The sequence below is a fragment of the Podarcis raffonei genome, chromosome 1, assembly GCF_027172205.1.
Source record: "Podarcis raffonei isolate rPodRaf1 chromosome 1, rPodRaf1.pri, whole genome shotgun sequence".
Lineage (NCBI taxonomy): Eukaryota > Metazoa > Chordata > Lepidosauria > Squamata > Lacertidae > Podarcis > Podarcis raffonei.
This window is the reverse complement of record NC_070602.1, coordinates 116,194,436-116,327,509: the sequence shown is the minus strand read 5'-3', so window position 1 is coordinate 116,327,509 and position 133,074 is coordinate 116,194,436. Positions and strand designations below refer to the sequence as shown.

The 133,074-nt window shown below is 40.9% G+C and overlaps 1 protein-coding gene across 4 annotated transcripts; it reads right to left on the bottom strand.

Annotated features, from left to right (window-relative positions):
• Nucleotides 1-30,256: 30,256 nt before the first annotated feature.
• Nucleotides 30,257-118,472, bottom strand: OLA1 (Obg like ATPase 1). Of its 4 annotated transcripts, none has more exons than XM_053359267.1 (11): nucleotides 118,331-118,472; nucleotides 117,118-117,218; nucleotides 115,035-115,178; nucleotides 110,780-110,907; nucleotides 80,653-80,828; nucleotides 71,161-71,241; nucleotides 70,771-70,868; nucleotides 38,795-38,935; nucleotides 38,017-38,113; nucleotides 35,985-36,107; nucleotides 30,257-30,784 (listed from the first exon to the last, which is right to left on the bottom strand). In XM_053359267.1, the coding sequence occupies exons 2-11, from the start codon at nucleotides 117,216-117,218 to the stop codon at nucleotides 30,683-30,685; spliced, it is 1,191 nt and encodes a 396-aa protein (XP_053215242.1). In that variant the 5' UTR covers nucleotides 118,331-118,472; the 3' UTR covers nucleotides 30,257-30,682. The 4 variants fall into 4 exon arrangements, with proteins under 4 accessions (XP_053215242.1, XP_053215253.1, XP_053215235.1 ...); XM_053359278.1 differs by lacking the exon at nucleotides 118,331-118,472 and adding an exon at nucleotides 118,095-118,302; XM_053359260.1 differs by lacking the exon at nucleotides 118,331-118,472 and adding an exon at nucleotides 117,347-117,507.
• Between the last annotated feature and the right edge of the window lie 14,602 nt (nucleotides 118,473-133,074).

Genomic DNA, 133,074 nt, shown 5'->3' with positions numbered 1-133,074 from the left:
TTGTTTTCCTCTAAAAACTATGGGCGTGTTATGGTCTGGTGCGTGTTATAGAGCGAAAAATACGGTAGATGGGAGAATTTTAAAAAGCAAGTGGTCCTCACTGATCTACTGCGAAAATATTTTGTCATCCGGAGGAGCCCTGGCTGCCTAGATATAGCCCCACACACCCTTACTTGGGAGTAAGGCCCACCGAAAGTGGCTTCTGAGTAGACAGCTATTTACCAGATGCACGTCAGCAGCACCAGACTTGGCTAGGCGCTGGGCTGAATTTCACCCCACGCCTTGCAGAGCCAGGCTGACACTGCTGATGGGCCCTTTGCCCCTCTGCAACATCCAAAGGCCCTGATCCACTAAGCGCAGGGGTGGATGGCGTCCTGCGCCTTGCAGTCAGGCCATGCTGCCACCGGGCCCAGCACTGGTGGGAGCAACAAGCAGCTCTGGCTTGCCCAGCCCTACCCATACCCCAGCACCAAACTTACCTGACCTGGGGGCTCTGGATTGTGGAATGTACTGGTCATAACGGGAGCCTCAGTGATGGCCCTCTCTCCGGAAACAAACCAGGACTGCTCCAAGAAAATGCACGTGTCAAAAAGGAGCACCAGGCCCTGGTGCCTCCCCTCCCTTACCCACTTATGATTGACCAAGCAGAGAGCCAGCCAATCAGGACTTTAAAAAAAACAATTTTTTTCTTTGTGGCCCCTCCCCATTTGCGTATTTTTCACCTGTGGCCCTGACTTCCTCTTCTAGAAGGAGGCAGGGCGGTTCCAAGATGGCGACGGCTTAACAAGCGGGCTTTGGAGCTCCGCTGATAACAGGACTGTAATTAGTACTATTTGCGACCCAGGGAAGTAATTTTTATATATGTATATACTTCTCTGCTTTTAAACTTGCGGGATGCAGGTGGCACTGTGGGTTAAACCACAGAGCCTAGGACTTGCCGATCAGAAGGTCGGTGGTTTGAATCCCTGCAACGGGGTGAGCTCCCGTTGCTCTGTCCCTGCTCCTGCCAACCTAGCAGTTCGAAAGCACGTCAAAGTGCAAGTAGATAAATAGGTACCGCTCCGGCGGGAAGGTAAACGGCGTTTCCGTGCGCTGCTCTGGTTCACCAGAAGTGGCTTAGTCATGCTGGCCACGTGACCTGGAAGCTGTACGCCGGCTCCCTCGGCCAGTAAAATGAGCGCCGCAACCCCAGAGTCGGTCATGACTGGACCTAATGATCAGGGATCCCTTTACCTTTACCTTTGCTTTTAAACTTACCAACCTACTGAGATTTTATCAGCACCTTATCTATGCTATGAGAAACACCTTGGGCAAGTTCTGCGAAGCATCCTGGGCAGGCTGCCAGCTATTAACCGCCAGCTCCCTTTTATACTTTGTTCCTGGAACTCCTGGCAGTCACCTGTGGCCCTCTTGGAATATCCTGGGGACCGCAAGGAGGCCACATGGCCTCCGGTTGGGAAAGGAGTGCTCTAGATCCTTTGTCATGGAATATTCCTTGGATGGCCATTTCGTCACTTGAAATAGCCTTCTGGCAAACCAAACTGCCACTCCCCTTCATCTGGAATGAGAAGGTGGGACGCAGCAATTAAGGAGAAATACGAGTATTGCAGCCCAGTCTTCCTTCTGGCGTGACTTCCCTGAAAGAAGGTGACAGGGAGAATAATTGGAGCGCACCAGTTAAAACGAGAAGTCCTCCTCTTGCTCACAGACTCAGATCTATGTCTTCCTCCTTTTGAGCTGTTTCACGGCTCAGATAGGAAGGAGAAAAGAGATAGGGGCTGGACAATGCTGCTTTGAAGACTCGGTCCAATCTCAGGGCTACCAGTTGCCAATTTCTTCTTTACATTCATGTTTTTTCATCAGGGAGGGCGACGATATGCTATGGGAGACGAAAGGCAATGAAAAACCTAGAGTTGAAATAGGCGTCAACGTGAGCTAAGAAGCTATAATTGGTGTAGGGTTGTAAGAATGCTGCAATGGGTAAGGAGGAAATCGGTTATTTGAACTTCATTTCTTAGTTTCAAAAACAACCAACTTCAACTTTAAAAAAAGATCCCCTATGAACATCATAAGCAGAATAGGACTGTTGCTGTTTCCTCTGGCCTGACCGATTTAGAAATCAGGGCGATACAAAGAGATGTCTAATTTCCAATGAATGCAGTGGACCAATTTCAAGTTCGGTTCTCGTTATACTCTTACCTTGGGAAAGAAATATAGAAAAAGAAATCTGTTTTTAAAACATCTCGTGTGCTTATCTTCTGCTTCAACAGCACCAAAAAACAAAGCATAATATGGAGGGTGCCACATAAAACTTATGCCAAATTTACTGTCTTTAAAAAGAAAAAGTTTTGTTTTAATCTTTCACTGGTTGGATTATAATAATGATCAGCTCTGTAAAAGGAATCACCAAACCTCAAAGCAGTGAAATGAAGCTACAAACTTCCCAAGGAGTTACATTTTGCAATTTTATGAGCAAATAAATACCCTCTTTCGGCACATTATGATTGTCATTCCTTGTTTGTCTTTCCTTCTTTTTAAACTGAAATAAATCGGAAAAGTATATATTCTACTCCCCAATCCTATAGTTGCAGCTTCAGTAAATGATTGCATTTGATCTCATCATCAGTGATTTAATTAAACAAGTACATTTCTATCTTTCCCCCAGTTTAAAGGAGCAAGTACAGTAGCTTAAAGTACTGATAATTTTCTTTTTAAGAGAACAATGATATTTTAAAGTAAAAAAAAAAAAGTATTATAACTTTTCAGGGCATCTCTGCCCTGAATTATGTTGTTAACACCACACCATAAAGTATCGATTTATAGGGCAATTAATCAATAAAGAACGTTCTATCCAGAAGGGAACACGTATTTTGCGAAGTACTGTACTTCGGCCTTGCAAATGGCTATGGGCAAATGGTATTTCTGTTTTAAGTACTTCCTTTTAAGTTCTGAGTTAAAGAGTTTTCTTTAATCATGATCAGGCAGCTCGGTGTTATGGATGGCCCACTACAGCAGCTTGAACAGGATCTAATAATAATAATAATAATAATTTTATTATTTACACCCCACCCATCCGCCTGGGTTGTCCCAGCCACTCTGGGTGGCTTCCAGCAAATACAAAAGCAGAATAAAACATCAAGCATTTTAAGAAAATTCCCTATACAGGGCTGCCTTCAGAAGTCTAAAAGTTCTATAGTCACCAAGTGCATGCAACAGACTCGTTATATTTGCTTTGTGTAGCAGCTCATATTGGTCCATGATATGGGAAACCTTTTGGCTCACTAAGAAAAAAAATGTATATTCTAAATAATGATGTAACAGCACTCTATGCAGTGTTCACTGGTTGCTGAAAAGAAGGTGTAAGGAAAGGAAGACAAGGGATAACATACCCTCCAACATTTCTCCGATGAAGATTGGAGGAAGGCAGAGAGCCTTCTCGGTAGTGGCACCCACCCTGTGGAACACCCTCCCATCAGATGTCAAGGAAATAAACAACTATCTGACTTTTAGAAGACATCTGAAGGCAGCCCTGTTTAGGGAAGTTTTTAATGTTTGATGTTTTGTCGCTTTTTAATTATTATTATTCATATTCTGTTGGGAGCCGCCCAGTGTGGCTGGAGAAACCAAGCCAGATGGGCGGGGTATAATTAGTTGTTGTTGTTGTTGTTGTTGTTGTTATACGTCCTAAGAAAAAGCGGGGCATTTCAGGATCACATCAGAAACCGAGACGGCTTCTGTAAATCTGGGACTGTCCTTGTAAAATAGGGGCACTTGGTGGTCCTGGTATAAGGTAGGGTAATTGTTTCTCAAGAAACTTTACTATTCACATTTAGTAGGCACAAGTTATCAGGCTTCTCAAGACTGTCCAGCAGTTTATCCTTTTGAGCCTTGCAGCTCTTTAAGTAACAATCAGGAATTTCAAGGTCCCCTTCACAGAATTGGTAACTCTTTCTTTCTGGGGTAGCGCTTTGCTCTCAAATCGCCTTCCTGCAGTTTCAATGCTAGCCGCCCATCTAAGTTATTTCTCTCACCTTTTCCTTCCTTCCTCTTCAAGAGACAGAAGAGGGCATGTGGAAGGGTTTGCATTGTGTAGAAGCTCAAGCAGTCCTCAAATTGATCCATCACAGCAAAAGGGCAGCACATCTCAGGGGCAGAACACAACTGTGTGTGTTAAGGTGCCTTGTAAGCCAGGGGCATGCTGTTGCAAACACTTCCCTTGCACGCGCACGCACACACACACAACCAGACATATTCTTGACTCATAATTACTAAATATAGAACTGGCACTTTCAAAAGCATTTAATGTCCCCCATCTGAAACTGTCAGGAAGAATGGTGACGAAACAGTCTTCTTCCTTGGCGATCACTCGTAGCCGAGTAAGATTGTCTTTCTTGAACATGGTTTTAACAGTGAGTCCTTAAGTGACTGTGGAGGCCAATTCTGGATCCACATGTCCTTCCACAGTGGGGACATAGGTTTCTGGGTGGGAGTTGATCAAGGTGAGGGTTTGCCAAGCGTGCCTTCCTCTTAGCTCATTTCTCCCTTTCGTCCTGAGTTCAAGCGTCTTCAAAGCCCATGACACCTTTGGTAAAGGCTGTTCTCCAATTGGAGCTCTCGCAGGCCAGCATTTCCCAGTTGTTGGTGTTTATACTACAACAGTACATCAGCCTTCGCCAACCCAGTGTCCTCCAGGTGTTTTGGACTACAGTGGTACCTCGGGTTAAGTACTTAATTCGTTCCAGAGGTCCGTTCTTAACCTGAAACTGTTCTTAACCTGAAGCACCACTTTAGCTAATGGGGCCTCCTGCTGCTGCCACACTGCTGGAGCACAATTTCTGTACTCATCCTGAAGCAAAGTTCTTAACCCGAGGTACTATTTCTGGGTTAGCGGAGTCTGTAACCTGAAGTGTATGTAACCCGAGGTACCACTGTACAGTTCCCATCAGCCCCAGCCACTATGGCTGGGGCTGATGGGAGTTGTAGTTAAAAACAGCTGGAGGGTGCCAACTTCCTGTTCTTATTTATTAAACTTCTGTCCTACATTTCCTCCCAATGAACTTCGGGTAGCAAACAACTAAGTAATTTTTTTTTTTTAAAGAAAGCATATTTAAAGCATGATCTAGATACACTGCCCCAGGGGGGACAGCTGCCTCCCTAAATCAAGTAAATAAAAAAAAAACTTAACTAAAAGTAGAAATAATCAGAATATTGGAAATTGAAATGCTTGCGGAGTTCACATGGATGCTGCTGCGGTGGATTCTAGCGACACAAGTGGCAACGAGATTGAGCGATAGGCGTGGCTTCCGCAAACTGACCAATTGAGACGCAGGTAGCTCAGTTCTGGAACAGGACAGGTGGATGCCCTACCCCCCCATAAATCCTGGCTGCACCTGTGCAAGAATCATATCACTAGGCCACCTTTAAATTATTCTAAGATAAAATAGAACTAGAAACAAAACCATTCTCTCCCCTGTCTCCCCACAAGCACAGCTTGTGAGAGATTATGGAGGAAAGTTTATTCCTTTTGCTTCCTCCCACACAAAAAAGCCCATGGATCTATTTGTCTGCAATGTGGCAGGCAGAATCCACTCAAGGTAAAGGGACCCCTGACCGTTAGGTCCAGTCGTGGACGACTCTGGGGTTGCAGCGCTCATCTCGCTTTATTGGCCGAGGGAGCCAGTGTACAGCTTCCAGGTCATGTGGCCAGCATGACTAAGCCACTTCTGGCGAACCAGAGCGGCGCACGGGAACGCCGTTTACCTTCCCGCTGGAACGGTACCTATTTACCTACTTGCACTTTGACGTGCTTTCGAACTGCTAGGTTGGCAGGAGCAGGGACTGAGCAACGGGAGCTCACCCCGTCGCGGGGATTCGAACCGCCGACCTTGCGATCGGCAAGCCCTAGGCTCTGTGGTTTAACCCCCAGCGCCACCCGCGTCCCTAGAATCCACTCTAGAGCCTTGTAAATTTCATCCATTTTGGTCCAAAGGGGGTAATATTATTGTTATATTCTTCATAATGGTGAATGGGGATGACAGTGCTTCATATTGTGCCAAGTGGCTCAGAACCCAAAACACACACACTCTCAAAGCAGAGAAAGCCACTCAGAAACAGATCAGAATTTTTAAAATTGCACAAGTCCAGATTCTAGGCAAATCTTGGCACTAGTGAACACTTCTATTATACAGTGGGAAATAGCTATTAACCAAAAACTGCCAAGTAAAGGTTGAGAAACTGGTTGAGAGGGCTTCATTTCTCCTTCCCATGTTGCATTGCATTGAAGAACATGTTTGGAATGGCTTGTGACACAATGAATGTGTTTATCCTTAGCAGATTTGCAGCAGCAACAACAAAATGCCAAGCAAAAAAGAAACACAATGTACAAAAAGAAAATTTGAAGTGAAAAGCCGCAGAACTAGAATTCAGTGGATGATTCTGCCATTGGAAAAAGAAGCTGAACAGAACACATATTAGTGGAAATAACATACAAAGAATGAATTGAATTAGGGGTAATTGCTTTGCACAAATATGTACATTAAACAAAATTGCATCTCAGAATGTGTCTATTAGGAGAAATTTGCCTTGAAATGCTGTTGAAGTTTCATGAGAACTTGGGTGGGGGAGAGAGAGAAAATAATTGCAAACTGACGCAGAAATGTGGAGAAGTGAACTTTGATTAGAAAAACGAGAAACTGGGAAAACTCCCAAATTTCCCATTCCCCAATCTAAGACCGTCTCCCAACAATAAACATGGAAAGAGCAACTGTCTTTTTCTGATTACCACATCTGCATTTCCTGTGGGGGGGGGGGACAGCCATTTAAACATTTTATTTGTGTATTTATTTCATATATTTGTATCCTGCTCTATCAGTCCAAAGGGTTTCAAACATAGGTGTGCCATGCTCAATTGACAGAAGTGCACCTATATAAGTTTGGTGAATTTTCAACCCTAAATTTTCAATTTCAACCCCAAAGAGCCAGTGTGGTGTAGTGGTTAAGAGCGGTAGTCTTGTAATCTGGTGAACCGGGTTCGCTTCCCTGCTCCTCCACATGCAGCAGCTGAATGACCTTGGGCTAGTCACACTTCTCTGAAGTCTCTCAGCCCCACTCACCTCACAGAGTGTTTCTTGTGGGGGAGGAAGGGAAAGGGGAATGTTAGCCGCTTTGAGACTCCTTCGGGTAGTGATAAAACGGGATATCAAATCCAAACTCCTCTTCTTCTTCTTCTTCTTCTTCTTCTTCTTCTTCAGGAAGGGAAAACCTGCATGTCAGCTGGGGTCATCCAGCAGTGGAGGAAGCCTCTCAGGCGCCTGGGGCGACGCACCCAGGGGCGGGGCGAGCCACCCGTAGGGGTGGGGTGCACCACAGGGCCTCCAGAGTCTGCCTGTCTCCTCCCACTCAGCCACCCTACAGCTGAGGGAGAGGCAGCGGGCAGACCATTTGGGCAGCACGAAGCCTGCGCACACGCAAGCCATCGGGTCTCTCCCAGGAGAGACGCATGGCTCGGGCACGCTGCAGGCCCCACGGTGAGTGCAACCCGGCATTTTGTCACCCCCCTCAGTGCTGACACCCAGGGCAGAGCACCCCCACAGCACCCGCTTCCTCCGACCCTGGGGTCATCCCCCCCAATATATCACTTAATGGTAAAGGGACCATTAGGTCCAGTCGTGACCGACTCTGGGGTTGCGGCGCTCATCTCGCTTTACTGACCGAGGGAGCCAGCGTACAGCTTGCGGGTCATGTGGCCAGCATGACTAATCCACTTCTAGTGAACCAGAGCAGCGCACGGAAACGCCGTTTACCTTCCCGCCGGAGCAGTACCTATTTATCTACTTGCACTTTGACGTGCTTTTGAACTGCTAGGTTGGCAAGAGCAGGGACCGAGCAACGGGAGCTCACCCCATCATGGGGATTTGAACTGCCGACCTTCTGATCGGCAAGTCCTAGGCTCTGTGGTTTAACCCACAGCGCCACCCGCGTCCCTTAATATATCGCTTAACCCATGACAAATCATAAAGACGGTTGCCACATTAAGAAATTCATCTGTGGTTGAAACTGATAGAACTCTCACCTTTCTTGGTCCACTTGTTACAATCTGATAGGATTTATGCTACAATAAACTGTTTACACCTATGGTGCTTGAAACGTCTTTCTCCTTTTTTCCTCCTGACTCACAGTTTAGCAAAGCAGCCCATGCAGAGCATCAAACAACATTCTGTTGTTCTCTTCTCCTAGTCCAGGCATAGGCAAACTCAGCCCTCCAGATGTTTTGGGACTACAACTCCCATCATCCCTAGCTAACAGGACCAGTGGTCAGGGATGATGGGAACTGTAGTCCCAAAATAACTGGAGGGCCGAGTTTGCCTATGCCTGTCCTAGTCTATGGGTGTCACTGAGGTTCTGAAATACTGGGTGCAGTTTCAGTTGGCTGCCATTCCAATGGGAAGGGCCATAGCTTCAGGCTCAATCTCATAGGCTCATAGTCTTCAGGCTCAATCTACAGCATCTCTGGGTAGGACTAGGAGAGACCCCTGCCTGAAACCCAGGACAGCCTCTGCCGGTCAGTGTAGACTATATTGAGCTAGATAGACCAATGCTCTGACTCAGTATGTCAGTTTTCCATGTTCCTAACTTTAACAGCAACACGCACCCTGCACAGAGGAGATTCGGAGATTCGTGGTCCGCTGTTTTTATCAAAAAGAAACATTCATCATCCAAATCTCAGAATGGAGAGCTAAAATCACAGCTAAAGCATTCCTTCTGTGCAGCAAAGCCCTGCTAGTTAGAAATTTCATGGAAGCATGTTTTTTCCCCAGCTCTCCCCCAGGAACCGTTCATTCAACACTCACAATAACGATTGTTCCCTTTACTAAGGCGGAAAACAATAACCAGATCTTTATAGAGGATAATTAACAGCCAGCAGTAAGTCTTAGCATTGAGTATGAATGACTTATGAAAATTCTCTTTGCTGTCGAAATAATAGGCTATCATACCATTCACATATGTTTGGCTCTTGTGCAATATTGTATTTAATGGATTTCATAATTCAATATGAGGAATTAAATGGGCAATGATATGATTTTATGTACATTCGTATTTATAGAACTATTGATGAATATGTTTCTCCTGCTGTCTGTTCTTAATTAAATCTATCATTCATTTGTACTTGTCAGATAACTCTTTCCTGTCTTGCAATCTTTTAGCAAGGTTTTTGCACAAGGAGATTTGAGTTACAGTGAACCAGGAGATGCTCAGGGAATATTCCGGATATTGTGGAGGTGGTGGAGCTAGGCAGGTATAGACCTGGGGGCATGGTCTGGAGGAAAGACTTCCTTGGTCCCCTCCCTTGTACGGCCAGATCATCATCGAGTATTTTGTTGTCCTCATTTTTAAGCAAACAGACTTAAATATTTGCACCTCTGGGCTACAACACAAACGAGAAAGTAATCATCAGATATTGCACTTCTCTGCATTTTGCAATTTTTATTATGTTTTTGTATGTTTTGGAAGCCACCCAGATGGGTGGGGTAATAATAATAATAATAATAATAATAATAATAATAATAATAATGTTATTGTCTCTTTAAAAACCCCATATTTTAGGATAACATAGGCTCAGACATACATACACTTAGATAAAACATACGCGGTAAATTTTGTGATAAACTTAAGTGCATGTTTAAATACACATTGTTGGAGTTTTACTTTCTTTAAAAACATGCACACACATGCTTATTCTTAATCTTATTTATTGAATTTATATACCACCCTATACCCGGAGGTCTCAGGGCAGTTCACAGAAAGGTCACACTATATGAAATAAAAATGAAAACAGTAATCCAATAACACGCCCCCCCCCAAAAAAAGAGCCACATTTTAAAGGGTACAGGATGTTGATTGGGTCAGCCAAAGGCCTGGTTAAAGAGGAACGTTTTTGCCTGGCGCTTAAAGGTTTATAATGAAGGCGCCAGGCGAACTTCCCTGGGAAGAGCATTCCACAGACGGGGAGCCACTGCAGAGAAGGCCTGTTCTTGTATTGCCACCCTCCGGACCTCTCAAGGAGGAGCCTCTCAAAAGCTTATGAATGAGCATGTGTGAAATTGCAATGGACCAGAAATAGACAGATCTGTCTACTCCTCCTGTCCTGTGTTTGACATGGCCCGCATGCATAGTTTCTACACAGGCTCATCCCAAGCCTTATCCTGCCTGCTGCCTCTCACTGCTACTTCTTTGTTGCAGCAGATGTACGGGAAGTGGAGGTATCTTGCTGAAAAGGAACAAAGCGCAAGTCAGTGCTGCATGCTATTGTGCCCCCTTCCTTCACCAGGCAGTTGGCAAACCTCACAATCCGACAGACTGCAGCTGTGACCTGACCACGCTGTGAAGCATATTTGCTGCGAGAACGGACACCATTGGGGGAGCTAGGTAGCATCTGCCTGCGAAAGCACTGCTACTTGAAGGTAAAGGTAAAGGGACCCCTGACCATTAGGTCCAGTCATGGCCGACTCTGGGGTTGCGGCGCTCATCTTGCTTTACTGGCCGAGGGAGCCGGCGTACAGCTTCCGGGTCATGTGGCCAGCATGACTAAGCCGCTTCTGGCGAACCAGATCAGCGCACAGAAACGCCGTTTACCTTCCCGCCGGAGCGGTACCTATTTATCTACTTGCACTTTGACATGCTTTCGAACTGCTAGGTTGGCAGGAGTAGGGACCGAGCAACGGGAGCTCACCCCATCGCAGGGATTTGAACCGCCAACCTTCTGATCGGCAAGTCCTAGGCTCTGTGGTTTAACCCACAGCGCCACCCGCATTTAAAAGTAGTCACTAAAAACTGGCCTGTTTTTAACATTAAAAAAAACTTCCCTATACAGTGGTACCTCTGGTTACAGATGCTTCAGGTTACAGACTCTGCTAACCCAGAAATAGTACCTCGGGTTAAGAATTTGCTTCAGGATGAGAACAGAAATCGTGCGGGGGCCCACCAGGTGGCGCGTTGGAAGATTGCCGACAATAACATCTCTCTGACCCATCGAGGTAATTAAGGGGCTGCTATGGGAAGTATGCAGCCTTCCCCCGCCCCCAGGATATGGGGGCACCCTGTCTTGCCAACGGTGTTCACAATGCACCCCCTGATCCGAGAGATGGGGGTGCCAAACACTTGGCACAAGCCCTCGGTGAAGTCAGCTCTTCCTGACGCCGATTCCAATTAGCGCGTGCTGGTTGCTTCAGCTCGGATTTATATTTGGAGATTTACGATTGGAAAGAAGGCTGAAGCACATACATCAAGTAAAGCTCGACGATAAGGCTGCTGATTAATGGATCTCTGTGACCGGGAGTGACGGATGGATAAGTAAATCTTCTGATGAATTAACACTAGGAGACTGTATGTTTGGAACGAAGGGGGTGGGTGGGGGAAAAGACCCTTTTTTCCTCTTTGCATAATGTGATAAAATAACCCCTCACCCCAGAAAGAAATAAGATCGTCGCATTTTTATTAATCATAAGCAGGACTTTAAGAACTGTGTGGGAGCGGATTACAACAGGAGAGAAGACTACGGTGAGAAAGAGGAAAATTTTTATGACGCAGTTAAAAAATGGCGTCTCACCAAGACAGGCTTGCTGGAGAAAGAAGGACAAGGGGAGGTGAATCAGGACTGTTTGAAAGAGAAGGAGTACTGGAATGCAAGTTTGACCTGACAGAGCCCCCTGATCTATCTGATTTATTTGGCTAGCCGGAGAAAAAACAAAGGGCAGACCGAAATTTAATTTTGTTTATGGAAGAACTGAACAGAGGCTGTCCCTGGTTTTTGAAGAGTACAAAACCCACACAGAGACGTCAGTTTTCAGTCTGCTTGTGAGAATCATCAGAGATCGCAAAGAAAGGAATATATGATAACAACAAGATGAAAAAGAAAGTAATAAAGGACTATTCGGATCGAACTGGATAGAACTGTCTAATTAAAGCAGTAAAATAAGTGATGCCTGGAGTTATCCGGAACTTTGGACTCGTGCCGAGCTTGATGTATGGGTACCCTCAAAAAAATTTTTTTTTAATTTGGCTGTATAATTTGGAACTAATGTGATTTGAACAATGTGATGTGATTGGCCTGTTAATAAAAATTATTTTCACCAAAAAAAAGAGAGAACAGAAATCGTGCAGCGGCAGCAGGAGGCCCCATTAGCTAAAGTGGTACCTCAGGTTAAGAACAGTTTCAGGTTAAGAACGGACCTCCAGAATGAATTAAGTTCTTAACCCGAGGTACCACTGTACAGGGATGCCTTCAGATGTCTTCTAGAGGCTTGCATAAGTTACTTATCTCCTTGACTCAATAACTCCATACCCTTCAATGAAAACAGGGACATCCTACCATACTTTACAACATATCTCCGAAGAAAATAAGGACGTCCTAAGGAAAAGTGGGACATTCTGGGATCAAATCGGAAATTGGGACAGCATCTGTAAAACCAGGACCAACCCTGGAAAATTGGGACACTTGGAGGGTCTGTTTAAATTGGGGGGGGGGAGAGAAAGGTTCCTCTGAATTCTCGGGGGGGGGCACAGGTGCTACCAGAAAAAATCAGGGAGGGTACAAAAGAAGAAAAGTACATTTCTAGGTGGGTGAACTGTATCGTACATATTAAGATCTCTGATATATGTTAATGATAGGAGTCCAACACTGACTTTTTCTGTGCCCCCTGCCCCACTCCCCCCCCCACTCAGATCAGATCCAGGAACAGATCCTGTGACATTTTCCAGGCCATGAAGACAAGGCAGCTCCAGTCATATAGTTCTTCCCTCAGACAGCTGACTATAGTTATAATTATAGTTAATAATGATAATAGTTAACATTATATAATTATAATAGCAGCTATTACAACTATTTCCCCATAGCAATTAAAATGTTTGTGAACATGCTGTGACATCACAGCAGTTGAGCGAATGCTTCTCCTAGTATTTGATAGGCCGCCCAAAGCATTTTCGGGTGTATAAACAATGCATTCTGTTCCTAAAGGATTTGCAATCTAAGCGCTTATTACATTGACTGCTGTCCCAGTTTGAAACATATTCTCTGTACTTACAACCATGTGCCACTGAATAAAATTGATTTACAGTCTATCTTAACAGTTCATGCAATATACTCTATCTCCTAACCATTTAGAAAAACACAAGGAAGGGGAGACATAAAACAGATAAAGGCAAATGGAATAGCTCTCACAAAGTTAATAAACAGGAAGCAGTGCTTTTTTATAACTATTCAAAGTAGTCACTTCACAAAGCAGAGCACAGCTCCACCAAACTCAATACATTAGTGCTTTAGGCTGCATTCTTGTGCACATTACCTGAGAGCAAGTCCCTATGAACTCAACAGAGGTTCATTCTGAGAAGAACTGTGTAAGGTTGCCTGTTGATGGTTCATCATAACAATCACACATTTAAAAATAACTCTTAGACCTTAAATGGATGTTTCTATTCTATAATAAGAAAATAAATCGTGATCCAAACATGCCACCATAAACAGCAAACACCATGCACCATAATATTAAGGAAGTAGCATCAGGACTTTATTTCAGCTGCCCATTTAAGACCAGTCTCTTTACACAGGCCTTTTATGTTGTTTTATGGGTGTGTGATGTCCACCGCCTAAACACTTTGTTTATTGTGCGGTGCATAAGCCTATAAAATGAATGAGTGAAAAAAAGAAGCAGCTATTTTTTGTTACTGCCCTCCTTTCAGCTGATGGATTTGATGTGTTTTATTTCTGGGCTGGCTAGGTACTTATTATGGGTGGTTTTATTAATGTTGTGGTTATATTGGAATGTTTGTACTGTATTTCATCTCATCACTGTGGAAATTTGTGTTTTGTGTACAAGCCGGCTTGGGAGACTTCTGTTTGTAAAGATGCCCTATAAATGTGAAATATGCCCAAATCAATAAAAATACAATGTGTTGTCATATCCTGGTTTTTAAAAACAGGTCAGGACTACTGAAAAATCTGCATCTCTTGACTACATGCAGATTGCCACAGAACAGAAAGACCTATAGCACAATCTTATGCATGTTTTCCCACACCCTGAAGTTCAATTGACTTCAACAGGGCTGACTTCCAAATACAGTGGTACCTCGGGTTAAGTACTTAATTCATTCTGGAGGTCCATACTTAACCTAAAACTGTTCTTAACCTGAAGCACCACTTTAGCTAATGGGGCCTCCGGCGGCTGCCGCCGCACCGCCGGGGCCCAATTTCTGTTCTCATCCTGAAGCAAATTTCTTAACCTGAAGCACTATTTCTGGGTTAGCAGAGTCTGTAACCTGAAGCGTATGTAACCTGAAGCGTATGTAACCTGAGGTACCACTGTACAGTGGTACCTCGCTTTTCAAACGTAATCCATTCCAGAAGACCATTCGAGTTCTGAAACGTTTGAAAACCCAAAATTCAATACAGTGGTACCTCGGGTTAAGAACTTAATTCGTTCTGGAGGTCCGTTCTTAACCTGAAACTGTTCTTAACCTGAGGTACCACTTTAGCTAATGGGGCCTCCTGCTGCCACCACGCCGCCAGCACACATTTTCTGTTCTCATCCTGAAGCAAAGTTCTTAACCCAAGGTAATATTTCTGGGTTAGCGGAGTCTGTAACCTGAAGCGTCTGTAACCCGAGGTACCACTGTACCCGACAGTGAGGCCTCAGGATCTTGCACTCAGTGGAAGCCACGTTTCATGTTCAACTTCCGAGGCATGTTTGAAAACTGAAGCATTTACTTCCGGGTTTACAGCGTTCGAAAACTGACATATTTGTCAAAGGAGACATTCGGAAACCGAGGTACCACTGTATGTGTGTTTAGTTGTAGGTTCCATTTATAAAAGACTCCTTTGGACCTAGAAACTCCACACATTATCTAGAAACAAAGCCAGGTGGTTAGGTTGTGTGGATTTATTTTATTTTTTCCAGAAGGAAGGAAACATTGTTTTGCTCAGTGCATTAGAAGGATCACCTCAACTGTGCGAATAATTGCTACACAGAAAGCGATACTCACAGATGGTGCTTACAGAAGCTGAAAGAATCCACTTTCTGAGGGGGGAAACTGTGGGAGCCTACTGAGCACCAGTCCTCCTGACAAGAGATGACGGTAGCATGAGAAACTCTTGCTGTGACAGTGACCAATATCACCTAGAACCAAGCACCTATAGCATATAGCAATCTGCGAAGTACTTATAAGACCAGGTAAGATTACCTGGAGCATTACAGGAACCTGCTATCATCAAAAGATGTGTTAAATTACAGGACCCCCCCTCCCAAAAAAGCAGTGTGATTGTCTGGTAAGCACAGAAATGCTGAAAATATGCTACCATTGTTGTGAGGGAGGAAGTCGCCAAATCAAAGTAATCACAGCCTGGTTCATGAGAACATTTGGATGGATTTGTATTCCAGTCAGATTTGAGAGTCAGATTTCTGAAGTGTTCGGTAATGTTCTTTATAGCATTCAAGTGTTGCCGCTGAATTTTTATACTGTTAAGTCACAGACCAAAAGGAATGGAGAAAACATCTTTAATATAAGTGTTTTGATTTTCCTCAGCTCAGACTGCAGTAAAACTATTGATTTATCTACACTTTGAGAACGCTATTGGCTGCTGTTTGTAAATTCTGTTTGCCGTGCAAGAGATGGCACAGGCCAATTCACTTGGAAACACCGCAAATAGGTGCATGTCAGTCTGAACTTTTGACAATAAAGGACAATAAAGATTATCGTATCGTATCGTATCGTATCGTGTCAAGACATTGCTGCAATAGATTGCATTTTGCCATTTCCCTTCTTTTACTTTACAGCAAGCTGGGACATTTGATACCTTGATGACTTTGAGAAACTGTCAGCAATTTTACACGGCCACCTAATTGGAGCTGCAAAGTAAGTAGTCATTTACTCCTCTTATTATTATTATTATATTAAAAAAACAGCCAGCCAAGGTATATTCTTCTGATTTTTTAATAGACACATCATACAACATCATTCAAGAAGTCCCGCCGTCCCCCCCGATCACCAGGCCATTACAAAACTGAGTTTGCTTTGGAGCCTAATATTTAATTGAGTTTTTGCTATTAACATTTGCCGACACTCGAACATAGGAAATGTCAACACGAAGCGGTAATGCCATATAACGTAATGGATGCCTTTTGTCTATATTCTGCTGTAATGGATAGAAGACAGATGACAGCCTTACTTTTCAAATCCCTGCCATGTAATAGTATGATTTCCCCCCCTTCCTCCCCGGTCTTGCTTCTTGACAGCCTCTCTTTTAGTTGCTGTAAAGCAGACTCCGTATTTGAGAGACTGTGTGCATCTTTGTAAGTTAAAAATGGTTTCTCTTAAATGGCCTTCAATGGAGCGGAAAGCCAGTAGTCTCCAGCCTCATGTCAAGAATTACTGTCAAGAAAGTGGACCCTGGCGCCAATTACCTTGTCCTACAAATGTTCCATATTCAAATACGAAGGCAGCTTCCCCCGGCAATTCTGCTTTATGATAAATCGAAAGTTCAATAAACTGGTTGAAACAAACTGGTCTCGTCAGAACAAATGGCACTGCTAGTCCTGCAGCTGTACAGCCGTACCTTGGATCCAGAACGCCTTGGTACTCAGACGTTTTGGCTGCTGAACACAGCAAACCTGGAAGTGACTGTTCCGGTTTGCAAACATTCTTTGGAACCCAAACATCCAATGGGGCTTCCGATTGGCTGCAGGAGGTTCCTGCAGCCAATCAGAAGCCGTGCTTTGTTTTCTGAATGTTTTGGAAGTCGAATGGACTTCTGGAACGGATTCCATTTGACTTCCAAGGTACAACTGTACTTGTTAAGGGGCACTGATGAAGCTGCATTAGGGACTCCTGGTGTGGTTAGTGTTTATGAACGTATGAAGCCACCTTATAGTATGCCAGATCATTGGCCCATCTCAGTGGCCGAGAGTGGATCTCCAGAGTCTCTGGCAGAGGTCTTCTCTATCACTTGCTATCAGTGGCGTGCGGTCAGTTGACTATGGGGACTAGGCTAGTCCCCTAAATGTTCCCATGGCGCCTCCCTCACAAGGAAGCTTCTACCCAGCTCAGGGAGGGAGGCACGATGCTCCAAAGGCCTGTCTGACTTTGGGAAGGAGGCAGCAGGTGTCCAGCATCCTTTCAGAGGCCTGGTGCCTCCTTCCCAAAGCCCAGGAAGCTTCTGCCCAGCTTAGGGAGGGAGGTGCGATGCTGACACGCATGAGGTCAAACCCCCCATCACCCTTGCAAGCTGGCACCTCTGGCCCTAACTGCTCCCTATGAAAAATTTCACCACACATCACTGCTTGCTTCCTGATCTTGTTACGATACGATACGATAATCTTTATTGTCATTATCCCATACAGAGCAACGAAATTGAAAAAGTCTACATCAGACATTCAAAAACCAACAAGCCTGCTATCCCAGCTATCCCAGCCTGGTTAACCCCCTAAAAACTCTGATACCCCATAATTAAATACAGTATACTCCCATAGAGACTACCTTAAAGCTAAAGGGACCCCTGACCATTAGGTCCAGTCGTGGCCGACTCTGGGATTGCGGCGCTCATCTCGCTTTATTGGCCGAGGGAGCCGGCGTACAGCTTCCGGGTCATGTGGCCAGCATGACTAAGCCGCTTCTGGCGAACCAGAGCAGCACACAGAAACGCTTAACTTCTCGTCGGAGCGGTACCTATTTATCTACTTGCATTTTGACGTGCTTTCGAACTGCTAGGTTGGCAGGAGCAGGGACCAAGCAACGGTCAAACTGCCGACCTTCTGATTGGCAAGTCCTATGCTCTGTGGTTTAACCCACAGCGCCACCCGCGTCCCATAGAGACTACCTTACACTGAGTTTAAAACCCAAATCACATTTGGATAGAAACTGTTTCTCAGGCAGCTACTCCTAGTCTTTATAACCCTGTACCTTCTTCCAGAAGGCAGAAGCTGAAAGAGATCATTTCCGGGGTGCGCACTATCCTGCACTATCTCTGCAGCTTTCTTATGGCACCTGGAAGCGTAGATTTGATCCAAGGTGGGAAGAGTGCACCCAATTATTCTCTCCGCAGTCTTTACAACCCTGGACAGCATTGTTTTTTCCCTGACCGTGCAGCTCCTAAACCACACATACAGACTTTAAGTTAATACACTCTCAACAGTACAATGGTAAAATGCCATCAACAGGTCCTTTGAGAGATTATTTTTTTCCGGAGGATTCTCAGAAAATATAACCTCTGCTGTGCTCTCTTCATCAGGTCTTTGCTGTTTTCTCCCCAGGTTAGGTCATCTCTCATCTCCATTCCCAGAAATCAAAACACCGAGACCTGTTCCACACACTTCCCCTCAATAATGAGTGGCTGAATATTCAATTTACCGTATTTTTTGCTTTATAAGACTCACTTTTTCCCTCCTAAAAAGTAAGGGGAAATGTGTGAGCGTCTTATGGAGCGAATGCAGGCTGCGCAGCTATCCCAGAAGCCAGAACAGCAAGAGGGATTGCTGCTTTCACTGCACAGCTGTTCTGGCTTCTGAGTTTCAGAATATTTTTCTTCTTGTTTTCCTCCTCCAAAAACTAGGTGCGTCTTGTGGTCTGGTGCGTCTTATAGAGTGAAAAATACGGTACATTTCCTAAACTCCCACCCCTTCCACGCCAGAGGTTTGGTGAGGATAGGGTGCCAATTTGCAAGCACTGCGGCCTCAAAGAAGCAACTGCAGAACCCAGAAAAGACAGCAATGGCATGCAGGCTGTGCGCCGGACGCCGCAGCAGAGAGTGCGATAGGAACTGATGTTTGATGTGTGTTGCATGTGAATGCCTTTTTGTGTATTAGGCATTCCCTCCCAGCAGCTGGGTGCCACCTAATTCAGCAATTCTGTCAGCACATCATGCTCTTTACAAGGGCGTTCTGACCAAAGTGCAATGAACAGACACCTTTAAAAAGTGAGAGTTGTGATTTATGCAGAAGAGATATAAACTTCTGCATAAGCTGCTTAGGCAGCTGCTTCTAATAAGCAATGCCTAGTAACCATTCCTGTGACAGCAGCGCTGATGACTATGCAAACTGTAGGGCTGGGCAATATACTGATATCTCATCCAAAACCAGTTTGAAGTTGGTTTCATAATTTTTGACCTGGCAGTATATTGTGAATCATGATATGTGCACGCATGCTATGCAAAAAATCACAATGTAGGAAAAACCGTGAAGCTAGCCAATGCTTCTCTCGATTCCTGTAGGCCCTGCTAACTCTGCCAGATCTGCTCTCCTCTGCCTCCTGTAAAGGGTAAAGGGACCCCTGACCATTAGGTCCAGTCGTGGCCGACTCTGTGGTTGCGGCGCTCATCTCGCTTTATTGGCCGAGGGAGCCGGCGTACAGCTTCTGGGTCATGTGGCCAGCATGACTAAGCCACTTCTGGTGAACCAGAGCAGCACACGGAAACGCCGTTTACCTTCCCGCCGGAGTGGTACCTATTTATCTACTTGCACTTTGATGTGCTTTCAAACTGCTAGGTGGGCAGGAGCAGGGACCGAGCAACGGGAGCTCACCCCGTTGCGGGGATTCGAACCGCCAACCTTCTGATCGGCAAGTCCTAGGCTCTGTGGTTTAAGCCACAGCGCCACCCGTGTCCCTCTGCCTCCTGTAGGAAGCAGCAAATCACAAGAGCAGGCACTGGTTTTTCTGTTGCTGGAAAACCTGTGAAGCCAGCCAAAGCCTCTACATATCTCCACCTTGATTTCAGACACTGTGATATATTGGTATATCACGATGTTTAGCTGGTGATATATCATGATGTTGAAAACTGGATATCGCCCAGCCCTAGCCCCAACCTCTGTAGAAGTAAATAAAGTAGTAAGGAAGAAAACCTAACAGGCCAATCCACACACCTACAACAGCCTAACAAAGACTGAGCATGCTCAGTGGATACAGAATACTGACCATCTTGTGGCAGGAAAACTGGCAGGGGGGGTACAATGGAGGGCTTAGCTGGCTGGCAGGAAACTTGAGCAATAAGACATCACCTGCCAACGTTTTGTTGCAAGCCCTACTTCGTAAATATTCAGGTCTGGTCCAACTTTTATCGCTTACGAACCAAAGACCTTTGCAGAAATCCATAGAGGCACAAAGGTATGCAATAAATCACATTTGCAAATACAAATGCTATTTATATACTGTACTATGTGTATAAAAACATAGTGGATAGGTGCCAGAAGGGTTTTAAAAAAGAGTAAGCAATTAAAAAAAGCACAACGGGATGAGAAAAACAAGCAACGCAAAGCAATAAAAATAATGATAAAGTTATAATCAAATCAGGGCATCACCATGACAATTCTGTATAATCCATCTCTGAAAGCACTTTTGCACAGATTCTTGCAACATCCAATACAAATAGACACCTTATAAATCACCAAAGAGTCAGTTATCTATCGGAGGGTAATTATCTTTTCAGGGATCATTTTTGAGTATAATCCCATTAGAATAGTACCTGGGAACTTAAAACAGGGGCCTGAGCAAGCATTCCAGTACAGACAGCAGAGCCTGCCTTAGATTATGTCAAAAGTACAGTAGATGCTGGGGAAGTAAAACCTCCATGCGCTAGAAATCCGAGGGAGGGAGGAAGAACTAACTTGACGATCTCCCTCTTTGAAAAAAAGAGAGAAAGGACCAAGGTAAGGGGGTGGAAGGTCTGATCTGGAACTGATGGAATAAGTGTATTTATACACTCCCCCTTTCAGAAATCACCCAGATGCAAGCAAAGCCTGTAACCAGTTTAAAATCCAGATTCTCTGGGAAAACTTGCTTTCCAAAAAGATCAGAAGATACGAAGAGCATTACAGTCAAGGGTTCTTGAAAATTATCTCCTAATACCCAGTTGAAGACAGAACTAGTCCGTGGTCTCCCTCTAGCTTGAACCTCTTAGTGGGATTTAATGCTGACAAATCAAAAAGGGGCATATCTAGAATTTGTTCGCTTCTGATAAAGGGGGGGAAAACAAACCGGGAAATCTTTATCATCTTAATCAAAGGATCTGCCACCCCGAGCTGGGTCTGTCTTGTCCCTTGGCCCCGGGCGACTCCTGTGTGCGAGAGGTTAAGGGTTTGTTAAAGCATATCGGTTTTGATTAAGTGTCACACATGGTGTAAAACAGCCTCTTTATCGTCGTAAGGGGAGGTTGGGAGGCCAGGCAGTGCCTTTTTGTGAGCTTCTAATATAAATTAGATGTCTTAGGTAATGGGTGGTTTTCAAACAGGATTGATCTTCTTGTGGTCCAGGGAATGTAGGTGTGTTTGGTGGAATGTCACAAAAGCAAGATTCTTGGCACCTGTACTAATAGGCTGGTTACCCCCTCCTTTTGGAGAAAAGACTTGAAATGTATCACATCGGAATCTCTCTTTCTCCCCTCCCCTTTCTAACTTTTTCATTTTCTTGATGTAATGGGCAAAGGTCTATGTCTCCTTCACTCCTTTATTATTTCACTTCTTGTATCACTCAGTGAATCGCAGAGCCACTCCATCGACACTTACAACTCCCCCAAACTTGCATGAACTTAAAGATGAAGCTATTATGAAGTAGGTTGTGTTATCTGCTTTTTAAAAATATCAATCTACCGTATATATTTCTATGTATTAAACAACAACAACAACAACAACAAGACAGACCACAGCCCCCCACTGTTCACCAAAACCAAATGATTTCCATCCAGTGAGAATCAGAAGAACAGAAAGCCTAGAGATGGTAAGCGGTTAGAGATGGCTTGGAAATAATAACTCAATGACATCTCTAACGGCATGAAATGCAAGCGTAATCTTTATGGAGGAGGTATTCCACCTTGCTTTGTGCAGACAGTGGCCGTGGCTATAAGCATAAACTCAGCGGGAATCCACAGTTCAGAAACTTGACCCTAGGACCTGAGAAAAGGAGGTATGTGTTGAATAAATGCCTCTTTTATAACTTACCAATATGATACAGAGCATTTGGGGGGGCAGGAATGCTTTTCTATTTATGAGGGAGGAGGGGGAAGAACAAACAAAGAACATCTGCTCAAGAGTTGCAAACATGCCCATGAATGAGAAATGTAAACATGCTCATTTGGAGCATGTGAATAGCTAACTTAACGGTGCGATCCTATGCATGTCTACTCAGAAGCAAGTCCCATTTAGTTCATGGGCCTTGCTTCACCTCCCTGGGTGTTTTGGCCTTGAATTCCGATAGGTCTCTTGCTTGCCTGGATAGTGTCTATCTAGAAACAACATAAAGGTAAAGGTAAAGGGACCCCTAATTTTAGGTCCAGTCGTGGCCGACTCTGGGGTTGCGGCGCTCATCTCGCTTTATTGGCCAAGGGAGCCGGCAGGTTGGCAGGAGCAGGGACTAAGCAATGGGAGCTCACCCTGTCGCGGGGATTTGAACCACCAACCTTCTGATCGGCAAGTCCTAGGCTCTGTTGTTTAACCCACAGCGCCACCCACGTCCCTAGAAACAACATAAATGTAATCTAATGTAAAATATACATTAGGGGCTCCACCACTTTTGCCTTTGGAACCACCCACCACTAAATATTGCTCAGAAGACAATGTAGCCCTTGGGCGGTGAAAAACGCTTCCCATTCCTGGTGCATAGGATTAAAGTCTGCTATAATTTGTCATTTTGGATTTTCACTTGGTGCCCCTCTGCTTATTTTTTATTATTACGCCAGGGAGGGATGTCAGTTATTTCTGTTTGCCTTCTCTGCGTTAAAAGCCTAGCCCCCAAGTCCCCCTTCTTCAAACACGGTTGTGCTTTGAGAAAAACACATGTCAGTAATAGCTGAAAATATAAGATGGTTTTGGGTGTACATGCAGGTTCCACCATCTGCTCACTCGTGCAAAAAATCCAGTTATCCGAACATAAAGAATTATGTCCAAACCTCACTTTACACACTGCAGATTCAGATATCCAAACAGCCAGAGTTTGCCCACTTCCTTGTTTGTGCTTTTGATGGTCCGCGGCAGCCATTTTCAGGCAGTAAACCATGGACAGAGGGAGGGGAGAGAGACTGGACAAATCGGGGAACAGGAGAGATCAGACAAATCAATTGTTCCTTTGTTTCTCTTTTGCCGATTGGCTGAAGGTATTTCAGGAAGAAACCATGGAGGGAGTGGGGGGGGGAGATCACAAGATTAGGAATGCTGTCATAGGACATAATGGAAATTGCTAGCTTGTTATAATGCTCAGCTAGTAAGATAACCTGAGGATTTATTATTTTTAAGGATGGGGGAAGGTGTTTGTTGTTGTTTTTAAATGAATTGCAGCACATCAGAAATGAATAGATCTGTATATTTTAAAAACAAATTGCATATCCTCCAACATTTCTCCGATGAAAATAGGGAATCCCATTCCATAATGATACTTTTACTATTTATATCCCACACATATTACTGGGTTGCCCCAGCCACTCTGGGCAGCTTCCAACATATATAAAAACATAATAAAACATTAAACTCTTTTTAAAAAAAAACCCTTCTCTATTCAGGATTGCCTTCAGACAGCTCAGGGCGGGGGTTAGAGAACTCCACCCCCTCCAACATTTCTCCAATGAAAATAGGGACATCCAAAGGAAAAGTGGGACATTCTGGGATCAAATCAGAAATTGGGACAGCTTCTTTAATTCAGGGACGTCCCTGGAAAATAGGGACACTTGGAATATCTGAAATTGAACTGCTCATTTTTCCACCGTCGCATTGCAAAACAAAAGGATTTGGAATCGTCTCCCATTTTCCTTGCACGGGGTTCACCACTATATGGCAAAAAAGGTATTATTTTACAAAATATGTTTCTCTTACTATATCACAAGAGGGTAAAAGTTGGGTAGAGCTGTGGGGATCAGGCTGTAATCCAGATCCTGCAAGTAATCTAAACATAACAAAGGCATGATGTTGCACCTGCAAAAGAGGTGATCTAAGTAAAAATATTTTTTCCTGTAGTTGTAAAATGCAATGCCTTGAGTGGCGGGCGCTAAAGAATTAACAGGGAAATGGCAGGCGTGACTGTCCACATTGGAAGGGTAGCACCTCTTTTTACAGTTACAATTTGGCCTTTGGGTTTATGGTGGCACTGTTTTTAGAAGTAACATGGGATTTATAACTCCGGCTTCACATTTCCTTTAATAACTAAATTTCTTTTTAAAGCTGAACACTGTCGCAGGAACTACTTCCGCACACACAGGAAAACCAGAGGTGGCAAATACCTTGGCAGAGATTTTCCAGCTGTAACAGAAAGGAGCACTGTGGAATTCTCCAAAGTAGACGCTAGCTGCATTTACAGCTGTTTCACTTCTGTCGCTGTATGAATTCTAAGAGTTTGAAAAGGCTAGGAATCGCTCTCAGCCATGGTTGCTATGTGATTTGAAAACTACACCTGTGATTGTGCGATCTCCAGCCAGTCGGTGCTGTGGATTCCTTAGGAAGACACCTCTGGGGCATAATTATTTCATATTCTCCAATCCTATACATCTAGTTTTTCCACTCATGGCAGCTGAAGTGCCATTGCCCACATGTTCAATTCAGCTTTGAGAGAGCTGATGTCTTTATAATTTATTGATCAGCCAACCATGTATTACTTACAATTTTCAGGCACTGCCTTTGTTCTTGAGAGAGATTATAGTAGCAGTCACGTGGTCATCCTTAGCTTGACCCGAAAAGATTCTTTACCTCAGTGTGCTTTCTGATTTATCTCCTGCTGTGATAATATTACGATTCACTCATTTGGAGTCACTTTCGTACCTTAAACGGTCCTGTAAAACTCAACAGTACTGGAGATTAAAAACAAAACACAAACTAAACTAAACCATGGGAGTTTTTCTACGCTTTCCTGCTGGTTTGAGAAAGGGGGCAGGGGAGAAGAGACAAGAATGTATAATGTGTGCTCATACTTGGATCCGCTGAGCAAAAAGGAAGATCGCTTCCAATTCAGCTTACCCTTCTTCATTCACACCTTCCAGATCCTTTGTTCAAAAGAGCATGAGACAGCTTTGTTAAGAATAGCCCCGACTTATAATAGCTGTTATTTTGCTCTGAGCACCTATAGCTGATGAAGAAAATGGGCCTTAAAACTCTTAAATCAATATTTTGTTTCAAGAAAATATATTATTCCACTGCATGTTTTTCATGCAACTTTTCAAGTGTGCAATGCTTGGGGATTTTGTGTTCTTCAGCGAACGGTGCGGTGATCTCTACTGCTAGAAAGTGATGGGGGGCAAAGGAATGGGAGAGTCAGGATGGGAGTATTTCCAGGGGACCAATGAAGCACTAGAATACTCCCAAATCCTGCTTCCCAAGCTTGTTGAAGGATGTCAAACTCAGCATATACAGTGGTACCTCGGTTTACGAACTTAATCCGTTCCGGAAGTCCGTTCTTCAACCAAAACTGTTCTTAAGCCAAGGTGCGCTTTCCCTAATGAGGCCTCCCACCGCCAGTGCCCTTCCACCATTGAGATTCCGTTCTTAGACCGAGGTAAAGTTCTCAAACCAAGAAACTATTTCCGGTTTTGCAGAGTTTGTAAACCAAATCGTTCTTAAACCAGACTGTTCTTAAACCGAGGTGTCACTGTAACGCAAATTTATGAAAGCTCTCGTCACATCCTCTCAGACGCTATATAAAAATAAAAGCTCTCTTCTGTAGGTCTTACAATTGTGATAAATCACAGCTAGAGTAACTAGATCTTCTCTGGTCCAGTTAAGCATGGGGGCTTAAGTTGTTATCTTAGATGACTGGTGCTGGACTGGACATGCAAGTACTCCATTAAAGCAGGGGTACAGAACCCTTTTCAGCCTTCAAGTGCAATCTTCTGGGGCCCACGTGCCAGGGCTGGAACAAGAGGCGCTGTGACAGATGCAACTCTCAGCTCTGTAGTCTACAGAGTCACAGATTTCTGCAGACACTTGCACACATCTTTCTAGCCAGGCAAGCTGAAGACACGACCAGAGTTCAAGGATGCATTTCAGCAGGGCAAAAGCACACACAGGTGTGAACACGGCTGGTCAGGGGGCATAGCCGAGAAGAATACTGAGGATCAAGCAGAGGTCTGGAGGGTCCTATTTTCCCACATTTAAAAATATAAGACGAGAACGGGGCCTTCTCTGCAGTGGCTCCCTGTCTGTGGAATGCTCTCCCCAGGGAAGTTCACCTGGCACCTTCATTATACACCTTTAGATGCCTGGCAAAAAGGTTCCTTTTTAACCAGGCCTGTGTTTGATCTTATTGACATCCAACACCCTTTTAGAATGTGGTTCGTTTTTGGGGAGGGAGCGTTATTGGGTTATTGTTTTTGTTTTGAATTTATATGATGTGGTCTTGTTTGTGAACCGCCCTGAGACCTCCAGGTATAGGGCGGTGTATAAATTGAATTAATAATAATAATAATAATAATAATAATAATAATAATAATACATAGTCTATATCAATATGCTAAAATTTAGGAAAGAAGAAAACCACATGTGGTTTCTGAGGAATCTTGTCATCTTTCATCTCAGTACGTTTCCAAGCAGAATTCAAAGTGTTGGTGCTGACCTTGAAAGCCCTAAACGGCCTCGGTCCTGTATGCCTGAAGGAGCGTCTCCACCCCCACTGTTCAGCCAGGACACTGAGGTCCAGCGCCGAGGGCCTTCTGGCGGTTCCCTCATTGCGAGAAGTGAGGTCACAGGGAACCAGACAGAGGGCCTTCTCGGTAGTGGCGCCCGCCCTGTGGAACACCCTCCCTTCAGATGCGAAGGATATAAGCAGCTATCTTCCTTTTAAAAGACATCTGAAGGCAGCCCTGTTTAGGGAATTTTTAAATATTTAATGCTGTATTGTTTTTAACACTTGATTGGGAGCCGCCCAGAGTGGCTGAGGAAACTTAGCCAGATGGGCGGGGTATAAATAATAAATAATAATAATAATAATAATAGTCCTCATATTAGAAAGGGTACAAAGGCCTGCAGGTTTTCAGCTTAGAATCATAGCCTTGTAAAGTTGGAAGGGACCCCAAGGATCGTCTAGTCACACCCCCTGCAATGCAGGAATCTCAATTAAAGCATCCATCATGACAGAATAGAATATAGGTGGGATCCGTGATTTCAGCTTTAGCCGCTGCTTAACTAAACCACAGCTGGTACAAGTCATTCAGCGCCATCAGACTCAAAGTGTATGGAATAGTTCTCTTTAAATCACTAATGTTGACCATTTCCCACTGACTTTTGGCCGCTCACCCTCCCAGCCTCTGAACAAATCTGTGCCCGGTAACCTGCTTTTGTAAGCTGAATATTCAGCACGAACGCAAACGGCAGTTTGGCTGGAGACAAGTTAATTCCGTACAGTCAAAAGACTTCGGTGTGAGTTGCGTTGAAACTGTGGCAATACGAGAGCCTTGTTTTGCATCCTTGCAAAATGTTTCTTTTCATATGATGCTGGATTCTTGTATCAATGAGGATGCTCAAGCTGTGATGCCTTAAATGAGCTCCCTTCAAAGCTATAATAATACGGTCATGATTGCCCGGCAATTTCTGCTATGGGCAAAAGCCTTACCTGCTGAGAGCTGAGTGCCTTCTGCACTTTGCCTTAGCCCTGGCAGCTGAGGCAGAAAGAGCCATGAGACGGGAACCTGCTGGATAGCTTTTGCCACATGACTCTAGGCCACAGACGGGACGTTAAAAGCTATCTCAGCTACTATATTTCTTCTTTTCTTCTGGAAGTTTTATTACAGGAAACCACAGCACAACTTATATAAAACTTGTATCACAAAGCCTTCTGTATTTGTCAGCAGTATTAACAACTACCAGGTCATTGGGGCTGTTAAAATTACTTTCATGGGAGAAATACTCTTTTTCTTTAGATTTACTACTTACCCACAGCTGTTATTGCTATTAGTCACTGCTTAGAACATACCTTTGTGCATTTTAAACTTTGGAAATACTGGTTCTATGATCCTATGCTTTTGTTCGTAAGCCTGCTTGGTATTTGGAAGAATAAATTTAACTAGGAGGGCACCCATCTCTGTACTGAATGAGGATGAAATGGAAGTGCTACTTTGGGTTTTAAAACTAGGGTTTATCTCAAACCGCCCAGAGTGGCTGGGGAAACCCAGCCAGATGGGCGGGGTATAAATAATAAATAATAATTATTTCTTAAGAAGATTGACTGTTTGGCTCCTGCAGCAGGTAGGTCTCATTTCCAGTTCTCGAGTTACAAAAGATCAGGGGCAGGGAGAAAGAAATGTTTAGAGGTGAAAGCATCCCATCCCAAACAGCAGATCTTGGGAATGGATAACACATCTTGCCTGTGATGGCAGAAAGCTACATTCTTGGGAAATGGACCTGGGGGCTGTTTACATTCCTCCAAGGCAACAAAGAACAGAGTATCTGGTCTGGGTAATAATAATAATAATAATAATAATAATAATAATAATAATTCTTTGTCCATCTGACTGGGTTGCCCCAGCTACTCTGGGCGGCTCTCAACAAAAACACAATACAGCATCAAACACTAAAAACTTTCCTAAAGAGTGCTGCCTTCAGATGTCTTTTAAAAATCACATACAGTGGTACCTTGGGTTACAGACGCTTCAGGTTACAGGCGCTTCAGGTTACAGACTCCACTAACCCAGAAATAGTACCTCGGGTTAAGAACTTTGCTTCAGGAAGAGAACAGAAATCGCACGGTGGTGGCACGGTGGCAGCGGGAGGCCCCATTAGCTAAAGTGGTGCTTCAGGTTAAGAACAGTTTCAGGTTAAGAACGGACCTCCGGAACGAATTAAGTTCTTAACCCGAGGTACCACTGTAGTTGTTTATCTGTCTGACAAATGTTGGGAGGGCATTCCACAGTGTGGGCACAGCTACTGGAAAGGCCCTCTGCCTGGTTCCTTGTAACCTCACTTCTCACCATGAGGGAACCACCGGAAGGCCCTCGGAGCTGGATCTGAGTGTCTGGGCTGGAGATGCACCTTCGGGTATACAGGGCCAAAGCCATTTAGGACTTTAAAGCTCAGTACCAACACTCTGAATTGTGCTCGGAAACGTATTGCTGTTCTTACCTGAACCAAGAGAGTAGACAACGTGACAATAGCACCATAGAGTCCATTTCAGCTCATATTGTTCACTGCAGTATATATACTTTCATATTTATTTTTTAAGGAGAGGAAAAAAATCAGACCTGTAACATGCTTTGTAAGCATGGTTAAAAATAAATAAATCTGAAAATACTGTTCTTTGGAAATCTGTTAGGATTTCTAACTCTTAAGTGTGGTCTTTCCCCTTTTTCATATAAATTGCTATTTCTTCACCACAGTGACAAAAAAGACACCATCTGTATGACACACGCAGATTTCCTGTATCAAATGCCACTCAGGCACAGTTGCCAATATTTTACAATAGGTAGCTTTATGGCATCATGGACTTTGATCTAGAGTCTGGTCTGCTGCAAAGAGAAGCCTAAATGAACAGTGCTAGAATAACAAGAGCAGGCTGGGTGCTTGTGACATCACTAGTGTTTCCTACACACAAATATGTGGGTCTTTATGGAAACATTTCTTCCAGGCTAAATACCTGCAGACGTATGACTTGAGAAATTTCTGTATGTCTTGAGAATTTTTTCTTTATATCCCCTTGGGGCCTGATTAAAATTTTCACTCCAATGTTTTCCCCCAAGTTATCTAAATGAACTGCAGTACTTCCAGAGGCTGAAAGGAACACATAGTTAAAACTTTTGCAGCCCATTCATCAATTCATTCTTCTACAACTCATAGATGACGACTTGACTAGTTTCAGCATGGCACCAGAAATACAAAACCAGGAAAGCAATGTAGCCTCTTCCTTTTCAGTCCTGCTTCTCAAAGGGGACCGCATTAAAGCGCTACAATCTGACTATTTTCAAAGAAAGCCATGCTCAAAATATTGTTGCTCAAGTGCTGAAAGTATATGATTTCAGCACACAATCTTTGCCCTCTCTCAAAATCACTTAAACTGTGTATCTTTTTATCGTATTAGCCACCCACTTGAAGGTAGTCTCAATCTACAAATGCATTAACTTTTCTGAGACAAATCATTGGCATCCTAATCATCTGATTCCAATGAAAGGCTCCCTCTTAAGACACAATTGCAGCTGCCCCACACTGACAGTTACTGTTTCATACACATCCCTTAAAATTCTGTAATCAGCATTCGCCAGGCGCCATATCACATTCAGCACACCACATTCAGTCAATACAGACATCCCCAAACACACAGAGGCTGGTTTTGTCAAATGTTTTATTGAGTGTAGACATCTGGAGTACTGTAAAACATGCATTATCTGTAGATTCAAAAAGGAGCAAGCCATATTGTCCTCACTGTCAAACATGTCAGGCTTGGCATATATGATGGAGATTAATGAAGTATCATGAGAGTAATATGGTTCCTGAAAAGCTCCTGCAATTTGGAGTAGTCTTAATCATTTGAAATGCAGAGCTGTTCACATTTAAGTGAACTTGTACATTCACTGGAGGTGTCATAATTCAACTCAAAACAAACACAAGGGGTTTCATTTGTGGGGGTTATTTGTCCTTATGTATACAGATTTTATTTTTGTCTTCAAGATATCCCTATCTAAATTAAAAAAAAACCCATATGCTTTTTAAAGTAACAGAGTTTAATTTTGAGTAATGAACAGATCTGATATTCATTTCTTCTTAGGCTGTTGAGGTGTGTTAAATTTAAAGAAGATAACATCTCCATCTTCAACTATGTAATTTCTGCCTTGCTGTCTGTATTTCCCAGCAGCCTAGAAGAGATAGAAGAATAGATTACGGCATTAAAATGATGCAAGTATTTAAAAAACCACTATTTTGAAATGCAGTGCGTATTTTGAATAAAATACTATCTGCTCAGAAAAACATTTGGTAGCTGCAAACTTCTTGACTTGGGCAGAATTTGATTGACAAATATATAATCACAATTTATTCCTTACTGCTGATAGTGAAAACAACATTGCTTTGAGATTTTCTCATGTAATGTCAATTGTGTATTTGATTTGGGTCCCTCAAAACAACAGCAAGGTGTTATTTTATTTTATATTAAAATAAACAAAGCTATCAGAAGGTATTTTTAAATCCTCCCTACCTCCTCCTTAAAAAAAAAAAAAGAATTCTACAGTTTTCTTGATAAACAGAAGAGCCAGCACTTTAAGAGTTATTTTCAATCAACAAGAGTAAATATGTCTTGACTAAATTGGTTAGGGAAATATATTTCTCTTCCCCTCTGTCAATGAAGCAGCGTGCAATTTGAAAACAGCCAATCCACTTCTTTTCCCAAGGAGGGATGAGGAAACATCATTGGATCCAAAGAACTATGAGTGGAAGGAGAACTCATCTGTGTTCTCTTGCGCTAAAATGAATGGGAGACATATTGCAAATACTATTTCCCAAATATTGGGGATGCATTATTAAATAAGAAACAGTGTATAATGGAAAAAAAACAAGGTTCTTGTGAAGACATTCAAACCATAAATAGATTTTGAGAATGAACATACACTGTTTTACATAGTCGAAAGGTACCTTGAGAGCCAATACAATATCACTTTCAGTTCTCATACTCTACGACAGGGAAGGAAGAACTTATTGACTTATTGGGCCCTGTGATTCCTACAGCATGCTGAGAGGGGAGCATCAAATGAGGAACAGGCAAGGTGAGGACTCAACAAAGGAAGAAGCTTGGTTGGTGCAGATAATAAATTGGTATTTATTATATCTCCTGGAAACAAACCAAATTAAAAAATGGAAGAACAGAATAAGCATCTTAATGTGATGTTGTTAAATACGTGTTGGGGGAAGTGTACCTGAGATCCAGTCTGCGCGCCAGTAATGGATTTTAAGGAAGCAAGTGGGCCAAGATCTACCTCATGAGTTAGCATGGATAGGTTGTAATGCAACCAGAAGCAGATGAAAAGATTTGCATTGATAAATCCACACGGAGCCTGTCCACAAAACTAAATCACACCCCTGCAATCAGTATTTCAGCGAATGAATTTATTATCCAGGACTGATTATTTTTTCTCTATGACCTAAATCATTTTTGCAAACAGTTCTAAGTACTGAAGGGAAAGCATGGACCATTGCAAATAAGGTAAAGAGGCAAAGGAAGTGAATATAATTTTTTAAAAAAACTTTACAATTTAAAGGCAAAACTAGAAACAAGGCTTTCTTATCCAGCAGTTTCCAGAGGCAACTTTTATAACAATCTATTGGCAGGAATGTAAGTAATACAAGTTACAGGCAGACAATAATAACTTTAAGTGTTCTGTGAAGCTAATGGCTTTTCAAAACAAGCTACTTCTTGTACTTCAGCGACAGGAATTATAGAGATCTATAAACTTGCTACTATTGTTCTCAATCTGACATTATGCCATATTGTACGTCCAACATGATACATACAGGTTCTTGATTCGATACCCACTTACACGGGAGAAAGTCCCAGTGAACTCAGTGGAGCTTACTTTTTGAGAAGACTTGTACAGGACTGCACTGAGAAGCATCTCAGAAACAACACACAACACCAGGCTTTCCCAACCTGGTGCCCTCTGGATACTGTTGGGACTACAAATCCCAAGATTCCTCACCACTGGCCATGCTGACTGGGACTGATGTGAGCTGCAGTCCAACAACATTTGGAGAGCACCATATTGAGGAAGGACGCACTATTCTTTGAGCACTGGGTGCTGCAGTAGCTGCCTTTAACCCATGATAGCACATTTATAACTACAGAATTAGTCCAAGTTCTAACTGTTCTAAGTTAATAGTCTTCTACACATTTTATAGATAACGCAGGCATCGCAGTATTCTGACTGCGAAGACTACACCCATGCCAAAAGTCAGGAGAAATTACCGTATTTTTTGCTCTATAAGACTCACTTTTTCCCTCCTAAAAAGTAAGGGGAAACGTGTGTGCGTCTTATGGAGTGAATGCAGGCTGCACGGCTATCCCAGAAGCCAGAACAGCAAGAGGGATTGCTGCTTTCACTGCGCAGCGATCCCTTTTGCTGTTCTGGCTTCTGAGATTCAGAATTTTTTTTTTCTTGTTTTCCTCCTCCAAAAACTATGTGCGTCTTGTGGTCTGGTGCGTCTTATAGAGCGAAAAATATGGTAGTTGAATTAGTGACATGTAGAAAATGCTCTCTACAAATATAAGCTGTGGTCATGGATAAAATTTAAGATTATACAATTCAACGCTTGCATCTGGTGGCCTGAGAGTTCCAATACGTGGGCTTGCATGTGTGTGTTACAGCGTCATTTCACAAGCCACCTTTTCCTATCCCTGAAACCATGTCAGGCAATGCAGAAGGGAAGCCCCAATCTCTCGTAGGGGTTGGCGACTGAGAGGCATATAAAAGTGGATCACTTGGCTTTCTTTATCTCATGTGTGTAACATCCTCATTCAGGTATAGATCCGAAGGTTCCTCACTGTCTTGCTTCTGGGTTTGGCAACCCAGGAGAGCAGGAAGCATCCAGTTGGATGAGGCAACAAGATTTTGTGTACTTCTGTAAGGTTTGGACTATCTGGCCAGGATGAGACATATCAGGCCATCAATAGGCAAGGCTGTTTTGTTAATCCTTCCTCTCTTTCCTACGGGGTGAGAAGGAGGAGGATCTGAGAGAATTGGGGGTGGGGATGTTGAAACAGTAAACCACAACAGGACCTGCCAGCAGCCAACTTTAGATCCCACCAGTAAAACTAGCCGATGGCCAGGAAATTATTAGCTTTTTCTGTTGTAGAGTGGTTAATGTACAAGCATTCTTGGAATAAGCCTGTTTCGTTCAAAGTGTCTGTGTTCATTGCTTTCGCAAAGTGGGCATAGTCACTTTTAATGAAATACATTCTGACATACTAATACAAGTATTATGTATTTTAGCTACCAGTTCACAATTAATTAAAAGTGGCTGTGTTCCTTTAAATTCCCCAGAGGCCATTTAATCCATTTTCATTGCTATCAGAAACACTGACTGGAAAAAAAAATCAATACCCATTTGTGAGTCTTGAGTATGTATTAAACAAGACACGTCTAACCAGTTCATTTGCACTTGAAAGCAGCCATCTGTAGAAGCCAGCTTTGCCTAAGCAGATATGATTGCTAATAATGTGATATCCCTGTAGACTACAAAGCCCACACAGAGCTATTCAGTGTATAGTTCACAGCACTGGCATTAAATTAGTTATGCTGTACTGGTGTTAGACACACACAAAATAAACTTGAAAATCGATCAGCTTCATAACATACAAAGCAACCAACAGCCATGACCACTGTTGTTTCAGCCAAATCTGGGAACTCCCAAAATCAGCTTTGATATATAAACAGAAATAAATAGTGGCCTGTATTGTCTACAATCACAATCTGTTCCAATGTAAAGCCTATGAAAAGTGTAGCTTTCCCAAGCATACATTCCTAGAGCTCTGCATTTTTGAAGTGTACCTTGTTAAAAATTACAGAGGTACCTTGCACGGTTATTTATTTAACTATTCGGATTTCCAGCTTACAAATATTTCGAGATTTGCAGTTTTACAAGATTTCTTTAAGCAAGGCAAATTTATTTAATATTCAGATCAAAACACAGAAAAGTCTTCAGCGAATTTTAGATGATCACAAGACACCTTTTATGAAATATTTTTCATATCTGTAACTAACAGTAATGTGTGTGCTTTGTATAATTTATTATTTGATATATGAATAAGCTTCCTGGCTTCAAAATAATGTGAGATTTATTTATGGCTGCATTTTACTTGTTTGGCTAGGGCTCGATTTCACTTTTATAAGGTGGTTCGCATGCCACAACAAACCAATTATAATGGGATTCCCCTCCCCCGCATCACATACACTTCCCGGGGTTCAAACAGACCTATTAAAGCCCTGCTGCTCAGCACAATCTTCTTTAGTGACACTACTGAGAATAACCTACATTTCAAATTATGTTCCTGCATACCTTAAAAGCTATCAAACAGAAGACAAAGAGATACAATCTTCTAAACCTTTTAATGCATTCTGAAAGAATGCTTTGAATATTGCCAAATTTGAACTCTTTTCTTCTTTTTTACCGTGCTAGCGAACATGATAGGAAAGCCCAAACGAGACCACCTTAAAAGACTGAAAATCTGAACAGTATTGCAACAACCAAAATGTGGTTATTTAACTCCAGATTTAGTAAGCTCTAAATCTGATTGTATCTGTTATTATCTGATAACAACACAGTTATGGGCTGTTAGCAGGGCACAACTTTGGGCACCTAATCAGTTTCTGCCCTCTAGTGTTGGGAAAGAAGATGAAACTCCCCATCTTCATAAAGGTAAGGCAACATACAAACCATCTGTTAGAATAAGTGTTCCCTTCTCATTAATTTATGTGGCTACGATAAAGGAAATAATAATAAAGGAAACAATCAGGAAGTAACGTTCGCAGATGCTACAGTTAGAAGAAAATCTTGCAGCTTACTATACTTCAGAAATTACCTGCTTAATTATGTGTTCAGGTGTTTTATTCAATCCACAAATAGGTTAACCATTTTAACAGAATAGATCATATCCCATTCATGCTGTATATAAAACACATCCCTAAATGTTTGCCAAAGAACTATAGTTTTGTTACACCAAACAGATGTAACAGAACAAACAGATACATATTATCTTTCTTTAACTGTCTGAAAATGATCTAACAACTGCTATATATGCTAGCATTAACAAGTGGTGCAGTTTGCAATAATAAAGTTAAAATGGTTATTATTATTGCCCAGTCTGAAACATCAAGTGTTATTGCTTGCTCTTTAATGTTTACATTTGTCCTAGTAACTGTCATACCATATTATGCCATATCTTTAACTGTATCTTAATTTTTGGCCAAAATGTAAACAGTATGTCTGTGCTCTATTTTTAGCATTGACTTCTCTCCAATAAAGTCTTAAAATAAGAAAATTATGTTAAGGGAAGGATAGGAAGCTCACCTTGACAGCTGATTCTGAACCCCCTTCTTTAAAATCTTCAAATTTCATTACTTCAGCCATAATGAATCCCTTTTCAAAATCAGTGTGAATCTTTCCTGCAGCCTGAGGAGCCTTCGTCCCTTTCTGTCAAAGAGAAAAACCAGGAGAAAATTAATTGTATTTAGGAAGATTGATTGTGCAAGAGAGATTTCTCTATTGTAATGTGCTTTCAAGATCTGCTGAAACTTAGTTACGTATCAGTTAAAACGTCAGGAATCCAAATAGATAATTTTCAGCACTGGGCCACAGACAGACACTTTTAGCAGAGATAAACAAACTGGTATTAAAAAAGGCAGGCTTTGTTTCTTCCTAATGCATATCAACTGCTATATTGATTTTGGATACTGTGTAGGTTTTGCAGGAATTCGATCTTTACAGTGAAAGAGAAATAAACACGTTAAATAACTTTAAAAACTATACGGTCCCAGGTGTTAGTTCAAAATAAATGATTCTGATTATCTTAAAATTCTATAAAAACAATTTATTTACAGCATTGATCCAAAACATGGACATTGTCTAAGCATGAGAACACTGAAATAAAGTATATTAAAAATTAACATTTTAAAGTCATTAAATGGTATATTTAAAATGCGATGTAACAACTGAAACAATCCATAACCACCTATTTACATGCAAATAGCCCTGATATATTTAAATTACGAAGAATGCATTATAATTGCTTCATGTGTTAAACTACAAGGGCATCTATTCTATGCACACACAAGCATGGAAAGAAATTTGAGAAATAATGGTGACCTAAAGGCTGCTTAATAAACCATGTTAAAGTGCTAAGGAGTCTGACACTGTAAAGCATAGTTTTTACAATAAAAGATGTATTGGGTTAATATGGCTACTCACTGATGCTTACCTGACTAAATCTCTCAGCACATTAAATCAAAGATACTTACAATCAGTCTTAAGATAAACCAGCTTTCAGATTTCTAGCAAAGGAAAGGCATTTCTGCTACTCTGTGAGCAAGTGTCTTTGAACACATTATCCTGAGCTATGTCAAAGTGCACCATCAAACTAAATGCGCTTTTATATTTTTCAAAATGATTTAGTGTGCTTGTTGCGAAGTATCTAAATATCTGCAGCATTATTTTAATTTAAAATTTACTGAAGTTGGTCAGGCCAAACCAAATTATTATAAAAAGATATAAAAACAGTACTAATAATATCCATCACATAGCAAACTCAAACTGAAGCAGAAGCATGTTAATGGACAAAAGATTGCATTGACTGTCTTGAAGAACTTATGTTTTCATTAGATCAAAAAGAGAGTTTGTAGTAACATGCATCTGAAAAGAGAGCTACCCTCTATATTAAAATATATTTACATTAAAAAAGCAAACCATTATACAGCTCAGCTTTTACTGTCCTCAGGGAATAAATTAGCCACCCTGACAGTAATCAGTTTACATCAACATACATTTTTAAGGCATATGTAAAGACTTGATATGAACACATAAAACCATCAAAATAAACTACTCCTAAATATTCAAATCTGTATTCCCCCCCCCCAGCAGAACTGTGTACCCGCACAGAGTATAATCATGTTATATTGCTTTTATTGCTGAAAATGTAATCTGAGCAAAGCAAAAGGAGGAAAGAACCACCCGCAACCCAAACAAACTTAGCGAATACAAAATGAAAAGCAACATCAATTTCACTGCAGACAAACCCAGTCACACAGATTAAGCAAGCACAATACTGGTATGTCTTATCTCTGACCACAGGAGGAGGGTAGACAGATTCTACAGGATGAAGAAATTCAGACTATGTAATAGGCAGAATCAATTGTTACCTGCCTCAATCAATGCAGCTCCACTTTCACTGTTCAGCAGCTCACAAATAATTAAAGTTATCCTGGACAAAAACCTCATCTGTAATGACTAGCTAACCGCCACCATGACAAACTTCAAAGTCAGTGATATCAATCTGAATTCAATAGTGTGGAACTGGATATAGCTGATGAATAAGTATGAATCTTACCCTGATGGTCCATGCACGCACTTCATCGGGGCCTGCAGTGAAAAAGTATTCTAGTTGGAGTGCTGCATACCCAGCCTTAATGATCTTTGGTAAAGCACTAAAATAAAATGGAAACAAGGCCATTCAACTTATACACAAGAAAAAAACCTAAATGCCTCAACCATTCCATTTTGGGAGGGGGGAAAGAGACTATCCATTCGAAAGATTCTGAATCTTTCTTCTCATCTCTACTTTTAAGCATACTGATAATTGTAATAAGTGCATAATAAAAGCTCTCAGATGCTATTCTGAAATGGCAGCCATAGAAATCATGCTTGATTTCTTCATAAATTTGGCAAAATGCAGAAAGGCAGCGTTTGGGTCTCCTGTTATTGGAGGACCCCAAGTCGCAAGAGCATTGTTATTTGACTAAAATTAAAACACTGAAATAATTTATTGCTGTTATTCAGAGAAACTAACAGCGACATATTCTCTCTCTCCCCCCAACCCAGCCTCCTCCCTGTGGATGACCAGAGAGTTTTGGTGATCATTCCTTTTAAAAAATATACATAACTAATACCTATGGTATAATTAAAACACTGTACAGAGATGACAGATGACAGTTAAAAACTTAATTTAAAATAAATCTTTTCACTCTGTCTCATGGTAAAGAAAGGAGAAGATTCCCTCTTTATAATGGTAATTACTCTGTCATTTATTATTCTATCAGCGCAAGCAATTAAATTACTGCAAGGAAATAGTTGATAATAAAGTGTAGGGAAAATGAATGCTAATTAACCTTTGTGTCATGTTCTCTTCCAGATACTTCTGTTTCTCCTCAGCACTCATTTCTTGCAACTTGAGTTCCAAGGCCCCACTAAAAGGAATGACCAAGGCGCCTGGGTCATGCTTGTCCACCCACTCTTTAATTTTTATCAACCTGTAGACAAAAAAGGGCACAACATTATCTTGTAGTGCATGCATGACTGTACCACATTCATTATTATCAAGTAGCACATACATATTCATAAGAATTGCACGGTTTTATGATGCCATCTTTTTGTGTATTGCTTTCCAAGGTCAAGGCATTAACAGGCAGCAATTGCTTCAGGTGTACTCCATTAATATTTTACTGTTATCTGCTTTTATTCTCGCACATTATAATCTACATGGAACACGAACGGATTTTTAAACGGGCTCAAAATCTGGCTAGGCTTTGAAAGGGATCTCAAATTAAAGCTGCACATTCGAAATACACTTTAGGTGTGCTCCAAGCGTTGTGTCTTGCTCTCAAAGAAGTAGGACTATCCTAAGTAATCTCATTTGGTTACAATAAAAAAATAAAAAAAATCACACCAAAAAGAGGCTTACTTCCTTGCAGGCCTTCTTTTTATTACTGTTTCCAACTGCCTAGAGCAGCTACAATTTGGAACTGTAAAAATATCGGTGGACAACAGACCAAGCAATATCTGCATTCTGCCACGTGTACTGTATGGCTACAAATGCATTCAGGATCTTTCTCCCAGTACTACCTACATCTCCATTAACTCTACAAGGCACATCCTCTTCACTGTACTACCCCTAAACCTCTCCCACCCCACCCCCAAATATGCTTACAAATGTCATTTAGTAATAGATGAAACCAAGGCCTGTCTAGTCCAGCATCCTGTTCTCACAGTGGCCAACCAGATACTTAAAGAAAACCCCACAAGGACTTGGAGGGCGACAGCGCTCTCCCCACTTGTGCTTCCCAGCAACTCCTATACAAAGGCATAGTGCTGGCTTTGACCTACAAAACCTTAAAACGGCTCAGGACCGAAAGACCTCAAGAATCACCTCTCTCCATATGACCTACCAGGACCTTGAGCAAATTCTCTTAAGGTCCTTCTTCATGTGCCTCCTCTGCAAGAAGTCCAGAGGTCTGGCAACACGAGAACGGGCCTTCTCTGCAGTGGCTCCCCATTTGTGGAACGCTCTCCCCAGGGAGATTCAGCTGGTGCCTTCATTATACACCTTTAGGCACCAGGCCTATGGCCAATTGACATCCGGTGCCTTTTTTAAAATGTGTTGGAGAGGAGGGATTATTGGTTTTTGTTCTTGTTTCCATTGTGTATTTTGTGTCTTTATATTGCGATTTTATGTTGTGAACCACCCTGAGACCTGCAAGTATAGGACAGTATACAAATTTATTAAATAATAGTAATACTGAGAGAGTACACGCTAATAATGCAAGCAGTCTTCGATAATGTCATCCTCCATAAATCACCTGTTAAAATCATCCAAGTTGGTGGTCATCGCTATTATCTTGTGGCAGGTTTTGTATGAAGAAATACATCCTTTCGCCTGTCCTGAATCCTCAGCTTCATTGCATGACCTCAGGTTCTAGCATTTCGAGGGAGAAAAAATTGTCCACTTTCTCCACCTATGAACCATTTTATACATTTCTATCATGTCCGCCCTTCTCCTCCTCCTCTTCTTCTAAACTAAAAAGCCCCCAAAGAATTTCCTCACCAGCCCCTCGACCATTTCAGCTGCCCTTTCCTGCATCTTTTCCAACTCTGCAATATAATTTCTGAGTTGCAAAAAGTAGAACTGTACACAATATTTGAAGTGTGGTTGCACCATGAGATCTGCGTAACAGCATTAGGATACTGGCAGTTTAATTTTCATTTTATTTTCCCTACTGAACTCCCAACACAGAATTCGTCTTTTTCAAAGCTGCCATACACCTGGTCAACATTTTGAATAAACCATCCACCATCTTTTTTCTACTTAGTCACTGTGGTACCAGCAGCTCATGTGCCAGTTTTTGTAACAACCAACAACGTCAATGTTAGACTGCTTGAGCTCCCCACTACAGCTATTACCAACAAAACTGCACCAAAACACTGCATTTTACACTGCTCCTGTTCAGAGTTCTTACCAGTTATAGCCATGCCTTCAACCATAATCCCCTCCCCAACCATTACTATTATTATTATTATTAGTAGTAGTAGTAGTAGTAGTAGTAATTATTGAATTTATATACCGCCCTATACCTGGGCATCTTAGGGCAGTTCAGAGAATAATTAGTATTCTGTGCCAAGTGAACATTCTGTTCTCAATGGGCTGCTTTTGGGAGTGTTCCCCTCTTAGGCTTTATATGCTAAACTAGCCCATTATTACTATTATTATTATTATTATTATTATTATTATTATTATTATCCACCCTATAGCTGCAGGTCTCAGGGCGGTTCACAGGATAAAATCAGAATATAAAACCACAAAATACATAATCAAAATAAAAACAACCCAATAACCCCCCCTTGCACTTCAATATGCAAAATACTTCATTATCTATGGCTATTGTCTTGCATGCCAGATTAAACAGCAATAACCAGTATTAGTACAATAATGCATATATGGCAAAACAAATATATGAGTGTAACATTGATGCTAAGTTGGTTCCGTGGACTAGATTAAAACTTTTTAACTTCTGGTGATGGGGATAAGAAACACAACATTCCTCCACAAGCAAAAATGTCAGTGTGAAAATGGCGCTTGGTTATAAACAAAGACAATATATTAGGATATCAAACAGCTTGCACTCCAGTCCAACAGGAGGAAGCTGTGAGCAAACACATTTCCACTTGAAAACTTCCCTGCCACTTACGTATAAGGCTGCTAATGGAGCACGTTATGATCACCAGCAGTACAACCAGGTGAAGAACACTATACATGCCCGTCCTCAACAGCAAACTAGGTTCAGGCACAGCCTATCCCCTGACCTACTTGCCTATACAGTGATGAACACAATTCTGCATGCCATCTTCTAGGCTACCACTGGCCAATCTGGTCTTTCCATAGGTTTAACTCCATGTTAACTCCATTTACCTCCCATGTGTCCAAAAAAACCCACAACCCTGTAGGGCTCTAGGCTGGGAAGGCTGATCTAGGCTGTGGAGAGAGTAATGGGCAAAATGGCCTCTTGCACCACTTGTGGTTTGCCTTGGACAATGTCCAAATCCTGCCAGAAAACAAGCGATCATCAGCGGCCAGCTTAGTAAAAAATAATAGCCAGTTGACTACAGAGGAAAACAGAAGGCTTGTTGGCCTTCGGAGACAACAGCAGGTACAAATGAGTCAGCACCCTGTAAATTAATAGCTGCTAGTGGCCAAGCAGGACCCAGCGCAGGTACAGGGACATCAGAGGCCTGGAACGATGCTTCCAGTTGGTAAAAAGATTCACACTAGGATGAAGCTCAGACACATTATACACCGCTTCATTTTCCTGGTTGCCAGTTAGCTGTGGGAAACAAGACTTTGTTCGTCTCATGTTGCTGCTGAACTCCACAGAATTCACATTAGTGGAGACAGGATGCTTGTAGCATAGTACAGAATCAATTCAGATGTAATTTAAATGTAGTTGTCTGAGGATTAAGACTAGATATGTGAGGGTTGTAATATTGTGGATGTTACACACGCTTTGAAATATAAGGAAGCAAGCCACATACAGGCCTGAAGCGAGTTTTATTTAGATTTTTAGACCTATTAATTTTCTGGACTATGGGTTTTATGCTATTTTGGTAACCTGGTTTGAAACTGTGGGCATGCAAACCTTTAAATAATTCATGCAAATGTCAAAATAAATGAAACCACAAGTTCATCAGTTCTCATTTGTCAAAGAAAATAGCGGGAGATCAGAGCTATTATAAGATTAAGTGTACGGTGGACAAAGAATACAGAAGTTCCTTCAACAGTTTGCACACGTGTGTTACATAACGCTGTCCTTTCGTTACTTGTGCAAATGCCCAGTCCATAGTTTTCAATGCTCTTTGTATTGCATTGCTGCTTCCTCTCCAGTATATTGGAAGGACACAGTTTAGCACCAAAGACAGTTACTGAGACATTGTTGGCATTTTAAGAATTTAACAGCAGCTTTATTTTATAGGTATGACAGCTTTGGTCTATAAAATAATTGGATAGCAAAAGTCCCCACACCTGCAATTTCATAACACCCCCTCACACGGCAATAGCCAGCCCATGCATTCCAAGTCGAGGGCCTCACGGTTCCTTTCCAGAAAGTTTGTTGTTCACCCAGGACACTGTTTGCAGCTCTGCACAGTCTTCTTGGAGCAGCCGCCTGCACACTGTGGCGCTGCGGTGGGGAGAACTCACTGCTGAACGTGCACACGGGGAATGTGAAGAAAGCTTTGCATGGGCTAATGACGATGCTGCAGGCCCCAACAAGGGGGTCAGGGGTGCAGGACAGCATGGCAAGAGGTCTAAACTAACTTCGATGGAGCAGCTTTCATTTTAGTTCAACATGTGTGGGGCAGCAGAATTTCATCCCAAGCTACCAGATTGCCATTCTACTAAAAAAAAAATCCCTAATAATGTGCAGAGGTATGCAAGCATTTATTTTGGGTTTTTATCAATGTGCTATGTTTTTATACTAATTGAGATAATGTACCATGTGGCCACATCTAAAAGAAAGCACAAAACATAAAAGCAAAAAGCAGTTTAAATATATTTCTAAAATTCAATACAGGTTTTTGTTTTCTAAAAATGGTCATCATAACTAAAACTAAGAATGCTGTGGAACAAGATAAGAAATAATTACTTTGGCTAAAACACCAATTCCGAATAATAATAGTGCTACACTCATTTTAAGGGCTTTTCTGTCGAGTCCTTAGAGAGATTATTTGCATTCCTCAGGTATTCTATTGTACAATTCAGATGAATAAAGACTTACAAATCATTCCTCCACTGCCAGTGAGAGACTTTGATCCAGTGAATACACTATTGTACCTTAACTATAATTGGCAAAAAACCTGACAGTGTGTAGAGCATCACAAGCTTAATAACAAAGGAGAATATCTCAGAGTGTTGACAGATGATCTTCATAATGCAGAAGCAGAGCTGGTACATTTTAGCAATAAATGAGCATGGAGGTCTAAAGGTCTCTGAAGTGACTGACATCAGACCTGCCACTAGCTCAGTACACAAATAGGGTACTGCATCATCCTGTAAAGACAGGTTCTTTGCTTGCACATCTCACTTTTGGGCCTTTCAGTGTAAAATAAAAAATAGTTTAAAAGATGCATTACAGAATACTCATAACATTAATATAAACTAATGAAACTAAAATGGAAGGTGGCTGTCTCTAAGCAGCAATCTCTTATGTTTAGGTCAACAAAACCACCATTGTAAAGGATACTTATCCAAAGCTATGTTGATATCAAACAACACCAACATATCACCACTCTTAAGTGTAGTGTAGTCCATTGGATAGTCAAACAAGCAAAAAACTGGATAGTCAAACAGGTAGTCCGTTCCATCGTATCTACTCCAGAAACCAGTTCTGGGTTTTTCTAATAAGAATGACTAAATAATTAATTATTATCTAATAATAATAACTAAAAGGATTCATTGCCCAACATCATTCTTTGCACTATGAAAGAGAGCATAGCAATCGGTCAGAGAGAAGGCAAAAGGCATTTAGTTTTCCATGTATGCTACACAGTGAAGCATCACTTGCCCTGGATTGCAAGACTTGAGCCTATCCATTTGCCAGAGTGAACTTCTAGCTCTTTGGCTCCACGCATCAACCCAAAAAATCTGTTTACCAAACTTCATCTAAAAATGCTAACACCAACTCCGTAATCAACTCACTTCTGCAGACACAGTTATATTATTTTCTTTTCCAGATAAATACAGCAGTTTGAATCAAAGGGGTTCTGGAAAATGCAGATAATGTAGACTTAAGAGGTCTCTTCTCACACTCAAAGAATGTCAAGTTTTTTCTTTCTCTCTCTCTCACTCTCTTTTTTTGCTATGTTCTTCTTTGTAGTGCTTCAGTCTTTGCCTCCCTGCACAACTGCTTTGAAGTACAAGGCAGTGCAAAATGGGGCTCTTTAAGGTTTTATGGCTCGGCACTTGAATGCTTTCAGCCACACCCAGTTCCAGACTCCTACTTCCACAATCGTAAATAAAAATGTCAGAAGTAAACGAAAATAGGAAACTATGATTCCTGATGTGCTCCTAAAGTGTTTAGAAATGAAAGGAGGCCCTGGGATTTGACTGTAAAAGATTAGTTAAAACCTAGAATAAACTGGTTCTGAACCACTCAAAACTCTGTACACTTACAGAGGTATCTGGTTTGTTGAAGTGTCAGTGATACTATCATCCCCTCAAAGCCTTGAGTGTTCAGGGAAGCCATGCATGTCTAGTGACATCATCAGACAGTGCCTTTTCTCACCTGCTTTTTCTGGAGTTGAGCCAGAACATATTTGCATGTCCACCCCGATCAGAACCCAGAAATCTGGTCAAAAATTCCATTAAGGTAGAATTTTGCAACATTTCTAGAAGCGTTTAGAATTAATTTTTTAGTTTTTGTCCCCTTGTCTAAGCGGCATGAGACACCCAAGAGGCAATTTTGCTCATTTACATGCATTTAATGAGTGGAAGAGATATAGGACAGAAGGTAAGAGTACGATCCTTAAAAGGAGGAAAGATATATCTAATATTTGCTCAAAGGCAATCTCATAAACTGAAGCTTAATTCCTGAACAGAGTCAGTTAATGATTTTGACACATTTTCACCTATACAAATCAAATCATCCTCAAAACCACGCCAAAGAAGAGAAACTATTGGCTTTGGAACAAGGCACAATGAAGTAAAATAGATTATGACTACTAGATATCTGTCAGAAACTGAAAATGGATTTTCTTGTTGCACTTCTGCAGATCTTATGAAAACACATACAAAACAGTAAAAAGCAAAGATTGGAAAGCTCTAGTCTTTGCTGCTTTTCTGCTTTATAAGGATCAAGGACAGTAAGCAGATAATTATACCATTTAGGAATCTTCTGTACTTGTGCGAGTTTCAAAGTTATGAAGTAAACATTGAAAACCTGTCTCTTCAGAGCGAAGCCTTAAATGTATAATTTCAAAACATTTAATTTTTAAATTTAATTTATGCTGCTTCAATATTTCAACAGAAATCTGGAAATAGTTTGCACTGGGGATAATGGCATGAGAAAATGAGAAGCAAAGGGTTTTAACATGGCTGCCTAATACTTATTTACATATGCAAACACTGGTGTTTGGACAGACTCAGAAGGTATCTTAAAAGTTGTACTGATTAAACCATTTTGAGAACTCCAGAAGGGAAGCAGTGTGCAAATAATGATCATAGTACTGTATTTCTGAGTGTTCTTCAAATGCTGCCCCATGTGAAGTACTTCACAGTAGTCCAGCTTGGATGTAACAAGTACATGCATGGCTGAAGCTAGGTCTACTTTCCATAGATAGGCTGTTTTGATAGCATAAATAATAATTAATTTTCATCTTAGACGTTTCTGATCCAGGATTCCCCCGTTCCCTGATGCAGTGAGCCTCCATATTGTCTTTCTGAAAAGGGGTGTAAGATTTGACAATTCCACAAAATATGGAGCTGTGTTTTGGGGATAGAATATATATAAGCTGCTAGGATTCTATCTAGTGTGTGGATCTTTTAAAGCCCTATGGGCCGCACCCCGACATAATGCTATCCTCAGTCTCAGATGCAATGGCTTGAAAATTAGCCCACTTGCCAAATCCAGCTTCTGGCTGATACACAAGTTTAGTAGTATACACCCAGCAAATCTCCCAAGAATAAAAGCAGGTGGCCACTGAACAACCCAATGGATTCCTTCACTGTATTTCTTCGAAGGTCAGCAATTAAACTCATGTAGAAGCAACATAAACAGGCTACCCTGGCAGCAAAGCAAAGACTGTGTTATTATAGACATGTTCTTTAGTGATAATGGATTGTATCCAAAGCAACGCTAAGAAACTTGTTCTATTAGCAGAAGGATTTACGCTCTCCTCTCTCCTCCCCCAGTGGCCCTTAAATCTGTTCCCACATCCCTCCAAAGCAGATTGGGGGAGGGTTTGGTGAGTTCCATTGTGCAAGCGTAAATCTTTGTGCTAACAAAACAAGTGCACTGGATGCCACTCACTGTCCATCCTTATAACTTGTTAGTTCCATATAAGCCTGCTCCATATAGTCATAGTCTTTGATATAAATATTTCTAAACAATCAAATGAATATGCTGGTTCATACATTCACCAGATTCTAGCGCTTAATTCAACATGGTGGAGCAGAATGATCTCCTTCCTTCCACCATTCAAATAACTTCCTGTGTCAACTGCAGCCTCCATATGGATAGCCAATTCCATAAAAATGTTTCTCTCTCTTCCGCACCTTCTTGAGGTAGACAAACTTTGGAAATGGCATTTCCATGAAGCCTAGAAAGTGGTCAGGGGAAATCATCCATGCGGTGGATTATCATGATGTACACTCCACTACCCTATTTCAGTGCCTGCTCCTGATGAATGCATGATCGCTGGGCTCAATCTCAATGGAATCTTAAACAGGAAGTCATGAATGTTGTTGGCATTATAGCAATTACAAGAATATTAATCAGCGCAAGGGTTGTATCATTGGAGACGAAGAGTCAGCTACAGCTATTACATTTCGGAGACATACTCCTCCCAAGATCCATTTTTGGTATAAGCAAATAGTGCACCCAATTTGTTCATTTCTTTTGGTTGGATCATTTGTCCTTATTTTGCCCCCCATGTCCGGTACTTCTGGGTTTTAAGTACATAAATTCCAGGAGGAAGCATATTTAGAATTCTTCATTCATGCTTCCCTCCTCAATGCAACAAAGCAGACATGGTGGCAGTACCAATACTGGAGATATACTAATCCCCAGTTCACTAAAAACAAACAAATTAAAGCTTAAGAACACTGAAAGTGTACCAGAGCAGCTCATCAGGTAATGAACTAAAGTTATGCTCACACATTCTACATCTTTTTGAATTGCTAAGGAAGAAAACAAAGATGACCTGTTCCTATACCTTTGCAGTTTGCGCATTATAAACTTTGTTTGCTAATTTACCAGCAAAGGCGCACACTTGAAAGTCTTGAAGTTGATGATACACCTACTGTACAAGCAAGCAGTATAATTACATAATAGGCTGAAATAGCTTCGCAACAATATACCATTTTTAAAAAACAAAACAGCAACAACCTGCTGTATAATTACTAAAATACTAGAATGCTCTAGCTGAAATTCAAGCTTATGAAGAAGAGTATACAGCAAAAAATGTTTTTAAAATCTCAACATAATGCAAGTGTTGACAGTGTCTGCCTAAACACAAATTGCTAAGTACATCCACGTTTCAAATGTCCCCCCCCCTTGTTGCACTTAATTTTCCTCTTGCATATAGATAATTGGAAGGAAAATTTATAAACGTAATGATATTTGTAAGTACAGTGGAACCTCGTGTTACATACCGCCCTCCTTACAAATGCTTCGGGTTACAAATTCTACTAACCCGGAAGTAGTTGCTCCCGGTTGCGAACTTTGCCCCAGGATGAGAACGGAAATTGTGTGGCGGCGGCAGCAGCAGCGGGAGACCCCATTAGCGAAAGCGCGCCTCATGTTAAGAACAGTTTCGACTTAAGAACGGACCTCCGGAACGAATTAAGTTCACAACCAGAGGTACCACTGTATACACAAAGTTTAAAATATATAGAGTAAAAAGGTTTCCCTTCAAGTTTTTTTTAAAACAGTTTGTTTACAGCTACAAACATTAACAAATCATGGTTACAAACATGAAGAGTAAAAATAAGTGCTCAGACATCTTTTTATGCATTCTTCTGTGTGAACGTTCTTATGTATAAAAAGTGAAGGGCACAAGATGGAACTCTAGAGAATCTCCATGCAAACTGCAATGGGCCCAAGCAGCAGACTCCAGAAGTGGAAGGAGAGGAACCAGTGTGTCATTGCACCTCCAATTCCCAAACCACAGAGCTGGTCCAGGAGGATGCCACGGTCAATGGGATCAAAATCCATTGAGAGTTCAAGGAAAACAGTGTGCCTAAAGTGATTTCAGGCCTGAAGCCAGGCTGAAAGGGATCTAGGTAATCAGTTTCATCCAAATACATCTGAAACTGCATAGCCACCACTCTCTTGAGCAACTTGCCCCAAAAGAGCATATGTGATTCAGTGAAAAATGACATACATTGAAAGGTCCAGATTACAATACTCGCTACGAGCTGCTTGAATCATTTTACCTAGGCTTCACAGCAGCTGCATTCTAATGTCATGATGGCTGATTTTGTTGGGAACAAACCTAGGGCAAACCTTGTGTTTGTGAGCATCTCCATCCCTTCTCCAGCATCATTATGAAGAGTTCAGAAACTTCAGCTTAAGTGATTATCTACAGCTTGCCATATTACAGTGGTACCTCTGGATGCGAACGGGATCTGTTCCGGAGCCCCCATTCGCATCCTGAAGCGAACGCGACCCGCGTCTGCGCGTGCATGGGTCATGATTCGCCGCTTCCGTGCATGCGCGTGACGTCATTTTGAGTGTCTGCGCATGCGCGAGTAGCAAAACCCGGAAGTAACACACTCCGTTACTTATGGGTTGCCGCAGAGCGCAACCCAAAAATGCTCAACCCGAAGCTACTTCAACTTCGAGGTATGACTGTATTCTACAATAGGCGCTGTGGGTTAAACCACAGAGCCTAGGACTTGCTGATCAGAAGGTATGGCGGTTCGAATCCCCGCGATGGGGTGAGCTCCCATTGCTTGGTCCCTGCTCCTGCCAAGCTAGCAGTTCGAAAGCAACACAGTGCAAGTAGATAAATAGGTACCGCTCCAGCGGGAAGGTAAACAGTGTTTCCATGCGCTGCTCTGGTTCGTCAGAAGCAGCTTAGTCATGCTGGCCACATGACCCGGAAGCTGTACGCCGGCTCCCTCGGCCAATAAAGCGAGGTGAGCGCCGCAACCCCAGAGTCGGTCACGACTGGACCTAATGGTCAGGGGTCCCTTTACCTTAATCTTAACTGTGGGCTGCTTGGAACAAGGCAACTTCAGGCCATGAGTTATCAACAAAACATAGTTAAGAATAACCACAGTTTAGGTTTCAGAGATAACACTACACTGTAGTTAACTGAAAACGGAAAGAAAAGTTTCTGAGCAACCACGCCAGAGGAGAAGCAGCGCTAAGGTTTGTTGCTGTCATGATAAACCACATAACAGCAGACTGCAACCAATGGTCAAATGTGCACGTAAGCCAATAATTGTGGCATAATAAAAGCATACTGAACATGAGCTATAGGCTGGTGTGTGCAGCTCAATCACTTCCATTTCAGTCGTCCACTGGTGTGTAAACTAACTGGACAGAGGAAAGTGTAGCCTTAAAACATGGTTTATTGTTGGATGCACAGAAAACAGCTCCTGCACAACTATGCATTATAAGAAAAGGTTCTTGGCCATTACATAAATTATAAACACTCATAATTATCCATTATTAGGACAATAAAAGTGTAAACTATGAAAGATAACTTAAAACTAAATTTTCTGAACACAATACTTTAAAACACTGAATGACCTTTTGTTTCTATCATGTATAGAATTAGTCAAATTTCTGTTGTCCCTTAATAAAAGCACAGTATAAATGCTTTCTATCCCTCCAACCTAACAGTCAGAATTACAGAAACTGAAGGTGCAATTCAATGTAGTGATTCATAGGTTCTCTAATAGAAAGATTCAGCAGTTTTCAATCAAGACCTTTATTCCTTCTCTGAATAAATGATGCCTGAAATTTTTATTCTTGTTCTAATGGAATTTCAATGGCCTTCACTGCAAATCTACTGGAAATTTTCGCATATTAAGTAGAAAAAATTAAATGATGTTAACCACATTTTAATGTGATTAAGTCTGACAGGGTCATTATTTCTGCTAATCATTCAGTTTAAAGAGCTCAAACAAAAGTTTATAACAGACAAGCTTTTTAATTGTGTATTGACTGTATAAGAGAATTTAAGGCCACTAAAAATATAGATTCATTGCATTTCACATGTATAGACCCAATAATCTCTTACTCTCTTGGGGTGGGGGGATAAAAAAGGACTTAATGGCGTATTTACTTCTACACTACCTTTCCATATAATGTGTGTGTGTGGGGGGGGGTGTTTTCAGAAAGGGTATGCTTTTCAGTATTGTGCTATATTCAAGTCCTTGGCTTTTTCTTTTAAACTACTGTAAGAATTGCCCTGCTGAATCAAATGAAGGGTCTACTAGTCGAGCACGCACAACGGATAGTAAGATGTACTGAGGTAGCCAGTATTTCCTCAGCATTTTGATAATCAGGATGCCTTGCCTCTGACATAGACCTTCCATTTTTAAGCAATCATACCTAATGGCCCTGGGTAGCCTTTTTCTATATAAATTTATTTAGTCCTAAAAAAAAACCTGTTTGTGATAGTGCCCATTCCCACATTCTGTGCCAGTGAAACTCCTATTTTAGGTATGCATTGAATATTAGCCCTGAATCACACCATCCTTGTTCTCAATTCAGGTAGGTAGCCGTGTTGGTCTGACGCAGTCAAAATAAAAATAAAAATAATAAAAAATTGTCTAGTAGCACCTTATAGACCAACTAAGCTTGTTCTGGTATAAGCTTTCATATGCATGCACACTTCTTCAGACACACCATTGTATTTTTCTTCTCACACAATCCACAGTGCTATAAGTATCTATTATACACCCAATTGTCTTTTTTTTAAAAAAAACACTATAATGCCCCAACATCTTAAGACTTTTCTTCACAGCAAGTGAGCTCTGGAAATTTCATTTGCTCTAATCTGTCCCTTCTCTGTCCCTATTTCTGAGGCCAGCTTGCAAAATGGACATAACTCCTGAACACGTCCTTCGGTAGATGAGAGAAGCCAAAACTAATACAAGCAAACAGGACAGGATTGTGCTCCGATAACCTAAGCTTGCTATATCTTAAAAAGCAGAGACATCACCTTGCCGTCAAAGGTCTGTATAGTCAAAGCTATGGTTTTCCCAGTCGTGATGTATGGAAGTGAGAGCTGGACCATAAAGAAGGCTGATCACTGAAGAATTGATGCTTTTGAATTATGGTGCTGGAGGAGACTCTTGAGAGTCCCATGGACTGCAAGAAGATCAAACCTATCCATTCTGAAGGAAATCAGCCCTGAGTGCTCACTGGAAGGACAGATCCTGAACCTGCGGCTCCAATACTTTGGCCACCTCATGAGAAAAGAAGACTCCCCAGAAAAGACCCTGATGTTGGGAAAGATTGAGGGCGCAAGGAGAAGGGGACGACGGAGAACGAGATGGCCGGACAGTGTTCTCGAAGCTACCAGCATGAGTTTGACCAAACTGCGGGAGGCAGTGGAAAACAGGAATGCCTGGCGTGTTCTGGTCCATGGGGTCATGAAGAGTCAGACAGGACTAAACAACAACAACAACAACAACAACAATTTAAAATTTTCAGCAAAGTCAAAATTTTATGGCGACCCAAGTATAGCATCAACTGTATTACTCCTCTTTTATAAAGACTTGTCATCTACAAGTCCACTTGTAAGGGGGCTGACCTAGTGAGAAGTAACATATTTAATATTTGTTATTAAATAATAAATTTAGTTAATAGTTCTATAAGGCCACACTTGCAGTAGGAATTATTAGGTAAATGCAGTTAATTCCATTCACATGTTACTCTTCCATCAGAAGGTGAAGAAACAGTCTAGTTCATGTGACTACATTATCCACACACATGCAGCAGCACAGTGAGAACACACCCTCTCCCATGCCCCCTAGGTCTAGGTATGAAGGGAAGATTTTAAATATGTCAATGAGTCATAAAACTTCACAGCTGCCATCTTTGGGGGGGGGGAGAAGGAATGATTCAAATATCAATATGCTATCATAGAAGTGTATGGCTGGAAGGGATCCCAAGGGTCATGTAGTCCAATCCCCTGCAAGGCAGGAATCTCAACTAAATCATACATGACAGCTGACCACCCAACCTCTGCTTAAAAATCTCCAAGAAAGGAGGGTCTGTTCCACTGTTAAACAGCCCTTACTGCCAGAAAGTTCTTCCTAATGTTTAGTTGACATCTCCTTTCTTATAACTTGGAATCCACTGGTTCAGGTCCTAGCCCCCAGAGCAGGAGAAAGCCAGTTTGCTCCATGTGACGCCCCTTTATATATTTGAAGATAGCTATCACATATCCTCTCAGTCTCCTTTTCACCATGCTAAACATACCCAATTCCCTTAACCGTTTCTCATAAGGCTTGGTTTCCAGACCCTTGGATCATCTGTCTTTCTTGGTTGCCCTCCTCTGCACATCTTCTGTAATGGAAGGTGAAGCAATGAACTAATTCAGCTTCTTTACTACAGGGGAAACTCATGTTACGGACAGGATCGGTTCCGGAGGCCCGTCAGTAACATGGAACTGACGCAAGCCGAAGTGCCACATCTGCGCACAGTGCAATTTAACCCTTCTGTGCATGCGGGAGCGGCAAAACCCAGAAGTAACCTGTTCTGGTACTTCTGGGTTGCCGTGGGACGCAACACGAAAACATATAACCTGAAGCGGATGCAACATGAGGTATGACTATACAGTGGTACCTCAGGTTACATACGCTTCAGGTTACAGACTCGGCTAACCCAGAAATAGTACCTCAGGTTAAGAACTTTGCTTCAGGGTGAGAACAAAAATTGTGCCCTGGCGGCACGGCTGCAGCAGGAGGCCCCATTAGCTAAAGTGCTGCTTCAGGTTAAGAACAGTTTCAGGTTAAGAACGGACCTCTGGAACGAATTAAGTACTTAACCCGAGGTGCCACTGTATTTGCTGTTTAATAGACTTAACTGCCACCAGCTATTACTTGTGTCTGGTACAAATGATAAGTAATGACTAGCAAGCAAATCTTACAACAAAAAGTTACTCCCCCCTGATGCTCACCTGGGTGGGAGCTTCTCCTTGCCAATACCAATTGTTTTTAATCACATCTGTTGCCCTGTGTAGTTTCCACTGAAGACTGCTGCTGAATTGCAGCCCACGCGCTTCAATTTAGAAAAGGCTACCTCCGGCACGCAGTTATATGTGGCTACCACCTAAGTAGCAGGTAGAGAGAGACAAGCACATAGAACACAAAACATATCATCTGGCTATGAAAAGATTGCCAGGGGGTGAGGTGGGGGGGGAATTCCACAGATGGCTAATATCACATATTTTTATTCCTGGTTTCAGGTGATGGTCTCTTGCATTATACAGCCATATAAAACAGTTGCTATGAAAGACTTAATGATGCAATACAGCAACTTATTACACCTACACTTTCATAAATATGCTTAGAAAAGTAATAAAACGTGAAAATTTGTAGCTCAGACAACATTATTCATCCTTATCCATCCATAGCATTCCAACAGATTCAAAACAGGATTACACATGGCTGCCTGACTACAAGCACATGCCAGTTCTCATCTTTTGCCTTCCTAGGGGAAAAAAGTGGTGATAAAATGAATGAACGTACTCATTCAGGCACTGAATACACATTTAATGTATTATGCAAATTATCAAGCAATATTTCAGATTCTATCAGTGCAATACCCAAGAATGGATTCCTATAGTAGTAGTCTAGGGCTCTGGTATTGTTACTGATTTGCTATTGTGCCGAATACAGCATGACTCATTGCAGAAGTGCTGAAACCATCTTGGTCATCTTGATAGAATGTTAATATTAAAGCTCCATCTACATGTTCCTACCAGCCTGATCTCCTTCCCAATCATTCTTTACACAGCTACCTGTAAAATATGGATCAAGGTCCATCAATCAGACTTCATATAGTCTGGAAAGCTGAGGGAAAATAACTACACCATTCAATACTTTCAGCCCTGAAGCATATTATTGATGATTCACCAAGGATTTGACCCCCCCCCCAAAGGAAAGAGAAGCATGGGGAGCCAATGGCAAGCCACTGGTCAGTAATGGCTATTGTATCACAATTCCCATGTGTCAGAGCCAATCTTTGTGTACTAACAAACATAGTTATTGCTAGGAAATATCATCACTACATCCCCACAGAGCCCACTGAATGATGTCGCCTGCTTTGAGGTCACGTCTTCATCAAAGTCCCCTTCACCAAAGGGGACGCGGGTGGCGCTGTGGGTTAAACCACAGAGCCTAGGACCTGCCGATCAGAAGGTCGGCAGTTCGAATCCCCGCAACGGGGTGAGCTCCTGTTGCTCAGTCCCTGCTCCTGCCAACATAGCAGTTCGAAAGCACGTCAAAGTGCAAGTAGTTAAATAGGTACCACTCTGGCGGGAAGGTAAACGGCGTTTCTGTGCGCTGCTCTGGTTCACCAGAAGCGGCTTCGTCATGCCAGCCACATGACCCGGAAGCTGTACGTCGGCTCCCTCGGCCAATAAAGCGAGATGAGCGCCGCAATCCCAGAGTCGGCCATGACTGGGCCTAATGGTCACTTTGTCAAAGACAGAAGAAAACAGTGATAGCTGAGTTTATGAAACTGCTCTCTTCTAAAGGTTCTTTCTCTTGTGACATCAGCATCATAGGAACTGCTACAGAGCAGCTCCAACCTCTATTAATATTGTTTCCCATTTCTGTCAGGAGCAACTGTAAAGTGTGAGAAGCCACAATCTGCACTCCTCCCATATAGCTTCCCGTGTTACTTGAGCAGCACAGGAAGAAGGTGCATGGCAGTGATCCCATACCCCAAATGTAAAATGAGAAGGGACTTTAAGCAACACTTGCTGACATCACAACACTCACAATCTGGTAGGATTTCAATTAACAGAAGAGTGGACTCCTTTGCACGTTGGAGGCAACGGACTGCGTAATGTTATGCCTCTGATGCTCATAATCCTCTTTCAACCAGGAAATGTATTTTAATGCAAACACACATATTCAGGAAGGCTGCAAAATATGATCAATGTTTGCATTCTAGTTAAACGTAGCCAGAATGAAACTGATATTTTCTTTTATCTATCATAAAATCAAGACATGTGCATAACAAGGACCACTAAAACTAATCATATACCATTGGTTTTTGTATGGAAATTTATGGTTGATTTTTATTTATTTTATTTTATTTGTCTGTTAAAACACCTTTCTGATGAACTGTACAAGAACCTTCCTCAATGCAGTAATGTATTTAAAATTATGGTAGAGATACAAGTTGCATTCAGTCTCATTGTGCTCAACAGAGCCTATTCCCTAGTGCACAACATAAGACTAACACCTTGTGCACTTTCCACATAACACTAAACTATGGTTTAACATAACATGACAGTGTCTCAAGGTTACAAAGATTGGAAACTTTTGCTTCTGTTTTAGCTAACCATGGTTACTTGTTCTATGCAAACCCAGACCAAATGTTAAGTTGGTGTTAACTATGATTTAGGAAACAAGCTAACTTAAAGCATAGTTTATGATTTCAGCTAGCTTTCATAAACCATGACAACTATAGCACTTTTAAAAATTTTATTTATTTTCAGACTATAAATACATCAACAACAAAAACAAAAAGTATAAGAGTTGAGTCTTCGATTCAATACGATGTTCAATTACAAAGAGACCACAATACAGTGCAAGTATCCAATTGTTTCATTATGTCTTTCTATAAAGTATTATGTGTTATAAGGGACTGATAATTATGTTGTTCTAATTATGTATATAATAAAACTATACCACATTGTGTTGAATGCATCTACTCACATGCTATTTACTCTTAATGTTGAGCTGACCAGGGTCCAAATTTGTTGGAAACAAGCCTCAAGCACGTGAGGCGATACAGACTTCCAAAATATTTCTACATTAAGCCTGGCTGCTGTAAATAAAATTCTTAGTAGCTCCAATGTAGATGCAATGATGAATCCTTCTTCATCAAATATTGAAAGGGGTGCTATTCCAGGATTCTGAGCAATTTGGTGAATTGTAGTAAGACTTAACTTCCTAAAATATCTTCTTCCAAAATGTCTCAACAAGTGGATGATGCCACCCCCATGTGAATATATGTACCTAATCCGCCACATTCCCTCTAGCATGTGGGAGAGCTGGAAGAAGATATTTGGCTAAGGGTGATCAGGTACAATCTATATACAGTCTTTAAGGATTGTTCATTCACCCCAGTAGGAACAGATTTAAAAAGAATGGAAGATCACAACATGTGCAGGATGTATGTTGGTGCCCAAGTTGTTTTCCCACTGGTGTCTCAGCTGAGTCTAAGTCACCTATTCATTTTTGAAATAAAAGTATATATAGTAGAAGTCAAGTCTTTCATCTGTATAGCTGAATCACAAAACTTTATCAATTATTTTGCTTGTTTTAAGCCTCTCTGAGTTACTTTTTATTTACAACATGAATGATATGTTTAATAAATAATAACTATTTAACAGAATCGATAAGCACTACTATTATAAATATCAGGAAGAAGTTTCTGAAAGTAACTGCCTCGGGACTCCCTCAGGAGGTTGTGTACTCTCCTTCCTTGGAGGTTTTAAAACAAGAGGTAGAGTAGTCATTTGCCATGGATGCTTTAGTTGAGATTCCTGCCTTGCAGGGGGTTGGACTAGATGACCCCCAGGACCACATCCAACTCTACAATTCTATTATTCTATTGACAAGAGCAAAGATGTGCATCTGCTCTTACTTCCATTCACCACAAGGATAGGAAAACTGTGCCCCTCCAGATCTTGCTGGACTACAATTCTCATCAACCTTCATGCTGACTGAGTCTGATGGGTGTTGGGAATCCAACAAAGTCTGAAAGTTCACAAGTTTCCTGCGCCTACAATAGAACATTAAAGTAAGATTATGACAATATAAATACTTTTTAAGATTATTATGTATGCTTCCCCATGATGCAAATACAGCTGCTAACAAGAACTGAGGTGAACATCGTCCTTTAGAGTAGGGGTAGTGTCTTATGTTTTGGACTACAACTCCCATAAACCTCAGCCAGCATGTCCAATGGGCACAAATAAGAATCCGTAATATCTGGAGGGCATCATGTTGACTACTCCTGATTCAGACTAAAGACCCCCTTTCTTGCAACTAGCAGTTTAACACATTTAGCATTGTGTTTAGCATTGTGATCAGTCAAAAGCAGAATAGAAAAACAGTTGTCTGCCCATAAACAATTCCTTTCAAATACCATTCATTGAAAAACTTCAGAAAACTTCTCTCCAACATACAAAAAATGCCTCTTAGCACAAATACTTCAATATTATAACAAAGGAATGCCAGAACTACATTAGATTCTATAGAAAATGAATGTGCTATTTCAATATTAATACTCCTTTACTTGTTTCTACTCCTTGAAGTCTTTTCAAAAAAGAAAAGCTTATTGGCATTGTCAGAACTATTATGTCTGATACTATGCACTAGTACATCAACTAAAAGTGCATCAACCTCACAAAAATTTTGAGCTCATCTAAAAAAGAGTCCCTGCTGAATGTCCTAATGCATCTTATTGTGAGTCTTCAACAAATAAAACTTCATGTATGAGCTCATGATGTGCTTTGCTGCTGGAAAGTCACAAACTCTGTGGGAAGCTTTTTATCTTCTCAGCAGTCAGTTTTCCGAGAACATCAGTGCAGCTACTGTAGTTACCTGTAGATTACTTGTATTTTCTCACATCTGTGTCCAGCAATCTAAACCATGATGATAAAGGGTCATTAGGTTTTGAGTGAGGAAGGGGATGGACTAGACAATTTGCTCTGATAAGCTCCTTGTTGTGAGCTCCAGTTTAGAATGTGAAATGCTAGGTATGTACACTATAAACTGGAACAAAAATAGAGCTATCTCTGAACGCCAATTAAAATGGTGCTGCTTAATCATTTTTAAATCACTAGAACACATGGTGTATTTTTCATTTTGCAATTAAAATACTAACGATAAAATAATTCTGCAACTGGAAAAGGGCATCAGTGGTCTATTAGCTACAAAAGAATTCAGCTACAATTACTAAGATAACTGCTGTTTGGAGCACAGCAAAGCAATTTCCCACAGTGGGACTTACAGTTCAATTTACCAGTTGGGCAAATATTTTGTGCTCTGTAGTGGTCTAGAGAGTTAACAGTTACAGCTAACATTTGAGCAGTGTTATACTTGGAGAAAAGTTTCTTCAAGCCAAATAGGTTATTTACATCCCAATCCCTGGCACTTTACTTACAATAAAACTCATTCATATCAATATTATTTCTAGGGAAATAACGTTTAAATTGCAGATATGCTAATTCAAATTTTATGTTTTATAAGTTTTGCAGATGTGAAAGTCAATACTGTATCTGTGGGAGGGGAAACTGCAGAAATGTAATATTTGAACTTGTCTTTTGTTTACCTGGAAAAAATCACTTTGCCAGAAACTATATAAAATTGAACATGGAGTTTTTATTTATTAACTTAAAATACTTCTAATCTGCTTTTTCGGGCAATGTCCATCCAAAGCATCTTAGAATAATAAAAATACGGTGCAAGTAAATTCTGATCCAGAGTGTGCTATATTTCTTCAGGTCACGGTAAGAGCACTGATATAATGCAACAAAAATGACTTGGTAGTCATAGGAAACGTAGTCTTTTAGAACTAAATTATTGAGAACAAGCCATAAAAAGAAAAACCTGGAACATTTACATGTAAACTAGAAAGCTGGTAAATACGAAAGATTGTTAGAATATACATTACCGCTGCAATATAATGCCTCAAGTCAACAATGCTGCTTTGCATTCTTGTACAAAACTTGTAACTTTATGGATTTCCTTCTTCTACAGAACAAACTACCCAGAGACCCAAGTTCTTTTACTAATTCCTTTTTAAAAGTGAAATTCACTTAAGTCAGTAGATAAATATTAGATCGTTCAAAGGGCCAATCTGATGGTGGAAATGCAGGACACCAGCAAGGTTTGTTCAGAACAGTCATATTTCGAAGTAAAGGTAGAATCCACTATAGAGAGTGGTGGGCTTTCAAATGCCAGTGGGCACCATTAAGGACCATTGCTTCTTTTCTGGGAACTGTTACAATATTTGATCTGGCCATTCATTCTTAAGTACATAAATGCCAGGTCTTGTTTAGTCTATTGTGTTTATAATCATGTTACACCAATGAAAGGTATCTATACTATGTATTTTAGTTTGTCAGAAAAGAATGGTAATTGCTCTACTAAAGCAAAATGCACCCCCCCCCCAAAAAAAAACCACACCCTGACACCATTCTAGAGAGGTTCTGCTATCATTTTATAAAACATTCCAATCTTGGTTGCTTTTGCTCTATAAGATTCAGGTAGTAGCCTGTACATAGATATTGACTTACATATTAGATGGGCTGCATTAAAGTATTCTTTAATGGTTTCCATCTAATGCATTTCCAGGTCTTTTACTACTATTTCTTTGCCTTGCTCCATTAAAGCAACTATCCAGCAGCTAACAGATTAAATTAAGATAAACCAATGTTAATAGTCAACAATATTTGAAAATAAAAATCCATGAAAATATTCACACACTAAGCCATGGTAAACTGGAGGCATTTAGAAGACCTGAATGTGTCAAGAAGTTTGACAATTATGACTGGAGCCAGGAAACTGTAGCACCGCAGAATTTCTTATGAATTTCTCCAGTTACTTTTTATAAATGCTGTCTTAGATGACAGCTTAATGTGTACCACATGCAATATTTATTCTTCTTTAGTGTCAGACTGTCTAGCCATCCAAGGGAATACAAAGAATGTCACTTATTAGGATAAAAGCACAGGGAAGGTAATCAAGGACATATGTAACATCAGCCAATCATGTCTTATTTCAACATCCTATTCCATTCATAACAGTTCAACAATTATTTGCTTACTAATAACTTGCTTTCAGCCTGTTTGTGTTCCCCATAATGGTGGTTTGCATTTATTTTTGCTCTTTAGAATTGGACACTTGCTGTGCCATGCATGTTTGTCAAAACTTTGTATCTTCTGTCAGAAAAAGCTTAGCATATCAAATCATTTTGATCTGCTGCAAACCATGACTAGAACAATCCAGTTACCCACAATGTCAGCAGGGCAATGAAATAGCTGGATATTAAAACTCCTCAAAATGTATATAATGCACTGCCATTAAAGGGAAAAAAACACACTTAAAAAACAAGGAAGACTTTCATATATAACATATTGATACCCTAGAATATGGCATACTTCTTGCCAGAAGAAATGTTTAAGAAGGCCTCACACTGACATATGGCAATTATTTTTTAGGGGCCGCTAGATACATACCACCCCTTGCAATCTGAATGATTTATTATATTTTTATTTAACCAAACAGAACACACAGGGAGGGATGTACCTGCTGATACATTTATACCTACTCAATCTGTTAGACAGGCATGCGCTGTGGAAAATCAGTAATTCCCAAAGTCAAATAAGAGAGACTGATAGAGGGAGCCAAAGACAAACATTTATCATACTGAAATGTTACTTAATGTTTTTTTTAAAAAAAATTAAGACCCCCAAATTATAGGTGAGCCAACACTGCATTAAACACCTGAATTTCATATTAACTGCTAGTACCACTGAAAAGTTTTGATTTTTGTTGACAAGACAAAGGCTATTCAGTCATTTGCAGTAGCTTCAAAATGTACAATCTGCTTATAAAGTTTCTATGAGAGGCATATAGTAATCTAGAGACTGAAAAAATCTATGTATTTAATGCCCCTACTGGTTATGTTATCATGTGTGGTTCAAAGAAAGTTATTATTTTTATTTATTAGCACTATTTTGCTGCTGCTGCTGTTAAACTGCTAGCTTTTCAAAAAATTCAGAGTAGGTAACAAAAAGTAACAAAGGAAATAACACAAAATGAAATACCCAGCTAAATTCAAGTGCAAAACCCTACGTGCATTTAATTCTAGGTGCTGAATGGCAGTTCAGCAAGCAGATCCTTATATTCAAGGGAAAACATAAGAAAAGACTGCTGGATCAGGCCAAAGGTCCATCTAGTCCATCATTCTGAGTGGGATTAATCTACAGAGTCCCATCAGCAGAAGCCCTGCACAAGGACTTTGGCTTGCACAATAGTGATCTTGCCAAAGTTATTCATGTCCTGTTAGGCTTGTGAAACATCTGCAGCGAGGTGATTTACCCTGAGATTGTCAATCTAAACTGATCGGGGAGTTGTATTTTCTGTTGCATAAGGCTGGCATTTCTCCTGAAGGACTCTGGAACAGCCTTGAGGGAAGCCAAGGGTGGCAAGTAGCCAGTGGTCAGTGAAGTCTTGGTCTGGCAGGAGCTACTTTCCCCCCTCGGCTTCCCTGCTCTCAATCACCTTAGACAGCTCAATTAGCACATTGGAAGCACATGTTTCACAATTGCTAAAATGCAGGCTGCTGAGTGCTAGCCAGTCAGTAATGATGCACTTGCAGCAAGTGGTTCCCACTAGAGAACCACTTAAGAGGCGGATGCTACTGGAGGTGCTTCTGGACCAACCATTGCTCCAGGTGGCAAGAAAAAAACAATGGCCAGGGCTTCTTTTTCCTAAGTTCAGGCTGTGATTCCAGTTGTAGCCACTCCTGACCATTATGACAGAAGTCCTGGTAACTATGAGGCTCGTTTACTGTAAGAAAGAGAAAGACCCTGAAGACTGTTTGAAAACTTCAATTAGTTCAAATAGCTACATCTAAAGAGTAAGCCAGTGGGAATCTCTAAAACTGATACTGAGATTAATTTCTGGACACAATTTAGCGAGTTGTCATTTAGCAGCATATGAGCATGGTCTAGAGTGCCTTACTCCATGTATTATTCCAACGGGGCCAACATAACCACTTCCACCCTTATTAATTTTAAAATGAAATGTAATTATTTTGGTTCTCTATAAAGAAGCCCAAGCCTACAATACAGCTGCCTACCCTTCGGCAGGAAAAAGTAAAATTGGTGTTCTCTTAGCTGCAGTGGTTGACAGTCTGTTTCTAGACTGAAGATGATTGATAATGAAAATAATATAAGCTTGGAACAAAAAAGTATGCACCCAGATATAAATGCATTGTAGGCGAAGTCTTTTCAAAGGCACACAGAATAAAAAGTTTCTTGCAGTGCAGTAGTTTCTAGAGTCACTATTACTAGAGGAAAGCAGGAAGAACATAAGTTACTTGGTAACCTTGATGATATTTATGGCTGCTATAGGTATACATATTATGTTGCATAAGCAGAGATGTAGTTAATTGATTTGGGAGTCACAGCAGATGAGACACTAAATTCCAGAGACAGTTCAAAACTTGTCAACTTAACTATTTTGCTGGTCTAAGTTTTTCCACAGCAACAGTAGGGCTCATCTTATGCTCTTATCTACCCTCAAAAACCATTTACTCAGAAGTAAGTAACAATGAATTAAAACAAGACTTGATCCCAAGTAAGTGTGCGTAGGACTGCAGATTCCAGTGCAGGTGGCATGACATACTTATTTGATTTAGTATATTCAACATCCTATGGTTTTTGTACCAAAGTAGTTTTAGAAAATGACAAAATATACATCAAAATCAGATTATATAAAACAAGATCAGCATCTAAATAAAACAACAATCAGCAATAGCCTTTTTTTCTAAAGAGTTCAGTTTGCCAGAGATCAAGCAGATCTCTATTGGAAAAACATTCTGAAGCGTATTGACAGCCAATGTAGCATAGTGGTTAGACTTTCAGACTAGAACTGGGGAGATCCAAATTCTAATACACACTCAGTCCTAAAGCTCATTATTTCTCCATTATAGCAAGGGGTATTGTGAGGCTAAAGTGGAATACTATGAATACTGCTTTGACTTCCTCGGAAGATAGGTAGGATACAAATGAACTAAATATATTCAATTAAAATGTAGCACCAAAACTGAAAAGGTCCCAACTCTTCTGCCTACCACACAATCTACAAAGGAAACACCCTCGGGTGTGGATCTGAGCGCACAGTATGGTACATACAGGACAAAGCAGTCTTTCGGATATCTTGGCCCCAAACAGGTTGGGGCTTTAAAAGCACCAGCACCTTGAATTGGGCTTGGCTACAAACTGAAATAAATTGGGATAAAATCAGAATTAAATGCCGTGAGCCCTTGCTAAAAGTCTGGCTGCTGTATTTTGGGCCAGTTGTTTCCAAGCACTCTCCAAAAGCAGCCTCGTGTAAAGCATAATTCAATATGCTTTACACGAGTAATTCAATATGGATGTTATTGTATTATAGCTTGAATAATTGTGGCCAGGTCATTTTTTTAAATGATATGGTCACGGTTGGCATATCAGTTAAAAAGCATTCCTGGCCACCCCTGCCAGGTGATCACATAGGAGCAGCCATACATCTGTGTGGATTGACGTCTTACTTCATCCACCTCTATGCAGACCACTACCAAAAGCGGTAACACAGATGCTGGCTGGATGGCACAGAGAAGCAGTATTCCAGCAGTACCTTCTGAGGCTTCCCCCTCTAGGAAGGACTGTAGACATTAAAGTACAGTATTCTCAGTTCTATCCTGGCAAGGTGCCTCAGAAGGATATTCACAGCTGATTATATAAAAAGCCACTGAGAGGTCCAAAATAATAAACAGGGCCACACTCCCCCTACTCATCTCCAGGTCAACCCATGATGACCAAGGCAATTTCAGTTCTAAGCCAGACTGAAAAAGATCCAAACAATCATTTCCCCCCCAGTCTTTAGCATTTCCCATTGCTATCTTTTGAGGCAATGCAGACTGAGTTGTTTTAATGGCCACACTGGTTTTTTTATATTTCTTGGTTCTAGGCTGAGCTTAAAAGTCTTCAGGGACTTCTTGGTACATGCTATGGCTAATGGCCCCTGATTTGCTTTGGGGTGAACTACCCTCACTCCAAGCCAAAGTGCTTTCCCCTGGGCCTGACTTTAGCCACAACACTCAGTCAAATTTTGCCATATGGGATAAATGCTGGGTATTTTCACACTTATTAACCTTTTGTTCATTAACAACTGATGTAACACAAAATCCAGTTGTCTGAACGGGCTACTTAGCTCCAATCTTAGGCTACTTTTTTTGAACAGTGCCCTCTGTGCGCCATAAGAAGAAATGTTAGAGAAATATATGAGGTACAAATTAGTAAGGATGTTGAGGGGAAAGTGTGCCCCCGAGGACTATAATCATTTCATGTTCATTCACTCACTGAAAGTCTAAAACACGAAAGAAAGAAGGTAAAATAATAGCTAACTGGTCCTGAAGTGAAAAATCTTGGATAACTTTGGAAGCTTCTCATTTTTGGAGGAATATTCTCTACCTCTCCATGGTGAAGCTGAAGAAATGTTATTTGGTTAGATTGTACGCATGCTGTTCAAATAACCTGGACTCCAGTATGGATTATTTCCCGTATCTTCTACAGTGAAGGCTGGTGAAGGAATTCTTCCTTCAATATTCTTTTTACATCCTTACATTTCTATCAGCTGTACTGGTTTGTCTGTGCCATGACCTCAGAGTTCAACTACTCCCCTTTGAGCGACAAGGCCATGGACTTTATGGAAGAACCAGATGGTAAAAGAGAACTGCTCACAGAGCCGGGCACAATGGCCCCCAAATACACTGGAAGCTCCAGCACAGGAGGTGGCCATTTTGTCAATACCTTTCTGGCTTTGGGTCACTGCACTGCTGCCCATCCAGCTCGCAGAACTCCAGTCCAGAAGCTCCAACAGAGTTATCATGTCTCCCACACTTTAGGAGTCTATGGCTGCTGGAACAGGAAAAGTCCCTTTAACCAGAAGCTCCTTCTACTAGGGGTGGAGCTAACCACCCAGACTGAGCTGCCTTATTTAAGTCCATGGGGGGTTATGTATTGCTGAAGCAATGTTCTAAACTTGCTTCAGCTTGAATCCCACACCAAGGTGTCTGTCCCAAATGCCTTGCCTCCTCTTGTCTTCTACACCCACCTGGAGCAGATGAGTCTGATTTTACTGGTTGTATGTGCTTCAATATGTTTTTATTATTACTTTTTTGCAGACATAGTGTATGACCACACAAGGCTCAACAAGGAGCGTTCCATCATTTCCATCATTATGACAGGTGCATGGTATGAAATGCATGTCTCATGTGTCAGCATCGAGCCCCCCTGGTGCACATTATCTTCCTTCCTTGATGCAAATTTCTTCATCTCCAAGTCTTCTATTTCTAGTAATGGCATGGTGAATACATGCATCATGTACTCACCAGGAAACACTGGCCTGTGAGTGCTCCAACAGGAGAACAGCCTTACCAAAGGTGTCGCGGGCTTTGAAGAAGCACAAACTCAGGGCAAAAACTGAAACGAGCTAAGAGGAAGGCACTCTTGGCAAACCCTAACTGTGATCAACTCCCGCCCGGAAACCTATGTCCTTACTGTGGAAGGACGTGGGGATCCAGAATCAGCCTCCACAGTCGCTTACAGGCTCACTGTTAAGACCGTGTTCATGGAAGACAAACATGCATCACAAGGGGACAAGGACATTAAATGTTTAAAGCCCTAAACAACTTAGGCTACAAATATCTGAAAGACTGCCTCCTTGCCTACAGACCTTCTCAGAAGTTATGGCTAGCCAATAGTAGATCCACCGCCCTTAGAAACTTGGGGAGCAGCACCTCAGGAGAGGGAATTCTCTGTTGCAGCCTCCCTACGGGTCTGCATCTGGCACCTTAACTGCATAGCTTTCATAGGGTTGCCATGTGTCTGGGAATTCCTGAGCGTGTCCTCTTTGGGGGGGTCCTACATGCCCATCCAGGGGGAGTTTTACATTTTTAAGCAAATATCCTGGATTTTTTGTTTTTAAGTTTTTAAAATTTTGATTGTGTGGCTCTGGTTCAGGCTTTAGCCACCTGGGCTCTGATTCAGGCACTGGCTCTGGCATGGGAGGCCCGGGTTCTGGTTCAGGCTTGGGCTGTAGCAACTCGGGCTCTGATTCAGGCTCTGGCACGGACGACCCAGGTTCGGGCTTGGGCAATGGCAGGGTTATCAGGCAATTGCCCTAAAAAAACTCAACAACTTTTTGTGTCTGGATTTTTACCTCTTGAAATATGGCAATCCTAGCTTTCATCATATGCTGGCAATGCAGCTCTTTGCCCTCGTTTTTGTAACCCTATATATGACCCAATCTATTCTTCTTGTATGTTTAATATTGTTGTAAACCAACCTGGGACCTTGTGGTGAACAGTGAAGAAGAAAAAGTAACAACAACAACTCTACAGTGTTCAGCAACACTACAACAGCATAGTAAGTAGTTTCATGGATTTTTGTTTTCATCCTTATACCATGAAACTGGTATTGTTTTCATCATTTTATCATGAAATTGGGAAACCTGTTGAGAAGCAAATAAACCTTAAAGTTAAATACTTCAAAATAGGTTCACCTTAGAATTAAAAATACAACTAAAGATAACCACAAATTTATCCTGTTGATTGGTACACAACAAATATTCTGAAATGTCAGGGTCATCATGTGTTGTTGGGATTTTCAAGAGTTAAGAGCCTAAAGCCCAGACTAAAAAGCACTCACCTCCCCAAATATTCTTTCATTGCTTGATTTGGATGTGCAAACTTATTAACTTGCTTAACTTTCTGAGGTTCAAAAATACTATTAAAGTAGAATACAAAATTATCTTCCCATCTGCAAATGTTAGCTCAAATAAATGCAAGCATTAACAGAGAAGATGTGTTTCCAAAATCTGCATTGGGATGTGTACATAATAGACAATTCACTTTATTGTTCTAAAGGGAGAATGTGTCAACATACTGAACACATGGGTGACATATGTACTCTCGTATAAGATGATCAGTCAGCATGCACTGCAATGGCCCCCGGTATACAAAGCTACAATAAATTTAATCCCCAATTGATTCCACAAGAATGTTTGTGCCCCATCCAGTTTCATAGCTCAGGTTTTACAAGGAGGCATTTCACTAGCAGAAATCACACTTTATTTCCAATGTATAGTAGAGAAATAGTACTAGATAAAGAGTTACATTTCTACATTCTCTAAAGTAAGCTTAAATTACTGTGAAGGCTTTTGATTATTTAACTATTTGTTTAAAGAATAGTAAGTTGTATTTTAAAATGCTGAAGTAGATTCCTATATACATCATGATTAGTGTCATCTGATCATAATAAAAGTGCAACTAACACAGCTGCCATGTCAGCTTCACCTCAGGAACAAGGTCTTAATCATAAATCAACTGAATGACTAATTTAACATTGTTAATGCCAGTAAGTAGTCCCTTGGAGTCATTCCAGTTTTTATACCTTTCAAAAGGTCAATATGCTACCTTCTCTAGTACACAAAAGTCCTATCATTCACACTATTTTCTCCCCTAAGATTGAAAAATAACATGTTATTTAAATGTTAGTGTGTTTTACTAGCAATTAAAAATGTTCATTTGTTGAAAAAAGGTGATATACAGGAAACAAAAAATGATCACTTTAGCTTTCCATATTCTCCTTCTGCCACAACCTTAAAACAACTCTTTGATGTTGATGTAAATACTACTCCATTGTAAAAAAAAGAGAAAAAACCCTATGAAAATATTTACTGCTGCATCCTTCCTGAATTAACATTAACCTCCTTACAGCATTACCACAAATTAAATCAAGAAATATGTCGTGCTAGCTGAGCAACTAATCCAACTGTAGTTCAGATTAAGAACATGAACCAAAAAGCAAATTAAAATACATCTGCCAATAAAATATATTCTAATTGTTTGCATCTGCTTACACTGCCAAAAACAATGAAAGGCTCATCATTACACAATTCATAATAAAAAAATATTCTGCACTTTAATGCAAAATATATATACAACATAAAGAGAGTGGATTTAAAGATCAGCAACTCTGGCAGAAGGAAGGAAAAACTGGTCATCATTCCGACTTCAGTAGATGCCATTCCATATCAGACGATGTTTCCCACTCATAAATACATGACAAATACTTCCTCAATCATTTTTTACGAGCAGGGATGCACAGGGGGTTGTCAATGGCTAGCCTGAGGGAAAATAGGAACAGCAGGCGGCAGAAACTGTACTGAAAATGGCTATGTGGTAAATTTTCTTCTGGAACATCACTCAGCTATCCCAGGCTTTGATCTTTCAGCTACAATTACACTAACATCCGTAAAACCAGGATATTTTTTTAAAAAACCAAACCTCAACCATCAGTTCTGCATGAACACAGTAAGATTTTTTTACTATGATTTCACAATATAAATAAAATAGTTATAAATTTAAAAATTGTAATATATATGCTAAGTTTTCCATTCCATCATCACAACTTGGTCTCACCCAAAAAGGCGGGGTGGTTGTGGTTCTGGAGACGGCTAAATCACAGACTGGCGTCTCCTAACAGACTGTCTACCATTAAGGTCTGAGAAAAGGTATTTACTATACAATTAAAGGCAGTGAGCTCTACCTGTGATCACCCTAATGTAGGTGTGATGATCCATTTTGTGTAGGGAAACTAACCTGCCCATTTTCAAATAAATTCTGATGCTTATTATCTTTACTGTGGCACTTGAGAAACCTCTACAAGAGCCCTTAATAAAGAATGCTAAGATTTACTGCATTACATTTGTGTGAAACTTGAAAATGCCTTCCAGACCACAACACTGAAGGCACAGTTGCTTGATTGCACAAAGTTTCTTGAAGGCTAGATGCAGTTTCAAAAACAGTAACTCATTATTGGGAAAGATTCTGAACCAGAAGTTTTAAAATGCCCTTAAAGCAACCATTTTTAAAGTTGCATTATGCTCCTTAGAATATAAATGCACAACAACACTAGGAGCAGGGCAGTTTTCAGCTGAAATTATTTTACAGAATTTATTCTAATAACTTATTGGAGTTAACCATCTGACATTAATTATTGCTTGGGCTTCCAGTCTATGAATGTTTATTTTTCAGTTTAAAGCCTTCTCACTCTTTGATATCATATGGAAATGAGAAATTTTAATGGAAAATTGAAACCATGTGCATCTAAGTACTTAATGAAGTACAGGGAGAGCGAAAGGGTATGTTCTAAGAGAATTCTGATACACTGGTCTGGATACTTTGACAAAGCAATAAGCAAATATTCAATGTGTTTCAGAGTGATATTTTTGTAATTTTGTGTGCTATGAAAATGTGTACCAAAACTAAAAGAAGAGTGATTTAATGTTTCCTTCCAAGGCAACAGTTTAAGCGCCTTTTCCCTAAAACTACTGTTTTATCTCATCTGAAACTTTACACAAAAAGCAAATGCAGCATGATTTTCAATCTCTCCATTTCTAATGTATCCTCACACTCTCGGGTTGGATCTTCATCCCGGTCACTGCCTGTTTGACAGACATCTTATTCTTCAGCCATTATATATGCATTCATATTGACAACATTAATAAAAGTTTATGAACAGCATATAGCAAACCATATGCATGACATCTGCTGCATTTTAAGAAGTGGCCCAGCAAGCAGAATGTTGTAAACACCTTGAATTTACCCTGAACTATATGGGACACATGATTCTATGCATATATATGGAGCACTCCATCTCCTTTTTATCATATTACCAACCATATTACGGCATCATTTTTACCCTTCAACATCCAATAAATAGAAGGTTGGCATGAAAAATGACTTATTTCTAAAGTTAAATATTATAGACAACTTACGAGACTATTTATGGTTATTTTTCCTTCAATATTGCAGAATAAACTAAAAGGTAGGAGAGAAAATTGCTACTTTAGTTTTATAGATCTTCAAGGGAGTTTTTTTTTTTTTACTTTTACTGCATTCCAAAGACAAGGTAATAGGTACATTGCCAATATTAGCTTTAAGACATTTAGATTTACTCCAAGTACAAAAATCACGACTAACCATTATTTTGACAAAGGTGCCTTTCAGAAGCATCGTGAATTTTCTACAAAATATAAAGGCAGAAAACTCACCATTTGTTTTTCTTTCTAATATAGTCTTTTTCAGAGAGGTTAACCAAGTAGATCATTGGTTTTGAAGTTAAAAACAAGTGTTTGTTCAGCACCTCAATCTAAAAGTAAGAAAATAAAAGCTACATTAACACAGACAGCAAGAGATAGAGTGTTGTGAATTAGATAATAAATAAATAAATAAATAAATAAATAAATAAATAAATATCTGTTTAACATCTGAAGTATAAAGTAAATTGTTAAAAAGAATGCACATGATTTCCAAATGTTGACATTAATTTACTGGAGGTAAATCAAAAGGTTTACACAAAGATCTGATATACTTTTGTGCTGTTGTTGGTTTTTTAAAGGAAAGACATTAGACAGTGGATGAGGTAATAGTCATAAGCCTACCTCTTTGTCATTCCAATCATGATAGAAACGGACAGGCTTTTTTTCTTCTATTACCCAGCTTTTGATTTTGCACATTATGTCCTGCACAGAATTAGGAAGAAACAAAAGACATTAAAGTAGAATATACTCAGTTATATGCCAGACTGTTATCAGTTATTTCTCATGAGGGAGTCGTTTTGGGTAACAAAATATTATGTGCCTTCTAACTGTAATTTCATATATAATGAATGAGAAAGGGACACAGGAGTCACGTTAGGGCTAGAGCAGATGAACAGGAAATAAACCTTTTAGTGACTTCATTGAGAAATACGAATGATCTTTTCTGCTCCCCAAGCTGGATGAAATATTGCATGTATAAATAAATCTGTTTCCTGAAACTGCGTATTGGTGTAGTAATTAAGCATCCCTTATGAGAAACCATATATGAGAGAAACATGCTGCTGTGACAAAGGAATAGGTGCAAAAAGTGATGTGTTTTTTTAAAAAAAACCACTGACAGCCAAAGAAACTGAGCTGATTATTGATGATCTACCATTCAAGATATTAATTCAAATGGCCAAAGGCCTCAATATTCTACATTAATTTTTTTTGTCAACACCTTCTCCTTTCCTCCAAAAATGAAACCTGCCAAAGCTTCCATTACACAATGGCAAGAGCCTTGCACTAGTGACCTCCAACCAGCTGCATTCACTTTCAGAACATCTCTCCCTGCAGGAAATCTAAAGGCCTTTTAGTTAGCAAGCTAGTGTGCATTCAGAAGGAGTAACTGCAGGAAGAGCCCAATGTGCTTTGTTTCTCTGGCCTTTCTTCACAGAAAGATTAATCATCTGTGAAATGGAAACGGCAAACAGCAAGTGACACAAACTGAACCCTTCAAGCCTTTCCTCATCAGTTTTGTGGCTCTGAATCTGAAAGCTGCGTGTGGCAAGGTTTGCCTTACAGGCAGGTGTTAATAAAAGGCTCTTAGGTCTGAAAGGTCAAACCAAGCTCTTCTAGAAGTAGTGCGTTTTAGTGTCAATTTTTGCCAGAGATAATTTATGGTCATGCTTTAAATATTGCATTTCACGAAATTTACCACGGGTATGATATTCAATTAGATAATTTTAAATGGATTTCTAGTCATCAGAATTTTCTCAAAGCACATGTTTACCTTCTCAAGAAATAGGTTAAACATTTACAAACACACAGCTTCAGTATTTAGTGTACTAATGTTTCCCATCTCGCAACTGCTTCAGGGGAAAAACAAGAGGAAAGCTCTTCTAAATCCTTAGATCCTGATTTGTAACCCTCCAGGAACAGGGCTCCCCACAGATTTTAACAAGAAAGGGGCTAGCTGAAAACTTTTAATGAAATATAACACGTTCTGCCTAAGAATAATCACTTTTACTCTCCTATAACTGATTTTCACTCATAAATGTTTTAAAAGTGGCTAATGTAACACCATTTCCTACAAGGAGAAGATCAAAGTGCTATATTACAAATGCATTATGATTAAAAAAGCACTGTGCAGCCTTGCTATTAAATGTTCTTTAAACCCTAAAAGGCTTCCCATAGATCTCACTTGGCACTGCATATACAACCTTTGACAAGTAATGTAGACCATTTTTATTCATTGCCTAAAATTGTAGGCAATTATGTGCGTCACACTGGCCACCTGCAAGTTCTGAATGCCTGCTCCAGTTGTCATAGCTAAAAACTAATGTCGGAGGGGATTAATCTAGGGGGAGAGAGTCCTCTTTAATGGCTCCAGCAGGTGAAATGGCCCAGCTGGTTACTATGATGAGTGGCCAGAATAGCTTATGTAGAGACATGCAACAAGATTACACATTTCAAAAAAAAAAAACATAGTAGAACTATCTTATCTTGGGGACCTATCTATGTTTTGTGCTTTATTCAATAAATAAATACTTCACTTAAGTTTAAAATATGCATTTCTAAAGCCAAACTTCTCTTCGTTATTAGAAGAATTCCTCAAGTAATCCTTCTTTACTAGTGGTGGAATTTTATGCAGTTTTATGATTTAGAACATAATGTTAGTTACAAATTTCATCTTTAAAAAGCCATTAGTATTATAGTTTCCCCAAAACATTGATATATTCCATTTTGTAAAGTAGATGGTAAAATCTTTGGGACTGAACAGTTCAGGTTCTAGACTCTACATGATAATGACTAGAAAGCTGTCTTTTATATTTGGTTTATCCCTCAATTATCTCTGCATAAGGAAACAGCAGTTAAAGTGTCAATGTAGATTTTCCATTCCTGCCCCAATTGTTCAACTGACCGTCTTTACTGTTAATATGAAAAACAACACACAATATATTACTCTAGTTTAAACTTAGGTATCTCAACTCATATGTGGCAAACCAGCTCTAGTTTAAAGGTAATTCTAACAATATTTCAGATCAGTGAAAAGATACCCTTTTACTCCCAAAACTAAAAATAAAGAATAGGCAGAGAGCCACTCCGTAGATGCTTTTCAACAGTCAAACTCAATTCCCCTGGAAATATGTCACAAACCTGAGCCTAAATATCTGCTAAAAACTGTTTGTAAGACTTCTCTGGGCTGGTTTTCAATGATCAGGGTGAAGCAGACATGAACATGGATATTTAAGTACACACACTACAATGTTTTATATTTCATTTTATATTTCATGTACTGCATTTATGTGCTACTCAAATCAAGCTTTCCAATGAAAGTAACACTGAACATGAAATAAACAGAGAGAATTTTGAAGTCCTATCCTTAAGTGGTTAATATACTAGTACAGTCCCAAATCTAAATCTAAACAGATGTAATAAAGATGCATCTGAGATTTTTTTTAATTCACGAATCTCAGAAAACAAGGTTTAAAAGATAATACTGAGCAATGTGAATTACAGTTGGTCTTCCTCTTGTTCCATCTGGTGGTTTTAAGAGTTTTCAAATATTTTGCTTTATAGGAATAAGAGCACACAACTACCAAATTAAACCAAAATAATGGAAAGGTTGGGAAAGTTACCAGCAAACCTTACAACATGCTGTCTATGATCCAGCAAGTTATGTTGTGAGTGCTGCTGGGATTTCTCCTCTTCTTTCCATTCTAGCAGGCTCTCCCCCCCACCCCACCCCCTCACACACATCCTCCACCCCCCCCTCTCAAACAGAAAAGCCGTACTTCAAAACCTTTGGAGGAAAAAAACAATAAAGTCACCAGCATGTGCTCTGGAGACTTGCTGGACCATGGCCATTATGAATGATTATGGTATTCTACTGAAGTAAAGTACTGCACGACATTCCTTCTGCTTTTGAGACCAGATAAATGACTCAAACAAAGAAACAGAAATTGTATTTTTGAAGCAATGTTCAGGCTTTTGGAAATGTAAATAAAATAAGTATAATGTAATGTGAATAGTTTGAAGGTACAGAGGGAGCACTTCTGAACTATTATCCATATTTGAATAGTGGTTGAAAAGGGAACTTTGGAGTTACTTTTCCATTCTCCTAAGTATATGGAAGGCAGTCTCTACCAACCTAGTTTTCAGGTGGTTAAACCTATGTGTCTAACACTTCACATACCTGAATGCTACTACATGGTTGTTGTTTTTTAAAAATATAAATCTTGTTGGTATAGAGCTGAGTTTCAAGAAGGAGGTTTCCAACCCCTGCCTTTCCCTTCGCATGCCCCTTTTCTTATATGCCAGGGGAGGGTTTTGTATGGAGAATGCCATTATATTAGCAGTTCAAAACACACCTCTTTGCAGGCCTTTGGTAGGGATTGAGTTAATATGCTGGTGACTATTCATTTTATCATTTATCCATGTTTTGTGAATTGGTGTGTTGCATTTTGAATTTAATTACTTTACTGTTTTATTTATAACCTGCCTTGGGGTAATTTCATTATTTTCAGCTGCTTTGGATGCCAAGCAGAAAGGTGGGATATAAATATTTCAAAACAAAACTGGGATAGCATCTTCTTCTGTTAGGAAGAGACGAACAAAATTTGATCTTATCAACATGATGGTTTCCCTACTTGACCAGAACTGGCAGAGCAGGAAAGCAAACTACTTGGTGTGGGAGTGTGGGGGAGGAGCACAGTAAATGGAAAACGAAGTATAACCATAACCAGATACCAAAACAGAAACATTTAAGAGAAAAGAACCAAAGCAGTAAAAACAAGAAACTGTGTGTGGTGCCTATGAATGTGGATCATGCAAAACACAAAATTATGGGGAGACCAGCAACCTTTGGTACACCTAAAAGAACCAAAAAATATGCTAAGTAATAGTCTCACTCTCCTCCCTTCCACCATGTACAGAGGGCTCCCCTCTCTATCTGGAATATCTTCTTATTAAACCCAGTATTCTCCCTCAAGTAAGTCTGTGCTTTATGCAAGGTCACAACTCTGGAAACAGAAGCCTCCATCCATGGGATGTCCACATATGTGAGGAGATGCTAACATTGCATATCTAGAGAACTCCTCCAAGAGAAACCTGCCCTCAAATGCTATGTATCAATGTGTGTGCAATAATACCAGCAGCTGATATCCACTGCTTCCCCAGCAGAAATGGTGGCCTCCTTAAGCCTTCATGACTCATGACGTTTTCTGGCCCGCAACATGAAACCCTAGAAAATATATTTCATTTCTCTGGTGTCAGCTGTTCTCACAGGCTAGAATGTAAGAACACTTCTCACATCAGCCTGGATAGCTCAGTTGGTTAAGAGCATGGTGCTGATGATGCCAAGGTTGAAGGTTTGATCCCTGTATGGGACAGCTGCGTATTCCTGCAGTGCAGGGATTGGACTAGATGATCCTCAGGGTATCTTCCAACTCTCTTATTCTATGATCAAGCTAATGCCATTGCCTCCCCCTTTGAATGAGTGCAGACTTTTGGTAAATCTAATTTCCAAGACCTGTGAAAAACATGACTTTTAGCACATGCAAAGGCTAAGACCTGAGCAATACTTCATTTTGATGAAGATACACAATTCCTTATTGGCTGACAGTGCACCCACCTATGAGAACCTCCGAAATGCAGTGTCAATTCAAAAGCAAAACAGATCAGAGTCTGATTACCCAATTCAGAGCCTACTCAGGAAGTCCATGGACAAATGAAGAATTCTTTAACACAACCCATTGCCCATCTCAGGGAAGAGACCTGGGTGCTGAGCCTTTTCTGCAGACCTTCAGAACCTCCCTTAGCTCTGCCTTGTCAAGATGAAGACTTTCTTCTTACTTTGACTAGGACAGACAAAAGGCAACTCCCCAAGGACCTTACTGCCTGCCAAAAGAAAACTGGGCAAATGTGTCTGAAAGCCTCATGGTATTGGGGCACATCTGGTTCTGCTCTCCAAACTAAGGTACACTCCAGTCAACCTTGGTGAACAGAGAATTGTTAAATATGCAAAACTGCCACAGCGGAAACTTCAAAGCCCTTCTTGAGAAATGCCAAGATCCACTCAATGCAGGAGAGCCTGTGAAATCCTTCACCATCAAGCTAGCATGATTGCTTGGGGAGCAAGGCTATTATATGAGCTCCTGACTGTGGGATCCTAAATTGCTCCATAATGGCATCTGCAAAAGCAAAGTGCTTGTTAGCTAGTTTGGGTGTAATCTCTCCTGGATTTCAAAATTCTAACAACTATTTTTAAGTTTGGCAAAGTGATGACAGTAGCTTTTGGGGAAACCAGAGGAAAACTAGATCTGTCTCCCAGGGGTCCTCCATTTGTAAAAGCTTATGGTAGCTAGGGCCTGTTGTGCTACACTGCAAATACAGGCAAATTCTTTCACCGGTGACTTATTTCTAAAAATCCAAGCAGTCTTAAAAAGAGAACAAGCAGCCAAAACAGATCAGAAACTTGAACAAAGCTTGTAAATTAACTCTGTCACCTAGAATTGAGACCTAGTTCAGAGCAAGGAGGTAGTATGCAGAAAGGCCTGTCACACAAACGAGAAATGTGGACATCTCACATGACATATTTAATAGCTTAACAGTAACATTTTAACAGTACAAGGAGAGGTTATGATTTTTTAAATCACGAATGACAATCTAATCAAACAATAACATTGATAAACAAGTTAAGGTACCGATTTCTAGTATATCTATTCATGGAATAAAGGTGTGAGTTGGGAGCCAACAACAGCATTTCAGATAATTTTACATTTCTGGCTTTAGGGGGTAAGAGACAGGGACTAAACTTCATTTCTTTTTAAAAACAAATTCTAACTTACTGCCTTTGTTAACTAACAGTGTTTTCTATAAATACTTAATTATCCTAGTTAGCTTAACATTGCTTTAAACTAAAAGACAAATAACTTGATACTATGTTTTCACCCCCATCTTCAGACTTCAAAGTAATTATGTGCAGGAAGAAAGGTCTGTTCCTCCATGCTTAACAATGTGCATGTACTCTATTTTGGGGGGCAGCCAGACTACAGGAGCATCATGAAAATAAAATCACACGCCACAGCAAAAATAATAATAAGAGAATTGGATGGCCAACTCTCTTTACTCTCTTTTTCAAAAAGAAGATGAACTGTCAACCATAGTGTAACCAAGCTTTCACATTCCAAACACACACCTTGAATGTTTTTCTGTTTACCCATGGTTTTAAATATTTGTTTAAAGAAAGTAATGCCATTTCTGAACTTAAGATTTTGAAGCCACTGGCCTCATCCAACAAGTTCTTCATAACTCACCCAGTTTGGTATCATCTGCAGATCTGATGAGCATTCCCTCTCCTTCTCCATCCTATTCACTTATAAGGATGTTAAACAATGGGCCCAGGACAAAATTGTGCTATCACATCTCTCCAGGGTGACAGGGAGTCATTGATATTTGCTCGTACAGTCCATCAACCAGCCACAAAGAGCAGTAGCAGCATCTAGCCCATATTCTACCAGCTTGTCAAAAATTTAGCATGGGGGCCTTTTCAAAGTCTTGCCGAAATCAAAATAAACTACACCCCCATAATTTCCTTAATCTACCAGGCTAGTAATTTTATAAAAAGGAAATTGTGTATTAGTATGGAGACATCAACAATTGTGTGCTATACACTGACAATTCCCTTGCAGTTTTTCCCTATATGTCTGCGGGAACTTTCATCACGTCCCACTTTCACTCACTCTCCTGGTAGTACATGGAGTCATGCTGTCTAGCACCTCATTGCCGCCGCCCCCCTTTTGGCAGGAATCATTTAAATACCTTCTGAAGAAGCTTGGGAGACTCCTGCAAAACACACACTGTACTTCCAAACCTTTGTCATGTGCCTCTGCCAAAAGTCCAAATCCAACTTCTGCCAAATGTCCTTGCCCTTGAAAGTAAAGACCAGGCAGAAGGTATATCAGGGTCCACTGGTAGATGTCCAGGTGATTTTGCAGTTCATCGGCAAGTTTTGAATCCCAACAGCAACAACTAAAAGGCTTCCCAGATGTGCTAAATTAGGCTGCTGGAACTTACAAATGTTGAAGAGAATGGAGTTTTGTTCTGGAATAATCAGGTGCTCATAGTGATCCTGCCCTTAATTCTTAGAGTTGGGTAGACTTCAAAGTAGTACCAAGGAGATCATTCCATAAGTGCAAGCATTTCTGCCTTCCCAATGGAACAATCTTCCCTCTTCTATGGGCTGTTCTGGGGGTTCTCCCCTCCCTCCAGTACAGATTTGGGAGATGAGACAGCAGCTGCACAAGGGAGGAAGAGAATGGAGAAAGCTCCTTGCACCAGCAGGACTCCTTGAGCTGGCTTCCACTAACAAAATGAGTTAGTTGAATCTGGACCCCAGTCTGCCCATCCCGGCATAAACCATGTTCTAAGAATTCAAACCTTTCCCAATGATACCAAATTCATAGCCAGTATTCTCTCTCTTCCTTAGACATAACCTTCAACAGGAAAAGTGACAAAAACACCACCCATGCCCCAATATTCTTCCTCTTCCTACCCAGAGCCAGGGGCTTGTAACACTTTCAACTCTGTGCCTAGCAGGAGTATTTGTTCCCACATGGATCCACAGGAAGGGATAACAGTCAGTAGACTGTAGACATTTTGAATGCACACACCTGGGAGACCACAAACATCCCACAACTTGTCAGGAGGACAAACTACTGTCTCGGTCCCTCTCAGTAGTGGGGTCACCAACTACCACCACAAATCTCCTCTTCGGAGCAGAAACAAGAGTCCTTCTATCTCCAGAGGTCTTCAAATCCTCCTTCACATTTTCCAAGTGGTCTGGAAACAATGTCCATGGGAAGCCCCTGGAATCAATTCACTGCTTCAAAGACACAATTGTCTTGTTCCTGTTTGTAGCATTTTACCATGTTCTGCCACCTGCATTGGTTTTCCTCTTTTTTTAAGAAACTACCCTGTCCCTTTGTCCTTTCAGAAGCACTAAAATTATAGGGTTTTCTTGATTTTTAACTGTGGTGAGCAAAATTTTAAATACACAAGAGGATATTATGTTATTTATAGCAATTTATTTGAATTTAGATTGTGACTACATCTAGATTTCTAACATCAACAGCCAGGCTGACAGTCTTACTTACCTGGATGTATACGATCACTTATATTATTCCAATTAACAATGTGATTAATATAGGAATTCTGCATTAAGGTACCCTTTCACCTTCATGGAAATCAATCTATAGCTCAGTAGTGTTCATGTTACTATACCACTTTCAGTAAAACTACAGTGAATACAACTTGCTGTTCTAAAATATTTAATGAGAAACTTTTATGTGAAATCAGATGCAATACCCATATTAGATTGTATTATTGGAAATGTGAGCATGAAGATGTTCACACAAATGAATTTCCTCTTCCTACTGCACTCCCAAAAAATCCACTCTTAAAGCTTGGGGGAGCAATTAAATGGGTGGGATGAGTATGAGAGCTGCACAAAATTTCAGTCATCCCTCCTACATTCCAGTGGGTCTCCTGAGCATCAGGAGTTGCTTTCTGGGAGGCAGAAGAAGGGGTGCTTGCAATTCTATTGATACAACCTACTGTGTACTCTGGAATTGGTATACAAATACATATCATACAAAGACCAAATTTTAGATACAGAAATAACTAAAGAAATATGAATAGAAGAGCAGAACATTTGAGGAGTGTTTTTGCAAAATACAGTGGAAAGTATAGAGATCAGAACAATTATGATTTCTCCTAAAATACATTAAGTAGTAGAATCGGAAACTGAGGATGAAAACACTGATACAGCATTTCAAAGCAATTTAATTTCTTGGGGGGAAATGTATAGGCATAGCAAATGGTATTTGCTATTGAACTGTTTTACGCAGTCACCATTTATATATGCAACTAGAATTGAGGTAACTAACACATTGCAACATGGTACGTACTAGATGTAATAATTTTGAGGTAGAAAGTTGAGGTGTCTTAAAACTGAGACTAGCACCTTTTCCCCAGTACAATAAAGTCTGCAGCTGATAAGCACCATGCCTGTGTAAAATCATTCCTACACTGGAAAAAAATCTTTTAAAAATTGAAGATATTCTTACTTACATATTCGGGTTTTAATTTCTTGTCACCTCCTCGTACAGCCACTTTTTCTAGTTTGTCTATAATGGGCATGATCATTTCCTCATCTTTTAGCCTAAGTTCTTCATGTATTATTTCAATGTCACGAACAGGTGCAACACTTCCTTCAATGTGTGTGATATCATCATCATCAAATGATCCTTTGAGGGGGAGCAAAATTCAGATGTTAAGCAGTATTCTGAGTGGAGGGGGGACGACGACAAAAGAAAGATACACAAAGTAGAAACAATCTACCAGTCATAGGCACCAGGGCAGAGCAAAACTTAATTACAAGCATTTTAAGTGTTTTTCAAACAAGAAATCTGTCAGTAATTTTCAGTACCAGGTCACTGCATCTTACAGTGTATTAGAGGTGGCCAAATAAAAGTATTTTTTATATAGCACTTAATAAATAAATGGTTCAAAGTAATATAGGAACATTTTAAATCACTCATTAGACACAGTAAACATTAGAATTGCTATGAAGTTTATGTCAAAGAATTCTGAAGTTCTACACAGTACTAATGGGTTTCCAAGGGAAACAGGATTTACAAAAAAGGGGGGAGGCCTGAAATCATCTGGCAGACCTCTTCTCTGCTTCAAACTACTTTATCACTATGGTTCTGACGGTGATTAGATAATGAACCACTCAGACACACAATTTACACAGCAGCTAATTTCATCGGTCTGATTTGAGGGTATGGTTTTTAGGGGGCCATCAAAGAAGCAGATGAAGGTGCATTTGTCATATATGAGTGACAACCATTCACACTATCTCAACAAAATGGTGCTGGCCCTTATTAGAAACACATGCTATTATCACATATTTAAAGTGCAGTTGAAGCCATAATTTCAAATTGCCAATGGAAACATAAGGGTAAAACAACCAGATATTACTGAAGCATGTGTACTGACTTTATGCCCCTCTAAAGACATAATGTGGCAATGTAATTCAACTGAGATACTCTTGAGTTATCAATAAATAATAGCATGAAAACAAAAATTAAAAATATGTCTTAGTAGCAAACTATAATTTAAAAATTTAGACCTAGTCATGAATTAATGCGCAACGTAAATTTTAGGCACTATTTAGTAACAATCCCACTGACTCTAGAAATGAGACTTTAAAACATTTTAAAGAATGAATGCTAGCTACTGTATTTTCATATGAGATCATAAAAAATAAAGCAACATCTACTACATATTTTTAGAGAGATGCAAGTCTACCACATTTTGAGACAATTCACACATCACTTTCCCCTCACATGGGGAATGTCACAATACTTACACCTCAGGACCCATGGAAAGTAAAGCTAAAAAAAACTGTCCTAATTACACAACCAGAATCATTAACAGCAGCTTCTCAATTAGCATACTGAGGGCAAATCAGATGCATTTTGCCATGTGGACATTGAAAGGTACAACATTGTTCAAAGGCAAAAATCCCAGTAAGTGTTTCTTCTTTTGGAATCTCTTTGGTTTGTCTCTATTTTTTACCTTCTCTCTCTCTGTTGATGCTAACCTGGGCCATAGCCTTAGAAGTATCGTCTCCCATTTTAACTTTTGTAGTATTCTATGCCGCTTTCTCACACACATTAAACCTTCAACTTCTGTGAATTCCATGGTCCTTATTAAATTTTTGCTCATCATATCTAGCGAATTTTCATTCTTTATCATCTGCTCCATCGCCTACCAATTGTTTTTCACATTAAATTTAAAATATTCCTCCTGATCTTCAAACATGTTTATTCTTATTTATTACAGTTAATAATAATAATATCGCCCTTCATCCAAGGACCACAGTTCAAAGTGCAAAAAATCACATAGCATAGCAACTTTCACAAATGAATCAAAAAATCACGTTGTTTTGTTTTTTTTTTTTTTAAAAACAACTCAACAGCTTTTGGAATGTTCTGGTTTTTACTTTTTAAAATATAGCAACCCTAACACAAACACACACACACACACAGCTTAAAAGGCCATAGATTATTTAATTTAGTGAATTCCTCTTTTAGGGAAGTTTTTAATGTTTGATGTTTTCCCGCGTTTTTAATATTCTGTTGGAAGCCACCCAGAGTAGGTGGGGAAATCCAGCCAGATGGGTGTGGTATTATTATTATTATTAAGCCAAAGACCTGGAAGAAGAGGAATGTTTCTGCCTAGCACCTAAATATACCGTATTTTTCGCTCTATAACACGCACCCGACCATAACACGCACGTAGTTTTTAGAGGAGGAAAATCTGTAGGCATGCCACCCGTAGGCATTTCCTCCATAACACGCACAGACATTTCCCCTTACTTTCTAGGAGGAAAAAAGTGAGTGTTATGGTGCAAAAAATACGGTATGTAATGAAAGCGCCAGGCAAGCTTCACTCTGGAGAACATTCAGGAAGCCACCACAGAAAAGGCCCATTCTCATGTTGCCACCCTCCGGATCTCTCATGGAGGCGGCACATTTTGAAGGGCATCAGATGATGATCACAGGGCCATGATCAGTTCATATGGGGAGAGGTGGTCATTGATGTATTGTGGTCCTGAGCCATTTAAGGCTTCATAGGTCAAAACCAGCCCTTTGAATTTGACCCGGAAACTAACAGCCAGTCAAGTCAGTATTGGCGTTATATGCTCAAACTGTCTTGCCCCAGTGTTAGCTGTTAGTTTTCTGTATTTACTCTTTTCATTCTTGTAATTGTGCATAAACCACCCTGGGACAATTTGGTGAAGGGTGAAATTATAAATAATAATAATAGTTATTATTATTATTACATATTTTGTTATCAATGTATTATAATAATAATTGCAGGTTATTATATTTTACTGAAATAATAACAACATTCTTAAACATTTATTTATACTAATGAACAACTGTAATAATAATTTTCTTTAACATTTGATTTATACAAATGAACTGCTAGGGTCTAGCTTAAATATGTATAGTAATCACAATGTACAATTTTAGGAGAGCTTACACTAACAAATTGCTGAAACTATTTTCTCATTTATACAAACAAAACAAAAACAACAAAAACAACCTACAGCAAGTGAAATCTTATCAGCTAACCACAGAAGAGATAATAGGCTGCAAATCCTCAGAACTTGCAACTTCTCTCTCAGATTCCATGAGTAGATGCATTCTTACCCCTTCCCCTTGCCTTTTCCATTCAACTAACACAGTCTAGCAGATTTGGTAAGAATCTTAAAAGTCCAACTCTCTGCCAGTTCAGGAAATGTACTAGTACTTCATCCTTGATCGATGGCCATCAAACCTTTCCTACATTTGGTAGCATTTCCCCACATATCCTGGAAATGTATTTTACAAACAAAAACAACATCAGATTAGCAACTACTCAAACTAATGCCACCTGGCCAACAAAAGGAGTTGCCTTGCCAGACTCCTTATGCACACAGCATATAGTGGTGGGAAAGCATCAATAGTTTGTGTCCCTTTGCCATTTGGGGACAATGTGAATGTCCAGTGAAGAGGAGAGTGTATGCATTTAGCGCTGAATTCTTGAAATCACCCACCCAGCAAAAGCAGTCACAAGCCACCAATTCAACTATCTTCCCAGAATTACCATATTTTTCCATGTATAAGACCACCCCTATTTTGGGGGACTCCAAATTCAGAAAATGGGGGAGTTGTTAAGCTTTTTTTTGAAGCTTTTTTTGGGGGAGGATTGCCCAAAGCTGTTGAGATTTGGCGGGGGTGTGTGCCGAAAGTCGCTCACCTGCCAGAACGCCACTGCCAATCTCACGCATTGCCGAAGACATCAATCATCTGTCCACTCGCCACCAATCACCCGCACAATTGCCGCCGTGGCAGCCAATCAACAACAGCCCTTGCCGCCAGTCACCTGCTCAATCACCGCTGAAAATCTCCTGCTCGTGGCTCCAACCAATCTCCTGTGCCCCCTCTGAATTATCCGTGTATAAGACAACCCCCAATTTTGAACATTCTTTTCTATTGGAAAAAACCTAGTCTTATACTCAGAAAACTACAGTATCTGCTGTTTATGAATCATATGCAAAATGCTTTACATCAAGCTTGTGTTTCTCTGTAGCCTGAGGAAGGAGGACAAGGAGGTGGCGTTATGCAGAAGGGTTGTGGCTTCATGACAAAGCAGCTGCTTCACATGCAGAAGATCCCCAACATCTCCAGGTAGGGCTGGAAAGGACTCCTGCCTGAAATCCTAGAGAGCTGCTGCCAGTCAGCTCAGACAACAATGAACTAGATGGATCAACAGGCTGACTCAATATCAGGCAGCTTATTTAAGTGTTATTTCTAGACAAAAAAATGGCTTTTTAAAAACATAGCTAAACAAGGCTGAATGACTGTAACAAGCCAGCAGTAAAGTGAAGTAAACTCTTTATTAGGAGGAGAGAACAGGATTTTCACAGCAGTGTCAGGCCTAATGAGCACAGCAACTAATCTCCAGTAGGTCTTGCCACCATGAAGCAGTTGCTGAAACAGAAGGTCCCAGCCCCTCCTCCCCAACTGCCTAAAGTCACCCCCTCTCCAGGGTTTTCCCTAAGCAATCTGAGACTGTGCTGATGAGACACAAATTTCTCCTCTGCCCTCTTCATGCCTCTCCTGGTTCTGGGAGACTAGTGGGGACAGGAGCTTGTCGCAGCAGGAGGGGGAGGCACTCCTGCTGATTCACTAGCCAAACTCATCTCCATCCAATACACAGTGTGCCACACTGGAACAGGGCAATAAGATAGTACTACCATCATACTGGGACGCAGGTGGCGCTGTGGGTAAAACCTCAGCGCCTAGGGCTTGCCGATCGCATGGTCAGCGGTTCGAATCCCCGCGGCAGGGTGAGCTCCCGTCTTTCGGTCCCAGCTCCTGCCCACCTAGCAGTTCGAAAGCACCCATAAAAAGTGCAAGTAGATAAATAGGTACCGCTTTCTAGCGGGAAGGTAAATGGCGTTTCCGTGTGCTGCTCTGGTGCCGGCTCACCAGAGCAGCTTCGTCACGCTGTCTCCAGACAGCGCTGGTCCCCGGCCTATAGAGTGAGATGGGCGCACAACCCTAGAGTCGGACACGACTGGCCTTCGGGCAGGGGTACCTTTACCTGTACCATCATATTATTACTTTATTCGTTACATTTGTAGCTCACATTCTACCAAATGTTGCTCAAGATGGCTTGATGAAGGGAACTCCATGAGTAACTGATGCACTTGCAACTTTTAGAAACAGAGCTCCAGAATATGGCCTTTAGGGTTCTGAAATTAAGAGTTTGTAAGAGGAACCATATTATAGTTCGGCACAACATCAAATGAACAGATGTACACATAATTAGAATACACATCATTCTCTAGAATACGTGTGCTGTGTAGATTGACACAGCTGCCTTCTTTTTCTTTTTTACATTTGCAGAAAAGATCTGGAAAATATTGTCTGATATGCAGAAAGCACTGCAAGAGAATGCAGAACTAATCAAGCAAATGGGTGGTGCAAACTGCATTAGGTAGGACACTGAATACTGTATCATTCATATAAGCAGTCAGTGAGTTCCATTTCTGGAAGCAAATGCTTGTCAAAACCTCTGAAGAGTAAGTTTTGTATGCTAACAGAGGAAGTCACAAACAAATTCACTGAACATTGCAACATTTTAGTACATTATTACACTTCACGCGTTTTGCATCTGTTGACATATAAAGCAGAAGTGGGGAACTGGATCTGTCCAGTAGGTCAGACTGTTATCTATCCCACCCCTTGCAAGCCAAATGTGACATAATAATGACAATAGCCAACACTTATTCACCCACACGATTTTAAATCCAACTATGCAAACAAATACACAGTCCACAGCACTGATTATTAGGTCTTGTGGGGCACTTCATAAGGGCTTCACAAAACCCAACAATCAGCTGATTGTCAGGTCTTACGGTGGCCATGTAAAGCACCCCACCAATGTTTCCGGGGTTCACACCTGGGACTTTCTGTGTGTAAAGCAGTTGCTCTTTTACTGAATTACAGCCCCAACCATATCTCAGTGGTAGACTGTTGGGTGCAATTACGGTAAACCAAAATAGGTGGCTATCAGAGCACAGGCTATCTCTGTCCAGGGATGACTGTAGAATGGCAAACCAACTGAAGCTGGAAAAAGGCACTCTGCATCACTGAAGCCACTTGAGCCTCCAGTGAGAAAACTGTTCCTTAAATATTCCCATATAAAACAGGTCAGCTACCCAATTCTTTAAATAAATAAAAAATCAAAATTATATTATGAAGTTGAAATAGCAGTTCTGTAAAAAATACAAAAGTAAACCAATACAAAACAAGAAACTGGTTTCACAGCCGTTACCACTTAAAAGAAAGTACAATTTTAAGAGACAACGCAACAAATTGTATGTTACTATAAAACTGATGTGATACAAAGAGAATACAGTGGTACCTCTGGTTACGAACTTAATCCATTCCGGAGGTGCAATCGTAACCGGAAACCGTTCTCAACCAGAGGCATGCTTTTGCTAATGGCGCCTTCGGCACGCAATTTCCACTCACATCCTGGGGCAAAAGTAGCAACCAGGAGCAACTACTTCCGGGTTAACAGAGCTCGTAACCCGATGCATACGTAACCAGAGGTACCACTGTACAAAAAATGGGTTATGAATATCAAATAAAGCCATATTTCACCAAGGTTTGCCATTCCCAGAATTGGCATAATGTGATATAAATAACAAATGGCTGCCAAATGGAGGCAAACCCCATAGGTTTAGCTGCAACCTGAGATATCTGTAATTTATTAGTCTTTTTTTTTCCAAAAATGAGGATAAAAATAACTTTATTAAACCAAATATTTAAAGAAAAATCTGAGGATTCTTTCCAGTCCTGTAATATGGTAGAACAAAAAGCTACTAACAGAAAACTTGCAAGTTGTTTACACATTAAGTGCATATTGATAAAAGACATAATTTTGGGGTTTAAAGGCACTGGTAAAACTATTACTTCAGAGATTTCCTTCATCATCTTTTCCCAAAATGTGTATACATGTTTACAACACCATCACATGTGCTAATAGCTTCCTTTTTCATTACATCCCCTCACAACACATAGGGGAAACAAGTCTATTTATATGTGCAAGGTGGACTGGAGTCAAGAACCATCAATGGGCTATTTTTAATAAGTTTTCTTGGGTATTTGCAGAGACAGATCTAAAAGCGGGGTAAGCCACATCCCCCCATGCAGACAATTATAATTCCTGTACACTTTGTACAAGCAAGTCCTGAGTTGTACACTGAGAGTACAACTCTCAAATGCAAGAGCAATATTCTGCCTCTTGGAGGACACAGTCACAAGAGAAGGAAGAAGAATTCAATGACTGAGGTTCCTGTGACCCAGACATAGAAAGCACAAGTGTTCTTCCTGTTTAGGCTCAAAATTCCTAAGCAAGTCCCTATTGAAACCATGGAACCATGCCTAATGTATGAAAGGAAGAAATTATGTGAACATCTATAAAGGCCATCTTTATCTAACTAGGTGCAAGAACACCTTCCAACAACTATTCAAGGAAATCATTACAGATTTTAATAAACCAAATAAGCAACTCAATTCCATTTGATCTGAAATCCCAGCTTTGCATGTAAGTCTGCCTCAAAAGAGTACTCTTGTAGTTCGTTTGACCCCTAACAGATAGCAAATTCCCTTTATTGCATCGTTGCCAGGAGCAAACATTTCTAGCATCCCACCTCACACCGTCTCCAGTTTGTCTTCATCACTTTACTCCTTTGATCTTGATAAAATGTTGAGAACCAGTCTCAATGACTGTGCATTCCTCCTCCTTTCCTTGCCCAATTCATGATTCACCTAAGCAGAACTTTTAAATAACCACAAATATTCAGCAGCAACACTTTCTTTAAACGGAGTTCTTTCCTTACTCTATGCAGCTTTATTCAGGGCCTTTTTCCCATCCTTAAGGACCACACCTCACCAACAGCACTTTTTTTCTTAATCACAGGCTGAATTTTCTCTTTCTGCACTATAGTAAAAGCACCATGATCTTCTAAGACATTCTTAGCAGTCTACCTTGCTTCTCCCCACCCCCATATTTTAGTATGGCAAAATCTATCTACATTTTGTATGCACACTTTAAATTATAAGTTGCCTTCAGATATATTCTACAATATGCACACTCTTCTGCCATTTCTTACACCGTCCATATGACAATTATTTCAAAACATCCAGAGATTTTGCCAGTGCTTATGTTATACCTGTCAAGATCTGATGACTCTATGTTATGTATTCCTCTGAACAGAACCACTACACTTAGTTACAGGCTATCATCAACCAATTCATTCTCTTGCTAAAATCAAGTCATCCAATTACTCCTTGACTAATCAAGGCTGTTTTGGCTTTTTCTTTTTTCAAAAGGTACTCAACAGCATAAACAGTTCACTTACAAGAAATGGAAAGGGGCTAATCAGCAGAATTATTGTTTTGCTGCTACAATTTGCAGTATTTAAATGCAGTTGCTGATTGGACTGAAAGTTTTATGATACAGCACAGGAAACTAGTTTGACTTAAATATGAAGGAGCCTGTGCTTTGTCTACTGTGGAAAGTAATGCAAAAAACTAAAATAATATGTGCACCAATTCACTTTTGATATTTATGTCTCTAAGCAAACATGGAATAAATACCGTACTTTTAGCACCATAGGACGCACCGGACAATAGGACGCACCTTGTTTTAGAGGGGGGAGAACAAGAAAAAAAATTCTCCCCCTCTCTGCCCAGCACCCCTTCATTTTTGAAGGGGAAAAAGTGCGTCCTATAGAGCGAAAAATACGGTAACTGTTATGGTCCAACAGACAGATCTGCTCTTTCACATTTTTCTAAACATGTCCCTTTTACCTACCAATTTGCTTATTTCACTTTTATACTTTCATTAGAAAGAAACGGGTCTCTTTATTTTGATACATTCTGTAGATGAAAAAATACTAATTCAGCTACAAAACATTAGCCTGTAATGTAAGTATACTGTACCTTCTATATATACCTTGGGAAAGCTCAGCAACATAGGAGCCAACACCTAGGGGCCATGGGGGCTTGATCCCCCAATAAAATGTTTGAGGGGACTGGGCCCCCACAAAGGTGATGAGCATTCCCATTCAAATTGTGTGTGTCCATTGCCTCATGTGATGCAGGGGTGAGGCTTACCTGGGCCACCACAATATTTTTCTCAAGTTGGCACCCCTGCTTAGCAAGCATGAGGGATGAATTGCTCTCTGACAAACAAATGACCTGTAAACTGTGGCTATTGATGCAGAGGCATAAGAGTTGGCTGGCTGGATATTTGGACTCTCACAGAAGGAGAAATGTGAAAATAAAACCACAAGGTGGGATCCACAGGCAATCAAGCAGATCTCTATTTGCACAGGAAGGATTTCCTGGCTTCTATTCTATTCTATTCCCCATCCCCCCAAAGACACCCCACCTAAAATGGTGTAGGATGGGCTACAGGGGGCTGTAGAAAAATGGGAAAACTGGAGGAATTTGGCAATCCTGTACTGTGCAAGAGCAAGTGCTATTCTGATCATGCAAAAGACATCTAGATCCAAGCAGCATTCGAATTAGCCCGGCTCCAGTCGCATTTTGCAACTGGCAACCGGCCTTTCAGGTGTCACCCTTGGTGCCTAGCATCTCCACCTGCCTGGCTGCAGTCAGCTGGTCTGCCGGCCACAGTGGCAGCAAAAGACACACATCTTTTGCTGCAGCGCTATCCCTGCCAAACAGCTCTTCACCGCTCTGCCAGGTGAATCAGGTGTTTGGCAGGGTACAGAGGTAGCGAAAGCCTCTTTTTCCTACAGTGCTACCCTGCTGACCACCTGATTCACCAGCAGCAGCAACAACAACAAAAGGTCCCTAGACGTTTTGTTTTGGTGCCCACAACCTAGGTCCCAGGAGCCACATGGTTCCTAGCATTCCTACCCCAATTTCTAACATTGGATTCAAGACCTGGAAAGTATTTATGCAAGTTCTTTGCTCTTGCTTCAACTCTCTGCCAAAAAAAGAGAAAAGCTCATTCTTGGTTTAGTCAGGTAATACGCAGAAAACACTGGCTGAGTGACCTGAACTACTTTCCCAGCATTTCTGTCCATTTTTGCTTTGGCTTCCTCTTGATAAAGCCAAAGTTATTCCCCCTAACTCATCAGTAATTAGGGCAAGATAAAACACTGGCTCCTCAGTCAAATTCCTGGTATTATGATGCACCCGTTCAATAAACTTTTTAAAACCTGCTCAAAACTTTCAATTGAAAGGAGGGACATGCCTTCTCTCAGCCTAACACACTATCTTCCCAGAATTGTTCCATAAAAGTACAGAATCTGAGACCAGAATAAACTTCGTGGGAGATAATATTGTGAAGCCAGAGTGGAAGTCTAGCTTTGATTCCATGACAATAAATTTCTATGTAAAGAGGATAACACATAAACATATGCTGAAAAAATTAAAAGTCAATTTATGCAATCTCTACTTGAGCATATTGTAAGAATGAACATTTTTTTCAGCTAGAGGCATGCATGTCAACAAGCTAAATATATAGCTGAAAAAGAAAATTCTCTTGACAAATGCCTTCGGGAGAATAATTTTTCAAATACTTTATAACTTTGGTTCTACAGTGCTTCATAAAACACTAACTAGTTGTAATCATTTGCAGTGTAATTGTGGACATTTATATGCTTTTCTTATGCACAGAACATAGCTATTAAGAGCTGAATGGTGACGGTGAAGTATAGGTTAGATTGGGTGAAATTAAAGCAAATTACTCAGGGATGTGGAATTCTGAAAATAGAAACAGTCAATGATTTGCAACCCTCTTGATGATCAGCTTCATAGAACCCTAAATGGCAAGAACTTACATATTTTAAAGTTAACTAGATTTTTTTTCAATATTATGTATAAATATAGCTTAAATGGAAGTACTCAGTGACTTTGGAAATAATCATTTTGTTTGATTTACAAGTCCTGTTTAGAGTTTGTGCCACTAAAGCATATTTTAATTCTCAGTTTTTCACTGGTTCTAATGAACTAGGAACTTACAGTGTGTGCAACTTTATATATATATATATATATATATATATATATATATATATATATATGCGCACACACACACACATACACACACAGAGAGAGAGAGAGAGAGAGAGAGAGAGAGAGAGATTATTCTAATGTTAACTGAAATTCTATTAGATTGTAAAAACATTTAGGGAGGATCAAGGGACCCAGCCAGTGACAAATAAGAAACACACAAGGACTAGGACAAAGGCTCTGAAGTGCTTCCAAGTAAACATGTACTGTATAGGTTTGAGTGACAGCAATGCTAGCTTACTCACCCACCCAATCTACCATCATCTTGCAAGGATCAGAGAGGATCTCTTTGTCCCAATTCCCCCTACCTTTATGAACTGTAAGACTAATCATATGCAAGTACTAAATTTATGTCAGAAATGCACTGCTGGTGAATGGGAAAAGCCTAGTCATCATGATAACTAACCCAGTTGTTCTCAAACCAGGGCAAGGCTATAAGATAAAAATGCCTTCCTAATATGAAGTGGGGCACTAGCACAGGAGAACAATTTAGACCATGTGTGTATAAGTCAGAAGGAGAGCCAGGATTTGCCAAAGTGTGTTCTCCAACCTCATTGGGATCATGGGCCTCTAATGGTCATTAGTTCAATTATCTCATATTGGAGATGAAGCAATAAGGCAGGGCACAGGAGCTATGTAGGGGGTAAAGTAGAGAAAGTAGAGTAACTGGATAATAATACCTGATTATGGGGAAGGGTTATCTAGCCATTTAGAAACAGGGCACAAATTGAGTAAATTCTGCAATCGTTGCAGGTGCATAGACGTTGCATAGTGATCTGCTATGGAAGAGGAGCACTCAACTGTGCAGATGCTAACAGTGGTATTTTCTTTTTAAGAAAGGGTGATGAGAACTAAGAAATATGATTTTCTTGCTGCTGAAACATCTGAAAAGGTTGATCCGGTCAATAGTGAATGGCCTAGCAAATTCAAGCAGTCTCAACCAGAACTACAGTTTTTGCATGTTGCGATTAACTAGTTATCAACTTTGCGGACTAAATGGGACTGTTGAGAGCATGATTGGAATCTGCCAATTAATCTGTAAAGGGAGATTTTGAAGTCTGGAAGATGCTTGCTTGGATCTTAAAATGTGAACAGCAAAAAGCTAACGGAAGAAAACTTTTCTATCTTTTCCTCACCCCTGTGGTTCCCAAGTCTCCTGAAAAGTATCGGTGGGGAGGCAGGATCTGCTACAGCCCCAGTAGGTATCTCAATTTGGGCAACTACCCACTCTCCCCAGCAGCAATCCGTCCATGACTGATCAAACACATTGTTCATGGTGGGCTTTCCTCAGATTAGGGAAATTAAGTACAAGTTGTAATATTACGATAAAATATACAGAAAATTGCCAAGATGCCAAAGAAACTTACATACATCATCACCTTCTGTTAGTAATAGCATTATGTAACCATTTTGTTCTTTGTGTTTGTATTTTGGAAACAAAATTTTTAAAATAAAATAAAAGGTTGCTTGAAGCAGAGAAGAAGGGAAACTTTCTTTCCATAAATTTATTTCCTTCCCATATTGTAGGATCCGTCACTATCTTTAATATCATTGTGAATTGGCATCCTTTATATATAGATTTTATTTTGTTTCAGATTTCATGTCCTGTTTTTAATACCTCATTGTCTGAATTTACACTTGTAAACTACCCAGAAAACAAGTGTTCTTGGACAATATATAAATTAAATAAATAAGTGAATGTTAGCAAGTCAGCTGTGTAAGGAACATAGGTCCATCCTTCCTGATAACAGCAAACTGGGGGCTTTGCTAGCTGAGGTTCTTAGCTTCTCCATCTTGAACAACAAGATGCCAAATAACCAAAAACGTTTAAATCCTTGCTCAAGACCCCAACTCAATTGTAGTCTACTTCTTCATAAGCAGAATGTAACCAGCATATTTCCTTGAAGGCCCAAGAACAATTGGGATTTGCTTGGTAACAGGGTTCATTCTAAATATTGTGTAGATCCTGAGTTACAATAAAATCACATTTTAGTAGTATTACAATTTTTTTAAAAAAAATGTGATTATGAATACCCCACCCAATGCACACACCATATTCCCTTCATTCATTTAAAAGAGAGGGAGAGATTTTTGCCCAAATGGATGCTAGAAGACCGTATTTCCACTTCTATCCACTTTACATGCCACATCCATCATGGAGCAAATTTCTGTCTTTAAAAAGGCTTCCAGATAAAGCAGTTATGTTCTCCCCCATTTAGTTGACTATATTTTTACAAGCACCAGACTAACAAACTAAGATTGAGAAGCCATCTCATGCATATTGCTGTTGTCCCACATCACTCAGAACAAACCTTTTTAGATCGTTAACTACCACAGGAGTGCTGATTACACAGGCACCAGCAATTTCCTAACCAATGACCACCTGAACAATGATGTGTTCAGCTTCTCAGACCCTGAAGCCTTTCAAAGGTGAATCATTTCACAGTTTGGAACTAGATCGCCATAGCAACTTCCCTTTGAGGGTTTTAGAATCACCATCCAGTAATTCTATGATCATCAAGCTCGACCATTCCCAATGGTTCTTTTCACAGCAGATGGAAAAGGAAGCCTTGAAATTTTACAGTCTATTTCAAGCAATTCATCTGGCAGCCTATTAGAATTCAAAATATTTCGACCTTCAATCACAAAGCATGTTATCTGAAGCTGTGGTGATCTCAAGTCAAGACAAGCAGACATTTTAGTCTAATCATCCATGATGAGAAGAGACTGACAAAAAAAACTCTTAATTCAACCACCATCAAAATGCTTATTTTAACTGCATGCAAGTCTTTCAACAGGCAATGAAAACACACCATGCACCATTTTTATCACAATCATCTGTTCAAGGGAAATATGAATTCTGAATACTGACATGCATCTCTGCACTCTAAGCCTGCTTCTGTAAATGTTTCTTACAAACAGTAAAAAGGCTGTATTCATACTTTAAAAACAAATGCATAGAAGCAAATAAATGAAAATTTCTATATACTAGATTTGGCTTAAAGCACTTAAAAAGAATTGAAATTATCAGTAAAATTCTGAAGGAGTTTGAATGCGTGCCAGTAAAGTTTGTAGATTAAAGCATTAATAATGTTCCTAAGGCATTCCTCATATTAGTTTGCTTCTGAAAAGCAACATTTTTTTCTCTTAAGTACTGCAGCTATTAATTACTAAAGCATTAAATGTGGTAGGTGGCACATTCTTAACATTTTAGTCCAACTTTAATAAAATCTACACAATAAACTTCACCAGATTTTGCTTAATTATTGAGAAATCTGCATTTACTGCTTAATAAAAAGATAGTTTTAAATTTTTAAATGTTTAAATCTAAGTAAAATATGCCAAGGACAAATTAAGAGAGATTCAAGTCCTAATATTTTTTTAAACAAATACAACAATAAACTATAAAATATAATTACCCAGACTGAATAAGACAAAAAAGAGGTTTAACCAGTAACTGCCAATAAAATGAAATTGGTCTGTTTCTAATTATTAGCTTATGTTTGGACTAATATGCATTTGATCTGCATCTGTGTCTAAAACCCATATTAATCTGCACTGCAAACAGACTTGGGCTGGTTCAAACAACCATTCAAGGCTTCATAAGCACAGTTTGTTTATCTTACTCAGATTTAATAAATCTAAAGGGAAGCTAAAGTAGTTTAACCACATGGGTCATGCCATGGTTTATTAAGTTGGGTGTGACCACCTAGGCTAAGCATGACTCTCTTGCAACTCCCCATTTCTCTTCTCACTGTGCACCAGCATCTGAACCAAGATCTAAGATGGCACTAAGCCCGGATTCACAATTATTTCCATAATGAGCAACTCTGGCTTAATGTTTGTCAGTTAATGAACCAGGCAAATAAGCCATATTTATGAAGCCTGGAATGACAGTTTGAACCAGGCCCTAGACTCACTTTGATGCTATATTTTCTATGTGAGCCAGGCTGTGTTATATATGGCAAAAATGATCTGATTTTTCATATAGAATTTTCATATGAAGTTCCAGAGGTTGCCTATTATAGATCCTTGATGTGGAAATTCCCTGTAAAACCACATGTAGTTACTGTGACATACAAATACTTTTGTATCATGGGCACAATTGTGGAAATTATAAGCAGTGTTCATTCTTTCCTTACTGCTCTTGATTTGTTTTGGAGTTTAAAACCATAAGCCCAGGCTCAGATGACATATGTGATGTGGTTTGCTGCTCCTGGCATGGCTAGGAGCAGAGAAGAAATGAAGCAATGACTTTTGAGAAGAATTCACCAATACACTTCCCATTCATATTAACAATAGTTAAACATTAACTATGGTTTAACATGATGTGTGAACACAGTCAGCACACCTTATTCCCTTTTGTTTTATACTGTATATAGAAATCCATTTTTGCTTAATATATGAAGCAGAATAAAGGTAAAGGTAAAGGGACCCCTGACCATTAGGTCCAGTCGTGGCCAGCTCTGGGGTTGCAGCGCTCATCTTGCTTTATTGGCCGAGGGAGCCAGCGTACAGCTTCCGGGTCATGTGGCCAGCATGGCTAAGCCGCTTCTGGCAAACCAGAGCAGCGCACGGAAACGCCTTTTACCTTCCCGCCAGAGCGGTATCTATTTATCTACTTGCACTTTGACGTGCTTTCGAACTGCTAGGTTGGCAGGAGCTGGGACTGAGCAACGGGAGCTCACCCCGTCGTGGGGATTGGAACCACCAACCTTTGGATCGGCAAGTCCTAGGCTCTGTGGTTTAAACCACAGCGCCACCCGCGTCCTATCAAGCAGATAGGATGAACCAAAAGGTCAAGAGCACAAACAGAACTGTGTTCAATAGGCCACAACTTTACAGAGGCACTCCAATATTGAAGACAGTCTGTAACTGCCAAGTCACCTATTAGGAAACCCAGGAGAAGGTACCATTTTTTTGTTTACCTCTTCTGCAACCACCTAAATCTCACTGATGTGCTAAGACAGCCTCAACAATCCAGAAAGCTATTACAATTATTTCAAAACATACAGTAATGGAAGAATAATGAAAACAATATTCACTAGTTAATTAATAGTTAACTTCACTTAGCAGAGGGCCAATGATGTTATAAAATATATGGATATTTTCAATTTCCAAATGGACAGAATTTCGCTTATGGGAAATCTACCTGGGAATTGAGACTTGGGCTGCAACCCTAAATCCCCTTACCTGGGAGTAAGCTCCAATTAATTCAGTAGGACTTACTTCTGAGTAGACATAGTTAGGAATGTACTGTTGATCTTTGAACTGCCTATTGTATAAGAAACTATGGAAGAACCAGACAATGTGCTGCTAGGATAGAATTTCTGGGGTAAAACATCACCAGCAACAACACTCACAAGAAGAAGAAGAAGAAGAGTTTGGATTTGATATCCCGCCTTTCACTCCCTTTAAGGAGTCTCAAAGCGGCTAACATTCTCCTTTCCCTTCCTCCCCCACAACAAACACTCTGTGAGGTGAGTGGGGCTGAGAGACTTCAAAGAAGTGTGACTGGCCCAAGGTCACCCAGCAGCTGCATGTGGAGGAGTGGAGAATCGAACCCGGTTCCTCAGATTATGAGACTACCGCTCTTAACCACTACACCACACTGGCTTAAACAGTGCCTTAATCTTATATACATGCTCCATTTCACTCCATGTAAAGTAGCAGAAAAGTTGATAACAAGGAAATTTCAAAATAATTTCTCTAACAATATTGATGACTGCACGTGTTTTTTTAATAGGAAAATCGGATTCTCCTTATTTGGCAGTGGTGAAGAATATTTGAACAAACAAAACAAAATAAGGAGGCCAATACAATGTATGTAACAAGGCTGTTTACATTTTCCATTCTTGCTTACTTTTTGGAAGCTACTTTCTTAAATAAAATATTTTAAGGTCTTAGTTTAAAAAAATCTCAAAGCCACTCTCTGCAGACGTATCTTCAATCTCAATTGCAAAATTAAAGAACTTGCAATTGTTCTCATAACTCATTGTTCTCATAATTCTGAGACATGCTGCCCCACACAAATAGCACACGAATGTACACTAAAGCTAGCAGTTCTATATATTTATACAAACTTTTTCTTCTTCCACCACATTTGCCAGCATCCGCCGGTTTTACTTCTACAAGTACAGTAGATGACACTTTTACCACTGTAACATCACACTAAGCACACCGCAAAAATAGGGAGAAACTATAGGAAATTGTACTCACATATGCTTAAAGCTTCCAACTAGTTTCAGGTTGTCATTTAGAAAACAATCAAAACAGGTAGTAACCTTGTTTGCATGCTCCTTTTAGGGTCTAATCACTGAAATCCTGTAGCGCTTTAGTGAACAAAATCACTGTGGGGGTTGTCAGGTCAATTCAGTTTGAAGGTGTACCTTTACCTTACTAAATGTACTTACACTGTACTTTCAGTTTGTAACAATAGCCTTAAAGAAGCCTAACAGCAATACTTTAAAAGGTTTCTTTAAAAATCAACAATAATTTGCTTGAAGATAGCAATTCTGTTCCATTAACACTCAAAGCTATTGTAGTTTTAAAATACAAAGGTAAAATGTAGTCTTCCACTCCCACCGCCTTTCTGGCAGCCAGCGCCACCCTAGTAGCTCCTGGGCGGCTTAATGGGTTAATTTACTAAACAGCAGTTTTAGAACCAGATTTAGTGTGCAATGCCTTCCATTTTCCAGCTTCAACTATTGCCTTTGATTATGTGGGACTAATGGCACTGCCCTACACTGCTCCTGACCATCGTCACCAGTTATGCTAACCATCACTGGAAGATTCAATTTCTGCTGTTTGGAGTTTTGTAGCATCTTGGCAATTCTCTTCCTACACACAGTTGCTGACCATTATTACTGATCATCTCCAGCAAATAATGGGGCAGGTGAAAAACATCAATGCAAGAGGGCGCTGGTTTCCCTTTCCGAATTCCACGACCAAGAAAGCAAGAATACCTACTTCCACTACCAAGAAACCTGCTGGATATGCCTATGCCATAAAGCAAATCCAGAAACAACTCAATAAGTTGGTAACTTCCAAGCATGCTACAGAATCCCCCACACAGAAGATTGGCCTGCAAGATGGACGTATGTTAGCAACTGAATTGATACATGTCATATTCCCCACATTGGGGGAGGACAGAACCAACCTTGTTTTGTAGAGCTTTGGATTCCGAAATACACAAATGCTTACTCACACAAGCACCTTCTGCAACCTACAATGATTTTCAGGACTCACATACAAAGCCTTGAAATCTTATGATAGTATAGGGCAACTGTTTAGGCCTGCTGGAGGCTTGCTTTTAGCCAAGGTCAGCCTTCCTCAACTTGGTGTCTTCCAAATGCTGTGGACTTCAGCTCCCATCAGCTCCAGCTAGCACTGCCAATGATCAGGGATGATGGGAGCTGTACTCCAAAACTTCTGGAGGGCATCAAATTGGGGAAAACTGGTCTAGATTCTCCACTTTCCCCACACACAAAAATTGTTCTTAGCTTCTTATTTGACTGTATCTCATTAAAAAGATACCAGAACAAACTTGTAGAAGATCCCGATCATTCGATTTCATGCTTGGGGACATAAGAACATAGGAATCCACCTTATGCTGAGTCAGACCATTGGTCCATTGAGCTCAGTACGATCTACACTAACTGGTAGCAGATCTCCAAGGTTTCAGATAGGGGTGTCTCCCAGCTGTACTTGGAGATGGTGGGGATGAAGCCTCAGACCTTGATATGCAAGGCAGATGTCTACCACTGAGCTACATTCCTTCTCCATTGTTGAATGTTTTCACTTGAGACACTCTTGGGCAGTGTTAGAAACTGAGATATGAAAGCTAGGAGCTAAATGGCACCTTAAACCTAGGTTATGGGCACAACAACGGACTGTCTAGGCGCACTTTTTTATAACAAGAATTCAAAGCTAAAAATGAATGAACTGCAGCTAAAATATTGTGTTCATTTCTCACATGGTCTAATCCTTCCCTCCCCACCCCCCTAATATTCTTAAGAGGGTATCTTCTCCAGTCTTCAGAGAGTAGCTGGAAGTCGGGAGGCAGAAAAAGGTCCTCCCTTCCTTCCACTCTGCAGTTTTAATCTGAAATCTTAGGCGCGGTACTGTGCCCAGAGCTCAGAAACTGCTCGCGCTAATGAAATTCCCTGTCACAAAATGCACCTAGAACAATGGCGATTTTCGAATGCTGATCTTGGGTTTTCCTCTATATTTCCGCTTTCTAAAGAAATGTTCTCTGGAGAAACTAGTTCAATTTCAGATTATTCTGGCAAGCCAGAAAAGATTCTTCCAAGTTGCATGTATTTTTAAAAATTATGTGGCAAAGCATTTTGGCTTCCACCTTCATCAGCTGCTGTGATGAAGATGGAATGCTCAAAAGAGCTTCACTTGCTGATGCTAAGTGATACTAGTATTATCTTCCTGCATGTACACACTGGACACATTGGCACCACATGGCCCCAGTATGACGTTCTCCCTCTTAACCAAAACTGTTGGATCTGTTAGCACCTTTATAGAAGTTATTGATATGCCTGACAGTCTGTGTTTCTCAGAACTGAAAAGTTTTAACAACTGATTGCTCAACTTTTTGTCAAAATTGCAGATTTGTGGTGCATAGGTCAGTTGTAGTTTTACTTATGTACTGAATATGACTTCCTTTTTTTGCACTCAATAGAGATTATACTGCAGGACCTGCAAATGATACTCTGCTTGATGTAGTATATCCTACCTGTCCTGGTGCTTTTGAAAGTAGCTGTTTCCATGAGATGCAAACAGGTGATACAGAATTTAGAGTTACAATGATGAGATCCAGGAATGTTGTTAAGTGGATTCAATAAAGCTCTCACTGATAGTCTGCATATATTTAGTTGGAGGCTGGCAAAATGCTGTTAACAGGAGGCTTGTTGACAGCTTTAGCATGACATTCAGAATTTGCTAACCAGGGGTATCTTTCTCTGATTGCCAGACAATGGAAGATATATGGAAAGCTACCACAAATGGGAAACATTCTTTGTTTACTGACACCTCATTTTGATGGAGGAGGTTTTCTCTAGACACAATGGAAGCCCAGTGGATGTTGCAATCAATTACATGTAGATATGTAGAAGGTGCTCTTTAAGTCCAATAATCCTTTTTTGATATTTATCTTTGTTGTTGCAAATGCATTTGATTCCAAGAGCCAAGCTGTAGACAATGTTTTTCTTTACATGTTTTGGATGGGAGGATTTTCAATATAGATAGGTGTACACACACACACACACACACACACACACATATATATAAAGAAATGCAAAGTTTGGAGGTACAGCAGACAGAGTCACTTAGCATAGAGCTGCACCTGGTACATGAGCCCAATTGCCCTTAAGGGACTAGCACAGTTCTAATGTTATACACTATAACTGCTAACCATGTTGTGAAACATTATACAATCCCCCTTGAAGTATAAATTACTTCATTTTATTATAGATCTCAAAATCACTTAAAAATGCTCTTAGTTTGCTATTTTAAAAAAATATAGGGAATAAAAGACTAATCATAAATAAATGAACTTTTTAATGAGCATGAAAAGCTTTCCGTACTAGCAGGGGGAAAAGCACTTCTCCAAGGGACCTGTCATGTTAAAGCAGTAGTCAATAGCTGCATACAATCAGTAAACAAATTCAGCTCTATGAAAAAAAAGAACTACATCACCGTTTAGTCGCTGCAATTTAGATTATTCTAGCGTGTAATACTTTAATTGTATAAAACAAAGCTGGTGTCACAAACACAAAAGAACTTCTTGCAAAGCAAGCACCACAAGTAATTTTTATGCTGCCACTGATGGCTGACAAGTGATGAGCACTTTGTTCAAATTTATACACTTATGCATCGAAGGCAACAGGTGGCTTGTAAAAAGAAACACTGAAAAGAACTGTTTTAACCCATTCAGAGCAGCATTTTTACAAAATGATTTATTAGATCACCTATAAAGTCTCCCAACAGCCAAACACTCAACATGTTAGTTTGATAGACTTACAAAGTAAAGCAAAATTATTTAAATGAAACCAGTACAATAGAACTGACATTTAAAATCAAGCTTAGAGCTGGAATATGCAAGTATTAGCTACCTAATGCTGAAATATAAAATGTATGAAGCTAAAATCTAGTGCAATAAAGTAAATAAATCATATGGTATCATGACTATTCAATGTGAGTGAGCACTTTAGTAGAAGGTATTCTCCTAGGCATTATAATAAAACCAGGAGAGAATCAGTAGGGCACAATTATCTCTGGGTACAAAGTCTATAGGAAGGGCAGGGAATGGCATGCTGGAGGCAATGCTACTCTGCACCATCAAAGAGGACATAGTGTTCAAGGAGCTGAAAATCCCCAAAGGGGTAGATTTCACCACAGAATAGATGTGACTGGCACACCAGGTCCCAAGAATAGCTTAGGAAAGAGGGTGTATTACCATCCCCATGACCAAGATGTGGTCTTGAGATAATGAATGCAAAAAAGCCGGAGGAAACGTCGTAGTAATGGATAACTTCAACTGCCCAAACAAAAACAGGATAAATGCTTGCTCCAGTCACAACTAAGATAAAATTTCTAGATACCCTATATGACTGCTCAAGAACAGTTGGTCATGGAGTTGATCCAAAGGGGAAGCAACCCTGGACTTAAGTGGTGCCCAGGGCCTGGTGCAAGATACAAGCGCTGAGGGCAGTTTAGAAACAGTGACCATAGTGCTTTCAAATTTAACACATAAGTGAGTAATTGCTCACAAAGCCTAGTACAGTCAGATTTCACTTAAAAAGAGAAAATTTCTTTAAAATGAGGGGATTGGTAAAAGGGAAGTTGAAAGGAAAGTCAGGAGGGTCAAATCTCCCCAGAATGCTTAGGATGATAATTAAAATCCACAATAATAGAAGCTCAGCTAGAACATATACCACAGATCAGAATACTCACTACCAAGGTCATGAAACTTCTAGCATGGTTAACAAGTTGAATGTCAGAAGCTAAGGCAAGAAGGCTTCCTTCAGAAAATGAAAATCTGGTCCAAATGAGAACAAAAAGGAACACAAACTTTGCCAAAAGAAATGCAAGCAGAGAATGACCTGGTTCACATTTCGTGCAAAGCCAGACTATGATTCAGTGGGACTCTGGGAGAATGTGGACTCTTGAAGAATTAGTACTTCCCTTACAGGACAGGTGGGGTGACCTTTTTGTGCATGTCCAATTGACGCGCGGCCGCTGACATGCAGGTCCTTTTGAACCCAGAAGATGGAATCGTGTGGGGCGAGGCTGGCTTGCTCCACCAATGTGTGTGGAGGCCAGGAACGGAACCCTCGAGCAAAATGGTTGCCCCCTGTACTTTCAATTATAACAGGGTGGGATGCACACTACCCTGACAGAGCAGGGCATTTTTAATGTTTTGTTTTTATTAAATTTATATGCTACCCTTTATCCAAAAATTTTGGATCCTTGGTGGATAAGAAACAGAATGATGAGCTTTTCCCCAGGTCTTTCTTGGGTCTGTTTCACCAGATTGTTGTTTTAATTACACACTATCGTTTCAGTTTCAAGGAGCTTGGATTAAGAAGTTAAAATTCACTCCAAAAGAAGCCACAAAAAGTATAGTAAGCTTTGAAAGGCAACACATTACTCTTCAACCATCTTGGTACAGTATATTATCTTGATATACTATTTGGAATAGTAAGAAAAACTGTCATTGTTGCTTAGCAGGCAGCTCTCTTGTTTCTGGACTACAATGTCAGATATATAAGTCCCTGCTGGGAAACTTAGCAAATGCTGTCTATAAATAGTATGCCACTTGTCACTACTATATTGCCAGAGATGGTTGTCCTTCAGACATATGGGATTTTTATGATTTATCTGCTGTGTAAAAAGATCAGAGGTGCTTAGAACAATCTTGGTCTAAAAGCTAGGCTAAACTAGGCTAGAACAGGGTGATATCATCAAATTCACACCAAGAATATAAGTGCCGTACAAACAGTTTGACAAGACTTATGTCTAAAGTGCAAACTGTATGCATATTTTATTGTTAAATGCCACTTGCAAGTTTTTTTGAAAAGTAGCAGAATATAAGCTTCTAAAATAAATCTCACTTGCATTTTAAAGTAAAACAAGAGTGTAGCTGCATGAAGTCTTCTCTTCACCAAGAACTGCAATATTTTAAGTTACTTTCAAGAATGTACAGCAGAAAATTTTCCCGTGCCTTCTTTTTCCACTGAAAACATTCAATTCCCTAAGTTCATTCGTAACAATTAATAGATGTCAGCTGTAACTACGGTACTGGGCAAACACAACAGTTTCAAAGCTGTATTAATGTTTCTCAAGTGATCATGCCTAGCAAATATGTAAGTCAGCATATCATGAACAGTTCTTTGGGTTGTTGAAATGTATTAGTGTGTACCTTTGGATTCCAACTCTCACTTTTAAACAATGTAAGTTAAGAACATGCTATTGTCTTTGTTTTCTTACAAATATTCAAATTAAAAATTATACATAAAGGCACATCAGCTGTGCTTTAATTCCTCCCCCCTCCCCTCCTTTCAAATACTTCAGATCATATACTTGTGGTGTATGGGTGGGTACATTGTTTGTCAGAAATTTTTTCCAATGCAAAGTGAAATATTCTGGTGCAAACTACTGATTTGCATAAGAAGGTTATACAGGGGAAGGGGAAGAATAAATTCAATTTCTTCCCGAAAACCCACATCACTACCACGTCTAAGCGCAAAAGTGCTGACGAAAGGAGAAACCATCAAATAGGAACAACATTTTAATCTCATGTTGCTGAAAACCAAACACAAAATGAGGCATAAACTCCTATTTTGAATTGTGAGAAGTTACATGCTCAGGATACCACTCCCACACCAAAACACTTCCCTACAAGTTGTTTGGTCCTCTTTATGCCTTCTTCTGTCTTTTAGCCAAAATCCACAGGTTGCCCACTAGGCTGTTTGCACCAGCTGATAGAATAGCAACTGTTATGAAAATTCAGACAGGAAGCGGAAGGGAAAGGTAAGGAATTCTGTAACACTAATCAACACAGACTATGTCAGGCTTCCTCAAACTTGGTCCTCCAGATGTGTTTTGTCTACAACTCCCATGATCCCTAGCTAGCAGGACCAGTGGTCAGAGATGATGGGAATTGTAGTCTCAAAGCATCTGGAGGGCCGAGTTTGAGGAAGCCTGGACCATGTAGATATCTGTCCTCAGAATCTCCAGAATCTGTCACTCTGAAACAATGAAGCACGTACGTTGGCCATGTGTTGTAGGTCACACATTCTAGCAGTTTTAACCACTTTAAAAGCAGAGTACAGTGGTACCTCAGGTTACATACGCTTCAGGTTACAGACTCTGCTAACCCAGAAATAGTACCTTGGGTTAAGAACTTTGCTTCAGGATGAGAACAGAAATTGTGCCCTGGCAGTGTGGCGACAGCAGGAGGCCCCATTAGCTAAAGTGGTGCTTCAGGTTAAGAACAGTTTCAGGTTAAGAACGGACCTCCAGAACGAATTAAGTACTTAACCTGAGGTACCACTGTACACAATTTAAAATCACACAGCAGTATACAAGCTCACATTTTGTGAAGTTACTCAGACCGCGACAAGCTGGAAAATATTAAAACAGGCCAACCTTAGCCTTTGACTCGCCAAAAACAAGCCTGTTGCAATGGTAGATTTAAAATACTCATAGTGGCACAATCTTTCAAGTCAAGCATTCCCCCCCCCCAACAAACAAACAGAACCATACAAGATGCAACTAAATCACGTGTTACACTGTAATGTAAAAGTTGCAACATTCCTTGGTCACAAATATTTAAGACACATGGGCCATGCAGAGACATTATACTAAACTTAACAGTGATGTGAACAACCAGAAACAACTGCAACAAACCCCCTCCTCTCTGCTGCTAGTTACCAAGAGTGAGAAAAGGAGGGGCGCAGCAAGGAGTACTTTAATGCAGTGTGGAAGCAAAAGCAGAGCGAATATGACACTCCTGCCAGCAATGGGAAGCCAGGTGAACAATGCTGGCCCTACCTTGTGCTGCCGAACCAGCCACTACTATTTACACACACACAGAGGAGGGGAGGAGTTGCTCATTTTCATTTCCAGAAATCCCATTATACCACATTAAATCTCATTCTAGAAGCTCCGCAACCTTCAGGAGCAGCTTTATGGATAGCATGAGGCGAAACTGAAAGGTTCCAGTGCTTGTAAAAGCATTCCCCCTGCCTCCATTTCAGTCCCTGCCATTGTTATCTATGTAATCTACTGCGTAGGTATTGGTCTGTATCAATCAAAAGCTGTTTGAAGGCAAGGTATTAGCCAAGTCTAAGCCTTCAGAAGCTAGAAAGGAGATAGAAGATTTTAACTAATAATGACAGTTTCAGAACAGTGTCTAGGTATGTATAGTGGAAGATTTACAGTCCTTAAATCAAGAGTCGTTAAGATAGCGCTCACTCTTGGCCAGCCTTCTAGGGGTAAGTATGGCTAAACGTAGATGTGGGCACCCCCACACAACCCAAATTTACCTCTCTTCATGCCCCCAGTACTGTGCCTTCTTTTTCTTGGGGTGGAGGGAAGATAAATATGTTTCAGAGGCCTCAGGCCAGAGATTAGACACCCCTGCATTAATGAATAAAAATATATCCTACCTGAATGAAGCATTATATGCTGACACTTCTGAGATTTTAAATTCATCTCAAAATGCATGTGACACCAAAAGTTACAAGTTTCCAGAGATGTGCTAAAGTGTCACAGCGTAAATAGAGCTGCACAAACAGCACTACTATAATTGGCAAAGGAAAGCCACACATGCTGAGGGGATGAGATGTGGCTCTTGCTTTGTTCACTAAAATGGTGGTGCAATGGAGTGTGGCTAAGTGATATCATCATACGTCTCTCCTCTGCTGCAAGCAGCTTCCAGCAATATCTATCAGCAGGGATGATTTCTACTTTGAGAACATAAAAATACAATGTGCCTGGGGAATACGGAGTTGGGAAAAAAGGAAGATGTTGCAGATGCTACATCCAAGTCCCTTTCGACAGAACTGGATGAAATTTTCATGCAAAGTTGCCCCACTTGACTAAATAAAGTCTGCAAAATTACAGACAAATAGGTCCAGAGGTTTGGTGGCTGGTCACCTTTAGAATTTATTTTTTAAAGGAACTGTCTATGATTTGGGGCAAGGAGAGCAGAATTGGATTAAATCTGCAGGATTGTTAGTCCCTTCTGAGAGGTTGAGTCCTGCCAAATTTCAGAAGGAAAATTGCAGTGGCTTTCCTGAAAGGCTAGCCTTTACAGTTGGGGAGTGATTTTTAAAAGGATTCACTTACGCTCCCCTATTGTTCTATGAGCAACTTGTATAAAATAGCATACATGACAGAGATGTAAGAAATCTGCCAAATTACAAATTAGTGTATGGCAGTTTTTGTGCTAGGCACCTTTAAAGTTGACTTTGTTGGCATGGGTGAACTTAAAGGGATTTGCTGCCCTTTTTGCTACGGGCAACAACTTTCTGATGAATATGTACGCCTGGGAAAATAACCTGCAAATTTTAAGAAGGCTGGGTGTAAGGTCTAAGGAGTTCTGGTGCATAAAAGGAACAGCTTCGGGTTTGCGTTCTGATGAACTGCCATCCAAAGTCACAAAAACTAAATGCCAAGCTGGCTTGACATGAGAGGATTTTTGGACATGCTACACAAAGGCAGGACTTGAATATTTTGGCATTTTCCAACCAAGCACCACTAGGCAGAACTAGCAAAAGACCACAGAACAGACAAGGAAAATGTTACATTATTTCAACTTCCCTACCCTAAAGCAATGTTATTGGAGAGACCTGGTTCAATCCTGGTTTTCTCTGGTAAGAAGCAAGATGTGTCGGACACAAAAGAGCTTCCTGACAAAGTTTCAGGTTTTGCAGACACTGTGTCTGCAGAATTTAACATAGAAATCTGAAAAACGCTTTGGAGATCCCCTCTTCAGTTTAAAGAGCTTAAGAAAGATTCCTCTTTGGCTTGGATAAGCCCCAAATCCATCTGAAGTGGCCCACTTGAGTTTCAGGATTACTGAAAATCCAATGCACACTACCCTAACTTTTAGTCATTGTAGAAGTTTTTTCCTGAAGTGACTGTCAAACCAACCAATCTCTCTCACAACACTTTGCATTTTCAAATCACCTTTAATGCAGAGCACATTGCTTATTTTTGCTGTGACACATTCATGAAAGCATAATTTCTGAGTTCCAACAGCATGTGTTGGGAAATTGCACTACTGATATACATTTTAAGTAAGAAAACTTGCCAAAAGTTCAAGCAAAAATGTATACATAGCGTTCAACTAATTGTGATTTGTTACAACAGTGTGTTAAACACAAAGAAGACATCTAGGTAAGCTGTCACTATCTAGCAACCACATTATACAAAAACTCAGCTTACAGGATGTAAAACAAACAAGTCTTACAAAACATATTTTTAAGTTGGAAGTGCAAACATATTCCTGGATGTATCCTGAAACTGAGCAGTTTATATAAAAAATAAAAACCTTTACAAACTAAACAAGTTGCCCTCAGTTGTGTTTAAAGAAATACACACACACACACACACACACACACACACCCCTGCTTCGTTCTGACTTTGTGGAAGAACCAGAATGCAATACAGTGGTACCTCTGGTTGCAAACTTAATTTGTTCCGGAGGTCCATTCTTAAGCTGAAACCGTTCTTATCCTGAGGTGCGCTTTCGCTAATGGGGCCTCCAGTGCGCGATTTCCATTCGCATCCTGGGGCAAAGTTCGCAACCAGGAGCAGCTACTTCCGAGTTAGTGGAGCTCATAACCTGAAGCGTTTGTAACCAGAAGCATTTGTAACCAGAGGTACCAATGTAAAGGATAAGAGACCAATATTGTCTCATTGGCTCCCATGGAGAAAATAAGATATAAAGTAACCACCATTTCATATCTGAAGCTACACCTCAGCATTGCTTGTAACAGCAGATAACTGTTTAAAAGTAGGTCTGAAGGAGGACTACAAGAGCTGAGTAGACTTGACAGTAATTTTATCTTTCCATTGCTTTACAGTGTATTGATCTTGAAGAAAATTATTTTTTGCTATGTATGTTGTTAAGTTTACTTTGAGTAGCAGAACAATATCAACTTTTATTACCATGGGATATATCATTTGCTGAATACTCAATCTAGCACTATTCAGTAATTTAATATTAACTGACTCAGCAGACCAAATTCCAATAATCAATATCAATATTGATTGATTTACGGATTTACCTTACTGTAGAACTAACCTCTGATCCTCATTGCATTCAAACCACAATTATCCTAATGAAATTTGATTCACCAATACAGTGGTGCCTCGCAAGACAAAATTAATTCGTTCCGCAAGTTTTTTCTTCTTGCGAGTTTTTCGTCTTGCGAAGCACGGTTTCCCATAGGAATGCATTGAAAATCAATCAATGCGTTCCTATGGAAACCGCCTTCAGACCAGGTCCGGGGACAGTCTGTCCCCCGACCTCTTCTGAAGGCTTGGGGGGGGGCAAGGGCTTTTCTTCCCACCGCCAGCCTTCAGAAGGCTGTTCTGAAGGCTGGTGGTGGGAAGAAAAGCCCTTCTCCCCACCTCCCACCCCGCAAGCTCCGGGGACAGGAGAGCTTTCCTCCCGCCCGCCAGCATTTTAAAAGCCCCCAGGACAGCGGAGACTGCCTTCAAAAGCCGTCGGGAAGGCAGGCGGGGGGGGGAGCAAAGACTTTTGCCCCCCGCCGGCCTTCAGAAGAGGTCCAGGACCTCTTCTGAAGGCCGGCGGTGGGTGAAAGTCTTTGCTCCCGATGGCCAGCGTTTTAAAAGCGGTCCGGGATAGCGGGAAAGCGCAGCGCGCTTCCCTGCTATCCCGGACCTTTTAAAATGCTGGCCATCGGGAGCAAAGCCTTTCGGCCCCCGCCGGCCTTCCTCTAACCTAAACCAAATTTAATCTGCATATACTTACATTAGAAATGTTCTGGCAGTCACTGCTTTCCCAAAATGGAAAAAAATAAAACACTACTACAAATCCATAGCAGTGGGAAATTATCTTAAATATAACTTAAGTCCAATACATACAACTTATCAGTGGCAGCTTCTCTAGGGGGCCCTGGCGGTCCAAGCACTCACAAGTTACGTCCGAGGCTTTGTGAGACCTCGGGATCTGACTTCCAGTGATAGGTCCTGAGGACGCAGGGCACATGGTGTCATGACGTCATGTCACACACGCTGGGCACCCATAATCTGGGGCCCAAGTCGGTCCCCTGCTACTTATTCTAAATGGATTTGACTTTTGAACTTCAAATGGTTATTTTCACTGGGACAGAAGAAACACTTTGCCCCACAGTAATTACACGGGATGAATATTTTATTCTTTACGGTTAAATAATAATTCTCTAGTCCTATACCTTAATAAATACTGTTACCTTGCTCAGCATTTTGAAATGTTATGAAAAATATAATTCAGTATCTCTGAAATAAATTATTCTTCATGATGTACTAAATGCAAAGTATATTTGGGAAAGCTATGCATTACAAGGGAAGCACAGGATTGGGTCCATATTTTCCAGCACTGAAACTCCACTAACAAGACATTTCAGCTGCTAGAGGGTCGGTATTTTTGCTGATGCTCCCTTCTACCTATATCCTCCTGAACCCCTAAAATCTGCTTGGGTGAACTGGGTACCCTATAAAATAGTATAGGAAATGGTTAGGGAGAGGGTGGCTTCAAGGGGAAAGCAGCCAAAAAATACGTTTCACCCATCCCTTTCTTCAGCAGAAGCCTCTACTGTGTTCTCCTCAGAATACCACGGTGGAGCAAGGTTATCATATTGTCATGACTTAATCTTAGCAGATTCACATTTAATATGGCTTGAGTAGCTTGTCTTTTGAGGCCCCAGTTCTTAGGCAAGCCACATCCTTAAATAATATAAACATTTTTCAAAAGTAAGTTTACATACGCAGTAGATGAAAGATTCCATCACAGGCGCTAATGTGTGACAAAAAGGCATTTCCTAGTCCCTGTCCAGCATGGGCTCCTTTCACAAGGCCAGCAATATCCACTACATTCAGAAAGGCTGGAATTTTGCTGAAAGATAATTTAAGATTTTTGTAATTAGAAACATAGTTCAATATTACCATATATCTGCAAGTATCTTCAGAGCACACACCCAGAAAAATCTATGCTGGGCTGGGGAACATGTGACCCTCCCATTGTTGATGGACTAATAATAATAATAATAATTTTATTATTTATACCCCACCCAACTGGCTGGGTTTCCCCAGCCACTCTGGGCTGCTTACAACACATACAAAACCACAGAAAAACACCAACCATTAAAAACTTCCCTATACATCATATAGTCCTATATATCCTCCATCTATATTCTCCATCATCCCTGGTTACTGACCATGCCGGCTGGGGCTGATCCAAGCTGGAGTCCAGAAATACCTGGAGGGCCACAAATTAGCCACCCACCCTGTACTCTGAACACCTACATGCAGTTTTAAGTGAACAACTGAAACTAGTAATAAAGAAAACATACACCCCTTGTAACTTCAATATTTGCTGCTGTAGACTTTTCAATTTGCAGATTCTGAAGTTGTGGAAAGGACTCTTTAAGAATTGAGGCCTACCACATGCACACTAGTGGCCAAAATTGTGGAAACCTTCAGAAAAAGTTGCATTTCTAACGTCTGATGGCTCATAACATCCATCTTTTTTATAATAATACTATAAAATAATACAGAAAAATTGTGCATCATTAGAAAGAAATTTCAATGCAGAATATAATACAACAAACTCTGTCAAATTATCTTTATTCTATTAAAAGTTATAGTCCAATAATCAGAAAAAGAAAGCACAACTGCCTTATGTAACATGAAGTGGATTTCTTTAACTAAAAATTGTCCAATGACAAACAGAGTGAAAAGAGTTGACTAGTCACCTAGAAAGTGATGTAGTAGCCCTGACCTGAATCCAAAAGAAAATCTGTAGAGCCGATTAAAGAAACCTGTCAGTCAGAAGCAAGCAAGGAATAGAGCACAATTGATAGAAGCAATCATACAATCTTGGTTACATGTTATAACACCTGATGAACTAAAATCTTTGGTTCACTCAATGGGATGCCATTGTAGGGCTGTAACTGCAGCAAAAGGTTTCCACACTAAGTACTAACAGAAATGGTGAGAAGTTATGAGATACCCTTTATCATGGTTTCCTGTGTATAACTTATTTCATTTGGCTATAACTTTCACTAGAATAAAGATAATTCAACAGTTTATTGCATTATATTATGCATTAAATTATATTTCTAATGATAGATAATTTTATGGCACTATTCTAAAAATGACTGTTATCAAAGCTCAGAAATATATATTTTCCAAAAGGTTGCCACAATTCTGGCCACTAGTTCAACCCTTGTCCTTCCTGGTATGTTCAACCCTTGTCCTTCCTGGCAAATAAGATATAAGACATAAATAATAATAATAATAATAATAATAATAATAATAATAATAATAATAATAATAATCATTAGCAGCTACTAAAATAATGGAAGTGGTCAATGCCTCTCAAGAAGAGGGAGATTTTCCAATGGGCCTAAAGAGATGGTGGTAAGGCCTTTATTTTTAAAAAGCCACTTATAGGGAGTACGTGACTCCAAGATTATGACTCCTAGATTACAACTCCCTCCCAAGGTACATATGTTTACCCCCTTCAATGCTGGCTATTAAACAAGCTTTTAAAACCTATTTATTCTGAGCTACTTTGTGCTAATCATTTTAGGGTTTTATATTATTGCTAGTTTCAAAATAATAGTTTGCTTGATATTTTGTTTTAGATGGGTGTGTGCTGGTTTTTGAAATGTTTTAATCAGTTTTTAACTTTGATTGTATTATATTGGAATTATCCTTTTTATGTCAGCCACCCTAAAAAGGCCTTCCCAGTGTTTGAAACTTCCTACTGCCTTCCACCAGCAAGGATAAATCTTATTCTAATGGAACTTAAATAGCTGCTCCCTAACATAGGTTGCCTGGCCAACTTACAAAACAACTTCCAAAACAAAAACTTATAATACATTAAAAATGATTTTAAACTAAAAGCACAATTAAGACACAGATTTTAAATCTAAGATGATCAGATAATACGTAAGTTGTTGTGTGTGGTTTTTAAACTCTTCCTCCAGTTCCAAAAAGACTACAAAGGTGCCATCAAGCAAACCTGTATGAAAAGACTTTCCATAATTGGGCTACTACCAAAGAGGTCTCTCCCTGGTGGTTACCTGCCTCATCTTGGATGGTGGTGGCACTTAGACAAGGGTTTCTGAGGAAGATGTTAAGCTTCAAATAGGTATAGATAGGAAAAACCAATTATTTCAGGTAACCTTGCTCCACGCCATTTAAAGCTTTAAAACAAGAGTGCATAACCTGTGGTCCTCCAGATGTAACTGGACTACAGCTCCCACTCAAAATGGCAACAAGATCTGGATTGGCCTCAGGTTAGCAACCCTTGCTTTAAAGCTTTAAACCAGCACTTTATATATAGAATTGATTTTAATCAGACTTCTATTTGGCAAACATTCATTTCCTAAAGAAAAGTACAAGATAAGTAGTTCATATAAATATTTAATATTGCTGACATATAGCTAAACTATGCACTATATCTAACATGTTTTGCAACACAATAGCAATAACCCAAGTACTTACAGGTTAATAAAAATCTGAATTATATTTCTAATGCCATTTTGCTAAGTATTAACTTAAATCATAAATAGTTATGATTTAGCTTGTCTTCAGGGGGGGACAACTTAAAAAAAAGAAATGACAGAAAATCCCTCCTGAAGAACGGGGCATTTTGAGTATGTTAAGCTCCTGGGCTTAATAGCATGACCATGAAATCTTCAAGGTAATACCTAATTGGTTATTTAAAGTCAGAAACTTAAGTATTAGAGCAGGGTGGGGAATGTTTTTCAGGCAGGAGCCACAGTGCCTCACAAAATCATAGAACTGTAGAGCTGAAAGGGAGCACCAGGGTCATGTAGTTCAACCCCCTGCAAAGCAGGAAACTTTTGCCCAATATGGGGCTCAAATCCACAACCCGGAGATTAAAGAGTCTCATGCTCTACCAACTGAGCTATCATGCCTTAACAGTGGGCAGGACCAGAGACAAAAAAAGGGGTGTGTGAACTCTTGTCTTTTTACAGTAGATCAGATTTGGATTTTTTATTGTTTATTTAATATTTTATGGCCATAAAACAAATAATTCCCAAAGACATCATACCATGCAGACAATTTCCAAACACATCACACCATGCAGACAAGCAAGACACATTATCACAATTCAAATACACAGCACAGCACAAGCACTCAAGGAAGACACACAGCAGAGCTAGTGAGGCATCCCAAGAGCCAGATAGAGAGTATTGAAGAGCCAAATTTGACTCCCAGGCCTGACATTCCCCGCACTTATGTTAAAGAGTCTTAGTTCACAAAGGAGACATCAGACAATACTTCACATACTGTATATTCTTGTATAAACTTTGGAATGCATTCTTACCCACAACCAAAACAAAAACTGAAAACACATCAAAATGTTTAGACACCAAAAAAAGTTATCTATGTATGATTATAAAAACTGGAATTTCTTGTTCTTTACTAGTGATCTTCAACTAAAAGAACGTCCTTTGGAAAAATAGGATATTTGCTAAATCTTTACAGACATTATATTCAAGTTAGCATGCCTCAACTCCATTAAAGCTTGGACTATAGAACAACCTTACTTCTTACTAACAAAAATGATTTAATAGACTATAAGATTAAAAGAGCCAGCTTTTTTAAACAATACAATTGTGAAGCCTGTTTACTCAGAAGCAAGTCCCACCAACTGCAGAAGAACTTCACCCCACAAAGCATCCTAAGAATAATGGCTTAAGTTCTCTACAGTCAACACCAAAGATAGCCCAGAAGATAATGCTACACTATACGGAATGGTGATAGAAGGAGATAGGTCACAAGCAGAGGACTCTACAAGAACTAGTTCCCTTGGAGAGAAGTTTGTTTGATCCCAGAAGGCCCATCAGCTCATATAAAAAAAACCAAACAACACAACTTCAAAACACTTAAATACTTAGAAATGGATTTTGCGAAAATATTGCTTATTAAGAAGCTTATTTCTTTACGCAGAAACAACCAACTGATAACATGTGCAGTACTAACCTCGGAGGCTTGTGGTACTGGCAAAGGAAATCAAATCTTTCATCTGGTACAGGTACTCTGCTCTCATTTGGATCAATAGTGCAGAAAGGAAAGTTCTCTGCTGCAGCTTGACTCTTGGTTAATACATTGAAAAAGGTAGATTTCCTTTAAAAAAAGAAAACGTTGCAATATTTGAGATCAGCTTCCCAATAATACCACATGTGCAACATTATATAGTGTACATTTGTGTTGGACGCTGGGCACCGCCATGCCCTTTTATACTTTTAATGCCGCCGATAACTTTGCATTATTTTTGCAGACAGCATGGGAAACATCTAAGTTTTTCCAGGTTTCCACTGGAATCTCTCCAAAGTTGTATTATCGGTAGCTCAGCAATTCTTTAAAGTTACATTTCAAATTCTTACCCACTGCAATGACTTTCTAGATTTGGACAGCTCATGTTCAGGCTTCGGTTATCACATTAAGTGCCCTATTCAATCCTACAGAAGCTCCATTTAGTCCAGCATCCTGCTTCCCTCAGCAACCCACCACATGCTTCTGAGAAGCCCACAAGCATGAAAACAATACCCATCTGCCACTGTAACTTCCCAGTTATAGGGCCTCTTCCAAGTTTTCTTTCTTTCTGGGAAACAGTTATTCACGCTGAGACTTAAAAAAAAAAATAAGAAGTTGCTTTTGCTAAAACAATTCCAACATTTTGGTCTAATGCACCATTATGGCATCTATGGCATAATCTGAAAGAAGCTTAGGTAAAAGCAAAGTCAGCCTACTTACTCTGAACAAAACTGGCAGATCAGCAAAAACTTCTTCTACCAAAGATGAGTGTGTTTTAGGTTACATTGGTTTCTAACTCAAAGCACTTATTTGAAGACCTGAAGTGCAATAATGTATCCACAATACAATTTGTGACCACTATTTCATCAATATCTCATGACAGCCTCTCTTACCACAGAAATCAGTGGCGAAATTCTTATGTACCTCCGTGTCTCTTACATCTTAACCCATCATAATTCTATTTACAAACAACTTTAAATGCTGTCTCCACCTTCCAGTACTATTCCCACAGTTTCAGCTATACTGCTCCATTTCCAAAACAGGCCTCCTTTCTGTTTGCGAACCACACCAACATATATTCCTATATTACTATTGCTACACCTCTCTCCACTACTATTCCCCAATATTTATCTGTCAGTTCCTGACTCCACAAGCTCTAGAGAGAGGCCACAGCACCAATTCTTCAGAACATCTAGTACACTGTTGGAACTAAATACTGAAAGAGACAGACCCCAAAAGAAAGATTGTTTCTATATAAACGGTGCCCCTTCTTTCTGCATAGTATAATTACCTTTATCAAGTAGAGTTTAAATACCTAACTAAACAGAAAAAAAAGTTGACAGTCTGACAAGGTTCTTTACCTTCATTGCTCCACCCGCTGTATCCATACAGCCAGATGGGGGAGTATAAAGAATAAATTATTATTATTATTATTATTATTATTATTATGCATGTATCAGCCATAAATAGGTTAGAAGCTGTCAGCTAATGTGCTTTCAGTGCAGCATTGTTTTTAATAGTAAATGTTTAAACTTTCTCACATCTTTAAACAATCCAAGGAAGCTGGTCTAACGAAAAGTGCCTATATGAAACAAAGACTTGTGTTCTTTTACACATATTTCCATTAAAAAATAACTATTCCTTTCCAGATAATTTACAGGCAAAATAACATCACAATAAAAATCAACTGTTGGATAATTAAGGTTAAAATGTTTGTAGAGAAAATTCAATTATTTATAAAGGAATTTCCATTCATTAAAATTATTTCATTTCTTATCAGTTATCTATCAATCTATTCATTAAGCCCAGCCAGTTCAGTAAAATATATCTTTTTTCAAACAGCAACTCAAAACACCTTTTGTTCAAAAATGACCTAATTTAAGTAAAACATAAGAATGAACTTATAAGCATAAATGCTAATCTCAACCAATATTTCAGTGTTCATACTGCAGCATAACACTAATTTATTCAGGAGGGCCTACTATCTTTAGGATGACTAAGCAAAGTTTATCCCCCTTGAATCACCTACCCAACATTTGGCAAGCCAACGATGCCAATTTTCAGGGTTGTCCCGAATCTTCCAACGATTGGATGTGGCTTGAGTCCATCACCTCCCTTTTTGGGGGGCATCTGAAATGAAAAACAGAAGCCACTTAAATCCCAAACTCCCTTGCTTACCTCCAGGACTCCCAAGGTAAGATGCCTTCTGATACATAAACAGAGGCAAACATGTCAGCTTTCTAAAACATGTCCAATACCTTTTTGGGAGCCATGGCATCTACACATAACAGCAAGGCAAGGAGAATATCCTCTGGGATTCCCAAGGGCCAGCCACCAGCCAGGCACAACAGGGCTGCGCATGGCACCCTTTCGTGCAACCACAAATCCCAAGCCAGCTGGACTGGGCTACTGCTGCTGCAGCTTCTGCAAAGTCCCTAGAAATGCCGTGCTAAAAATAACCGGCTCGGATCCCAAAGGACGGATTGAAATTCAGCACCCGCTACGGCTCCACCTGACGTGCTCGGCTGTGAGTGGCAGCCGCAGAGGCTTCCCCGGGCAGTCAAACGAGGTGGCGGGAGGGCTGAGCGGAGGGAGCAGCGCACCGGCCGGGCGAGAAGCACAACTTGGCGGCTCGCGAGGAGAGCAGGATCCTACTGCAAACACCCCGGAGCCGAGCGAGCCAACACCGCCCGCTTTCCTGCCAGCACCGCGCCTGCGCGCACGCGGAGAAAGGGCTCGGCTTACCGGCTGCCCTACCTCACGGCCTCGGGCGGCCGAAAACAGCGAGCGGCCCGTTTCCCTCAGGCCACCCCGCCGCCTCACGAACCGGGCAAGGGGAGCACCTTCGCTTTCCTCCCCAACCCGTCACAGCCAGTAAGGCATGCGGCCCAGCCCACCCCAGGCGGCTCGGCCACGGCCCCCAAACCACAGCCCGCTGGCAGGTGGCGGTGGGCAAGCGGAGCCCGACGCAGCCTCAGAGGGTCGCTTCCCAGCCACGCAACGCACCGGCGGGCAGCAGCAGGCCTCTCTCTCTCTCCAGCCGGCCCGGCCCGCGTGGCAGCCGCTGCCGCCGCAACAACTGAGGGAGATGAGGCGGGAAAAGCCGAGCTGGGCCTCCTCCTCCGAGCCGCCGCCTCGTCCGCCGCCTGAAAGGCACGCGGCGAAGAATGAAACGCGGACACCCCCCGCCCCCACCCCGCCTCCCTCACAAAAGCCGCGCGGGCCCAGCTGAGCGTCTTCACCGTTGCCTGTGAGGGGGGAGGGAGGGACGGTTGGGACTCTCGCTCGCGCTCTCCCCCACCGCGAGAAGACCCCTCGCGCGCGCCGACACGCTGCCTGCCGCCCTACTCAGCCAGCCGGCGGAACAGGCGGGACTGCCAGCTTCCCTATTGGGCGGGGACTCGGCCCGAGGGCAAAGGTCACGCAGGGGAAGCGGAGGGACGCAGGAGGGGTGCGTGCGCGCGCGCGCGTGTATGTTGAAGGACTGGGTTGCCTGAGTGTACCTGCGCGAGGAGAAGGAAGGAAGGAAGGGCGGGTCTCGCGAGGGGTGGGGGCGGGAGGAGGCAGGGAAAGGTGGCGACGCCGACGCCTCTTACTTCCGGGTTCCTGGATGCCAGACCTGGAAAGACGCAAAAGGAGATGGAGATTCCTCGTCTCTGGACGTGGCTCAAAGACGCTCATCGCTTCCCTGCTGCTGCTTCCTGCTGTGCCACCTCCTCCCGACTCTTGCGCGTGGTTCCTCAGAGGTTTTGCCTGCCTGCCTGGAATGGAAATTGCATCAGCCGGTGTTCCCAACCTTGGGTCTCTCCAGCTTCTTCTTCTTCATTTTTTGACTGCAGTTCCCATCATCCCTGACCACTGGTCCTACTAGCTAGGGATGATGGGAGTTGTAGTCCCACAACAGCTGGAGACCCAAGTTTGGGGAAACACAGCTGTACAGCAAGAGGACCTCAGAGGTCACAAAGGCTTTCAGTCCTAAACCCTGGGGAAATGACCCCTATTGAAATCAATAGGAATGGCTTCTGAGTAAACGTGCTAAGCCTTGTGCAACTCTCAATTTCGTTGGGAGGCGAAATAATTCACTGGGGCTTGCTCCCAGAAAAGTTTGCATGAGACCGCAGCTGAAGTTTCCCAAGTATGGGAAACATAAAGTTTTCTTTTTTGAAATCCTCAGAAGTTACGTATTGTCAGAGATTTATAGGTGCTATAGTTTAATTAAGGTTAGGGGGTGTCAGAGCTAATTTCCTCAGTGGAAAAAGCCAGGCTCGTGTGTATTAGGGCGTAGTAGTAGGGGGTGTGGTGGACCCACTGATAAGTAAGCACACTTCCTGGGTTGTGTATTGGACATTGTAATCCTAGCCAAATCAACAAGTGTTAAGAGGTCAGACAAACCTTTGTGAGGTGACCACCTGGGGGAATAGGATTGTAGTTGCCAGTGCTGGTGGAGCCAAGGCTATGAAGTCCTGTGCATGTTTCCATGGAAGTTAGACCTGCTGAGTTCAATTGAGTTTAGTCCTGAGTGAATGTGTACGGTACAGGATTGCACCTTGCCAAACAAATCTTCTATAACGATGAATCTCCATAACTAAGGATGCTTGTGGCCCTGGTTTCTTCCAGACTGAGTAAACACCAATTCCATCCCAGTATGGGTTTCTTTTTGTCACTTTTTTTTTTTACGACTGCCATTCCAACTACACCAGGAGCAGAAGATGAAGACTGTTTTCCCCATATATGCTTTGTACAATAATCTGTTCTGAAAATAACAAGCCCAAGTGCTGGTCATTTGACATGTAGAAATGACAGCCGAAGCACCGAATACCTCACTTCATTGTCACTCTCTAGCCAACATCAGCAATTTAAAACATTCTGCACAAATGGAAAGAAAACAAGTTACTGTGTCATTTAGAATGACAGGAAGTTCCCTAGGTTACATCTCGTTTATTTTCTGTGAGAACTAATTCGATTTAAGCCATGGGTGTTGAACATAAGGCCCTGTTGCTTTATCCAGCCCCTTTAAGATTTCTGATGTGTGGCCTCTGCCTCCCCTACTGCACTATACACAACTGCTATCACTTTCAGGGCAAAGGAGCCAATGCTCTTAGTAGGGCAAAGGTGCTTACCAAGAACTGCTAATACATCAGCCTTGGCCCTTTTCTCTAAAATTTGCTGTATGGAGTGACAGGGGCAGAAATAAGTGTACAGTATACTGTGAATTTGTTCTAGTCTGTAGCCAAATTAAGACTGTCCACACCTGAGTTCTTCCTTTACCACCCCCCAGTTTTTCATTGCCATCTGCCCTTCCTTTCCACACATGTTGCCCTGTCAAACTGTTGCATTCAAGTCCTTTCCCTATTTCAAGCAGCAAATGCCAAGCAGGTCAACATTCTTTTCACAGGATCAATAATGTGGGCAGATATTAGCAAGTAGATTCTACCTGTACATCATTTTTTAAAAAGCATTTCTTCCTCCTTGCCCTCACTATTGAGTGCCTCTGCCTCTCTGCAGTGCTGGACATCAGCTGGTGCGACTCATATTTTTGTTGTTTTTAATTCAAATTTAAACTGAATCAGTGTTTTGCTGAAGAACCATATAGTCCCACTGCTGCATACTCACAATAGCCTTACCACGTCATGTACAGGCCTAGTTTGCACAGCAGCGTAAGCCAAACTTACTTACTGGAAACACACAAACATGCAGGCCCCTGGAGAGAAGCACATAGTTGCTCTGGTTTCCCCTGGAGTTTTTTTTACTGCTGCACTGCACTGTGCTAAGGCAAGGTTTGTTCTTGGCTACAAGCTCATGATTAGTGAGCGGAGAGCTTAACCATGAGTTCTGGTTTGGATGACATCCTAAGCCAAACCTTGGTTTAGCTCAGCTTGCACAGAGCAACATCTGTGAGCTTCTTTCCAGAATCATTGGTCCATCAATCTCAGCACTACAGTGGTACCTCGGGTTAAGTACTTAATTTGTTCCGGAGGTCCGTTCTTAACCTGAAACTGTTCTTAACCTGAAGCACCACTTTAGCTAATGGGGCCTCCTGCTGCTGCCGCGCCGCCGGAGCACGATTTCTGTTCTCATCCTGAAGCAAAGTTCTTAACCCGAGGTACTATTTCTGGGTTAGCAGAGTCTGTAACCTGAAGCATATGTAACCTGAAGCGTATGTAACCCCAGGTACGACTGTATCTTCTTACTGATTGGTAACAGCTCTTCAAGATCACCAGCTTTTTCCTGGTCTGCTACTAGAGATAATATTAACTGAAAATGCCAGGGATTGAACCTTGCTTACAACCATGCAAGACATGTACAGTGGTACCTCTGGTTACAGACGCTTCAGGTTACAAACGCCGCTAACCCAGAAATAGTACCTCGGGTTAAGAACTTTGCTTCAGGATGAGAACAGAAATCACGCGGCAGCAGCAGGAGGCCCCATTAGCTAAAGTGGTACCTCAGGTTAAGAACGGACCTCCAGAATGAAGTAAGTTCTTAACCCGAGGTACCACTACACTCTACCACTGAGCTTTAATCCATCCCCAATTACATGTTTCCACAGACCTAACTGACCTATTAACAGGTGGCAACCATTTTAGGCACATCCAATTGATGCAAAATCCCCGATGTGTGGGTCCTTTTGGAGTGTAATGGGGCAGGGCACACTTATGCACGCTCTGCCTACATGCACAGGGGGGCAGGAATAACACCCCCACATGCAATGGCCATTGCCTGTATACACCAGTGCTTTTTGCGGGGGGGATGCAGGGGTACGCATACCCCTAAACATTTTGTGAAACTAAAAGGAGAAGAAACTAATTTTTTAATATATATATAGTGTTTTCTCTAGCACAGTGAATCGTCAGTTCCATTGCTACCTCCGATGGCAGCTTCATTTCCTTTCCCGGCGATTTTCTTGAGTCAAAATGAGAGTACCCCTAAAAAATCTTTAAGGAAAAAAAGCACATTAACCAAAACTAACATTGTTCTATGTACAGCCTGGGCCTCTGCATATTTACTCAGAAGTAAATTGCCCTGAGTTCAACAGAGCTTCCTCTCAAATCAGCATGCAGAGCTAGGCTTATGAAAATTACGAAATGATTAGCACAAATGAAAGCAATACCTCTTAAGAGTCACTTCAAAGTCACCACCACAGTCACTTCTTTGGATGTCCTTAGTAATTGCCAAATTATCCGCCAGCAATTCACAAGTAATCCCAAGAAAGCGGCTATCCCTGGAAACGAATCTGAAGAAATACCAGCTAGATCGAGGCAACAGGATCTTGCCATGTGGCTCAAAGGCACAATTTGCTGTCTTGCCCACTTCCAATACTAGCCAAGTGCTACTTTTCCAAGTTGTGAGTACGTTTTCTTCCAAAACACCCTCTCTCTTTTTCTTGACAGATTTGACCAGACAGCCCCTCACAGTCAACTGCTAGTCCAACTTGTTCTTCCCCCAACCGCTAGTCAGCTGAAAGCATGGGCATTGCCAAGGCGGGGCAGGTAGGGACAGCTCCTCCCCTTCAAGTAAAACAATAGGACTACTTAGCTAACTGACCAATCGCGTCTGTTCTACCCGCCCCCCAACAAAAGGCCTGCTCCCTGCTAACCAAAATCCTGGCTACGCTCATGGTTGAAATCCCAACTGTCAAAACTTCCACAGAATAGAATCTATGCAAATAAGCCTGTTGGAGAACAATTGGTGGAAATCTACTTCCATTGGCTTATTCAATAAGCACAAGCTATAATCTGACTGCATATGTCCATCCATCTTGCATGGCCTCTGCCATGAATGGTGATGCCAAGTGCTTGGGATCTAGATTTTGGCGAATTTCCTTAAAAATAGTTCCAAAACTACTACTACTACTACTACTACTACTACTTCTTCTTCTAGAAATAGCTCAACAACTTTTGTGTCTGGATTTTCACTTTTTGAAATATGGCAACCCTATTACATACAGTCTTCCGCCTGGAGGCTGGGAATGCTTCACTCAGTTTCAGGAAGCTGCTTTCCCTGCCTCCCCGTGGAACAGAATGCTGACTTGTATGTAGAAACCTGTTTTGTGCAAGATATTGGACTATGCAGAACTGGCAAAACTTAGCAGCAAAATTAAGAGAATCTAACAACGAGTGTTTTATGGAAGAATGGATGCCTTTTTCGGATTACTTAAAGAAACACTATCGTATGATGAGCTCGTGAGCAGGATTTGAGCTATGAGCAACAGAAGTAATTAGATTATAATATTGTGGTTATGTTTTAATTGATAGAAGATAGGGTGCAGCAGAAAGGGAGAAACAGCAGCTCCATGGAAAACGGGGTTGGGAAGTCAAAAAGAAAGAAAGAAAAAAGGCGTAATTGTGTTTTGATTGTATGTGCTCAAAATGTTGAAACTTAATAAAATATTATTGTGCAATGCCTGCTCTTAAACCTGCTTTATTTATGCAGAGTAACAGGACTAATTCATATACAGTGGTACCTCAGGTTAAGTATTTAATTTGTTCCGGAGGTCCGTTCTTAACCTGTAACCGTTCTTAACCGGAGGTACCACTTTAGCTAATGGGGCCTCCCGCTGCCGCCATGCGATTTCTGTTCTCATCCTGAAGCAAAGTTCTTAACCTGAGGTACTATTTCTGGGTTAGCGGAGTCTGTAACCTGAAGCGTCTGTAACCCGAGGTACCACTGTATTTTGCTGTGTTGGTCCAAAGTAACTCAGACCTGATAAGCTGATAAAAGGGTGAAATTGTTATGTTTCCAATAGTCTTCTCGGTAGCAGACTGAGTGGCACTCTGTGCTACACTAAAACTTGGTGTTTCCCCATCTCTCGCGCTCCGTTCTTTGGCATTGTTTTGGTGCCCCCCTACTGTGTGGCGCCCAGTGTGATCTCACCAGTTGTGCTACCCTAAAACCACCTCTCGTCTTTTCTCTTACTCTATCAAGTTAAGTGACAGGTAGAATCATAGAATCATCGAGCTGGAAGGGACCCTGAGGATCATCTAGTCCAACCCCCTGCAATGCAAAAATATGCAGCTGTCCCTCACAGGGATCGAACCTGCGACCTTTGTGTTATCAGCACCATGCTCTAAGCAGACACAGCTGCCACTCATCACAGAAGCTGCAGACAAAATAAACATTTTGGGTCTTCATAATCTTCAGAATAAAGGGATAGTGCGTATTTTCCTCCCCCAGTGCTTGTTAAGTCAGCATTTTCTCTGCCACAGGGCCCAGTTACAACGTGCTAACGCGCCAAAAGATCCTTGTCTGTTCGGAACAGCAATAGGTCAGAGAAACAAATCCTCGAAGGCATTTTTTAAAAAAGAGATAATAGCAAAATGCATTTCCGCATCTCGGGGAAGATTCAAGCCGGGAACGAATGGCGAAGGAAAGTTAATACGAAGCACTAAGCATGTGGAAATGTCTAACAACCTCGAAGAGTGAAATGAAGCGTGGAAATGGGATGGGGGGGGGACAACATTCAAGGACAAAGTGGTTGACAGAAAGAAAAGGCTGGTGGGAAAACGATCTGAACAGATAATAAATTCCCACAGTTGCGTAACACTTGCTTCAACACGTAGGGTGGCAGGCTCAGCCGCCAGTTTCTTGCCATTATGGAACTTCTTTTCTGGAAAAGCTGATCTTTTCTCAGTAGTTCCAAGTGTTCAGATGTCCTGACCTGGCTGGGGAAACATTCTTCTCAACTTTAAAGTGTTGTATAATTGGGTGTTTAAGAAAATTGGGTGCTAAGATAACAAATGAGCTTGCAGGAATCTGCCTGTATGTTAAGAGACTCTTCTTTGGATCCTTACCCCCACTTTAGAGGCTCAATGGTAGTGACCAAATAGGTTCAATTTGTGGGTGCAAACCATGAAACTCCCTAGCCATGGAGGCTTCCTCAGTGCCTACTTTTTTATTGGCACCAGGTGAAGATTAAAAAAACAACACTTTAGGCCTTTTAATAATCTGAATATGGTTTTAACCTTTGCTGGCATTTGTTCTGTTTTAATGCTCTGCTGTTTTAATATAGTTTGACTGTTTCGACCTTATTGTGATTTATTTGTCGATGTCGTAAGATGCTCTGAAAATGGAAAAACGGAGGGGGCAGAAAATAGTGAGTAAATAAGTAAACAAACAAATGGTTCAAAAGAGGAACGAATAAATTCAGACAAAGTTATTTAGAAAAATTATAACCACGCCAGGCAATATCCCAAGTATGTATATAATAAGCTGGCCTTAGTAACCACCCTTGTGTTTTGTTATGAATACTGCTTAGTAGCAATTATCACTGTATGAAGTTTTGCCTTGGAAACAATGCTAATGTCTTAATGGATGTAATCTTAAAACACCTTGGAAATCACATAACTGGGATTTCAAAACCTCTAAGTTTGGACAAAGATATGGAATTCTTAGGAGAACTGGAAGTGATCTAACAAACGATTTACTTTCCATGGCACACACAAGTTTTTATTTTGTCTCATGGGACTCAGCTACATTAGTCAAAAGACAGTGTTTTGAATGCGTTATAAGCATGCAACACCAGATGGTGCTGGAGAGCAAAAAAAAATCTAACCAATTTTCCATAGAGTTTTTTTTAAAAAATGTGATAATGATTTAATTTCTGATTTATTTATAGTGGGGGTTTTTCCTGTGTGTAGATCCACCCCTGGTTACATCTAGTCATACAGATTTTGTTGGTGTCGTTGGGTGCAATTAGATTTGCGGGTGATGCACACCAACCTAGGTCTTGCTTACTGGAAGGCCCTATCAGGAGTGAACACAGACCGCTGGTACCAAAATTTATGTGAAGCTGTCCTACTAGAGAAGTTAACCAACAAACTGTAACTAGCACGGGGACAAGCAAAGGAGGATGCCTTCACCCTGGTATGGCTCCCTTTCATCACATACACAGCACAACAGAACAATGACCTATTCCCCCGCAACAGCATGCAAATCAATATGACTAACCTGACCCAACAACCTACCCCACCACACACAAACAAGCCACACTGCAGTCAACTGAACACAGCCAGCCAAGCTCGGGACCCCTAACTTCTTGCACTGTCAACAAAAAGAAATATAAAAATATAAAAAAAAATATAAATATAAAAACAAAGGACCTACCCCCACGTGATGCTGACACAAACCCCCTACACTGTGGCAACAGAACGAAAGAACAATACCCCGTCTCTCTCTGCTCCCCCTCCCAATGCATGACAAAAGTGTCTCTCACTAAATGTAAACGGACTGCAAAAAAGACTACAAATCGAAAGTGGAGGCAATAGACGTTACCTTTCCCTCTTTATTTGTTTTGTAACAAACAAAAAAACAAAGAAACTTTGTCGTTTAGTCGTGTCCGACTCTTCGCGACCCCATGGACCAGAGCACGCCAGGCACTCCTGTCTTCCACTGCCTCCCGCAGTTTGGTCAGACTCATGCTCGTAACTTCGAGAACACTGTCCAACCATCTCGTCCTCTACCGTCCCCTTCTCCTTGTGCTCTCCATCTTTCCCAACATCAGGGTCTTTTCCAGGGAGTCTTCTCTTCTCATGAGGTGGCCAAAGTATTGGAGCCTCAGCTTCACGATCTGTCCTTCCAGTGAGCACTCAGGGCTGATTTCCTTCAGAATGGAGAGGTTTGATCTTCTTGCAGTCCATGGGACTCTCAAGAGTCTCCTCCAGCACCATAATTCAAAAGCATCAATTCTTCAGCGATCAGCCTTCTTTATGGTCCAGCTCTCACTTCCATACATCACTACTGGGAAAACCATAGTTTTAACTATATGGGCCTTTGTTGGCAATAGAAACTAGTTTTTTTAAAAAACCTGGGTCTTGCTGATTTCCTATAAAGAAGGGGGTGGGTGGGAGATTAAAATTCCAGCGCTGCTGGGGGCAGCAGGAGGAAGAAGCTAGATTTCCCCCCAGCACACACATTGGCCTATCAAGCTGGTTTTTGCCTGGGGGTTACTTCCAGTCACAGAAGCCTCCCACCAGGAGGCAATCGGCCAGAAGAAGAAGAAGAAGAAGAAGAAGAAGAGGAGGAGGAGGAGGAAGAAGAATTTTGAAGGGGAAAGCATAGGTAAAGCTGGGCCAGCCCTACCATTAGATAGCAGTTGCTTCAGACCCCCAATCATCCATGACTGAATTTTATTACTATTGTATCTTTACTGTATACCCTCCAACATTTCTCCGATGAAAATAGAGACGTCCTATTCCATTATTGGGACACAGGTGGCACTGTGGGTTAAACCACAGAGCCTAGGACTTGCCGATCAGAAGGTCGGTAGTTCAAATCCCAGCAACGGGGTGAGCTCCCGTTGCTCAGTCCCAGCTCCTGCCAACCTAGCAGTTCGAAAGCACGTCAAAGTGCAAGTAGATAAATAGGTACCACTCCGGCAGGAAGGTAAACGGCATTTCCGTGTGCTGCTCTGGTTCGCCAGAAGCAGCTTAGTCATGCTGGCCACAGGACCCGGAAGCTGTACACCAGCTCCCTCGGCCAATAAAGCAAGATGAGCGCCGCAACCCCAGAGTCGGTCACGACTGGACCTAATGGTCAGGGGTCCCCTTTACCCTTTATTCCATTATTATTATTATTATTATTATTATTATTATTACCCGGGCAATCTGACTGGATTGCCCCAGTCATGCTGGGTGGCTTCCAACACATATAAAAACATAATAAAATATACAGGGCTACCTTCAGAGACGTCTTCTAAAGGCTGTATAGTTATTTATCTCCTTAGTTCAGGGCCACATAATTTCATACCCTCCAACATCTCTCCCATAAAAATAGGGACATCCTAAAGAAAAGCGGAACATTCTGGGATCAAATCAGAAACCAGGACGGCTTCTGTAAATCCAGGATTGTCCCTGGAAAATGGAGACACTTGGAGGATCTGGAAATATTGGAGGGTATTGCTGCTCATGTTGCAGTTGCATGACTTCATCAATCCAATTTTGTTGTGATTCAGCCACAGCCTAATCCTTACACAAATGGTTGCTGGCATTGCAGCTAGTTGCCTTTAAAATACAGAGGTGACTATAAACACCACAATCAGGGATTTCGCTTTTGGACTATATTCAGTTCTACGGGGTGAGTGTAGACTGTTTGCAATCCCAATCATTTAAGGAAGCTGTCTCCTTTTTGATTTGGCCGTGTTTCTTTGCTGAGCGGATATATATGACTACTCTCAATGTATCCTCAGAAATATATGCATATTTCAGTATTGTTAGAATATTTCCTTTTTTTTTTAAGTGTTTGGTTTAACAAGAAAATGGCTCTAGGTTTGATTCTCAGTTCATATGCCATGTCCTTCAGCGAATATGCCAAGTAAAATAAGCGTTCAGCAAGTAAACAACAATTCTTTCCACCTAAATAGGCCCTGTCAAAACACATGATGCTGTTATTTAGGACATCCGTCTATCTAGGCTTTTTCAGGGACTGTGATCTCCAAAAGCTTTTTGAGATGATTACTGCCTGTAAAGAAACTGTGAACAACAGCCTAGACACTTCTGGAAACAATAACTTAAATGAAAAGGAAATGTCAGGGCCAGTTTACCTAGAGAGAAAATACTGTGTGCCACCTTTTGAGAAATATACTTCCATGTTCCTTTGTTTTCTTTTTGGTTTGCGGCATCCCAGAAGCACAGCAGAAGAGTAAGTCACAAATCCTCAAAAGTTGGGCTAAACAGCAATGCTTTTCACCCAATTCAAAGAAAGGTTTATAACCCACTCACGGCATTTGTAAAGTGGATGTGTCATGTACATATACGCAGGATATCAACATGATTTGATTTGATTTTGTATTTGATTTGATTTTGTATTTCTATGCCACTTTTCATTCAATCGAACCCCATAGTGGCTTATAAACTACAAGCAATAGCAGCATGATAAGGAGTCAGCAAACTTTTTGAGCAGGGGGCCGGTCCACTGTCCCTCAGACCTTGTAGGGGGCCGGACTATTTTGGGGGGGGGGAGAATGAATGACTTCCTATGCCTCACAAATAACCCAGAGATGCATTTTAAATAAAAGCACACATTCTACTCATGTAAAAACACCAGGCAGGCCCCACAAATAACCCAGAGATGCAATTTAAATAAAAGGGCACATTCTACTCATGTAAAAATACTCTGATTCCCGGACTGTCCGCGGGCCGGATTGAGAAGGCGATTGGGCCAGATCTGGCTCCCGGGCCTTAGTTTGCCTACCCATGTGATAGAACATCACAGTTACCAGCACAAGTTATATAGAGTGGACACTCGGGTTGCGAATGTGATCCATGCGGGAAGCACGTTCGCAACCCGCAGCGTCCACAACCCACAGCGCCGCGTCTGCGCACACACGGGCTGCGATTCGGCACTTCTGCGCATGCTCAAGCACTGAAACCCGGAAGTAACCCATTCCGGTATTTCCGGGTTCAGTGCGGTGCGCAACCCAAAATTGCGCAACCCGAAGTGTCTGTAACCCAAGGTATGATATAATTAGCAAACAATAAACTAATTTTAAGTAATATTTTTTTAAAGCACCTAAAAAGTAAGATAAACATTACATTCAAACCCACACACACTGAATAGCTTAATAAACATTCACTCTGCTCATTTCATTAAAATACACAGCCAGCGAACATGGAGACCCTGATCCCATAAAAATAACTACATAAAGAATCATACTATAATAAGCATCTAGTTTCTCACACACCAGTCATATAGATGTGTGTTCATAGAATCAGAGAGTTGGAAGGGACCCTGCGGATCGTCTAGTTGTAGTCCGACCCCCTGCAATGCAGGAATATGCAGCTGTCACATGTGGGGATCAAACTTGCAACCTTGGCATTATCAGTACCATGCTCTAACCAAGTGAGCTGTCCAGGCCTTAATGCTTGCAGGCTTCTCACAGGCAACTGGTCAGCTACTGTGAGACCGGGCTGCCGGACTAGATGAGCCACTAGCCGGAGTCAGCAGCTGGAGCCAGTGTGGTGTAGTGGTTAAGAGCGATAGACTCATAATCTGGGGAACCGGGTTCGCGTCTCCGCTCCTCCACATGCAGCTGCTTGGTGACCTTGGGCTAGTCACACTTCTCTGAAGTCTCTCAGCCCCACTCACCTCACAGAGTGTTTGTTGTGGGGGAGGAAGGGTCCCCCCTTTTGTCTTTGCCCTGCTTTTCTTCTTTTTTGAGGGTGGGAGATGAAAAAAGGAAAGGTAGGAGCATTTACAAAAACCACAAATATTTTCCTTGAGTATGCGGATGTTAACATACATTGTGGAAAGATCTCCGTTGTGGAAGTCTAGCATGACTATGGTGCATGGCACACTTTTTGTATTTTATCTTTTAGATCTCTAAAAATGCACTCAGAAAATGGGCACGTCAGCATTCTGAACGTGTTCACAGTTTCTCAGAGCAGTAGCAGAAGGAGACATTACAGTTAATCTTTAGCGAGAAGATCTAAAAGTCTCTAGACACTGAATTCCCACCAGTCATCTCCAACATTGCCAGTTTTTGTTCTTCGGTTTTATCTATCCTCCAGACTGAGGTGTTTGTTTTCTTTTTGGTAGAAAGTTTATTCTTTCAGGGACATATTTGCACATGCATGCACACAACCTGCAACAGGGGTTTTCTCACTCGCCCCTAAAACCTTTATGCTATTATTTTTATTTAGTTTGAAATTCTCAAAAACCAAATGTCTTGCATTCCATGTATTCTGTAGTTTTCCCTTTGTTGTTGTTTAGTCGTTTAGTCGTGTCCGACTCTTCGTGACCCCATGGACCAGAGCACGCCAGGCACTCCTGTCTTCCACTGCCTCCTGCAGTTTGGTCAGACTCATGTTTGTAGCTTCGAAGACACTATCCAACCATCTCGTCCTCTGTCGTCCCCTTCTCCTTGTGCCCTCCATCTTTCCCAACATCAGGGTCTTTTCCAGGGAGTCTTCTCTTCTCATGAGGTGGCCAAAGTATTGGAGCCTCAGCTTCACGATCTGTCCTTCCAGTGAGCACTCAGGGCTGATTTCCTTCAGAATGGAGAGGTTTGATCTTCTTGCAGTCCATGGGACTCTCAAGAGTCTCCTCCAGCACCATAATTCAAAAGCATCAATTCTTCGGCGATCAGCCTTCTTTATGGTCCAGCTCTCACTTCCATACATCACTACTGGGAAAACCATAGCTTTAACTATACGGACCTTTGTTGGCAAGGTGATGTCTCTACTTTTTAAGATGCTGTCTAGGTTGGTCATTGCTTTCCTCCCAAGAAGCAGGCATCTCTTAATTTCATGGCTGCTGTCACCATCTGCAGTGATCATGGAGCCCAAGAAAGTAAAATCTCTCACTGCCTCCATTTCTTCCCCTTCTATTTGCCAGGAGGTGATGGGACCAGTGGCCATGATCTTCGTTTTTTTGATGTTGAGCTTCAGACCATATTTTGCGCTCTCCTCTTTTACCCTCAATAAAAGGTTCTTTAATTCCTCCTCACTTTCTGCCATCAAGGTTGTGTCATCTGCATATCTGAGGTTGTTGATATTTCTTCCAGCAATCTTAATTCCGGCTAGGGATTCATCCAGCCCAGCCTTTTGCATGATGAATTCTGCATATAAGTTAAATAACCCGGGAGACAATATACAGCCTTGTCGTACTCCTTTCCCAATTTTGAACCAATCAGTTGTTCCATATCCAGTTCTAACTGTAGCTTCTTGTCCCACATAGAGATTTCTCAGGAGACAGATGAGGTGATCAGGCACTCCCATTTCTTTAAGAACTTGCCATAGTTTGCTGTGGTCGACACAGTCAAAGGCTTTTGCATAGTCAATGAAGCAGAAGTAGATGTCTTTCTGGAACTCTCTAGCTTTCTCCATAATCCAGCGCATGTTTGCAATTTGGTCTCTGGTTCCTCTGCCTCTTCTAAATCCAGCTTGCACTTCTGGGAGTTCTCAGTCCACATACTGCTTGAGCCTTCCTTGTAGAATTTTAAGCATAACCTTGCTAGCGTGTGAAATGAGTGCAATTGTGCGGTAGTTGGAGCATTCTTTAGCACTGCCCTTCTTTGGGATTGGGATGTAGACTGATCTTCTCCAATCCTCTGGCCACTGCTGAGTTTTCTAAACTTGCTGGCATATTGAGTGTAGCACCTTAACAGCATCATCTTTTAAAATTTTAAATAGTTCAGCTGGAATACCATCACTTCCACTGGCCTTGTTATTTGCAGTGCTTTCTAAGGCCCATTTGACTTCACTCTCCAGGATGTCTGGCTCAAGCTCAGCAACCCCACTACCTGGGGTGTACGATACATCCATATCTTTCTGGTATAATTCCTCTGTGTATTCTTGCCACCTCTTCTTGATGTCTTCTGCTTCTGTTAGGTCCTTACCACTTTTGTCCTTTATTATGGCAATCTTTGAACGAAATGTTCCTTTCATATCTCCAATTTTCTTGAACAGATCTCTGGTTCTTCCCATTCTGTTGTTTTGCTCTATTTCTTTGCATTGCTCATTTTAGTAGGCCTTCTTGTCTCTCCTTGCTATTTTTTGGAAATCTGCATTCAATTTCCTGTATCTTTCTCTATCTCCCTCGCATTTTGCTTGCCTTCTCTCCCCCGCTATTTGTAAGGCCTCATTGGTCAGCCACTTTGCTTTCTTGCATTTCCTTTTCATTGGGATGGTTTTCGTTGCTGCCTCCTGTATAATGTTGCAAGCCTCCATCCATAGTTCTTCAGGCACTCTGTCTAGCAAATCTAAATCCTTAAACCTGTTCCTCACTTCCACTGTGTATTCATAAGGGATTTGATTTAGATTGTATCTTACCGGCCCAGTGGTTTTTCCTACTTTCTTCAGTTTAAGCTTGAATTTTGCTATAAGAAGCTGATGATCTGAGCCACAGTCAGCTCCAGGTCTTGTTTTTGCTGACTGTATTGAGCTTCTCCATCTTTGGCTGCAGAGAATATAATCAATCTGATTTCGATGCTGCCCACCTGGTGATGTCCACGTGTAGAGTCGTCTCTTGTGTTGTTGAAAAAGCGTGTTTG

Bases quoted from the DNA above. Each gene is read 5' to 3' on its own strand.
- OLA1 (XM_053359260.1), bottom strand. The intron at 70,869-71,160 runs GTAGGCTTATGA...TCTTACTTTTAG, and splicing joins ATGATTGGAATGACAAAGAG to ATTGAGGTGCTGAACAAACA. The intron at 38,114-38,794 runs GTTAATTAGCAT...ATTTTATTTTAG, and splicing joins GAAGAGAACATGACACAAAG to TGCTTTACCAAAGATCATTA.